The 114,169-nt window shown below is 35.7% G+C and overlaps 4 protein-coding genes across 6 annotated transcripts in view; 2 read left to right on the forward strand and 2 right to left on the reverse strand.

Moving 5' to 3' along the window:
* Nucleotides 1-1,685: 1,685 nt before the first annotated feature.
* LOC112050840 (SH3 domain-containing kinase-binding protein 1) lies at nucleotides 1,686-37,786 on the forward strand. Of its 2 annotated transcripts, XM_052884683.1 has the most exons (16): nucleotides 1,686-1,899; nucleotides 4,969-5,152; nucleotides 7,490-7,598; nucleotides 8,237-8,372; nucleotides 12,183-12,365; nucleotides 16,876-17,011; nucleotides 18,801-18,927; nucleotides 21,462-21,568; nucleotides 21,915-22,118; nucleotides 23,007-23,092; nucleotides 23,904-24,114; nucleotides 25,661-25,778; nucleotides 26,386-26,586; nucleotides 28,392-28,491; nucleotides 28,852-29,180; nucleotides 29,647-37,786. In XM_052884683.1, exons 1-16 carry the CDS (start codon nucleotides 1,875-1,877, stop codon nucleotides 29,797-29,799), a joined length of 2,409 nt encoding a protein of 802 aa, XP_052740643.1. In that variant the 5' UTR covers nucleotides 1,686-1,874; the 3' UTR covers nucleotides 29,800-37,786. The 2 variants fall into 2 exon arrangements, with proteins under 2 accessions (XP_052740643.1, XP_023944970.1); XM_024089202.2 differs by lacking the exon at nucleotides 26,386-26,586.
* LOC112053048 (leucine-rich melanocyte differentiation-associated protein) lies at nucleotides 37,487-52,203 on the reverse strand. 2 transcript variants are annotated; one of them, XR_008251316.1, is made up of 7 exons: nucleotides 51,872-52,203; nucleotides 48,877-48,962; nucleotides 47,596-47,737; nucleotides 47,161-47,300; nucleotides 45,706-45,905; nucleotides 44,874-45,044; nucleotides 37,487-38,302 (listed from the first exon to the last, which is right to left on the reverse strand). XR_008251316.1 is itself a non-coding variant. In XM_024092317.2 (6 exons), exons 1-6 carry the CDS (start codon nucleotides 51,929-51,931, stop codon nucleotides 44,965-44,967), a joined length of 708 nt encoding a protein of 235 aa, XP_023948085.1. In that variant the 5' UTR covers nucleotides 51,932-52,203; the 3' UTR covers nucleotides 43,626-44,964. The 2 variants fall into 2 exon arrangements, 1 of the variants encoding a protein (XP_023948085.1); XM_024092317.2 differs by lacking the exon at nucleotides 37,487-38,302 and having other exon boundaries at nucleotides 43,626-45,044.
* A 6,154-nt stretch (nucleotides 52,204-58,357) lies between these two features.
* Nucleotides 58,358-70,791, forward strand: LOC112053045 (aldehyde dehydrogenase 1A1). Its single transcript, XM_052884684.1, has 11 exons — nucleotides 58,358-58,493; nucleotides 59,803-59,905; nucleotides 60,485-60,754; nucleotides 60,936-61,052; nucleotides 64,189-64,376; nucleotides 64,926-65,028; nucleotides 66,427-66,611; nucleotides 68,304-68,468; nucleotides 69,335-69,492; nucleotides 70,076-70,150; nucleotides 70,687-70,791. The coding sequence occupies exons 1-11, from the start codon at nucleotides 58,467-58,469 to the stop codon at nucleotides 70,754-70,756; spliced, it is 1,461 nt and encodes a 486-aa protein (XP_052740644.1). The 5' UTR covers nucleotides 58,358-58,466; the 3' UTR covers nucleotides 70,757-70,791.
* Nucleotides 70,792-102,243: 31,452 nt separating this feature from the next.
* The window catches only part of LOC112053567 (RYamide receptor-like), a 38,305-nt gene continuing 26,379 nt past the window's right edge, over nucleotides 102,244-114,169 (reverse strand). The window contains exons 3-6 of the mRNA XM_024093026.2: nucleotides 109,242-109,310; nucleotides 107,864-108,022; nucleotides 105,300-105,393; nucleotides 102,244-103,424 (exon numbers count right to left, since the gene is read on the reverse strand). Coding sequence (XP_023948794.1) covers nucleotides 103,246-103,424; nucleotides 105,300-105,393; nucleotides 107,864-108,022; nucleotides 109,242-109,310 — 501 coding nt within the window. The 3' untranslated portion in view covers nucleotides 102,244-103,245. The remainder of the gene's footprint in view (nucleotides 103,425-105,299; nucleotides 105,394-107,863; nucleotides 108,023-109,241; nucleotides 109,311-114,169) is intronic.

Consider the following 114,169-nt stretch of genomic DNA (forward strand, 5'->3'; position numbering starts at 1 on the left):
GAATTTAGTAAGCGAAAGGAAAGGTAATATTCTTAAGAATTAACGACTGTCGCATCTTTTGCTTGGCTGTAATTTTGAATTTGCTAACATTTTTACAAACCTTTAAATTACAAAACTTATCGAAATTCCCCAAATTCGGGGAGAAAATTATCCTCCTTAGGGAAATTTCCCTTAAAAGAAAGAAGTGTAGATAATGCAGTAATTACTGTAATTTTTAAGGCTTTTGCCATTTATTCTTCTAATTTAACATTTATTTTGAACATACTCAAAATTACACTGATTTTATTGAATATTAAATAAATCTCTAAACATGGTATCAATCCATGTACCATTCATAGTACACGATCAAGTCCAAATTACCCCGTAATGCGGGGAATTCCATACATGTTTGCAGCACTGATTGTAATCTATACTTTTATACTAATATTATAAAGAGGAAAACTTTGTTTGTATGTTTGTTTGTTTGATTGTAATGAATAGGCTCAAAAACTACTGGACCGATTTTAAAAACTCTTTCACTATTCGAAAGCTACATTATCCACAAGTAACATAGGCTAAATTTTATTTTAAAAAAAAACAGGGTTCCGTAAGATATTTGGGGTTTTCTGACACAAGGTGTAAAAATTCAACCAGAATAGTTACTTATTGTGCTTACGCTGTCTAAACTATAAACGATAGAACCATAAAATGTTCTAATTAATTGTAGATCTTATAAATATCTACAAAAAAGTCCGCGACACACTATACCTATCTATGTCGAGAGAGGCATAACAACCGTTTTCTTATTTAAAAATCTTGAATTTTTTTGTACTACATTTAAACGCATTTGTTTTCGAAGGGGTAGTTGAAAGCTTCGAGTTTAACGCGGACAAAGCCGCGGGCGTCGGCTAGTACCAGAGATATAGATGTCTACGATGCTTTTATCTGTGCTTCGGTGATTTTACCGGAGAGACATGCTTCTCCGGTACTCTGGTTTCCACGGCCTCAGACCAAATACCTATGGACTTGTACCGCAATCAAATTCACCTTCAGTTTACCTGGGACTTGAACTAAACCCCGTCAAAAAAGGACGTACCCTTTTTGAGGGTGTTTGGTTCAAGCACAAGGAAAACTCAAACATCGAAAATATTTAACACCAATCAATATATTTTGTGTCCTTACACTACACACTACTATTTTGATTCACAATTTTCATACTATTAATTATCACATCGGCATCGCTTAGATTCATTACACAGAATATTCGATTATTGTATCGATGTTTTGCTGTTCCGGTTGAAGAATCAATTCTATATAAATATTATTTTTATTAAATTTGTTAACTAAATTAGAAGTACTTACAAATCAAACACAAGTTCATCTATTAGTAAATTGGAAGTTGTTGACCGTATTTTATGCTATTCAACTACACAAACCGGCATTTTTAGGAAGCTCTTAACAGGACGAAAACGATTGCAACAATTAAACATCGATTCTAAAGAAACAGTTAGATCGTTGATCTTTGACTGAGGGATAACGTCTAGTGAGGCGTGCCCCTTTTTTATTCATATTCATTTGAGCATTCACAGGTGCAATCCTCTGGTCTATGAAAACTGGATTTATGTGTGTAAATAAATCTGTGGCTAGAAGTTCTAAGTTAGAACGCAGAGCCGTAAAGGTAGTTATTAAAAAATAAGCTAATGTTTAATTTAATCTGTGGTTACACGACTGACGTGAATCGAAAAATACCAATTTTTCGTGATCGCCCTGATTTGATTTCATTTAGATGTAATTTATTGTGCAGTAATCGTGATACGTGAAACTTAACGTGTTGTGTAAAAACAATTGTTAAATCTAAGTGATGATGTGATTTTATTAAAGTATATTGATAAAAAATGGAGACTACAACAAATCAGAAGGGTGAGTAATCGTCATCAGACCTACTAACGCTTTAGGTCTTGTTTGTATATAGATAACTGTATTTTACAAAATTATTGAGGTTGACGGTCGTCACCTGTTTAATATTTGATGCTTATGATAATAATATTATTTAGTTTTGTAAATACAGGTCAGTCACCTGGCCGTTTACGGAAGTGTGTTATCCCTGTATGTTGTATTATATTCGTATGTATTGTTGTATGCATATAATAAAATATTAAGAAAACGTATCGACCTAAGTGCTCGAGCATTGCCAAGTTAGTAGTATGACTCATATGCAAGGCATTGTGATGTCATGTGAATGCTAATAAACAAAACACATGACACTCCTATAAATTCTAACACAGGTGAAGTTTCATAAATGGCACAGTTCTTCTTGTTTTGTGAGAGAAATTGTAAACAAATGAAAAATTTATTATTATTTGAGTGATTAAAAACTATGTTGTTTATCAATATTTTATATTGACTCCTATACCCTCACATTAAATTTGTTTGTTGATAAACATTCCACATCAAATTTCGATTTAGTATAGAATATTTATAATCTTATTATAAATGTGAAAGTAACTGTTATTTTCATGTTAAAAATTGCTGAATTTATATCAATTTTAATGTAACCATTAATTTATAATTAAAGAAATTAAAGAAGTGTTGAGAACTTAATTTCCTAGAAATTTTGGATTACAAGATAAAGTGATATTTGATAAGTTTGTGTTTTCTCAATTAATTAGGTACTTATATTTAAGTAACTTTAAATATTACATTCAGTGGCCAATATTTGTTTATTTGTTTGTATGTCTAACAGTGGAATTCATAGATATTGAGGGGGGTGCCCCCAGGGGATTGTTCACCCTCTGAGTGTCGAATTCAAACTCTATGCATTTGAGAATTCAACACTCAGCGGGTGAATGGTCCCTACTCCATCTATGAATTCCACTGTACAATTTTCCTTAACTTACCAAAATAGGCTGAGTTTTCTGAGGTTCAAATAAAATGGGGGTAGGAAAGTGAAATACAATTCATCACCTATTCCTTCCAAATGTTACATCTCTCTTGCCTCTGGGACCAATTTAAAATATTGATTAGAGTCATTACCATTAACTGATGAATCTGATAGTGATCTTAAAGAGTTTAAGATCACCATCAAAATAAGGTATAAATAATAAAAAGGTCAAAATGTAAATAGTGAATAAGTCTTTTATTGAATAGGTAAAATTATCAGCAGCAAAAAAATCTGATATCAATATTGATAAGTAAATCTTATGTGATTGTTATCTTTTGTAAATTTATTTATATGCACATTTTTATTTTTATTTTGTTTAGAATATTATGTTTCCTCTATCCTTCTTAAAACCTATGTTATAAAATGTAGCAGTATAACAGTATTTATTACTTGAATAAGTAATGAACTTGACTGATATCCTAACAGTGATAGTAAGTATGGATATGAATGTTTGTAGAATGTTTTTTTTGTTTGTAGAAAGTTGAACTGAATTGTAATTTTTTAAAAAAATCCATTTTAAGTTTATAAATTAATTAACAGATTGAACTATAAAATATATTTTAGCAATACACATGAAAAAAATAGAAATGTCTGTTTTTGATTTCTAAATAACTTTGTTTTCTTAAGTGCATAGTTATTATACTTAAAGAAACAATGTTTTTTTTAATATTTGTCTGTTCTGTCTAGGCTCTGGAAGAGCTGAAATTGTTTTTATAAGAATTTTACTGGCAGTTATAGAAGGTTAATGAGTAACATATCCACCTCCTTGTGTTATATTCCTCATTACTGAGGGTTGTGACCCCTAACACAAGCTTACTTCTTGATCAATTTTCACAACTTGCAGAGCCTCGTATGTCTTGGTGTTGACAGTGACGCGAATTTGGCCTGACCAACTCATCAGGCTACGTCCTTAAGGTCTCTTTCATTCAACTTTGCTAGTGATCTTCTTGATAAATTCTTCTGCAGGTCTTCTCGAGGTCCCTGTATCACGTTGACTGTTACTGATCTATTGTGATTGCCACTGTCTAGATTTCCCCTCCGATACTATATGCCAGTGATCACTAGTTTCTCTAAATAATCTCCTCTCCTGGCAATGTGGCCGAAGTACTCAAGAATCCTCTAAAGACAGGTGGTGGACAGTCTCTTTGAGATGTTAAGTTTTTTCAACACAGATGCATGTGTTGTCTATGTGTTGTCCACAGAATATGGAGCATTCTTCTCCAGCACCACATCTCATGTTCAACATATAGGCTAGTTTATGTTCTTCATCTTTGAATCCCACAAAATTTGTGCAAAGCTGTATTTCACACAGTTGCTGGTATCCTCTAGTAATAAATATAGTTTTAAGTTTAAAGCTGTTTATTTCCTTGCCACAGATAGTTTGTCTTGTTGTTATTTAAGTTACTAGTAGTAGTTATAGGTGAGTTATTATTATAACAAACAGGAAGAATTTACAACACACACACATGAACTTTTTTAAAATTCTTATTTGTCTGTCTGACTTGTTGTCCGGGCTAATCTCCGGAATGGCTGAACCTATGTTAATGGTATGCTCACTGTAACATAGTGGGGCTTATCGAGCTACTTCTAGGCTACTTTTAATCCCAGAAAAATTCAAGTTTATCATGGAATTTGTGAAAAACTCAGTTGCACAAAGTTTATGATTATTTCCAAAGGACATGACCCAGTTTTGTATGCCATTCTGAGTGTTAACCAACCTGCACTAAATTATTTTTATCTGAAAGAACTTGATATAACATAGGCTTTAAAACTTATTTCTTTTTTTTATTCTTTACAAGTTACCCCTTGACTACAATCTTACCTGATGGTAAGTGATAATGCAATCTAAGATGGAAGTGGGTTAACTTGTTAGGAGGAGGATGACAATCCACACCTCTTTCTGTTTTTACACAACATAACGGAACGCTAAATTGGTTGGCAGTATGGTAATCAAGGCATCTTTAAAGTTTGCACTTTTAGTAGACCACTACTGCCGATGCAAAGCTTGAACTTTTTTCGACTTTTAATAATAATAATAATTGTTACAGTGTCCTGTATAGTCAACTATTCATATGATGCATCCGAAACAGACGAGTTGACAATAAGACCGGGTGAAATTCTAAGAGATGTGGAGAGGCTGCCGGGCGGGTGGTGGAAAGGGGAGCTGCGGGGTCGCCGTGGCATGTTCCCGGATAACTTTGTGTCTGTTGTAACAGAACAAAATAATGCACGGTATGTATGCTTCTTCTTCTATTTCCTGGGTATTTGACTACAATGTTGGCTGCTTTAATTAAATTGTTTTTTTTTCAACAGCTATTTTTCTTTATTTTAATTAGGCTTTAAAATTACAAAAGTATGTAAAAAAAAATAGTTTTAATATTATTGTAATTTTAAATTACAATAATATTAAAACTATTTAAATTAACTACCTAAATACAACCTACATTTTATATTTAAGAAAGAGGAATAGAAATATACTATGTATTAAATTTAAAATAAATTAATTTGCATAAAAAATTTATACAGTTAACTTTAATAATTTATGTAAAACATTTCAAAGTATTTATAAATTTTATACAGTTAAGAATATTAAAGTTCTAAATGTTGTTGGTGTGCATAGTATCATTATTACATTATAGATACCTGAAAAATAATAATTTTAACAGCCAAGGACCTCCATAACTCCACAGGTAAGCCAGACTCCAATCTGAGAGGTCGACTGATTGATTTCTGTCTTTTGTTCCCCATACCCACTCCTAACGAACTTTACTTGATTGGAGGAGAATGAGAGTATTTGTAAATACTAAATGGTCATAATTGTCTAGTATTCTTCTTTAAAAAAAAATATGTATGTAAATCTAGACTACCTTAAGAGGGTTTGTTGAACATATGTGTTTATTTAGTAAGTCTCATTTGCAAAGATTTACAACTGTCTGTTTCATGAATTTACATACTATAAGGTACATGAATAGACATAATAAAAGGTGTCACTAGATTTGACTCAGTTGTAGGAATGACATAGTAATAAAGTAATTTTGTTTTTTTTCCATATATTTATTGTAAATATGTATACTAGCAGACCCGGTCAAGCTTCGCTTTGACTTATGTGCACTTTTTCCCTAATTACCCTACCCCTACCCTACCCTATACTACCCCTACCCTAGAAATGATCAATACTTCCACCCACTATTTTAGAGAAGTGGGGTTTAGAATGAGACAAAAAGTAGCCTATAACACTCTCTATCCTTTCAACTATCTTCACTTAAAAAATCACGTCAATTCGTCGCTCCGTTTTGCCGTGAAAGACGGACAAACTAACAGACAGACAGACCTACACACACTTTCATATTTATAATATTAGTATGGATATGTGTTGCCAGTCCTACAATTGAGTCAACAGCCGTGTTTCTGATTTTATATTAACTTTGAACTAATCAACTCTCAGACATGAGGAGTAATGCCTTTGGACTTCTGTCAGCGATTTTTAAATATGGAAGCTATTTGAAACACTCAATACCTTATCCTAGTCTTTGACAATATCAAAAGAAAACTGTTTTTTTATCTAATTTTATTGTATTTCCAATTACAAGAATAACAAATAATGATTGTGCATGTTATCTAATCAAGTGTGATAAAGCTTTAATGTGACTCTCAACCTATTAGTCACATACTACTACACCTTCATTATATTATTTTGTGGTTAATAACACAGTTATAAAAAGATTATTTAAATTTTTCTTTTATATTTAATTAAAAAGTGCAGTGTGTCCTCAAGTGCAAGCCTCAGTGGTCTGCAAAAAGTTAACATAATAGTTAAATTTTAATGTTAAATAATGCTTAACTGTAAATAGTGCTTAAATGACTTCATTTTGTTTTGTGGGCATGTCAGATTAATGTGGCATTAAAATATAACAGCGTTACTGTGGTTGCACACACGACTTTTCTTTGAGATCCCTTGAAATAAATTTATTTGAAGTATGAGTGACTGAAGTGGCCTATACTTGCTGTTTATAGTACTACATTTTGAGCTGTTTTGAGGTATAAAACATCACCAAGTTTAATGTTATAATAACTATTATAATATATTGATATATCTGTAAGGAAATTAATAATAATTTGTTCTGAAAAGACTTATAACCTCCACCATAAAAAAATTTCAAGTTTGAAAAGTATCTTATCACAGCTTTTAAATTACTGAACCAATAATTATGATGTAGTTTATTTTGTTTGAAAGCTGAAGTGATAGAAATGGTTCTTATCAATGTCAATACGAATATTACAGATTTTTTCTTTTATGATTTTCAATTTGCAAAATTCTGAAGTGACGGGACGGGACCTGTGGTTGTATCCTCAAAAGAGAAATGATCCAAAGAGGTCATACCTCAGAAATGTGAAGAGGAGGCAAGGATGACCACACAATTATGGGATGGGAAGACTGAACAGAGTGGCAAAATCTGGAGGATGCTTATTATGACTGTTCTGGTTTAATTAAAATTATATAAATTAAGTATAATGTATGTAACAAGCAGTCAGTGAATAAAGGTTTTTTTTATTTTATTGTTTTAATAGGCCGGGTCAAGGAGTGCAAGGTCGGTGTCGAGCTGTCTTCAGCTACCAGCCGGCCAACCCTGACGAGCTACCGCTGTGTGTTGGCGACGTCCTTGAAGTACTCGGGGAGGTATGTACTTACTACCCCTGGATAAAGAATGGGATTAGAAATGACGTTGCATCTATTCACTTCTCGCTTGCATATTATTTGTGTCTATAGTCACACTCATTGGTATTGACTTTCAAAGAAAGCAGTATAAAATATACCGCTACTAGCTGGCGCCGCGCGGTTTCACTCGCGTGGTTCCCGTTCCCGTAGGTATGCGGGGATAATATACAGCCTATACCATTCCTCGATAAATGGGCTATCTAACACTGAAATAATTTTTCAAATAGGACCAGTAGTACCTGAGATTAGCGCGTTCAAGCAAACAAACATATTAGTATACATTTATATAATCGTTATTGAGCTTTTTACGTAATATGCTAATATATGGCTTAATGAGTCGCCATTTCTAATTCCATTCTTTATCTGCACTTATTCAGTACTCGTATATTTAATTTAATAAACATAAGCTATATGACGGCCGCGTGGCGCAGTAGGTAGTGTAAAAACAAAAAACTGTAAAATATGTTTTTGATGTACATAAAGTTTTATGTTGTGGTAACTTCATCACTTGCTGCCCTGTAGGCAGTGCATTTTTCCGTCTATGAAGTGCACGCCATTGGTACTAGATTCTAGGGTTGATGTTGGTTATTTGTTGTCAGGTAGAGGAGGGGTGGTGGCAGGGGAGGCGTTCGGGGCGGGTGGGCGTGTTCCCATCCAACTTCGTGGTCATGCTGGAGCCGGCGCCCGCGCAGCCCGCGCCCTGCGAGCCGGCGCCCGCCTTGCCGCCTAAACCAGGTACCTATCATCATCATCAACAACCCATATTCGGCTTACGGTTGAGCTCGAGTCTCCTCTCAGTATGAAGGTTAGGCCTTAGTCCACCTCGCTGCCCAAATTCGGATTGGCAGACTTCACACACGTAGAGCATTAAGCAAACTCAGGTATGCAGGTTTCCTCATAATGTTTTTCCTTTACCGTGTGAGACACTTGAAATTTTATTTCTTAAAATACACACAACTGAAATCATGAATGCGTGATCGAATCAGAAATGAGGAGATCTGCAGACGAACCAAAGTCACCGACATAGCTCAACGAGTCGCAATTCTGAAGTGGCAATGGGCAGGCCACATAGTTCGAAGAGCCGACGGACGTTGGGGTCCCAAGGTGCTGGAATGGCGACCCCGCACTAGAAATCGCAGTGTTGGTCGACAACCCACCAGGTGGACTGACGACTTCAAGCGAGTCGCAGGGGTTCGCTGGATGTAGGCGGCTCAGGATCGTGATGTTTAAAAGTTCCTACAAAAGGCCTATGTCCTGCAGTGGAGATCCATCGGCTGATATGATGATGATGATATGGATTTTTATTTTATTCTTTATAAGTTACCAGATTTACAAGATTACAATCACACCTGAAGGTAAGTGATGATGCAATGTAAGATGGAAGTGGGCTAACTTGTTAAGAGGAGGATGGAAATCCACACTTCTTTTGGTTTCTACACGACATTGTACCGGAACGCTAAATCGCTTGGCGGTAGGGTGGTAACTAGCCACGGCCGAAGCCTCCCATCAGCCAGACTTGGACCAATTAAGAAAACCTCAATCGGCTCAGCCGGGGATCGAACCCAGGACCTTCGTCTTGTAAGTCCACCGTGCATACCACTGCGCTACGGAGGCCGTCAAAATGGATGGATCTGAGGTTGTAGTTTCTCTAAGGTTGGCTTTTAAATATTTAACGCTAAAAGTTGTTGAATGTGAATTGCGAAAACGAATCAAAATGCAAAAAAAAAACATCAGCTAATTTAATTTTTAATCATAATAAAATTGTTTATTTGTGAATTGATAATAATTCCAGATTGAATTTGTTGTTATACTTATCAGGGATTCCCGCAAAGCGTGTGCCTACCCTAAATATTCTGATAAACATTATGAAACTGCTAAACAAAAGTCCCCGTAGCATTGTCATTATTAGCTTATTTTAGTGGCTCATCGCAGGGCCAGTCCCACTTTATAGGAGAGGAAATATAGAGTTTAGACGCACCACACTGCTTCAATTTGGGTTGGCGAGCTTACGTGATAATTTTTCTTTATTAACCATTATCAGATATTTATGATAACGATCGGGACCGACGGTTTAACCTGCTCACCGAGGCTCAGGGTGTACTATAGTTTTAAACTAACACTTCTCAACTCTGAACTGAAAATTTAACTTCCTTTAGAGAAGGGGGTGAAATAGGGGTTGAAAGTTTGTAAGGAAAGTCGAATAGAAAACCCAACCCCGTTTGAAAGAAGAATTTTAAAATTTCTTAAATCACAGTATAATTCGTATTTTTTTTTCATGATTCATGCACAATCTTAATATATAAATACGAAAGGTTCATCACGAAATTTTGAAAATCGTTTGATGTACAAAGCTGAAATTTCGCAGGGAGGTAGTTTATAGTTAGTAGGTATCCACTAGAGCGGATTTTGCGATAGGGCCGGATTATAGAGGTCTAAGGGCGGATGAAGTCGCGGACGTCAGCTAGTTGATAATGAAGCCAAAAATGTATATTTTTAGTCTGTCTGTCAGTCCGTTAATGTTGGTCGGACATCACGCTGAAACTACTGAATGAATTTAAATTAAACTTAGTACGGTTTGAATCCGTAATATGTAGAAGGATTATAGGATTTTTTAGAAGAAAGAAATGCTCAATAGTAATCGATCCAGGACTCGAACCCACAATCTCGTGATCCTAAGCCACATGGGCTAACCATAGAACCTATACGTCGTCGTCGGATGTTAAAAATCGAAATGTACGTTTTCTCGTTATAGGTCAATTGAGCAATATTTCCCGCAAGTGCCGGTGTGACCGGAATTGATGATATTATTCAATTTATTGGAGACATTGAAACAATGTGTCAACGTTGAATCATCCGTTGAAATTAGTTGGGGGAGCGTAAATTGATATCTTTTATCCTTGTACATCATTCTTTATTTTCATGTTAATTTATTTAAAGACTAACGGACGCCCGCGACTTCGTCCGCCCTTAGACCTCTTTAATCCAGCCCTTACAGTAGTATCGCTGTAAAAATTGAGTAACTTCTCCCATTTTCCCAACATATCCCTTCACTGCTCTGCTCCTATAGATCGTAGCGTGATGAAAAGTATATACTATAATATATAAATAAATAATTGTACTAAGTTTCGTTAAAATCCGTCGATTAGTTTTGTTTCTACAACGAATATACAAGACTAATAGACAGAGAAAAAATTTACTAATTACATTTTTGGCATCAGTATCGAGCACTAATCAACACCTAACAGTTATTGACCTCTCTACAGATTTATTATAAGTATAGATTGCTCTTGTGTAGCCAGTCCCAGTACACCTAAAATGCGCATCATGACATACTATCTGCAGCTGATATATTCACTAAATTGGTCTTTATTAACAACCTATTAAAATTAACATCAAATCAACTGAGAACTGTCATATATCTGCTGTATGATATCCAAGTAAAGTTGTCAGTAGGCACCGGATGACATTTGTTACATAGAATCTCAATTTGGTATATGTCAACTAACATACGTCAAAGTTAGTGAATTTGCCTGCAGATAAAAAATACACTATAGCTTGGCAACTTCGTTCTTAACACTCCCTATGTTCCGCGCGGGCCGGGGGACGTGTAGCGATGAATGAAAAACTCCTGAATGATGCACGTCACTTCCCCGCACGCACAATTTCACACCCGCACAGTCTTTCCCTCTGTCGCCCGCATATCTCGAGATGTGTCGTGGTGTGCATCTTAGGCCTTGGGATATTTTCACTTAAGAGCTAATACTAATATTAATTTGTTAATTATGATTACTTTAAACGCACTTTTGCTGTCGGATTTTCCCAATAGAACCTGCGCAACGAACTGGTAATAGAATCACAACAAGTAGACAAATTGGACGTTTCAAAAGTGCTTTAAACTAAGCAAAGATACTTCAAATAACAATAAAATAAAGACAACAATAACTATTGTTTTGGGTTCACTAACAATAACAGTAATGGTTATTGGAATCCCCATCTAAAATGCTCATTTGCTAAAAATATGCTAATCGTAAAAATTAAACGTGACTGGTGTGAACCAAGAAACTCTTTGAAGTGAAATTTTCCCAAGCCAATTGTTATCGACATTTTCGTTGACATTGATTTATAATTGTGCTTTGTTTAGAATCTCTTTACTCAGGAACTTCGCTCTAGTTGCTAGTTTTTAATAATTTATCCTCATTATTATGGTTTTAAATAGGGTAGGCCCTGTTCGTCAAAATTGTACTAAATGAAACCTTCCTTCTCAGGGTACGCTGTGCATTTTTTAATCTATTATGCGCAAATAGAAGGCTATTTTGTGTGGTGTGCATTCATGGTATACACTTAAGGTAATATAGAGGATATAGAGCCCGCAACGTGCTTTAGTTTAACGTCTAAAACTGATACAACCCCATGCAGAGGGCTTGGTACGGTTACTGTTAGTAAAAAAAGTACCTTGACATTAGTTGACCTTGAACATTGTTATTTAATTTATAATTGAGGTTTTATATACGAGAGTAGACAAACTAACGGTTAATATTGTTACAGTGAAGGAGCAATGCCGCGTGCTGTTCCCGTACACTGCGGTGAACGATGACGAGCTGACGCTGGAGGAGGGCGAGATCGTGAACATCGTGTCGAAGGACGCGCCCGACCGCGGCTGGTGGAAGGGCGAGCTTCACGGCCGCGTCGGCTTGTTCCCAGACAACTTCGTGCAGTTGTTGCCGGCAGGTTGGTATCATTGTGAGAGCATCATAGATTAATATCCGTACGACAAACCATTGAAAAGCACCCTTATGAGGAGGTTATTTAGTCCGCAGCCGGCAGCATTAGTTCAACGTAGGTATTAAAACTAAATGTATGCGCAATGATTCAAGCTTTTCCTATAGTTAAACAGCAACAGCTTTGAGGAGTATCCTCATGAGGAAGCAATCGAATTTATATTACAGCCATACTCTATGTGTACAGTTTACCAACAAACAAATTAAAAATGAGGGTATAAATCGCTAGTCATTTCACACCTAATAATAATTATAATTAACTTTTCTTCAATTAACGAAATTAAATCTGATTAATAAGCCTAGTTAATATATTTTTAAGAATATTTTATAAAACAAAAATACAATACATAATTTAAAATAAAAAAGTTATGAAATGACATGCTTTTTCTACCCTCATTTCTAATTTGTGTGTTAGTAAACACTACTCCTCGAGTAAGGCTTTAGTATAAACAACGTTTTGAAAAATTTTACTATAGCATAGACCATACTATATAGAGTTAGACCATTGAAATAACTTACACAATGCAGATTTGAGCAGCAAGCAATTTTTTCTATATTTTGAATGTATTTGTCACTAGAACTGGACAAGCGTCCAATTTCGAATTCCTAAGTTTCGGGGAATTGGTTCAAATTTTACTTCCCAGATTTGACCCAAATTTTATTAAAATTAAATTAAGGCATCTAAGGAATACTCGCACATACATACTTCTATTACCTTTGCGTTACAGGAATGCGATCCACCTATATTTATGAAAAAAAAAATCCTTTCAAGTTTGGACCAAAAATACGGAAAAAAGCTATAACTCTAAAATTACAAAAAATTGCACTTTTGGCAATATACTTGCAAATCGGATGAATAAACCGTGTATCTGCCATGACGCGCTACATTTTAAATTATATACGAGATTAAACAACAGTTAGTCTATTAAAAAAAATGGAATATGTTGAGATCATTACAGCAAGTATTACCGTAACTCAATTAGCATAAACCAAAACAAAAGCATGCCCGATCTGTGACAGATTAGTAGCTTACGTAAAAGTTGTTGCGATAGCGCGTCACAAGGTCGCCCACAGCTATGTGACAACAGCTTCGATAAACATTTGCAGCGTAGGTTTTACACATAACACTGTGTTCTTTAAAATATTTAGCATTAGATGTTTTTGTAGTCTTTTTTTTTATGGCTCTCTAGCTCTGCTACTTAATTGAATTTGTTTGTATTAAGGAAGTGTTTAATGAATGATAATTTTATACTCAAATTACTAAGTGAATGTTGAAAGATTTGCTACAAATAAACTGTGCAATATATCGTCAAAGTGCATCAAAGTTTAGTTAGAAGTGTGTTTGAATATTTCAAAACAGGTGTTTTATTTCAGTACTATTTTGTTTGAACATTTGCGGGAACATTAAGTGTTTTCTTAATTTGCGCGCGAAAAGTAAACATGTGTTCAGTGTAATGTCAATACCTGGCTGTGAACTCCGGATTTCGCGTGAGAAAAATGCAATATACTTTTTAACCGACTTCCAAAAAGGAGGAGGTTCTACGTTCGGCTGTATGTATGTTTTTTTTTATTTTACTGCAAAACAGGGAATTCACAATTTTCAACTTAAATGATTGATTTAAACTGATACTATTTTTTACTGGATTTTTTTTATGGTTTTTTTAAATGTTTTATTAAATAATTTATAATTTAAAAAATTAACAAGTCTAGAACTGTTTTTTAATTGGACGTATTTTGTAAACATTTCAAGGATATTAGTTTAATTAACTAATCCTACTAATATTATAAACGCGAAAGTTTGTATGGATGTTTGTTATTCTTTAACGGCGCTGAACCAATTTAGCTGAAATTTGGAATGAAAATAGATTTTACTCTGGATTAACACATAGGCTACTTATCATTCCGGAAAAATCCATGATTCCTGAGGGATTTGTGAAAAACTAAATTTCATGCGGACGAAGTCGCGGGCGTCCGCTAGTTATAATAATAAGTAGGTAGTATTTAGCTATTTATCATTATAAAATTTATGTTCATATAAATCTTATTACAGCTATGAAACGGGTTTGACTGGACAATGTCATAGTTCATTTAGATTTGCAACATGAGCCAGACAAAACAGTTATCCACTTTCACTAGTCTGGTTTAAGTTTTTTTTGGAAATCTATGAATAATTTATGAACTGTTTGAAATAATTACTGCTCTTATCTGTACAAATATTATAAAGAGGTAAAGTTTGTGGTATTGTAGGGGGTAATCTCTGGACATACTAAACCTGTTTTGAAAGTTCTTTTAAAATTAGCAAGTCATGGTTTTCGTCACCGTTTTCTCACGGGTAACGGGAAATATGCGGTTGAAACCGCGGGACGTATTTATGTCATTATTTGTGTAGCTGTCGAAAGAAATCTTCAGGACTGTTTAAATACATATTTTCAATGTATATTTATTAAAACACTATCGGATCCCTCTTGCGGTTTCGCCCACTTAAATTCCATTCCTAGAGGAATAAGGGAGAATATAGCTTGTTAATACATGCCGATAAAGTTAGCATTCTATCAATAAAAGAAATATTCAAGTCAGTCCAGCACTGCCCTACTTTCTAAGGGAGAAGTCTTTTCGAGGAGGGTTTAGGGTTTAACTGGCTAAAAGACTTCCAGTAAAACACTCTCGGTTGCCACATTCAGTTTATATTGAGGAGATTGTGTATGTGGGATCTTGCGCTCTCAGTCTAGCAGTGGAATTCATAGACGTTGTAGAGGCCAGGGGATCATTCACCCGCTGAGTGTCAAATTCTCAAACAAATAGAGGTTAAATTCAACACTCAGCGGCTGAATGATCCCCTGTGGGTGCCCCTACAACGTCTATGAATTCCGCTGTTAGTGATGACTGCGGACTCGTAAAAAGCTAAACAGTCCAACGCAATTATAAAATATTGCTAATAATAAATAGTGACACAAATTTTAGTAAAGGTATTAGCTATTATTGCTCGCCTACTCAGTTTCGATGTTCCGCTATTGACATTTCTCATGAAGGTTGCGCCTCGAGTGGCTTGAGTCGTGATTTTGCGTAACCTTACCTCATCGCGCCGTGCCTTTGCGCCGTACTTTAGGATTTTACCACTGTGGAGTGAACGTGGATGAAATATTATAGACTGCAGTTTTCCGTCACTTATAATGGGAGTAGAAAGTGAGTTTTTGTGTCTTAGTGTTTGGTTTAGACTAATGATTTATAATCATTCTTTTTTTATTTAATTATTCTTATTCCTAAAAATGCTTATAATTTATTCATGAATTCAAAACAAGTAATGTTCAAATGTGAATGTTATTTTCAAGTTTATGCATAAAGTTATTAATTTTCAAATGTCTACTATTTATATAGTGGATCTCTAATCATTAATTTAAATTATAAATGAGTTGTATTTCAACTTCACGTTATTCTGTCATTTGAATTTTGCTAATCAATAGATAATGTTTATTAGTGGATGACCTTTCTTTCTAACTAGATACATTAGTTAATGTTTTCGAGTCTGATAAATTACTTTCTTACTGTTTTAGTTAAACGTTAATATAACTTTACATTATTATGACTGTCAAAGGAATTTTGCTAATCAATAGATAATGTTTATAAGTCGATGATTTTTTTTCCTAACTACATTAATTAATGCTTTCGAGTCTGATAAATTCATTTCTTAGTGCATTTTTAGTTAAATGTTAATTTGTTTCTTGTAATAGTATATAGTTTAATAAATTCGATTAGCTCAGTATTGCGCTAATCTTAGGCTGAACAACAGTCCGAGTAATAAGTTAGTTGCTTCTGAACTTTTTGCGGTCGATTTTGAGTGATTAATATAATGATTCTTTTCATTTGCCGAGAATAATATTGTAAGAATGTGTGTGTACTATGTGAGATATAAAAGAGTATAATTCAATTGCTTTTAATTAAGTGTTAAGTTTAATTTAAGTTTCGTACCCAAAATTTTAATAGAAATGATTTTCAAATAAAAAAATAAATATTTTAGCGTTTTGCTGATTGGTCTCAGAACTTATCGTCGGTCTTATTTACTTCAAACATGTTATGTATAAACAAATTGTGCAGATATTTTATAGAGTGCAAGAGTACAATATTCGACAATGTAGTTGTTCCATCAACTACATTGTCGAATATTGTAGAGTCTTATAGCAATTAAGGTGACAATATCATTTTTAGCCTGCTCTTACGGCTGTGAATTCGATTCGCATAACTGGAAAATGTTTTATGCGACCAATGTTTTTCAGCGTCTTGAGTGGGATTATATAATCATTTTAAGTTTGTTAGATAGCCCATTTATCGAGGAAGGTTAAGGCTATATAATATCTCCGTGTTCCTACGAGAACGGGAACCACGCGGGTGAAACCGCGCTGCATCAGCTAGTGTATTGATTTGTTTATTGCATTTAGTAAAAATCTCGTTTATTTTGTTTACAGTAGCTCAAGAGATCGAAGAGAAGAAGCCCGAGCGACCACCGGGGAAAAACGCAAACGCCAACGCCTTGTATCCCATACTAAACAAATACACCGAGAAAACTGCCTCTATCAAGGAACTGACCACGTCTAAAGTAAGGTAAGGTATTCTGCCTTCATCTTGTTGGACTGATTCCCTTTTCCCAGTTATTATAGTTTTAGCAGAAGGCTTGAAATCAAAAATTAGAATACCAATATTGAACAAAGGTTTCACAATGAATATTTGGACAATTTAATTAACAAATCAAACAGTAACTAAAATAAGACCCTAGATTGGCAGAGAAACCTTGAGTGGAGTCACGCACTTGTGAACGCTGTGTGTAGGGTTAAAAGATCATTTGACTGTCTAACCCCCCTTTTCCACTCAACTCACTCGCCCTGCCTATCCCAAGTAACCCATAAAGCATTACACAACAAGAAATGTGGACGGCTCGAACGTCACGAGCATACTGAACGACGAGCGCCTTAATCGCATTTCCGGGGCCTTTTGAGCCTGCTTAACCTCTTTGCTTCTCCGTTAGGCTTGAGCATTTCTATAAATAACCATCAGAGAGAAGAAAGGTTATTTATGAGGATACGCTGTTGATGATAAAAAGATTTAAATTTAAATACAATCACGTAAAATTTCGAGACCTCTAATAAGATTAAAATAATTGTAATGACTAAAACGTAAGCGCAGCAGGGATGAATAGGCGACATTTCCGCGTTCAATGCCTACACAATACGTTGGACAGTGTTGTCTTGCTAATTCGTTATGCTTATTGTTACGTACTTTCGCGGAAATTAGAGAACGTCAGCTAAAATTTTGCGCACATTGCATGTAGTTTGTTATATTTTATTTTGAGACTGTCGTTCCTTTAAATGTGTGTTTTGTTTGGAAACAGGTAATTTTCATTATTTTCCATCACATTTTTTACGTTCGAGCTCTCCTAGAGCGCTTAACTGTTAGCAAAATATTTCGCGATAATTGTCAACGATTAATTAAAAACTAAAACAATTGAGACAGGACATATTTAGAGGGGGATATAATTTGTTTTGTGGTAAGGTGCTATGTATGATCAGATTTTCCACTGACAAAACTGAAGTATACAAAAAAAGTTGACTATAGCAGTAGTGATAACCTATTTTTTTTATCGTTTTATCGCGCTATTGTAGCGGAACGCTTCAATGAAGCATCCCCCATTGACAACCGACGCGACCGGAAGACAGAAAGTTAGATTTTGTGAAACTCCGCAGTTTTTATTTTAACTTGTGGACGAACGTTTGCGAACTTGCCTCATGTTACAGAAGATTTAAACAAAAATGGCTTTCTGTTAACTGGGAAGTGGTACACTACTGCAAGAGGTGTATAGCTTCGGAAGCTATACACCTCTTGCTTGCATCGGAAGTGTAACGAACGAACTGGCTAAGCTATAGCTACCGCAGCATAAGCTGTATCAATAACACGTACCCCCAGGCTACTATATATTTTTTAAGCCAGCATTTTGTTTCTTTTGTGAAAAATCTTGATACTTTATTTGGTCCCACACCTATGTTTGATACAGGGTCCTCCGAAGGCACATTACGCCACTGCAGTACAGCTTCTGTTATTAGTAACCCTAAGAGGTTTATACGCGCCATTCTTAGCACTGTAACTCATTACTAAAAACTTCGTCCTGTACCTACAATGACTTACTTTTGATGATAATAAGTAATTGTTTTCATTTGCTTAAAAATTTCATTGATATTAAAATTACATTAAAAACCTTGATTTTAACACTCGTATCTCTATTATATTATACGTACATCGGTCGTTTTATAAAATGCCCTCGATTTTTAAAAATCCCTGTTATGCAACATGTTATAAATTGAATTAATTATATTTAATTTAATGAAAAATTATTTTTCAGCATGCACAAAGAAAACACATTAAGCAAAGAGACGAGCACACAGAGTACAATAACGCACACAAACAAAAGCGAATCGGAAAAATTAATACACAACGAGACAGTGGCAGATGGAACACTTGATGGACAAGTGAGATATTTTTGGTTTTTCTATAATAATAATAATGCTTTTTCATAAGAACTTTGACATATTATAGACGTAATAGCCCAGTGGATATATGACGTCTACATCCGATTCCGGAGGGTGTAAGTTCGAATCCGGTCCGAGGCATGCACGTCCAACTTTTCAGTTGTGTACATTTTAAGAAACTAAATATCACATGTGTCATACGGTGAAGGAAAACATCATGAGAAAACCTGCATACCTGAGAATTTTCTTAATTCTCTACGTGTGTGAAGTCTGCCAATCCGCATTGGACCAGCGTGGTGGACTAAGGCCTAACACCTCTCATCCAGAGAGGAGTCTCATGCTCAACAGTGAGCCGAATATGGATTGTTAAGAGTGTGCAATATGTAATTTTTGGGTAAATGATATTTCAAAGTGTTAGCTTCGTTATGACTATACAAAATACATAATTTGTAAAATTTTATTTTTTTGAAAAATACATGTTTTGCTCACATTTTGCTTTCAATCTCAGGAATAGCAAACTTATTTTCTTAATTTTTTGTTTTGTATAGAATATTAGGTATATATCTTGAACATGGCCATTGTGTTTTTCGTTATGTTGTTTAATTTACTTGCAATTAGGTAAAAATGGTTTTGGCGCTCACGTCAAAAAATTTGCGTCGCGCGTCAATCGCTCCGTGCTTTTTACTCACGTGAAAGTCATAATTCGGCGTCTCGTTTGCGCTTCGAATTTTATCCATATCGTACCGACGTACTGCGCGCTCCTAATGATGAAGAACTATTTGTTGTGTATTTGTCAGTTCAGCGTCAGCCTCTTCTTAATGACCCACTGTATAGCTAGGCCTCCCCTTAAGTACATAGAGATCCGCCACATTATCATTACAGCTACAGATGATCCCTTTCATTATCAACCCATATTCGGCCATATTTGTACCATTCGATGTTGCAACTTTCGAGCGGACTACAAAAAAGGACCGGTATTCCTGCCTAAATACCAATAACAACATGCGTTAAACCATTGGATAGGATTTTTTATGTACTTTAATTAATAATGAGGTCAAAAGTTCCTGACTACTGTGTGCGTGGTGAAAAAGTTACGGCTCGAAAAATAACAACAATATTTTTCTTTAAAATGACTTCAAATGGTTTAACAAACTTTACGTTATACCTCGGTTACTGGCAAAAATATCAACCTGTTCAATATAAAAATATTATTTCTCTATATTTATAGAAATATATCCAAAATGTTAGTTGCAGTCGTAACTTGTATGCATGATTTATTTTTCTTTAAGGCGAGAGCATGTTAAAACATTTCACCGACTTAATTTCATAGGGACTTAATTTCATACGTTATAGTACTTAAAGAAACCTATCCAATGATATATCGCACGTTGTTATTCGTATTTAGGCAGGTTCCCATACATTTTTGCCGGTCCTCCTTTGGTGCGTAATAGAACAAATATTGGATAGAAGCAGGCGTTACTTTGCGGAAATTCATCATGATTATATAATGATTTATTTATTTTGCAATCATCCGCGAAAAGTCGACGAACCCATGCGACAACGTCACCCAGGTCCGACAAAATACTCTCTACGTACGTTTCACCCCGAAACCGGAGCATCCTCGGGAGATGTTGACTCTACAACGTGCAATTGCATTATTTAATCAAAACAAATATTGGTTTCGATAATGAACTGCATCTCTTAAATTACCAAAATCATAATAAGAGTTTCAGGTTTCATATTTGTAGAAAAATTTTAAATGCAACTTGAAACTAGTATGTGTCATCAGTTTATACGTATTCTAAGATGTTTTATAAGAATAAAATGTCGCAAAAACTTCCTAACTTGTTGTACTCGTATTGCAAAGAGAAACCTTACACGTTAATGAGGAAAAAGAATGTTCCGTTATTAGGAAATATCGCGATTCACTGCAGATTGTATAAGCTAAAACAATGATCTATTGCTACACTTCGACGATTACTATTTTAGCTCCTTTTACGTTGGAAAAGACATACATACATACAAATTAATTTGTAATGGTGAAGTTTAACTATAACTGACATAAAATTAATTAAATATTATAACTTTACATGATAGTAATCGAGAATATTTTAAGTTTAACCATGTCCAATATCACCATACTAGTTGACTCCGCGCGGTTTCACCCGCATGGTTCCCGTTCCCGTAGGAATACAGGGATAATATATAGCCTATAGCCTTCCTCGATAAATGGGCTATCTAACACTGAAAGAATTTTTCAAATCGGACCAGTAGTTCCAGAGATTAGCGCGTTAAATCAAACAAACAAACTCTTCAGCTTTATAATATTAGTATAGATTTGACGGCCTCCGTGCCGCAGTGATATGTGTGGTCGATTAACAAGACGGAGGTCCTGGGTTCGAATGTCTGCTGGGCCAATTGAGGTTTCCTAATTGGTCCAGGTCTGGCTGGTGGGAGGCTACCGTCAGGTAATATTTGGCAAAAAGGGGTACCTAGTGTTTGCTTCATGTATTTATGTGCATATTTTTTTGTAGGTGAAAAAGCCTCCAGTTCCATTGAAAAAAAGTCCCACACCGACGTCGAGTGTCGGCGGTTTGTTTAGCGGGCTCAAAAAATCAATAATGTCCTCGTCGGAAAAGACGTAAGTTGAAATTATTTTCTCCACACAACTGACCTGAGAAGTAAAGAGAGTTTTTAGCTCTTTAGGAGATGTGTCGTCTAAAAAAGACAATCGACTAATAGCGGCCGATCAGAAATATCTCCTTTTCGTACAATCTCAACGAGAGAGAGAGTAATTTGTTTGCTATTGGCCATATTTTGTCTTTCTCTCGTCTCGAGGTATGGCGTGGTGCGTATCTTACTGACAAAACTTCAGCTTTTATTAAAAGTCGGTTTAGTCTTTATGGACTATAGGAGCATTAGGTGATAATAACGAGTCTCTATATTTACTTTTATTTATAATTTCATTTTAATCATTGTGATTTCAGAGAAAAGTCTTCAACGACGGTATCGAGCGGCAGCAGCAGCAGCGGCGAGTGGGACCGCACCGACGGCAGTGCGGCCAGCAAGCCCAGTCCCGTCACCAATACCGCCAACGCCAACACCAACGCCAACGTCATAGCCAACAACACCACCAACACATTTGACCACGTCGAGAGGAATTCGATACTCAATGATCCGAGAGCTGGCAGGTGAATCATTTTGAATTATATTACGGTATAAGCGGAAAACTGTACAATTTTGGTACGAAGAGTAAAAAAACTATGTTAATTTATAACATAGCCGATGATTTTGATGAAAGCGAGCGCGACACGCGAATATCTGAAACTACTAAATTCTTAATATATAATAGATTCTTGAAATTCTTAATATATATAATTATATAAGAATTATGGTCGTAGCTCATTAGACCCACCCGGGACCGGACCCGCATTGCCTCGCCTCGAGTGGTTAGTAATCTTCGTATGGATTTGTATGGACATGCGCTCACTACATCAACTCCGGACTATCACCGGATCGCCTCGAACGCAAGGTGTCCACGCGCCGACCGCGAGTTGACAACGCGGCGTCCACTCGTGGTCTACCTGTCGACTTTCGGAAATTCGTTGACCACGCGAGATTCACTGATGGACAATGCGGCGTCCACCCGTGGTTCACCTGTCGACGACAAGTGTACGCCTAGCGACGAGGCGGTGCGGGTCGGGTCCCTGGTGGTTCTAATGAGCCACGACCTTTAGTGTGTTCGTAGTGAGCACCGGAAAATGTGTTAGTAACACATAACCTAATGGGTTAGTTAATAAATTTATAATCAATATCATGTGCCCCCTCCCCCCTGTCTAGTCTAAACACTAAATGTTTTTATTTCTTATTTTAACAGATATATTGTTGAACAATCATACGTATTACTATTAGTACTACTTGTGCTAGAACTATTAGAAGCCACTTATTTTTACCTCATCTCGTCCTCCTCTAGTACTTATAATAAATAACTATAGCACTTAGTATTAGCACTCATAACAAAAGTAATTTTTAAATTGCAAACAGACGCTTAAATTTTATTTATATGTATTGATTGACAGAGTGAAGGCTCCTCGACGGCGGCCGCCTAGTCAAGTGTTGCGCGACGACACGCCACAACAAATAGGACTGACCAACGGACATGAAGGTAAGATATATTATTGCAGTTTTATCGAAAATTACAAAGGCCTATATATTACTAGCGGACACAGTAAAGCTTCGCTTTGACTTACTCTATTGGCTATAAGTTCAGACTAATTACATAAGGATCTGCCTCATTAGACATTACTTTTCGGTCAAAGTATATGGTCAACGATCTAATGCGATTGTAAAAACTGTATCAATATAATCGGTGTTTTATAGTTGTAATCGTGTGCGTCGGTTAAAGAGCTCCGTAGCTCCTTTTTGTGTGTAGTTGAATGGTGTAAATAACGGTCAACAGTTTCTAGTTTAGTATATACAAAAAAAATACTCGTAGTATATACTACGAGTATTTTTTTTATACTTTACAAGTTAGCCCTTGACTACAATCTCACCTGATGGTAAGTAACCTGATAGTAAGGCTAACTTGTGAGGAGGAGAATGAAAATCCACACTCCTTTCGGTTTTTACACGGCATCATACCGGAATGCTACCTTAGTCTGTACCCTTGTAGCCTCAGACTAATTACTGTTTAGTGATTAGTCTGAGGCTATAAGGATTCCGCATTTTTCCTTTTGAGGCACGAAACCATAAAAACAAACTCACTGGCGAGTTTATACTATAATGATGCTGCGAATATAAATTAATTTGAGCAAAGGCGTTAATTACACCCCAACGCCGCAACGTTTAATTACAACAGAAATAATAGGTTAAACATCTAGGTTATCAGTCTAGTTAGTCAAATCTTACCTTAACCTTATATACACCGTACATATACCTTTATTACCTATCCTATATGTACCTTTTGTAATTTGTAGTGCCAACGGAAAAGCCAGTATCAGACAAAGCCGAGGAAGTGCGGCCGCGCACTCGCGAGTGGGAGAAGCACAAGGCGCCGTGGATGGAGGAGCTGAAGCTGAACCAGGCGAAGAAGACCAGCTTCGGCTCGGAAGGGAAGTCACGATCAGTGTCCACTTCGTCCGAAGCGAGCGGCGTGGCTAGCAAAGCCGGTGGAGGCAGTACTGACAGGTTCTTATTTGTTTTTAACTAGCGAACCCGGTCAAGCTTCGCTTCGAAATGTGTGCGATTCTTCCCTATCCCTACTCTACTCTACCCCTGCCCTAGTCCTTACCCTCGTCGTCGTTATGAACCAATATACGGCTCACTGCTGAGCTTGAGTCTCCTCTCAGAATAAGAGGGGTTAGGCCAATAGTCCACCACGCTGGCCCAATGCGGATTGGCATACTTCACACACGCAGAGAATTAAGAAATTCTCTGGTGTGCAGGTTTTTCCTCACGATGTTTTCCTTCACCGATTGAGACACGTGATATTTAATTTCTTAAAATGCACACAACTGAATAGTTGGAGGTGCATACCCCGGACCGGATTCGAACCCACACCCTCCGAAATCGGAGGCAGAGGTCACATCCACTGGGCTATCACGGCTCTCAGTCCTTACCCTAACCTGTCCAATCCTAACCTACCTAACCCAACCTCTTAAGTATTATTACGAATCGTTTGTATGAGAGTATAGAAAAGTTATGTTTTCTTGTTATAACTCTTTTTTTAATTTTTATATTAAGCAAACCTTGTCCTAACAATAACGAATACATAAAACGAAGAATCATCTAAATTGGCGCAGTCATTCGAAAGTTATACGGTCACATACTTTTCGAAGATCCATTTTTATTTATATAGAAGATATGTATTCTAGTGTGTATGTCAAATTGAATTTTGTGTTCAATCCATGTTATACCAAAATGATGAATGGTGATGTATATTCATAATATGACACGTGGAATCTATTTTTATCGCCATTCAATGCATCACTATATCTGATTTGAATAGTAAATGACATTGTTAAACATCGAGTTTGCTTAAGTATCTTCATAACAAATTTTTGAAATCGGTTCAGTAGTTTCGGAGCCTATGCATTACATACAAACAATCAAATCTTTTCTCTTAATAATATTAGTATAGATATATACAAATATATAATTAAAAACCCCTTCAATTTTTTAATTTTAAGTAATTTCCAGTGGGTACTTACATACATAATGATAATAATATTTTAAGAGACCAATAGGTAACCTGCCTGTCATTGGTTGCTAAGCAACGGTTTGTTAGTAAATGGTATTCGCTGGATTCGGCTATAGTATAGTGTGTATGTCAAATTGAATTTAGTGTTCAATCCATGTTATACTAAAATTATGAATGGTGATGTATATGCATAATATGACACGTGGAAGCTATTTTTATCGCTGTTCAATGCATCAGTATATCTGATTTGAATAGTAAATGACATTGTTAAACATCGAGTTTGCTGTTGTCGAGAAATAAAATGAATTATATTATGTCCTTTTCTTTTCTCACGGTAAAATAACGGAATCTAAACGAGTTTGTCCAAGGCATGCAAGGTCAAGGGCTAATAAATATAAATGCTGCTTTAATAATGATCTAATCACTGAGTCATCGTCATGTCGTGATTGCATAGCATAAATTAATGGGATTTGTATTAGTTTTCATAGTGATTCCTTTGTGAGTTGTTATATATTGTATTGTACTGATCTGCAGGATTTTGGATTGTGGTCTGGAGGAAAAACGTTCGAGTCATTCAATGGAGATGTCTAAGAGCACTTCGTCGATCAGCAATCGAATATCTGTATTAGAAACCCTGGAGACAAGTTTAGAGGTAAGAAACATAATGTATTATATAAATGCTAGTGTTGTCCGATATTATCTGTTACTTCACAGACTATTATTATGAAATTTATCATCTGTTGTCAGTGATATTTAATAAGGCATTAAAAACTGAGGCGGACAAATGTGTATAATTGTCTTAATTTCATTTAGTCACTTATTAAACAACGAACGTTATTTATACAAATGTTCAGGAAGTGTAAAAACTATATATAATTATATTAATGACAAAATTGTGCATGTGTGAGCTCAATGGTGTAACTTAAATTCGGATCACTTTTTGCGGTGATTTTGTAGGCACGTGACCTATCTATAGTATAAAATTATATCATTGTCTGTCGCCACGTGATTGTGTATCACTGAAATAAAATGTTCAAAAGTTCATTTAAAACTACTATACCAGCTAAAACGAATGCCATCCTTTGAAAGAAATTTACAGTGTAATGGATTGACTACTCTGACGACTCATTACGAACCTGTATTGAATAAGGACTTTTCTTCTAATACAATTTGTATGTATACCTACCTTGTCTACCATAGTTCAAAATCTTGTGCACGCTATACGATCCGACAGTGTCCATACAAAATTGACCCCGCAGGAGATCGACCAGGGCGCTGAAGCCTTGGCGGTAGACATGCAAACTGAAAAGGATGAAGCCCCATCGAAGAAGCGACGCCAAAAAATCCTGTCACCACACGCGTTCCAGGAACTGCTGCGAAAGAAGCGCGCTCTGCGCAGATTCTGGATGCGCACCCGCTGTCCGACGGCCAAGCGTGAGCTGAACCGTCTTGGAGAGAAGGTAGAGCATGCACTTGAGACCCAATTGCATGACTAGGACAAGACCTTCAATGTGGCGTTGGAGTCGGAAGCGATAAGCATGCGTGAATAAAATATCTCGTAAAGAGAAAAGGCATATTGTCAATCAACAGCAACGGGTTGAAAGTCACTCTTTCGCCCCAACGCTTAGCTATTGTTTAGCTATTTGTCGACATTATTGTCTTTCTCTTGTCTCGAGATATGTGGTGATGGTGCGTATCTTAGGCCTAAAGGCATCATCTCTGCCAGAACAAACGCCGAAAAAATCTCACCCACTTGTCCTCTTGACCTTGAGGTTAAACGAAAACATACCAAGGATAGAGCATATAGGTGGATAGGATAGATAGGATAGGTGGGGAGTATGTATGGCAAAAATGTAACGAACTGACACAGTAGGGACAGTGTTGCCACATCTGTTTTGTAACAGAATGCGGTGATCGATCAACTCATTGAAGAATTCCATCGATCTAACCACAGCTGTTAAAAGTATAGGCATTATCTTCCCGCCCGAGTTGAGGCTTTCCCGTCTATCCAAGAAAAAGGCTATAAGACCTCGATCGCAGCCATACAGCAGCTGCCTAGAATAGGCTTCGTTGGGAAAACGTTGGGATTCTTGCTATCTCCGGATAAGGCATTTTCCAAAGACATGGGAGACGGTTGTTATCATTTCCAAATCAGGGGACGCTTGCACACAGTTAAAGGAGGCCTTCGCGTGTGGTAATAGCCAAAGTCGGTCTCCGCTAGCATTTGTGCGGCTAGTAGAGTCAAGTACGGATCTTGAATGTCTCGTGTGGAAGGTGCAATGCTCTAACTGCGCCCAATACGTGCAAGACTGAATGCCGCGTTCACAGACGACCTATTCCAATAACACAAAGCGAGGAGGAGGAAGACATACTTTTCATGTGTACTTTGCGTCGTACAATAAACAATGTCTGCTTGACACGGATTGGCTGGACAAATGCACTAAGAAGAGAAGACGGTCGCTGATTTTTGAAGTAATAAATATAATAGATCATCAGCCACGCTCGCCATTGATGTATGTGGCTCGCGCCTCTCCGCAAAGTCTACGGGTCCAGCAGAACAAGCGCCTATTCTTCGCCATAGGAGCTCCGAGTTACATCGAGACTACGACCAAACTTGTTGGTCAATTGCTCAAACTTGGTGTTCAGCTTTTTTCTTTTTTTAATTTTTTACAAGTTAGCCCTTGACTACAATCTCACCTGATGGTAAGTTATGATGCAGTCTAAGATGGAAACGGGCTGACTTGTTAGGAGGAGGATGAAAATCCACACTTCTTTCGGTTTCTACACGACATCGTACCGGAACGCTAAATCGCTTGGCGGTACGTCTTTGCCGGTAGGGTGGTAACTAGCCATGGCCGAAGCCTCCCACTAGCCAAAAGTAGTGTCCACATCTATACGTACTCCGATTTCATTCGTTAGTGATTGCCACCGTATGGCCGTAGCAAAACAGATCGCAATTAATTTTCATGTTTATGATCCTTCAAGTGTAGAAGACACTTCTAAAACAATACTTTCCCAGTTCAAGAGCACAGTTTTCATATCAATGTTCTTTGATATAGAAACCGCGTATTATAAAGGTTGTAATCATGTTTTTATCGGTATATTAGTACTTAATTATTTGTTTTTATTGAGTTAGCTGTTTTAAAATATCTTACTTGTAAAGTGTACATAAATGTTGATTTTTGTACATACTCAAAGCCACATCTCGGATTTAGAAATTATAAAAATTTTGAGTAATCCTCAATATTGTGTGATTTTGTTACAGTTAAAAAATCGACAGACAGGAGATCCGAAAAATCCCTCCGAACGGCCTCCAGACCTGCCCACGAGCAAGCCGCCCCAACTACAGTCTCCCACCGCTGCCGGTATGTTAGAAAATAATGTTTATCAAAATTAATTTTCGTTCTTATCTAAAGTCCCTGGTTAGGCGGTACCTAATCTGAGAACAAGTCACTACAAACTCATTATTGACAACCCATGTTTGGCTCCATGCGGATTGGTAGACTTCACACACCAAGAGAATTAAGAAAATTCTCAGGTATGCAGATTTCTTTACTATGTTTTTCCTTCACCGTTTGTAAAGGTCATATTTTGTTTCTTAAAATGCACATAACTGAAAGTTAGAGGTGCATGCTCCGGATTGGATTCGTACCTACGTCCACCAAATCGAAGGCAGGGGTATCACTACAAACTTTCGCTTTTTAATATAAGTATGATTTGTTTAGGTCGAACTCTCACCGCCATGTTAGAAGACATCAAGAAGCCGCCGGCGCCCTCTCCACCGACCGCGTTCACGCGAACGACGAACGAAACCACCGACAAATCGCCCAACAGATCCGACAAACTGACGCCTATCGACAAACAGGAGATCAGCTCGATAAGCAAAATGTCGAGTATCGTCGAGAAATCCAGTAGCAGTAGTGTTGAGAAGTTGGAAGAGAAGACGATCAGTTCGGGAACGTTGGAGAGGCGGCTACACCCGCTTAAATCTGATAAACCAACAGAGTTATCTGAGAGAGGCCCTGAGGCTTTGATCGCTCAGCTCAATAACAGAGTGAGTAGAAACTTCACAGTTTATAGTAGGGAAGCTGAAGAGGGGATTTTTGCAGTTACTCCCCTCTAGCCAAATGGCACGTCGATTCTCTTTCTACGATCCCTAACGCTTCGAAAACTAGAATCGTGTATGGGAATGACAGATCTTGATCACGTCACTCAATGAGTGCCAAACACAACTTCGTGGCACACAATTCAATTAGTCGCATTTGCAAATTCAACCTTAAACTCAATCCTTTAGGTTGAATTTGCTCTGAATTCGGGATTTTATTGAATACTGGACTATATTTAAAAGGCTTTAGATATAATTTTCTTTACCAATAATTCTAAACTGCCAAAGCAAAATTCACCAGATTTTAAGTGAGATTTTCTACATGATTGTGCGTCCTTTTATTATAAGAGGTCAATGGAATCATTATATCCATGTATGGAATACTCAACAATTAATTTTCACATGTTTGTTTCAGATATTAAACTTAGAGAAGCTATTAGAAGTACAAAACGCAAAATTCAACGCTGCCATTGAAGACCTGACCGACAAACTGAAACTGGAGTCGGACAAGCGTCACGCACTACAGCTGGAGATTGAGAAGTTGGCTCACTGTGTAACGCAGGTGTAACCTCGGAGTTATAAGTAAGTGTTGTAGTGTATGCAGTGACGTGCACAAGGTTTTTAACTAGGGTAGGCTCCTCCAATACAGGTTTATAATGAATCCTAACGGTATGCTCTGCGTTTATGCATCTATGAAGTGCACGCCACTGAATGTATGCGATAGGGCACATAATACGTAGTACGGTTTGTTATACAAAGGTCATTGAACCTATCTGGCACAATGAATCCGCCGCCATTTTAATCGGCTCGGTTCAATGAAATTGGTTTGTTTGGTTAACACGGTAACTTAAAGTGACAGGAAATGGAAAAATTAATGTTTAGAGTTTTAAATTATTGTTGTTGTACTCATATGTTGATCTTTACCTCTAAATATCGGCACGTAACACTTCAGGTACTTTTTATTACTTGACAGTTTTGTTTATCTATTCAAGTCCTCTACCCATACAAACCACGTTCATGCACCGAGATTTCGAAAAAATATCAAATTGGCGCCGTTTATGCCACCTTCCAAAAAAAAGTTCGAACGCTCTTTATGAACTGATTCTGTACGTACAAGCTAAGTCCGTTTTTAGATGAAATATGAAATTATGGTGGCGACCTAGATAAGGGTGCATTTTTACTTTTTACCCTAATGCCGTGTGACTTTCTTTTATGTCCACGCTGGCGTGGGGATTTAAACGGTACTAAGTTCAACAAGTTTTACATTCATAAGATACGTTTTATTAAATTAAAAGTTATGATTTTTACGCTGAAAGAAATGTTTTTTTGTTTTAAAACAAAAAAAATTGAGATATATTTGTTTTTAGTTTCTCGGAAAGCCACGAACTTTTCCCCTAATATTAAATATGAAATCTTTTAAAGTTTACCAAACCTTGAATAAGTAAGCAAGAAAAACAGCTAAAATATGATTGTTCTTAATTTTACTAAATATGTCTCTTGGATGTTTATCCAACATTTCTTGTTCCAAAAGACATTTTATCATTTAAATGGTGGTAGGACACCAAGATGAATTAATTATTAAATTAATAATCAATTTGTAAATTTTTATCCATACATTTTTATATGGTTAGATCATTGGTACCAGTATGGACCTTTAACTTTTAGGCCGAATTCTTAAAATTCAATTTTATATTAAATTATTAATATATAGCATGTTTCAAAATAACTGTGGAGGAAATACTACATTATTTGATTTACATTATTCAATAATAAAATTAAATATTGCTTCATTTAATTGATGGCAACGAATTGTTAGTTTTGGGCAGATTTAACATATTTTTGTTATTATTTTGTATCGCTTGTGATATAATAAATTCCTTAGCAATTCTGCGCGTACTTAAGGCACATAGATTATAGGAAGGTAAAGGCCTTAATTATAGTATAATTTGATATTTAATATTATCACGTAAGATGTTGTTGAGAATGTTGTAATTTTTTTAAATATAGCTCTTTGTTTTATCGTCTTAAGTGCTATAGTGTAGTCTGAATTTTTATATGTAAGGTTCTATAATTCTATATGTTATGAGTATGACATTATAATACTATTCAGTATATTCGTTCAAGCATTTGATAATGAATGATAAACGTGGTCATACATTGTCATATTGATGAGTGATTCCTTAAGTTAAATAATATGCTGGGATATTGCAACTTGTGTTGATGTATTATGGCCTAAGCCACTAACCTAATTTTATGAAGGGTGAAAATTCAACAGTCTATATGCTTTTAATATTTTCCACGGCATATTATGTAAGAAGTCATGTCCCCAGTCGCCAATGACTTACCTTTTTTTTATATATTCTTTACAAGTTAGCCCATGACTACAATCTCACCTGATAGTAAGTGATGCTGCAACCTAAGAGTGAAGCGGGCTGACTTGAGGAGGATGAAAATCTACACCCTTTCGGTTTCTACAGTACATCAAAAATGAATCTATATATCCCTTGGTCACGCCATCACGCGTGAACCGAATTTGCTATTTTTTTTATGTGTTTGTTATTGTCAGGAGAAGGTTTCTAAAGACAGAAAAAAATTAAAAAATTGCGCGGAAAATTAGAAAAAGAGTAGGGGTACTTGAAAGTTTACATCGAGTTTCATGTCTGGCTACCTCAGGCTTTTGTTCTATTATTTTCCGTATATCTATCCTGCTGTTCCATTTAGCTATATACTGTAATCATATTTTTTATTACATTGCTACAAAATATTTAAGAATTAAAAACTTTATTTACTTAATTTCGATGAATTTGCCAAATAATTTTTAATTGTGTCATGAATGTAATAAAATATGAAAAACACTACGGCCAAGTATGGTAATATTTTTATTTTGTTTTTATGGGATACTGTATGAGTTATTTTTTTAAGCGATTTCAGCGTGAATCGTACTATCAAATGCAGTATTGATAGTAATTTTGTGAGTTGATTGTACATAAAAGTTCAAACGGTAAATTCTGAATACAAAATTCGTGCCATTTATATTTGTTTGTACATTGAGAATATTAATTATTATACTAAGTCAGCGCTAAAGTAGACATGTAGAATAAAGGCATTTCGTTCTAATGTGATTTGCACATTCCATGCTTTTATACTGTACATATCACGGTTATGAATGGGCTCATTATTTTTTATGTATTTAAAACAAGTAACTGTGTGACTATTTATAACGTATTTCAACCGTATTCTGGTAAAATTTCGACCGCATTAAGTGTTGTAAACTCACGCATAAAGAGAATGACCCAAACAACGTGACTTTCTCACCCTTTTTCGAGTTATATATTTGAATTTTAGCGAAACGCCGTATTAATGAAGACAACAGTCATCCTTTACCTTGTCCCACTTTAAGTGGGGTCGGCAAAATTATGTATATCTCCACCATTCGTCTCTATTAGTCGTCAAGTCATCATCGAGGTTGTTGAAAAAAGAAAAAGAACGAGAAAGAGGGTAGATCGATTGTGCCCCTAACAACTGATGTCAACTTCGCATCTCGCAACTTCAGTCCCGTCGTGACCACGATCCATGCAACTGGGTCGAAATATCGACTTTGAAAACCTCGCCGTTTTATCGTGGTATGTACCCGTTTAAATAATATCCATAATGAACAACCACGAAATAAGTTTAAAATCATAAGTCATCATCCCTTTACATACGTGCCCTCATTTACACACTCCAACGATCTCTTCTTTGGCATTCCTTTCCACCAATTGCAATTTCAACATTCTTCTGTGACTGAAAGACAACCATAAATGAAAGCAAATCAATTTTTCGAAGTTTCTGTTTACAAAAAAAAAAATTAAAACCATATTTATGAATTGCTATGTGAAAACTTGAGAAGGGTCTTGACATTACTACGGGCGTTTACCAAGAAAGTGAGTTAAAAAGCGTCATGAAAAATAAGTAAGCGTAGATTCCCTAAGCCATAATAATCGGTCCTTTTGATATGTTTAGTATGTTTACTTAAATACGTATGAATTACATAAATTTTACATCGGGAGCCATGTTCTACTAGTGTTAATATATATTTTGTATTTGTACAAATTTTAATATATGTCCGTAACAGTGTACCTTTTTGTAAAACATATCTTTCTTTCGTTTGTTGTATGTACAATATTGACGAGTAATTATTTACATTCAGATTGTAATGAAATATTTATAAGTAATGCAATATTTATATGTTAGCGTATGTACCGCTATGGAGGAATATATATTTGTGGAAATCCGCAGACCAGTCAAATTTTCTTTTGGAAAATCCATAATATAAAATAATCCATAATGTGAAAGTTATTCTTATCCCACCTAAACCGCTAAACAAAATTTTGTACATTTTAGTATAGAGATAGATATTAGGAGGAATAAAATATTTTTGTTGCGAAAATGTTCAAGATATGGATTTATAAGTTCACCCTTTTGAATAATGAAAATTGGAAAATAAATTGGCTAGTTTACCAGAAAGATCGCGGCGGTACCGCTCTTGTAGAATGTAACTTTTATTAATATCGGTTAAGAGCATTAAAACTATATGCAAGATTTGTAGGTTGTGTTGTACCATCCAATATTTACACGTTTTGTTGAATTACTTGGAACTACTATGAAATATTAATTTATATCGAAGATAATTGTGGGGCTATTTGCCTTCATTTCATTTCTAAATTTGTTTTGTACAGTTGCCATTAATTTCCTATTACCAATCTTTCATTAAGAAACAGTTAGTGGTATCGATCGATTAATTAAACAAATCAGTGTTTGAATGCTATCTCGCGTGTTCTGTATTGAAGTCTATGATTATGATTGTAGTTAAATTATTATACCTATTAGAGTAGTATGCAATAATTAAAAATATTATTTAATATAAATTACTTTACTGGTTTTAATGTTTTTTATGTATTATACAGTTTCGTAAGATCAATAGTATTGCGACAAAATCCTAGAGCTCCACAAATATTTTCGCTTTGTTTGTCAATCACAACATGAATTGATTTGTACAATAATTGTACATTATAGTATAGAGTCTTGCGTTATACAAATATTCCACTAAGTTTTAAAACATTGTAAATATCGGATTGTAACAGATTTATTTTTTGTTACATATTTATAGTGTATTCAAAAATTACGTAGCAATTTACATCAGTTTAAAATATTAATGAATGCTTGATGGTTGTAGCTTATGTGATAAATAATGCCTAACGCATAGAAATCTTTAATTTGGAAAACATATAAATGGCTTTAAATAGTGCACAAATATGTCACATAATGAAAGTTTATAGAATTTTTATTATGCAAAATTAACGCTTATGTAATATAGAAATTAAATATTCACACATAATGTAGGTAGTACAAAACAATAATTTTAGTATTCGATATTCTTAAACTGAAAAATAACACACATCAAGGCAATATATCTAACTTCCATTGATGAATAATATTTTTATTATACATACTATTAGTTTCAAGTTATGAACTTCTTTGTATTTCTAATAAATCGTACAAACGACAACGTTGTGCCATATCATAACTTAAGTTAGAAATCAAATCGTGAAAGTTCAATGTAATGGGAATTATAATATCTAAACTTGGCACAATTTAACAGTAGAATTTCGTCAATTTATATTTCATCTTAGTAGATATGAGAAGTTTATTACGTAAACTTGTGGCTTTTATATCTTATTCGTTATTTTTAATTCAGTGTTATATTGATTAAAACGATTGTTTAATTTAGATTTATTCTAGATTATAACAAAAATAATTAGAATTTACATTCGGTGTCTATTTTGTGTATATTCGCATTTGAAATTAAATTTATTTTATCGTGCACAGCAGGAACTTGGTGCGAATGCTAATGCATTTTAGAATAGGTACTGTCACTTGACATCAGATAAAAACGCAGCCAAGCCAAGAAACGTATTCATAAAAAAATACAAATTTAAGTATACCAAACCAACGATGTACGTGAAAATCTGGTCCTCGCAGTTATTTGATATACTGAAAATAGATACCTCGCCGTTTCCCGCCTTTGTACACATACATATATTAGATGGTCATTTTCTTTTTCTAAGCTTGTTATCTAGTGATTACTGGAGAAACAGTTGAATATTATATACTTATCTATAGAAATAGTTGGTCTATAATTTAATGCACTTTCAAACTACGGGTTCATCAAAACCTTTATAAAATTAATTTTATAACAAGCTGCCATTATAAAAATATAGCTATCGTATTTATCATTAAAATATTAGCAGATTTGTGCATTTTACTATAATGCCCATATCTTGATTACGCTGTAAATCACTGGAATAAAACCAGTCTTAAACTGATTATTAGATATTATTTAATAAATGACAATAATTTTGACATTATAACGGTTCAATCTTTTGACTATTGAGCCGTTATAATGTTGGAAATGGGCCCAGCATGAAAATGGTCGGTTTCCTTTCTTTTTTCCTCTGACGTCATATCCCGCACGCTTGTGCGGGCCGCGCGGACAAATACTCGGTTAAGAACGTTGCCTGTAGCAATGTATGTGCGATGTATTATGTCAAAAAACATGCTTACAAACATCGAATCAATCTTGTTTCTTCGGAAACAGATGTCGTTGCGACATGGTTCATGTTCCGATTTAAAGAGTTATAAAAAGGTTAAATATCCTTTTACTTAGAATTATTGTGTAAAATGTGATTTACAAATGAGTTCATAACCCTTATTATTCTGCATATAAACGTAATAATGAAATGCCGTTAACAATCGTTTCCTAAGTTATTCCTAAAAGCTTTGTAATCGGCTACAAAATGTTTGTTAGGGACGTTGTATATAGACAAATGTTTCTTTCTTTATGAATGTAATAACTATTTTATAGTAATTAATATTAATTGTCATTACAGTAGATATGATGGACGGTACATAGCAACATTACAACAGAGGCTTTAAGGTCGCAGCTCATTACAGCCACCCGACCCGATCTGCATTACCTCGCCCGGTGACAGCTTACGAGCGATCTGCGGCCTTATTATGTATGTCAGTGTACCATTAAAACAAAATGAGTCACTAGATCGATTTATGTCGTATTTTCGTTTTTGAGATCATCTAACATAGGTAATCCTACGAAATGCCATTTTACATCAAGTGGCAATGATGTTTTGTTTTAACATTCAACAAAATTACGTATACACTTTATAATAACGTTAAAACTTGCTAATGTAACTTCCACAACTGTACTAATGTAACTTTACGTAAAATAACCTGTTAAATACTCGCAAAAACTAAAATACGATGAGAAACGACGTAGTGACTGATAAATGGTACTCCAAGATACTCTTCTGGTGATGTTAGAAAGAACACAACCTAACAAGGCGAGGCGGTGCAAATAGTGCTGGGTGGCCCTAATGATATACATCCCTTTCGTGACGTACATCTACTGCATTATTACCTAATTTAAATTATTATTATTCCAGAATTCATTTTAGTCCGCGTACCTGAAATCTTTACAACGACCTTCTTGTTCCAAATATATTTCCGAATGTATGAAATATGAATGTATTAAACATTAAATTAAGTATGTTTGTAAACTTATTATGTAAATTATTTTAAGCTGGCGCGTAGATATTTACACAGTGCAGTGTATGAATACGCACAAGACACAATAAGCACTAAATTTCAAATTTTGCCCTTTTTCATAAACACCACACAAACAATATGTGTATGTGTGCACGCGCAAGTGTAACTTAATTTGCTATACTAACTTAGTTGGATATATATAATAATGTTTTATCATATAATTAATGATTGGCAGTTCCGGCCAAAATTTTTACAACCATTTTCAATGTCAATAAGTTGTTTTATAACATTATGATTAATCTAAAAGACATACCTACATTTATTTTTATGTAAATTAATATTTGCCTGGCACCTCAATACGTTCACACCCATGCCTGTGTAGCTTTGAGCTTATGATACGTGACGTCATATTGAAAATGACACCTGGCATTCATTCATAGACACACAATATTGAAGTGCCAGGTAAAAAAAGTTTACATAAATATTTATACTTACTATCTATTTTTACATATTTATGTCAACTAATTGAAATGAAAATATTAATTATGATGAGTTCTGACTGATGTAAGATTCAATGGTTTGGGCATACACACTCTAAAGTAAAGCATTGGCTGGAAAAATGTTTAAATTTATTAAAGTTGTTAAGGTATTTATATTTATTTAACTACAAAAAGGCCAATAACTGCATTTATTAACTCCGATGTACATACCTATAAATATTATGTAGGGATTTTAAATGTACATACAAAGCTTGGCGGGGAAGTAGCTACATTTGTAACGTGTTGCGGGCTTTATGAGATAAACCGCATTTTAACATTGTATGATATAGGACAATTTAGTACTTAATTTATTTTCTATATACAATACTGTCCCGTCTCCATGCATTCCTAAAGGATCCTTTTCAAGGATTAGTATATTCTTATTATGAAGAAAAATAAATAAATTTATGACTGCATTTGTTTATTATTTGTTTTCCGTTCTTGTTATTTATCCATGGTTTGTTTATTCATTCTATTTAGTCAAAATGCGAAATTTGGTCGCTAACTATGGGACTCTTATGAAGGCTCAGAGACACTAGGCGATAGAACGAGCTATGCTCGGAGTATCTCTGCGTGATCGAATCAGGAATGAGGAGATCCGCAAAGAACCAATGTCACCGACATAGTTCAACGTATCGCGAAGCTGAAGTGGCAATTGGCGGGGCACATAGTTCGAAGAGCCCGTGGACGTTGGGGTCCCAAGCACTACACTACAAAGCGTAGTGTATACACTACAAAGCGTAGTGTAGGGCGACCCCCCACCAGGTTGACTGACGACATCAAGCGAGTCGCAGGGATTAGCTGGATGCAGGTGGCTCAGGATCGTAATGTTTGGTAGTCACTAAAAAAAGAGTCCATCGGCTGATATGCTGATAAATGCGAAATGAATTTTCTCTGTCTGTTACCTTTACACAAATAGCAGCGTTTTACCTGAAATAAAACGCATATTAAAATACTTACCTCACTGGAAACTTTATATTGAGAGTAGCATTTCCGTTTCCGTCGATTTCATACCAGTTTTCGTACTTTTATTGACGTCACGTCGGGCTATGTGGCGCCACCTGGCGGTGTCGGGCTCGGGAAGTTTCGTAAATCGCTGAGCGCGACTTTAGCTCATTGGCTCAATATATCACCAGGCAGGAATTACTTAAAGTTTCCAGTGAGGTAAGTATTTTAATATGCGTTTTATTTCAGGTAAAACGCTGCTATTAAAATATTGACCGTAACTGGAAACTTTATATTGAGAGCCTGTTTGTTTTCGCCTGGTGACGCCACGTTATGGTATTATTTCGCCAATGTGATTATTAAAATAAAACTTTTTATAACAATATTATCTCTAATTCGATTAGGCTTTATTTAGAGAACAAGCTAGTAACGAAGTTTGACTTACTGTGTCTGTGCATAATACAATATTCCATTTTGTTGGAATGTAGCAAAAATACATGTCTACGGTACAATGGTAGCCAGTAATAAGTATCTATTGTCTGTGGATATTATTTATTCAAACTGTCAACTCTTTGACATTCAAGTGTCATTATATGTCATCAGCCATTTACTATATTTTACAAATATTAATAAATAGAACAGTTAGCAGTGCTTAACGTGTTTTCGTTCATCTCGCGACTCCAACTCTCAGCACATTCAAAAATAAATCAATGAACTAAAAACATACCATACATTTTTTGGATTGGAGTTCAACACTTTTAATTTTAGGGATTTCATCATATAATTGATATTCACACTAAATTATTTAGGAAAAACACTGCTGACCGATATAGTCGTTATGAAGATTTCTTACGTGACGTCTTTACTCATTCTGCTATAACCATATGCGGGGCGGTTTTTAAAAAAAAAAAATTTATTACAAAGAAATTAATATTAATTCTTGCTGCATTTAGTCGTAGTGGATAGTTATTTTATTTAATAATTAAATAGACTTATTATTTCCTAAAGAAAAATTATGATAGTCATTATTTTATTTACAAATAATTTCCAGCCAGAGTAAATACTTCTATCGGTTTTTGAGCCAAATTGCGGCCAAAATTGAATAAAATCATCAGATTTTATACTATGTTATCCCTATAATAAGTAATGTTAGGTCATATACACGCCTTTCAGAGTGTACCCACAAAAATATAACTATTGAAAAAATAATTTATTAAGAAGTTACTGACATTCCAAACTGGTGGCATGGAATTTTTAGGCTTTCTTAACAATTTGGTATGAATTTAAGGATATACTTTACAAAGTTATTGATCTCTTAAGTAGGTTACTTGAAGATTCTAGAAACTAAAACTGAGTCAGTTCTTAGACATTAGGTCATATAATGTACTAAAACTTTTACTTTTAGACAAACACTACACAAGCCGATTTTTAAGTTTTGACAGGAAATTAAAAATAATTTCAGGTTTTCCCATATTTCTTGAAGACTCCCTCTAACAGTTTTGTAACTGCTAAGTCCGTTGTCGTGATTATAATAAATTTGTCTTCAGTCTATAGAATTATCGGTACTGCTAGCACTCGGAATCTGAGATCCAAATGACATAAGACTTACTCTTATCAAGGCTATTAAATATATTCCTGTCAACCGATTCTGATGATTCTCTGAGAATCAGTGTAAGTGGTGGCGATACCATAAAGCAAGTGGGAAAATCCCTATACACACTGTACACATCGTATAAAACAACTTGAGCGTAAGTTACATCTCGGGATACGTACAAGTAATCATGGACTACGTGTACCTTATTTAATGAGTCAGATCAGAATAGATCAGTCACCGACATACCCTATTTCACAATCACTTTTTCTATGCTACAGTAATGAAAGCGCCAAGTATGGAAGATGGCGATGCGATGTATAACAAGTGATTTGCATGCTTGTTGTTCCTGCCGCGTATACTATTGTGTACTGTTGTGAACTTAGTGATAGTCTAATTAAGGTTACTAGACAAAGATCTTGCAATTTTAACTGTTATATTCTATATTTAAACTCATTTCTCTTTTCCTCCGTAATATGTAACGGCAGTCATTTTGTCCAATTGAATGTTGCTTAGGAGGTGAGTTTGATTCTAGGGACATATACGAGTAGTATGACATACATTTCCTTTTTATTGGAATGCAGTACCTATTCCTCTCGTGACCATGAACACCTCAGAGGGTGAATGTTTAGTAACGCTGCCCAAGCGTGGTCAAAGGCATATGCTACTAACAAAAACACTGGCTGAGGGTGTCAGTGAAGTAGGTAGCTAGCAGTCTGATTATATTAAACAAGGTCATTCATTCATTCAATGGTAACGGGCAAGTTTTCGATATAGTCTACATCTACGCTTCGTATTATTTTCTTAGTAAATGATAAAATTGTCTATTCTTAATTCTACATATCTCTTACAAAACATGCTGCGAATTCGATAGCATTGAGAAAGTATTTGAGAAAGAGACATGCATAGTTCAAATGACAAGGAAGTAATGTCCAACAATTCCCTGTATACAAAACGTAGGAAGCACCTTTGGGATTTTATTACATACACATGCAAGTAGGCTTGTGTCTATTCTTCAAACTGAGTTTTTGATGCTGTGCGTATTTAGCAAGTGGAAATGAGGTTAAATATTGGTCCGGCTTCAGTATTAGCAACAGAGCATGGTGCTTTTATGATCCTTTGTATTTCAATAAGTAGACAATTGTTGATATTTCTTCCAAAACAGGAGTGTGGAACGATATTCCATATAGATTAAGAAAAACACGAGGTTATTCGAGAGAACGGTAGGAGATAACCTCAGATTAACCTCTGTACGTTTCTGGTGCCACCATTTTCTCCCATTGAAAAAGGTGGCTAAAAAGACCGCTTGAAATGAAGTCTATCTCAAAATACTTTATGTTTTCTGGATGCATTAAACTTTAAAGCATACATAATACCCTTGATGGGCCTCGAGCCCCTGAAAAAGGATTCATTTAGAATCCTTTGTTTTAATAGAAATTTATATGTTACCGCTTATGCGTTTTTCTACATTTGCTAGGTGACGGAGGGTATCATAATATGTTTTACCTTTTCGTTTGTTTTTAAGTTTTATGAAACCTGGAGTATGGTTATAAATTTTGCAAATAATAAACTGTATAAACTGAAAACTTTGATGTATTCGGAAAAATAAGTTTCCTGCCTTTAACCTCTATACCAAAATGTACATGATGTTTTAATCTGACGCTTTCATTCATCAGATTTTTACGCCATTGTTACAAAGTAATTAATTCACCCATTGGTTACAAATCTAGTTGGCCTATTCACTATTTTGGTCTTTATTATCAACCTATATCAATTGGAAAAATGTCCTTTACCTACTGTGGGATATTCACGAGTAAGCAATAAATGACATTTTTACATAGAAACTCAATTTTGTATATGTCAACTAGCAAACGTAAAAGATAGTAAGTCAGCCTGCAAGGGCTTTAGGACATTAGTTTCTTGTACATTGCTGATAAACACCCTGCGAGAGTGGATTATAATGATCATACAAGCAAGGCTGCGCAAGCGTTCCAAGCGATGGAATCTTAACATTTTTCATGCATTACCCTCGCGAGGGGTGGCGATCACACACACACGACATCGACAAGGGTATTTGAATAATTTATATAGATAGATAAGATATTCGTATCCATACATCGTTGATAAACACCCCGCGAGGGTGGATTGTATTGATCATGCAAGCAAGGCTGTGCATGAACGTGTGCGCATTACAGATATGTATATTCCGTGTTGTATGTTCCACGCGATGGAACATTACTCTTCATGCATACGCCCGCGACGGTGGCGATCAAGGACACCGGTATTTGAATAATTTATATAAAGAGATAAACACCCCGCGAGGGTGGGTTGTAATTATCATGCAAGCATGGCTGTGCATGAGCGTTTGCGCATTGTATGTATATTCCGTGTTGTGTGTTCTACGTGATGAAATTTCAACACTATTCGTGCCTTGCCCATGCGAGAGGCGGCGATCCTCAGTATTTGACTGGAAATATGTCTAGGAATGTTAACACTTTCTATAACCTCGTCCCCATGAGGGGCGGTAATCTATTAGTCCGGTATTTGACTGTGCAAATACGTCTAGGAATATTTAAACTTTCTATACCTTACTCAGTAAGTTGGTTTTGCAAATACGTCCAGGAACGTTAAAAAACTGTGTATACCTTGCCCCCGCGAGGGGCGGTAATCTATTAGACCTATATTTGACTGCAAATGTTTCCAGCGACGTTAACAGTGTCTACGCCTTGCCCCTGCGTGGGGTGGCGATTTATAAGGCCAGTAATTTACATCCAATCAAAATTCCTGTGCTAAATTCTGGCGGGATTTGTGAACCTTTTTCAATGCCGGTTTGAATTGGAGTAACAATATGTTTGAGTAACTTCCAAAAACTCTTTGTCTAACTTGTCTTCGAGCATTCGTAATTTATGTACTCCTCTGAAACGAAAGCCATTGGCCACACGTTCGTTTTGCAGTATATATGTTAGACAACAGTCTATTGCTAGAACGTTCACTTTGGTTTCTGAGTTCACATTTTTAGGAAGCCCGCTGGGCCCCGCCACTTTTAATACTATTTTAACTGTTGAAAAATAACTACAAAGAAAATATTATTACATGGAAGTACGAAAACATTTGCAAAAAAGCAAGACTTTCAAACACATGAAGTAGTGATCCGAACGGAAAAACCGTTAAAATAATGATCACGTACTATTTTCAAATGTAATTAGAAATTTTTTACATAATTTAACGTTAATTACATTAACGTTGTATGTTACAACGTAATAATTACAACGTAATAAAATATAAAGTACTCACAGCGAATTCACTTCACTTATTACACTTTATCTTGCAATGTCGGGTACCAACTAATTGCAAGATGTTGCTTCGACGGTAAACAAAACGCCAATGAGCTAAAGTCGCGCTCAGCGATTTACGAAACTTCCCGAGCCCGACACCGCCAGGTGGCGCCACATAGCCCGACGTGACGTCAATAAAAGTACGAAAACTGGTATGAAATCGACGGAAACGGAAATGCTACTCTCAATATAAAGTTTCCAGTTACGGTCAATATTTTAATTAACCAATGAATCTATTTTCATGAATTTAAAGATAAACGGAATCTTATTGACTATACATGGACTAATTTCACCCTAGTCAATTCAAGCCAGAATTATTTGCGGTTGTAATCATAATGACTTGTCTAGTGCCTGTTTTTAGAGGAGAAATAATACAACAAAATAATATTATAATTTTATATTCATACAAAAACTACAACAATATACAAGTATGACTATTTAAAGCTATAAAATAGACTACGAGAAGTAAAAAAATTAAACCTAATTTATACTCTACATCTATCTAAATATATAAAATACGATCTTTAAAAGCGCTTGATGTAGAAAGATAAAATTTGGCAGGGGGTAGTTTATAGTTAGTAGACCTCCGCTAAGTAGAGATTTTGCAACAAGGCAGGATAAAAGAGGTCTAAGGGCGGACGAAGTCGCGGGCGTCAGCTAGTATAATACAGGATGTTGCGACATATTTCCCATAACTTCAAGGTGTTGACCAGTTCACTTATAAGAGCCGAACTACATAACAAATTTTTTTTACTGAAAAAAACCATGTTTTTTTACAAAGTACCTAATTCAAATAATTCCGATTGTTTAAATGTATATAAATATAACACACGCCTTTATCTATCCTTGCATTTTAAAATACGTAATCGTAGTGCTAAGACTGTCGATATTGACGAGATATTGCAACTGTCACTCCGCACTTTACTAGTAAGCTACTTCATGATATCTATCAATGAATAAGTTTAGCTAGGTCATAATATAAGGATGCGATATAAAGGACACAATTTAAGACCTATTTCTAAAAGAAACATCCGAAACCATTCATTTTAGAACACGTTTTTTAAACATTTTTAATTTATTTTCCTTAAAGAACATAAGAGTTATGGGAAATACTCCCGAGCATCCTGTATATAAGGTATTACAATTATACTTATGAGACTTTTCAGGACGGACGTGCCTATTCGCAACACTAAGCTAGGTCTACGGTATAGGTTACATACATTGTTGCGGAAATAAAACTTGAAGTGGGTGAAATAATTTATACGAGTCTTAATTTTTAATAAGTTAATGACTCTAAATTAGTACAACAACCGACCGAGAGGTTAAAAAGCAAAATAATATTGCAATACCTAAGTATTAACAAAATAGGAGATCTAGAAATTACACCAATAAGATGGTTGAAAGTTTAGGTAAGTATAACAAAAAGACCCATTTCCAACTAAAATTAACCAACTATCAGTCTATGAGCAAAAAAATAATCTAAACGTGAGAATTATTTCATTTGGAAGGCAATTTATTGTGCGAAATTTCGTTTAAAAAAGACTAGACATACAGACATGAAATAATTATAATCCGCTACGTAGATATATTCGTAATAAAAAAAGTACAAGATGTGACTTTGCTGACTTACCTACTAATAATAAAGTTAGTTATAATTGTATTGAACACTTGTATGGCACCATTTGTTATTTTCATTTATTATTGTTGTTTTCTGTGATGCATCACAAATCACTGTTGAGGATAAATCTGTTTCCCTCCGAATGTTTTCCCGTGTATTTGTATAAACATTTGCCGTATGCGCCTATAAAGAATACAATAATAAATTTAATCATCATCATCTTCATCATCATCATCATCTTCATCATCATCATCATCATCATCATCATCATCATCATCTTCATCATCATCATCATCATCATCATCATCATCATCATCATCATCATTATAAGCCGATGGACGTCCACTGCTGCACATATGCCTCATGCATAGACTTCCAAACACCAGCGGCTCACTGCAACCCGTTTTGAAATTAATCATACTCATACAATTCATCATCACTCATCGTCATCATCATCATCATCATCATCATCATTAACAACTCATATCCGGCTCACTGTTTAGCACGAGTTTCCTCTCAGAAAGAGAAGGGTTAGGCTAATAGTCCACCACGCTGGCTCAATGCGGATTGGTAAACTTCACACACGTAGCGAATTAAGAAAATTCTTAGGTATGATTTTCTCACATTATACAGGTTTGTCTCATATAAGGAAGCCTGAATTTTTGGCATGGAACTATTTTGAAATTCAAAAAAAAGTCTTTGTAGCACGGTTTACCTGTATGGAATGAATAGCTTTGTGATATGGTTTGAGGTTTTGGATTGAGTAGATTACGTATTTCGTAATCTACTCAATCCAAAATACTATATATATTTATTATACTATTATATAGCTATTTGTGTATACCTTTATGTTTCCCTAAGGAATCGAAGTCGACAGGCAGGGGTCTTGCGGCGGGCCCCGCGGGCGAGGTAGGGCCGGGCTCCGCGGGGGGCCGGCGCACGCGCATGAACTGGCCGCGCGTCATCGCCTCTCTGTACTCCACCGCCGACACGCGGCGCGAGTCCAAGAAACGTAGGTTACGTACTTTATACAGAACGAAATATCTGAAAGAAATAATTTATAACAATAACTTAGTTTACTAACTTGGCTCAACTGTTGAGCACGTGTCTCCTATCAGAATGTGAAGAGCCTTAGTCCACCATTCGATTTTTTGGAGTTTTCTATAAGACAATGATAACATCACCTGTAGCAGTGGGCTATGCCCGCCACAGGTGTAGGTAGGTAAACAAATAAAACAGTGAAATAGTTCAGGGTTCAGACCGTATACTTTTTCTAACGCGCCAATACACCGTCAGGTAACTTATGATAAACAGTCACTGGCCATGAACGTAGGTTGTAGGCTGGTTTCCGCTCCAGGGTGCGTAAGTATTAGCCTCGGCGTGCGTTGGTGAGGGAAGACCAGATGGATGGAAGGTGAAGAAGGCGATGAAGGCGAAGACGGCGAAAAATGCGAAGAAGGCGAAGGACCCCAGCAGGTTTCTCTTAGGTTTCGAGCCCAGGAAGCCAACACCAAAGTTAATTATTTAATTGGCACTCGTAACGTCACAACCTTCGGCATCTGACGCAGGTATTTGAATGCCTCGCACTCTATGTGCCGTCGGTTAGCGTCGCTCCTTCCGAGTGCAGCCGAAGTAAAAGATTCGTGCGAAATCGTATTTACAGCTGTGCGCGAGTGCGTTTAGATATGATGTAGGTATCAAGCGCGCGGACCCATAGGCTCAGTGCAAACCACTGTCCTATTTTAGTTTTATAGCGTTACACACCATAAGACTCGTCGACGGCTAAGTTGTCATTGAATAAAAAAAGTTTTTTTTCTGATTGTGTATGTGCTGTAGGCTCCTTAAGGGGACTTCACCGTCGTCTCCGGGGGATTGGGCGAGCGCAAAAGAATCGCCTGATAAGACCCGAAGGCAGAAGCAAAATGACTCTAAGGGCGTCTCCTTTGACACTCAGACCTCAGCTTAGAGGGCCGTTCTGGAAGAGTGTTTTGGCTTGAGCGTATCACCATATCAGTTCGGACGCCCCCAAGATCGTGAGTTAAAAAGTCCACGTCTGGGTGAAGTCAGATATCGGGGACCTCGTCTTCGCCGGCGAAGACGCTGTGTAGCTTGTGTTTGTGTTGCCTGGGAAGCATTGTCGGTCATGTCATCGTCAGGATCGTAAAGGACGGTTTTTTGGGCGTCTAGATCTACAATCGTTGGAATCGGAGGTATAATTGCCTCAACCAGTAACCACTGGTTGGTTGGGATGGGTGGCGGCTCTTTCAGAATAAGTTTTCCAGAGCTGTACTGTATTTACCTGTATCTTTGATAGTCGGTGTCGTCTTTGTCAAGGTCGGACAGTTCGTTTGGACACGCTTTGTTGCTGAGAAGACTTAAGTACGTGAGCGAAGGGAACTTCTCACTTATCTTCTGAACTAAACCATCTAAGTCTGTTATCTGTAAATAAACAGTAAATATTTTCTAAGAGCTAATCGAACTATGTATATTAAATAATTCGAGTATCGCCATTGAGGTATATGTTATGATAGGTATGGTGTTATTTTATGGTTAAGGTATGGTTCTTGCGTTAGCTTTATAGCATTCTTGTGTTCTATATGAACTGTATGGAAATAAAGTGAGAATAGTAATTCATTAATCATTTCAACCACTGGACATTTGGGGTAAAAAGCAATACTTTTATTTTCTTGAGCAAAATTACTAAAAAAATTGAGCCTTAATTGAGTAAAATTACCTGGTTGTTGTTTATAGACAATGTTTTTAACCGGGGCATCAGCGGAAAATATACAGAATCCCCTAATTTGTTATTGTCAAGTATTAGTTCCTCCAATAGAGTAAAATTCTCCAAACCTTTCAGTGTCTCGATGCTGTTGTAACTGCAAACGACAATAGAACTAGTCGAAACATAAATCGAGTTGGCAGATATCAGAGACAACATTTAATATGCGATGAGGATGTAGCTAAGGAAACAGTATTTATATGCACAGCTATGGTCTATGATCATGGTCTAAAAATAAGCTTTATACTAAGACGGTTTAGGGTCCTTAAAACCCTTTAGCTTGGACCGTGACCAGACACTTTCGTACGAGTATGTTAGGAGCACAGACTGACTTTCAGCTTGTATATGTAAAATTTTGACGGCCTACGTGGCGCAGTGGTATACGCAGTGGGTTTACAAGACGGTGGTCCTGGGTTCGATCCTCGGTTGGGCCAATTGCGGTTTTCTTAATTGGTCCAGGTCTGGTTGTTGGGAGGCTTCCACTGTAGCTAGTTACCAGCCTACCGGCAAAGATGTACCGCCAAGCGATACAGCGGTGTGGATTTTCATCCTACTCCTAACAAATTTGCACGCTTCCATCTTAGTTTGCATCATCACTTACCATCAGATGAGATTATAAAAAAAAATTAGGAAGCATCAAGCACAGAAGGACTACTGCAGGTTCACGTCGCACTAATGAAATAACGCTGAAAATTAGTTGTATGCGAGTCTCTGTAACTACAAAGTAATTTAGTATGTAAATTTTTGTACAACAAAGGCTTAAATGAGAAACTCTTTAAGCTATGTATTTTTTTTTTTTTTGTAATAGTGCTGTATAACCGTAGGTCGACAAGGCTTATTTTATTGATAGCAAATTGATTATAAATTATGTATTAGATGATAGTCTATTTCAACATCTGATAATAAGTGTTAACAATCTACTGATATCTGCTGTGTGCAAAAATCACTCATGGCATGACAATCATAGATTATTAAAACAGAACAGAAACTAGATATTAATAAAATAAGATTTTAATCTTTAATCAACCGACTTTGAAAAAAGGAGGAGGTTTGAATTTCGACGCGTATGATGTTAGTTACATAGCAACTTCGTCATTTATTAACCAATTTTAAAAATTCTTTTTTTGTTTGAAAATCGGGTAATTTTGTGTTCAAATCAAAATAACTGAAATACGTCTTTGAAGTCGGTTCCATTTTTATGTTACAAAGATTATTAATTAATTTGAGTTTTCTTACCTCAAATCTAGGCAATTAACTTTATTGCCATACATTTTCCATAATGTTGGTGGTATTTTTTGACAATCTTGACCGCAGTAACTTAACTGAAACCAGAATGTATTTTAATATTTTTTTTTAATTAATGCCTTTAACTGCGATCTCACCTGATGTTAAATGACAATGCAGTCTAAGATAGAAACAGGCTTGCTTGGAACAGGTTTATTATACCTATACGTCTGACGGCTTTTCTACTACAATAAGTTCGTTGATGACACTCCCATGATATACGGACGACGTGGGGAAAGACTGCGCGGGTGAGAAATCGTGCGCATGGGTAAGTGAGGTGCATCAGTCGTGGGTTTTTCATTCAACGCTACACGCCCCCAGGCCCGAGCGAACCATCGGGAGTGTTACGAACGAATTTGCTAAGCTGTACCTACTTTACGATTTATATTCAACGATCTTCAAGTTATATAGCCAATCTATTTTAATGAAAGATCAAAGGTTTCAGAATGAAGGACCTGTTAGAAACTCCTACGTAAGCCTGTGTAATAAATTACCATTCAATATACTAGCCGAGTTACCAGGTATATTGTACAGTATGTTTACAAATTAATAGTAGTTAACTGCTGTATTCAATCACGGGTCAAGTTGCAAACACATTAGCCTCGTTACCAAGCCCATTCTGATTGATATGTAGAAGTATAATTTATCAAGAGTACCGCGCAAACAAAGTGTACGTCACCCTTGGGTACCTAAGGGGCCTTGCACACTACACGACCAAGATCAATGGCCACAACAATCAGGTTAACTGAAGAAACCATATGAATAGTGGCTGGCACAGTGACAGTGGGTGGCACTCATTTGGCTGCAGCAACCAATTATTGTCGAAAATATTTTATCAATAATAAATAATAATAATCAATTAGCAGACTTTTTTTATAAAGCTATGAACTGTTATCTAGCATGTTCTTAATTAATTACCATGAGTGGTTTCTTTTACCAAAACTGTGTTTTCATTAAAAAATACATAGGACCTTGAATAAAAACGATTTTAATTTTCTCCTTAAATATTCTCTTCATGAAACACAAACTCAAACAAATAAAGCTGAAAGTAATAATCTTGTTTAAGGCATATAACTTTCGAGGATTTAAACATTTCGCTATTTCCCTTCCCAATTTGTCATAGCGATATCAAAAATATAATAATATTGAATTTTGTGTGATTTGATCTTTTTTTTTATTATTAGCATTATCCCCATTCTCCAACTCCAACAAAAGAAAGATTGTATTAAGAGTGGAAACACCAATAGCCTGACGGGGCTGGGATGAAACCAACACTTTTCGGTGATGAGTCCCGCTCTCACAGTTAAGCTATTTACTTGTAAGGCCTATGCAAATCACAGTTATTTGAAACACCTGTTTGCTTAATATTACTGTTAGAATTTTAATAAATTAGGTGGAGTTTATTGTTTATTATCCAGGAGACAAAGTCTCATTTAATTAATCTTTATCCATAGAGACAATATTATGTCCAGTATACAGTAGGTCTAGTTCAATATTTTTAGAGATATCTGAAGGTAGACTAAATAGGCTTATAATTTTCAGCTACTTGCAGTAACAAATGTTGTTCTTAGTTTATCATTAATGCATTTCATGGGTAGTTTTAATATCTCACATTTTGTATTGAAAGTTACCTTCAGTTTCACCTTTCATTGAAAGTTAGAGTAATGAATATGGTACATTTAAATTATTTCATTGATCTACTTAAATTAGCTAAACCAACTTCAAAAAACACAAAATAGAAGTGTCACAAAAGTGAAAACTAGCAATATACAGATAAGTGTGAAGTGCCATATAAATATTAACGATTCTGAAAGAACTGTCTAAAATAGCTTAACAATCATCAAAGTATCTATCCACTATACCCCTTTCTGTACAATATCATTAAAACCATGTACCACATTATAATGCAGTGTTCATCATTAGATAGAGTGTTTATACCTTCCTCTAGCATAAGCATCATGATGCCATGAAGGATACATGATATTATGTGTATTTTAACATTGACAAAGTTGTGGGTGTCTGCTAGTTATAGCCATATAGCCATATAGCATAGAGGATACTGTCGTCCTCTTGGACGAAAAGGCAGGTCAACATATTGTAGACTAGCGGACGCTTGTGACTTAGTCTTATGAGTGAAACTCGATGTAAACTTTCAACGACCTCTACCTTTTTTTAATTTTTCTGTCATAAGAACTGTCTCCTGACAATAATAAACGCATAAAAAAAATAATGAAATCAATCCCGCCGTTTATATGTGATGACGTGACCATGGGAAATATTGATTCATTTACACATTTACATAGATATATAAATAATAATTTATGATAACAAGTTTAATTTATTGAAGGTTTGTTAGTTAGTTTAGTACTTAGTATACAAGGTCAGCCACTAAGATATTTGCATGCTTGTGTCTTACACAAATTAATTATGATATTATTACCTACTAGGGTTATTCTGCATAACATTATGAAATAGCAGATAGCAGTTTCACTCTCATAAATTCTAGCCTAAATAAAGAAATAGCCTTGGTGTACCTTATATTAGCAACTATCTGCCAGTGGAAGCCCTGTCAAAATCAGTTCAGCCCTTTCAGGGATTAGCAAGAAGGAACAAGCAGACAAACAAATTTTTAAAAATTGATTTTTTATAATATTTTTATTATTGTTTCACATTCCGTTCAGTGAATACACGCACATCACAATGTTTAAATCTGAAAGTATTACTTTTTGTATTATGTACAGTAGAATATTTAGTAGTAAGACTTGCATAAACATAAATTGATCTTGTGATGTCTCTTAAACGTATAATATCCCAAAAAAACCACAAAAGTCCATAATTCAGTCCCTAGTGTGTGATATATTTCAGGTGAAAGGTCTGAAGAGAAAAACACATCTAATCAGTCGAGCTCATGAACTATTTAATAAAATTATTAATATGCTTTACTTACTCGATTTTTTTCAAAATGCAACGCAAATTTATCAATATTGTGATTAAGAGAGGTCTCCATTATTGACACTTACTATAACCTGACCATGAATTTAGTGTTTAAATTAATTTAGAATGTCGCACTCAATAATTAACCTTTCAGTGAATCGTTTTATTTGTATTTTGTGGCTATACTGATAAGTGTTATCAATATCAACACAGAAGAATAGGATATTACTACGGTAGCAAGTATGAAAATAAAATAACAAACAAAACAGCTAATTAATAAAACAAAACAAATCACACTAATCAGTAATCACAACACATTGATCTTTAACACAGAGTACATCTTTAATTCACTTTTGACAGGTTTGACGTATAAAATTGACAGATAAATTAGGGCTTGAAATTAAAAATGAACTATAGAGTGAATAATAGGAACCATCAAAATCGATTATAAAATCGAATGTGTTTTAATGTGGTAAAAAATTTATCTATAAAATGAAATAAAACAAAATAAAATAGCCTTTTATTTTTTACTTTAAAAACTAAAGTAATAAGATGGACTATTTTTTTTTGGTTATTATAGATTATTATACTAAATTACCTAATTTTTGTTAGTGTTAAATTTTTAAATACAAATTATGAAAAAAGTTTGTTTATGCGGATGTCAAGGAGACGCGTGACTTTTGTTTTTTTTCTATGGCTTCAGCAAAGAGTTTGTAAAGGCCCCCCCTCTGGTTACTCTGTAAAAATTGTTAAAACAACAGTATTGCACACATTTAAAAACAACATATTTATTAGAAATTTGCATGGTCTTAAAACTATACACAATTGTAAATTTATAAATGCTAAAAAAATATTATAGAACGCAATTGACAAGCCTATTTAACCTATTTAACAGTGGTTAATTAAAGATTGAACAGGCATTAAAAATTCGAATTCTAAAATAATAGATAATAAAACAAATATGACCCCGGAATTCATAATTCATATCTCAGACAGTAAAGATGACAGTGATGAGTGATGATGAAGAAAAGATGTGCGCAAAAACTTATGAAATATCATACTGTAGTGAAACTGTATACCATTAAAAGCATGAAACGATATTCAAAAATTTCATTTCTATTCCAGTCTTGCCCTTACAAAAAGTTATATTTTTAAAATCTGTGTTAATATACATCCATCAAATCGGATGCAAATCTTTATGTACCACATCCCATTTGATGGTTGATCAGATGTAGCTACAACGCTATGAATATTTCAATATTATTTTTATTTATTTTTTAATTATTTTTTTAATTATATTCATTTTTAAACCCAATATTAAAATCCGTATTCAAAGATCTATAATTTATATACTGTTTACAACGTCGCAAGGTTAATTTATAACATAATAGAAACGTATAGTATTAATTGGTTGATAATTCATTCAATCGTCCATTCACTAGTAGTCAATCAATGTTTCACTTCACTATGGCTACAGTGACAAACAGTGACAGTTGATCTGACGCCATATTTGCTATGGTTTCTGGAACTCGGATTTGGAATGGATTTTAGCTACTTATCGTATAGATAGGTATAGGTTTTATATGGCTAAAAAGTAGTTACGCCTCAGATCGCCAGGGGACGCTACGGTCTTTGTACGCTTGGTTGTCCAGAGTGATGACTGTATAAACATTCTACTCTATGATACTACCTATGTGACAGTAAGCACAGACGACAAATGAAGGCACAGATTAATAGATACTACGTATAACTCCGACCAATAATAAATGGTCTGAGACGTGTAAGCATGCTATGGGAACTTAGAAGAATGTGAAATCTTTATGAAGCAGCGCCATCTACATCCTAGATTTAAGATTCCAGGATAGTAAATACAATTACATAGATGTGTACGTACTAGAATGTTTTTAGAGATTAAACCCGCGTAAGTACGGAAAAAAACCGAAAAAAAAGAATTATTTATCCTTTTAATTTTGACGCGTAATAGAAAGAATGTGTTTGTATTTCTAGAGCAAAGGGATTATTAAAGAAAAACAGTAAGTGTACATTAATTTCAACGATGTTCCACATAGTTATTTGGCCTAGTGGTGCATAACAAAGGTACAATATAATAATCCTGAGTTCGAGCCCGGGGGTAACAAAGGAAAACTTTTTGTCTTTTTTTTGTTTTTCTCAATTGGTTTCTTCAACTATTACAAAATCAAAAATGTCTCTCCTTTACAAAAAATATGCATTATTATTTTTATACTTATTACTATACTAAAAATACCGTATCTAGTCACTAGATGGCGCTATCACATTCGTTCCGAAAAAAGTTCGAGTAGCCTATCTATTTCCAATAATACACTGTAATCTTTGCGTGTAAGTATAATGATCAATGAAACTTGAAAGTGAATAACTGAATTTGAGTTTTGCGACGTGCTAGTTTAGACCATAGAATTTACTATATTATTGTACTTTGTACCGACTCGTAAATCTATATGTGCAGAATGAGAGGGCTTAGGCCAATAGTTCACCACGCTGGCCCAATGCGGCTTGGCAGGCTTCACACACGCAGAGATTTAAAAAAATTATCTGGTATGCAGGTTTCCTCACGATGTTTTTCCTTCACCGTTTCGTGATACACACACACACACACATGATATTAAATTTCTTAAAATGCATACAACTGAAAAGTTGGAGGTGCATGCCCCGGACCGGATGCGTACCTACACCCTTTGGAATCGGAGGCAGAGGTCATAACCACTGGCCTATCCTACTTATTTGGGCCCATCAAATTATTGATAGCCGCGTGGCGGCGCACCTTGCTTTCTGCATCCACGGCTGTGGGTTCGATTCCCACAACTAGAAAATAATTGTGTGATGAGCAATGGATGTTTTCCATTGTTTGGGTACATTTATACATTATATATGAATATTTGTATGTAGTAGATAATTATATATTACCTGTTACAGTTATATTATAAGTATAGATAGATGTCAATCTCTTCCATTCGATTCTAATCACACGTCAACTCATTATCTATGAGCTCAGAGGGCCTAGTGGCAGTTTCATACTATAACTATCGCGTTAACGTAAATGTGAATTTCTAAGGAATTGAAACAGCTCCATCTAGTGGCACTACTGCTTAACTGTTTCAATTCCACATAAATTCGCGTTTACGTTAACGCGATAGTAACAGTATGAAAATATTGAAAACTCCCACTAGGCACACTGATTTCTTTACTCTGGCCTAGTGGTAGTTTGATACTGTGATGATCACGTTAACGTAAACGCGAATTTCTAAGGATATGAAACAGCGCCATCTAATGGCATTACTGCACAACTCAATATAAACGCGATGTTACAGTATGAAGACATTGAAAACTCCCACTAGGCACACAGACCAATTCGCCTTAGTCTACGAGTAAGAAGATGCAAACTCATATCCTCAACCATCTCTTCTGGCCTTACACTTTTCTTGTGTCCTTTTTTATACTTATCTAGGCACTCATATTGTAACTATTCAACACGGAAGATGTCCGGGTAGCCTCCTAGTGAAGTATAAAGTATTCACGTACTCGTACGTTATGATGTTATGTAAACTCGTAAAAAATGTAAATAGCTTGATCATTAGTATAAATATTGATTAAAATCTAAAAGCAGTATGATAAAGCAACTTTGCAAGTAGGTAGGCATACCTACATATTACATTGTTGCTTATCATAATTATTTATTTGTTACCCTATCTGCTTCAGATATTTTAGTTTGAGTTTAATTTTTATTTGATAATCATATACAGGATGTTCAGGAAGGTCAAGGCCAAAGTTATGAATTAAAAATATTTAAAAAAAGTTGTATACAGATAAATTTATTTCTCGTTAATTTGCTTTTATATAATCATGATGCACATTTCTACCAATCTCTCAGAACTAATCATAATATGGTGGCGGTGAAAACAACAACCTAACAACTCTAACTACTCTAACAACTCTACTCTAACCCTAACAACTTCGACAGAAAGTACCTACTTATCAGAATTTATAGTTATCTAGTAGGTAGATAGGTACTTACCTAACGTGAGTTAGATAACCTTGCGCCTTCATGAAACATATATAGCTTGGCAACTTCGTTCGTAACACTGGTGCACGTCACTTCCCCGCACGTACGATTTCACACCCGCGCAGTCTTTCCTCCTGTCGCCCGCATATCATGGGAGTGTTATCATCGAACTTGCCACTATAGGTACCAATGCGATATTTCATTTTATTCAATCTATACTAATATTATAAAGCTGAAGAGTTTGTTTGTTTGATTGAACGCGCTAATCTCAGGAACTACTGGTCCGATTTGAAAAATTCTTTCAGTGTTAAATAGCCCATTTATCGCGGAAGGCTATAGGCTATATATTATCCCCATATTCCTACGGAAAGAGGACCACGCGGTTGATACCGCGCAACGGCAGCTAGTAACTTATAAAACTAATTGGTGAGATTCGACATAAACGGTTGCATCGCAAAAACTTTAACTTCAACCTCGAATTTAAAAATCTAGAATGAAGCTGTAAATCCGTTTATTTACCACACTTAGACTTTAACACAATCCTGACAAAAGGATATTCCTATTAAGACAGGAAATAGTATTCTCAATCAAAGTAAAAAAAACACCTGTGAATTGTATTTAAAAAAATTTTACAAGTTAGCCCTTGACTACAATATCACCTGATGGGAAGTGATGATGCAATCTAAGATGGAAGCGGTCTAACTTGTTAGGATCAGGATGAATCCACAAACCTTTCTGTTTATACACGACATCGTACGCTTGGCGGAACGTCTTCGATGGTAGGGTGGTAACTAGCCTCCCACCAGCCAGACCTGGACCAATTAAGAAAATCTCAATCGGCCCAGCCGGGGATCGAACCCAGGACTTTCGACATGTAAATCCACCGCGCATATCACTGCGCCACGGAGGCTGTCATATCATCGATTGAAGCATTATTAAAATAATAATACCTACTTGAATTTATTAATCAGAGACTTGACTACAACGGTACGAGTATTTAAAGTGTAAATAGAATGATCTATAAATAGATGCGAGAAAAACGTATCTAACAATGTTCCCAATGATAAGATAAGATAGGTAGGTCCTTGAGGAAAATGTAAAATATTTGAAGAGTCGACATTTTCCTCAATCCCATTTAAACTTTTTCATATAAAAAATAGCACAAACACAGCTAGCAATGTAAATTACATAAGTATCTACCTGCTGTTTATTTTAATTTAAACCGGAATATATCAGGAGCTATATTTTGAACATTTTACATATTTATTACCTAGGTATATTGATAGCAGCCTGTTTTTAGTATAGTGTCTTTGTAACACAAACTATTTATATTTACATACGGAAAGGTGATCTGCAGGGTGCACCACGAGCAGGTGAGGCTGGCAGTTGGGGAGACTGACAGGTACTAGTCTTCCTCTTACACCCCGATGATTATGCTTGGAATTACTCTGCGTGATCGAATCAGAAATGGGGAGACCTGCAGGAGAACGAAAGAAACCGACATAGCTCAAAGAGTCGCGAAGCTGAAGTGGCAATGGGCGGGGCACATGGCTCGAAGGGCCGATGGACTTTGGGGTCCCAAGTTGCTGGAATGGCGACTTCGCACTAGAAAGCACAGTGTTTGTCGACCTCTCAAGGTTGTCTCTCACCAGACAACAGTGAATAGGCATTTTCTAGGCAAGCGCGCTCCAACCTAGACCTTATCATTGCTTTCCACCAGGTATGATTGTATGTATTTTTTTTATTCAAAATAGACTTGCGCTTACCAAGTCTATTTAGAATAAAAAAAAAAGGTGGATTGGCGACATCACGTGCATTGCAGGGATTCGCTGGATGCAGGCGGCTCTTGATCGTTATGTTTGGAAGTCCCTACAAAAGGCCCACGCAGTGGACGTCCATCGGCTGATATGATGATGATGATGACGAAGTCGAGGTCACTACACAATTGATGAATTTTTTAATGATAAAGATACTTGGAGGCCATTGGGTCAGGTTCACACAGGTAGTAAAAATAAAAGAAATTGTAATAATAACTAAGACTATGACTAAATTGTAATGATGTCTGATTTCTTTTTTTTAAGAGCAATTGTTGAGTTTATTCTCTCGAGAGTACCTATGACAAATATTGACCCAAATTCATTTTATCAGTCAGCTGAAACAACAACGATAATAATTTTCTGCAGACCTTGCCTTCCGAACCAGTGGGTGGTTCGGAAGGCAAGGTCTGCAGAACTTGGTAGAGTAAACTTGACGTTGACTTGATTTTAATTTTGTCAAGTGATTTTATCTTTTAGTAGCATTAAGTTAAGAAAAATTATCGTTGTTGGTTCAGCTGACTGATAAAATGAATGATATTTGGGTCAATATTTGTCATAGGTACTTACGAGAACAGGCCAAATTCGAAACATCCTGTATATTATGAACATGTTGTCTATTATTACACCATTATGTATTTATCTTCATTACTATTGCCGAGTCATGTTGTTATTACGATTCTTATAAAATAATAAAACACAGTTCTATCAGACGCCCGAAGTCGTATAACGTGTTATTTGTTTGGTTTGAAATAATGGCTCCTGAAATAAAATATAATAAAGTAAGTCGTTTATATTTTAATTATGCTAACACGTTTATTTTAAAGACAAGGTTTGTGATTATTACGTATCACTGATAAAAAACTCTAGCGTAGTCACTATTATGACATCTGCTAAGTGCTAGGCAAATACAAAATCAATTAATTAAAATCAACACAAAGGGGATGATGACTAGGTTTGAATATATTGATTTTTATGATACATTCGGGTAAATAAGGTCAATGTTAACTAATTTATACTTAGAAAGCAAAGATTGTCTGGATATTTGCAAAATAAATGAGATTATAAAATTTCAAAATCTACTAAAAATATTTTATCGTAATTAGATGAAAATTCATACAGTTTTAGCTTCCTTACATTAAATCTGACATTTTTTAATATATGAACTATAAACATAAACGCAGAAATAACAAAGATATTAGTAATTTTGTTAAAACGTCCATACAAATCTAACGACCATTAATTGCCTACGACGTCATAATTGCGTACCATTTTGTATGGAGCGTTTTTCAGGGATCCGCGGCAGCGTCGCAAATCTGGCACTTTAAATCCCTGTAGCTCCGAAAGTAATGATCGCAGATACCTTGTTACTTTTACAAAATTGCTTTACTATTAGCATACTCTTAATTTATATACAATTTAAAAAACTGTCATCATCCCTAATACTAAATTATATAATTTCGAAATGTTTTGCGACTTAAGCCTAGTTCAGACTACTTTAATAGTTTAGTCGAGTATGATTTTTGGGCAGTAAATCCAAAAATTGTTCGTACTCGACTAAAATACTAAAGTAGTCCGAACTATAGCATAAGCGATTTTTTGTGTCGGTTTTGCCCGGGCTAGAAGTATACTTATCTAGTCACGAACTTTATAGGATTTTCAAGTTTTACAATATTCCTTTTGTTTGGCTAGGAAAGTAATTCGCGGAATACAAAAATAGTGAACCGATGGTTTTTAAATATAGATGGAGGCAAATTCTACGTATTTATTTTATTCTGCGTATCCTCTAGGCTACTAAATACATTAACGTAGGTATACAATTATACATTCTTGATTATGCCGCTACTAAGAAAAATAAGACTTCCTTGATTTTTCCCATAAATGATTAATGATTAAAAAACCAGCCAAGCGCGTGACGGGCCACGCGCATTGTAGTGTTCCGTAATTGGTTAAATATTGGTTCTGTGTAGATTAAATGATTCTCACAACTAAACTAATCTAACGACACTGTAGCTGCAGCTAAGGATTCGTAATTATCTACTTTGTTAATAGTATCTCAAAAACAAAATGAAAATTTAAATATTTTAACAGATCTTCATCGACAATGAGTGGGTGGACGCCGTGAGTGGAAAGACATTTGAAACTTTTAATCCGCACGATGGCGCTACTATCGCCAAAGTTGCTGAAGGCGATAAGTTAAGTATAAATATTTGGGTATTTCGAAAAAGATGTTTTTAAATTAGATCCTTACCTTTACACGAACATTAAATAAATAAGAAGACATCTACCTAGGTAATTGTGTGTAGTTACTTATTATTTATTACTAGATATTTTTTCATATCTATTATATATTTCATGATTACGTATCATGAATATTACCTAATCATCATGACTTTTAATCATAGAACGTATAATTAAACCTGTCTCGCTTGTTTTTAATGAAGATTTATTATTGAGAACAGATTTCTGTTAACTCCATAATATTTTGCAATTGTTGAAATGGCGTAGGTTAAAGGTATTGTCTAATTCACCTATAAAATTTAGGGACATACTGCTTAAAATATTAACGTTTAGGTACCTAAATAAAAAAAGCGAACTTAGCTTAAAATTCTTGGCAAGGAGTCAGTGGAGATCTTCAATCTACTACCTACTATAATTAATATGTTGTATTAAATAAGGAAATGCTTAATAATTATACCTACACATTTGTTACTACAAATAACCCTGATGAAAACAAGAACTGGCTTTTGATGCCTTATAATCTTATCTATACAGGATGACATCGATGCTGCCGTTCAAGCAGCCAAGCGAGCTTTCCATCGTAACTCAGAATGGCGTTTGAAAGACGCTTCCGAGAGATGCAAGATCCTCTACAAGTTTGCTGACCTCCTGGATAGAGACGCAGAATATTTATCCCGCCTGGAGACTTACAATAATGGGATGGTGGTAGGATTGTCCCGAAGAATGATTGGAGGAGCAGGCTACACCGTACGATACGTTGCAAGTTTGGCAGATAAGATTCAGGGCAGCACTATACCTAGTGGTACGTAAAATGTTTTTGACTTAAGTTGCTCAAAAAGTTCCTGTGATCAGTACTTTTAGTATAACGAACGCGGACGAAGTCGCGGGCGTCCGCTAGTTTATAATATTAGTAGAGATTCCATGGATAAAACATGCTCGATGTTCTGTGATAGATTCTAAGCAAGATAATTTTTTGTTTATAGATGGCGACTTGTTTTCTTACACGTTGAAGCAACCAGTAGGAGTATGCGGCCTTATCCTGCCTTGGAACGCGCCCTTACTCATGTTTATCAATAAAGTTACAACAGCCTTAACAGCTGGTAAGTACTTATATTTTTTTCTTTGTAGGAAGTAAGCAGTGCTAAAGTACCTGAAAGGAAGGGAATAGGTACTGTAATGCTAGCCATTGACGATCAAGTTCAGCCAGTCAGCAAACATATATTATATAGTAGGTAATGCTATTTTTAACAGACGCATGGAAATGGCATAGCCATAAGGTAAGCGAAGAGGCTTTTCAGCATATTATCAGTCTGTTTTAATGGTTCTTTATAGGAACCAGGCTCTTTATGGGAGGAAATTCATTCACCACTTTTCATGTCAAAGGTACAACGTTTAAACAACTATGTATTTAAGAAATATTGACCAAGTATAAACCCGAATACTAATTTCGAAATAAACGCATTTCTTTCTATAAAATCAACGCTTTTTATAGCAATACATGGTGAGATAAGATTATTTCTTTTATTTTTATAAAATCAACGCTTTTTATACCAATACATAAGATAAGATAAGAGCCGTGATAGCCCAGTGGATATAACCTCTGCCTTCGATTCCGGAGGGCGTAGGTTCGAATCCGGTCCGAGGCATTGACCTCTATCTTTCCAGTTATGTGCATTTCAAGTAAGTAATTAAATACCGCGTATCTCAAATGGTGAAGGAAAAAACATCGTGAGGAAACCTGAGAATTTTCTTAATTATCTACGTGTGTGAAGTCTTCCAATCTGCATTGGGCCAGAGTGGTGGACTATTGGCCTAACCCCTCTCATTTTGAGAGGAGACTCGTGCTCAACAGTGAGTCGAATATGGGTCGATAATGATGAAGATGATGACATAGTAATGGTATTTATTTTTTATTTATTTATTTATACTTTAAAACAAAACAACAACAAAGAAAACAGAAAACAAGTATGTGCAAAGGCGGTCTTATTGCTTAAAGCAATATCTACCAGACAACCTTTGGATAAAGGAATTAACGTAATTAAATGCGGGACAGTGCAACATAAAAAATGGTATATTTATATATACTACATGTATAAATATAAAATAATAATAATAAATATTTATGCTTTCAATATATTTAAATAAAAAACTATAATAATAAATTCTTCATTGTTGCAAAAATATATAAAGGTAATTAATTCGATAATAATTAAGTACTTATGAAATGCAAAAAAGCATACGTCTACTCTATTGTTTAGTTTCCACAGTTATTTGTTATTGAGTATAATAAAATGATGAATTGTCTACCTTTAAACTAACTACATACTATAAAAACAAAATTGAAAACTAAGTAAATTTGTGAAACTTTAGCTTATTACTTTATCACACAGAATGTTGAAAATTTTCGGGAGTTATAGTGAGATGACTTTCCACTATAACTCCCGAAAATTTTCTATGCCTTTTTATTTACTATAAATTATCCCACATAAGTGCGGTCGAAAAAATATTTTTTTTTTCTACCATTTTCACCATATCGACCGACCACTGTTACCGTTGAGCTTTTGAGGCTATATAATATATGTAAACCTCTTCAACTTCTCATCTACTCCTTTTAGTATTTTAGCCCATCCCCTGTAGCCAAGTGGCACGTCGATTCTCTTTCTACGATAGCAAACGCTTCGAAAACTAGAAAAATGTATGGGAATGACATTTGATATCGACAGGTCACGTGATCAAGATCTGTCATTGCCATTCATTTTTCTAGTTTTCGAAGCGTTTGCGATCGTAGATAGAAAATCGACGTGCCACTTGCTATATAAGCTGGACTATAATCGCACTAGATGTAAGTGATGATGCAATCTAAGATGGTAGCGGGAACTTAGGATTAGGGTGAAAATCCACTCTTTTCGGTTTCTACACGACATCGTACAGGAACCCTAAATCGCTTGGCGGTACGTCTTTGCTGGTAAGGTGGTAACTGGGCACGGCCGAAGCATCCCACCAGCCAGATCGGGACCAATTAAGTAAAGCTCAATCGACCTAGTCGAGGATTGAACCCAGGACCCCCGTCTTGTAAGTCCACTGCGCATAAGAATCCCCTCCCCATTAAATACCCCTACCAAGCTAACATTTTACCCCTCAACTATTCCGTTACTGGTGCTACTGGGATTGGATTGGAAAGTAAACTTTTAATATTAGTTTTTAATTTCAAATTTAATGGTGTCACCCTAATCAATATTGCCATAGGCTGTTGAAAGACACAACTAAAGTGTTTTATCAAGAAATTTGATAATCAAAGTGAAATTAAACATTTCAACCCTCGATCTCTTAAATTTAATACCTTGAACTTAAGATCATCACTGACAGTGGTATTCATAGACGTTGTTGTTGTTGATCCCAGGGGATTCACCCGCTGAGTGTCAAATTCTCAAATAAATAGAGGTTAAATTCGACACTCAGCGGCTGAATGATCCCCTGGGGGTGCCCCTACAACGTCTATGAATTCCACTGTTAATCGCACACACGTTTATCATCACACGTTTATCGATTCTTTATTGTTTGACCCTTGTCAACTGTTGCTATATGTATTTTGTAGAATACAACAAAAAAATAACTGTTAACCCAGTTAACAAAGTCACCGACATAGCTCAACAATCAGCTGTGACGCTGATCTTTCTTAGGAAATAGTAGTCTGAAATAGATATGGCGTCGTTCGATCTCGTGTTAGCTTGTGCCGATGCTAGGTGGCCTGACTTATTTCCGTAAAGAGTAGGGGGTTAGAGAGGAGTAACGATCGGACGGGCACGACTTGCGATATAAGGCGCTCGTAGTACGGTCGGTCACAGTATGCTCGTGGCGTTCGAGCCGTCCACATTTCTTGATGTGTAATTCTTTATGGGTTACTTGGGATAGGCGGGGAGAGTGACTTGAGTTTAAAAGAGGTATGTTGGTTAACTGTCAAAGACGTCTTTAACCCTACACACAACGTTTACAAGTGCGTGACTCCACTCAAGATCATTCTTTGCAATTCTAGGGTCTTATTTTGGTTACAGTTTGATTTGTTAATTAAGTTGGCCTGACAAATATTGTGAATCATAGCCTTACCTACATAACCTTTTGATCGTTTTCAAGATCGATTTTATCGTGTCAATAACCTTTGATCGACATTGGTTTTGTTATTGTTGTAATCCACTTCTGAGTCTGCTAAAAATATCTTTTAATATCTCCCCTGCCAAGGCTGCACGGTGGTGGTGAAGCCGGCGGAGCAGACGCCGCTCACGGCGCTGGCGCTGGGCGCGCTGCTGGCCGAGGCGGGCGTGCCGCGGGGCGTCGTCAACATCGTGCCGGGCTACGGAGAGACCGCCGGCGCCGCGCTCACCCACCACCCCGACGTCGCTTTGATCTCCTTCACTGGCTCTCTCGAGGTAATGTATCTGTGTATATACAGGGTGTTCCGAAGTAAGGTCAGCACGAAGAAATGCATAGAGGTTCCGTGCTGACCGCGGAGTCCAGGGTAGGTTATTTTTAGTCCATGCAAGTGCCGGCTGCTGGCAAAAGTCCGGAGGGATTTTTTTCCTCCTTGAAAAAAAATAAAAAAAGGGTCTTCCGAAGTACTTCCGATAACTTCAAGATGTTTACAAATCCACTTATAGGAGCCGAACTGAATGAATCTTTTTTTTAACTAAGAAAAAAACTTTTTATATTTTCACACAAAGTCATTTAATAATTACGACTATCCATGAAACACACGCCTTTATCTATCCTTGCATTTTAAAATACGTAATTGTAGTGGTAAGACTGTCGATGTCGACGAGAAATTATACGAGTATAGAGAGTATACGAGTAAGATAGAAGTGGATACAATATTCGAATAATCCAGAGTCCTCCTTAAACCGGCAGTTGTTGCGTATTTTTATAATCCAATATACTTGATTACTATACTTAATTATATTAAGTTTCGTATTAATTTTCAGGTTGGAAAGCTGATACAACGAGCAGCTGGAACCAATAATTTGAAGCGTGTCGCCCTTGAGCTCGGTGGCAAGAGTCCGCTCATTATTATGAACGATGCCGACTGTGAGTGTAAACTATAGCATATCGGTTAGATACCGTTACCATAGTCTGTCTGCTAAGAACGTTTCTGTTACAAAATTTTTGATTTTGTTTTTGATTGTTCTTGTACCGTGTCATCATCATCATCATCATATCAGCCGATGGACGTCCACTGCAGGACATACACCTTTTGTAGGGACTTCCAAACATCACGATACTGAGCAACCAGCATCCAGCGAGTCCCTGCGACTCGCTTGATGTCGTCAGTCCACCAGATGGGGGGTCGACCAAAACTGTAATAACTACTACCGCGTGATTCCCATCTCCGTAAGAAAATGAGGATAATATATACCTTCCTCGATGAATGGGCTATCTACCATTGAAAGAATTTTTCAAATCGGACCTAGTTCCTGAGGTTAGCGCGTTCAACCAAACAAACAAATTCTTCAGCTTTATAATATTAGTATAAATTGTTAATATTTTAAGAAATGACTAGACACACAGTTATTGTGAAATGCAGACAAACACTTCAATTTTATTTATATGTACCTATAATACAATACAACCTAGGTATATTGAGTACAACAAATCATTTATGAGCAGATTGTCTTTTACATCGTGCCAAAAATTTTGATACAAAAGTTCTTATAATATTCACGGCCGGTCGTGTGAATAAGTCCCAACTCCCAACGGATAGTTTTACTATCCCGTCTCAATATACCCTCTAGTCTCCACTGTCCATATTAATTTTACATATTGTTTTTCACGGAACGAGGGTAAACTAAAATAAATATGTAGTTATACGTGACTTCAAATCCAGAGATAAGAGATCCGATTTCAAACGAATTCGTTTGTTGATGATGATTGCAATTTACAATAGAATCAATAAGTACATACTAATAATTTTACTAAAGAAACTTACGTAGAAAAAAATCGAGATTGAATTGAATTATCATTGAATAATCGTTGTATCACTTATACGTCGATGGTGATGGTGTGTGATGAAATAAGCTGTAAAGAAATACCATTAATATCCGGCCGCTTAGAGATTGCGTTTCTGACAGGTCATATATCGAATATATATATATATATACCTAGGGACATATTCAATTATAATTGCCTCGTTTTTTGACTAATCACTACTCAGACAAACTGTTGGGATAACTTTGAAACAGCGCAGTTTAACAACCTTGTACGTCAGTTCGAAGTTACATCGTCCATTCGATCACGACCTGTCAGAAACGCAATCTCTGAGCGGCCGGACATTTAACAATCCTTGTATATCTGTCCGTTCTCACTGTCATGCAGTTTATGTGAGCTTGGATCAAAAATCAAAATATACTTGTAAAATTTGTTTAATGAAGTTTAGATATCTTATTTGTAGAACATAAAATCCAACTCATATATTTTTCATTTTTACAGTGAATAAAGCTGTGCCTTTCGCTGCACAGTCAGTATTTGTGCATCAGGGCCAAATCTGTATCGCCGCCTCTCGCTTGTTCGTCCAGGCCGAAATATACGACAAGTTTGTACAGAAGGCTGTGGAGCTGGCCAAGTCTTGGAAACTAGGCGACCCAGCGCTTGAAACTACTCAGAATGGTCCACAGGTAACAGAATAATATTTGCTTTTTATTTTAATAAGTATTTATAATTATATATTACTAATCTGTCGATAAGTCAGCGCGCCGTGCAGTGTATACTAATATTATAAAGCTGAAGAGTTTGTTTGTATGTTTGTTTGATTTACGCGCTAATCTCAGGTACTACTGGTCCGATTTGAAAAAATATATTATATATATCGGGGCATCGACTATATTCTACTTCTGATATCGGCGGAGCCGTAGTCTAAGAGCAGGTTCTAAGCTTTATGTGTCAAGGATGGCAGATACACAAAGTAACACTATCAATCATCACCGAATCGATCACTTAACTTACAACTACAGTTCTACCCTTTAATTACGCTTGATCAAGTATAGCGCTGATACTATCAGATGTAAACCAAGATTAAACTAGCGTACGGCAGTAAGGCAGCCAAGAGTGAAATTGCGGGCTGGTAACCGCTAGTAGCAAGGTTAAAGGATCCTTTTACAGTATACTAATACTCCCTTTCTCCACTCGTGTTGCCTTCCAGCTAAGTAACTAACTTACTTCTATTAACTCACCCACTAAAGTTCCGAAACACTATCACTATTTTAACACTGCACCATTACTATTTAACAAATGGAAGACGAGTATCCATTTCGAGTTCGCGATTCTCGCGAACTCAGTTACTCAACTAGCAGGCTATAGTGGTGGAGTAGGTGCCCCACTCTTAAGCGTACCGGTCACCCGCCATATTGGACGCAATGCTATTGGACAAGAGTCACGTGATCATTTCCTATTGGTCAAACGCCGCACGTCCGGCATAGTGGATACCTTTTACAGTCTTATTTATTGAAACAGTAAATAATTAAATCCCAATTACATGAAAACCTGATTCTAATATTATCACAATAATTAACGTAGATTTAGCTAACCGATTAAATAACTCACTCGCCGGCATATATATTAACCCCGTAGTCCTACGGGAATGGGAACCACGCGAGTGCAATCACGTGGCTTCTGCTAGTTGTAGGTGATAAAATGATTATTCAATGTAATTTCAATCTCGATTTTTTTCCACGTTTTAATTTACCATCACCACCACGCGCGTGAAACCGCGCGGCGTCAGCTAGTTATAAATAAATTGATACCCACCCAACAATACTAATCTGATGAAGGCTGACAAGAAATACTTATCAAACACATAGATCTTACCGTTATTCTTGCAAAAGTCGTTTCAATGGTCTTATAGCAATAAATAAATTAATTAAACAAATAAAAAACCCGACTGCATAAAGTATAAAAAAACTGAAAAGAAAAAAACTCAGTCCAGAAGTGTAAAAAGCAATTAGAAAACAGTCGGGACCTATTAAATAATGTAGATGAAAATCATTCTATCCATTGTCTAAGGTAACCCTTATATTGGATAAAAAAAACATAACCCTTCTTGCAGTCGAGTAAAAAGCTTCAAATACAACTGACAAAAAGTTGTTGCTTGATGCTTGAATACGAAATGTTGTAACTTAAGAGCATCGGTTTATACTGTAGACCATAATTGGTCATTGTAGTATCTCGGTCTCGGTCTAGATGAACATAGAAACAAGAAGCTCTGAGACTCTAAGATAGGAAAAGAAATAAGACACGCGCTAACAGCATTTTCTATTTTAATAAAAGCAAAAATTATATACTGAAAGTGATCATACGTTTATTTGTTACAGATAGATGAGTCGATGATGAACAAGGTTTTAGGATATATAGAGAAAGGAAAAGCCGAGGGTGCGAAACTTCTTACTGGTGGAAAGCGAGTGGGCACATCTGGTTTCTACATTGAGCCGGCTGTGTTTGCTGACGTCAAGGATGACATGACCATTGCTAAGGAAGAGGTATTGTTTGTTTTTTTATTGTGTAAGTGCCGTAGGCTCCTTAATGGGACGTCAGCGGCGTCACCGGGGGGCTTGGGCGAGCGCAGAAGCATCGCCTGATGGGGTCCGAAGGCAGAAGCAGAGTAGACTCTCTAAGGGTGTCTCCTCTGAGACTAGGACCTTGACTTAGAGGGCCGTTCAGGATTTATTTGTTTTGTGATAAATCCCGTTTATACTTATAAGGCTACGACACTAGGTACTACTTTCTTAGAATAGTCTAAATGATTGAGGTTATTTTTTCTACTTTATTGAAATGGCTGATACAAAAGATGTGTTCTAAAATGCCAACTGCATTTGAGATCGTGTGGCAAAATGTATCCCTCCATACAAGTTTCTTTCGTTTCCTTCTTCGTCATCAACCCATATTTGGCTCACTGCTGAGCTCGAGTCTCCTCTCAGAAAGAGAGGGGTTAGGCCAATAGTCCACCACGCTGGCCCAATGCGGATTGGCAGACTTCACACACGCAGAGAATTAAGATAATTCTCTGGTATGCAGGTTTCCTCACGATGTTTTCCTTCACCGATTGAGACACGTGATATTTAATTTCTTAAAATGCACATAACTGAAAAGTTGGAGGTGCATGCCCCGGACCGGATTCGAACCCATACCCTCCGGAATCGGAGGCAGAGGTCATATCCACTGGGCTATCACAGCTTTTCCTTCTTACTTCTGTAGAAACCTTCTCCAGAAAAACGATTCTACAACAAATGCCAAGCGCATTTCTATAGCCTACTCCTTCTATAAAACTTGTAGGGAGGAATATACATGGGTTTTGTCTATTTTGCAAAAAACTAGTAAAACCAGGATATATCTTTATTATTTATAGATCTTCGGACCCGTACAGAGCATTCTTAAATTTAATACGTTGGAGGAGGCGATCGACCGCGCCAACGCCACCAACTATGGTCTTGCGGCGGGCATCTTCACATCTTCTATAGAAACTGCGCTTCAATTTAGCAAATACGTGGAAGCTGGTAATGTTTGGTAAGTCCGATAATTGGTATACTGTCTTATATTATGATGACAATTGGATTTCCGATGTTTGTTGGATTTCGTAAATAAACGTTCGTCTGAACCGAAACGTCAGATTATGGATTTTCCAAAACTGCATAGACCGCTTCAATCTTTCCTAATTATAGTTTTCCATGATTTTGTTTCGACGGGATATGGAGCATAGACCCACCACGCTGCTCCAACGCAGGCTTAGGGGGATAATGCTTAATAATTCACGACCATCACATTGATAATAATAACCGGTACTGACGAAACTATTTTTAATTGTGAATATTAATAGTGATTCCGCTATTTTATACTCGTCGATGTATCGTCGACTATTCGTCGTATTCACTTATAATAACTTTTATTAGAATTTAACTTTATTCTTTCTATATATTCTATTCTATTTCTTTTCAAAAATTAAATGTCACTTCAACGAAGTCAAAATAACGATTTTATTTTGGCTTCGTTATTTTGACTTCATGACTAAGATGGAAGCGGGCTTAAAAATGTAATCTTAATCAGGCTTAACCTATTATTTTTTTATGGCTTAACATTAAATTTTTTTTAGGGTAAACACATATATGCAACATGGGCCACAACTTCCTTTCGGCGGCTTCAAAGAATCTGGTGTGGGAAGGGAAAAGTAAGTCGTAGCAAATTTAAATCAAATGATAATTATGCATAGGCAATTAACAAACAGTTGTTTTTCAACCACAATGCAAAGTTAAATGCGAGCAAATACGTACAAGAAAAACGTAAAAACCACTTCCACTTTATTTTTATATATTTTTTTTATTGATAAAGAATACAATAAGGAACAAAAGCTAACTATATAAATATATATATTCTAATAACTATACAAATCATGCCCACGTGGAATAGTGCCAAGAATACCTACCTACTGGCTGCATTTCCGCGATAGAAAGCCAGGCTGATCCTTTGCGCAAAAAAAAATATCATTATATAATATAATATTTTGCATAAATTACTGTCTGGAATAAATCATTAACGCATGTTTTTATTAATTTATTTACATCGCAATGTTATTTTTATTCGTTTTTTTATAATTAATTATATTAATTTTTAATTCTTTTTAACAAAATTTTAATGAAGCGATATTCCCTACTATAGAGAAAAGTTTAAATAGTGAACTTTAGATGATTTATGTTTTTTTTACAGTGGCTTGGACGCGGTCAACGCATATTTAGAGGTGAAAACTGTTACTATAGCAGTTCCAAAACAGATATGATTTTTCTTTTAATGTAAAATAAATAATTAAATATTTTAATTTTGTTTATTTTAACACTATGCGATTTAATATAATTTCGCATTGTACGAAGTGAGAACGCTTTTTTATAAACTATATATGTATGATATTGAATTCCGACGTATGATTTTTAATTCATGTTTAAATCAAAAGTAATTAGAATTTTTTTTTTCTTACCGAGCATATTTCACAACCTAGGTACAATTACTATTATTTATAGGTAATAAAGATACAATTTCAGAAACTGTCATCATCCCTATTTTACTCGTCTAACTAAAAATGAAAACAGGCCACGCGCAGTGCAGCGTTCCGTAGATTAATTTAGCACTTTAATCCCTTCTGTAATGCACAAAAATACTGATAACGATACTATGGGATAGACCCCTATACATGTAAGGTACCCTAAAAAATATTTGTCAAGATTTTATTGTACGATTTTGTTAACATTTTTAATGTACATGCTCATGCTAATTTACAGCTTTCTAGTAGTTATAGTATTTGCGCTAAACCGCGGACATACGGATAGGGCGAATGGTTCCTTGAGGACTACGGAACCCTAAAACACATCAACAGACGGATGAAGTCGCAAGCGCTCACTAGTGTAGGTAACATAATAAATCACAACCAAAATCGTCCACGGTCTCTTGAGAAAATAAGTTGTTGCTGGGTGCCAACAGTTTCCAATCATAACTTTCAACGCGTTAGGTATTACATACATATACTATAACTTCTTGGCCTGTAGCCATGTGAAACGTTGATTCTCTTTCTACAAACGCTTCGAAAACTAAAAAAAATATATGGGAATGACAGATCCGATTGATAACTTGATCACGTGACCTGTCGACAACAAATGTCATTCCCATATTTTTTTTAATTGTCGAAGCGTTTGCGATTGTAGAAAGAGAATCGACGTGCCACATGGCTACAGTTCCTAGTAACTACGAGTATGTGGATACTTATTATTATTTATAGTATGTACTAAGCTCAGTGTCAGAGCTGTCTCCTAACATTTCGGAGAACCTGGACACATTAGGATAATGAGACCCATCAACGTCCTAATTCGAACAGCTAAAGCGTGGAATGCCCTTCGGCAGTGATACAGTTTCCAGGCACTTCTAAAGTGGACAGTCATATTTCAGGCAAGCATTTAATTTGGAGCTCATCACTATTCTTGATCAAGCTTGATCAGATTCTAGCGAAGCTTACGTAGCATAAAATTAATTATATTATCTAGTACCTACAAAGTTTTTTTTTATTGAGATAGAATACAATAAGGAACTTAAGCTAATTTATCCTAATAACTATACAACTCATGCCCACGTGGAATGGTGACAAGAATACTGGCTGCATTTCCGCGCTGGCTAAGGTTGATCCTTTGCGCAAAAAATGAGCCAGCCCTTCTGTCACCAGTCGAAGCAACTAGCCGCGGTGAAATTATTCGGTCAGGTGAAATTTTTTGGCACTCCTGGGCCCGAGTAGTAAGTACTAAGAATTAGAGTAGAGTAATTAAAGCTTTAATCAATACATGACATAATATTCTGCCTACGAGTAAAAATTAACGAGTATAGTGTCAAAAATATTTTGATCGTCTTAAAGTTGTTTTAAAATGAGCCCTTTGTTTTAACCGATCTGAGAGCTATCGATTTTATGTTAAAAGTAACGTCATTGCCTAACGATTAATCTGATTTCTGGTGTTGAAACGTCTACACTGGACGGATTTTTATTCCAACTTACATGGCAACCTGCTCGACTGCTCGTATAGAAATGACCCGATGAGTGGTTCCCGTTCCTGTAGGAATACGGGAATAATATATTTATATAGCTTTAAAATAATAAATGGGCTGTCTAAAATTGAAATATTTTTTTAAATAGGACCATTAGTTCCTCAGATTAGCGCGTTCAACCACCCAAACAAACAAACTCTATAGCTTTATAATATTAGTATATCTTGGTCACATTTGGATGATCTTAATGTTTCTTAAAATTCATGTCTCTTTAACCATTGTAGGTATTAGTATGTCATACTATAAAAGCGAAAATTCGTGTATTGAAGCGGTTCTTATGGGAAGGTAAACTGCTTCGTAACGTAATGCGTTACGGCGCCACTCTATCTAGCTTCCCTTCCTTTCATGCATACGGCAGCAGGTTCAAATTATCATTTTGGTCGAGCGTCCCGAGAGGACACGCTTCTTTTTATGAACCGATCTTGACGAGGTTTTACTAACACATTCGTTTTCAAGATGAAATATTTAGAACAAATAATTTATTTTTTTAATTTTGGCGAGACTATTATAATCATAGTCAGTCAAACAGTTAACATCAATTGATATTTACACTCTTTCTATACAAGAGTACTGTACAAATTGGAGTCGGAAATTGGATCTGTGTGTAGAGCCACGATAAGGATCGGGGTAATGGGATCCTTTTCTTTCGGCCGTCTGCATGGAAACATTTCAGTATAAGTAGTAGGTACTTTGTATGAAAGATTGAGCGATTACGTTATCCTAAAGAAAAAGGGGAAAGTTGTAGGACCCAACGACCTTAAACATTTTTCGTGTTTATATCATATTCATATTAATAAAAATTGGTACCAAATTTTCACAGTTTCAAAGCGTTTTACTGTATTGATCCGATCATTCCTCAACTCTTAAGTTAAAAACCGAATCTGACGATACGAGAGTCCTTCAGATTCCCTACTTTCTTACCTACTGCTTTCGGCCACAATTCTAGCAGAACATTACGGTGTAATTAAGGACCCTAATAGTGAAGTATCTTTGGCCTAATTGTGAAGTATCTTAGAACAGCTTCCATTTTCAAAAAGGTAACCTATACTAATACTAATATTATAAAGCTGAAGAGTTTGTTTGTTTGCTTTCTTGAACGTTGAAATCTCTTGTTTGATTTGAAATATTATTTCAGTGTTAGATAGCCCATTTATCGAGGAAGGCTATAGGCTATATATTATCCCCGTATTCCTATGGGAACGGGAACCACGCGGGTAAAACCCCGCTGCGTCAGCTAGTAAAACTATAATATAATGATGTTAACAATTGTAAATTATAACACTCTTAGCAGAATCTGCCTTCTGAACTCTTGGTAGAGTATTTACAAATACTCAACCTTGACGTGTCAAAAGTGCTTGAATACGAAACCTACTTTGATTTTATCCAATGTCAACAAGACATTATATCATAAAGCATCTTATGTAGGAAAATGGGAAATGCACATTAATGGTTCGACGTATAACGCATATTAAATCAACCGTTTGCGCAAGCCTTAAACGAACGTGATAATATTCCGTTGACGCTGACGCTAATCCGTTACTTAGTATGGGCGGCCAAACTTCGTGACTTGACAGATCCTGACGGATTAACTTTGGTGGGAAGTTGGCTTACTACTATTTTTGCCCGAGAGCTTGTGGGAAATTTTGAGGAATTTAACAACTTTTTGACTAGAGATGTAGTTGCTATATTATTATGACAGTCATGTACTTACCACATTGTCCCTAAGTACAGTGTCCCCGTTCCTAAGGTCTATACATACAGCCTTTCTTGAAAAGTACTGTTCACCGACAAAGAAATTAGAAATGAAGGTAGAAAATTCATATCATTTCATAACTCATTTATTTTAATTGATGTGTGGTTTGTTTATAAAATGTAATATAAAATATATTAACCATATTATGTAATATAAAATATATTAACAAGTTAATTATAATTATTATTAGGTGTGAAATGACTAGTGATTTATACCCTCATTTTTAATTTGTTTGTTGGAAAGGCTGTAGTATAGTTAAAACGGCATTATTGGACAATACTAAAATTACAATAAAAACAGTTATTAATTAATTTTAAAAAAATACCTTTGGCTGTGATTTAATGTTAGATTACTTCTGAAATACTCTCGACTTCTCAAGCAAGGGGTTTGAATTTAGCCAGATCTGTTACCCTTTAGTTACGCCACTGGTTCCCAGGTACCAGCATAGCTTCTACGATCCATCAAGAACAAACTATAGTAATGTTATAAAGCTGAAGAGTTTGTTGGTTTGATTGAACGCGCTAATCTCAGGAACTACTGGTCCGATTTGAAAAATTCTTTCAGTGTTAGATAGCCCATTTATCGAGGAATTCCCGTATTCCTACGGGAACGGGAACCACGTGAGTGTAACCGCGCGGCGTCAGCTATAAACAATAAAAACACCAGCGCAACGCTATGCGCTTTGATGTCCGAAGTCACAACGATCCATCGTAATTTACGGTAGTAATGGTATACGACGTTTATGATGGCCGGTGATAAATCGACATAGCTGATTTTTACGATTAGATCCTTCGGCGGGTAGATGAACTTTCTTATTTTGTTATAATATCTGGTCTACTGAGTTGATCGTGGTGTATTAACCGACTGCAAAAAGGGTTATGTTTTTTGTTCGTATCTTGTAGGTACGCATGTATGTATGTAATATTCTTTATTAGCTCATATCTTCCAAGCTGCTGAATGGGTTTACGTAATTAAGGTAATTAAGATTTGTCTTAATAACCCAAGTGTTCTTAGATAGGTGCAAAAAAAAACCAAAACGACGACTGTGAGACGCTATAGACTCGAGGTGAAATAGTAAATCGCAATACAAGGGGCTAAAAAGACCCATTATATACGAGGTATTTTTAGGCCGCCTAAATAGAAACCGAGTTTATAATGGGTTTAGCCCCACGTGTTACACTGTGCTTTTCACTACGATTGCGAAAAAATAAAATGGTTTAGTACAATATTCAATGATTTATTTTAATTGAAAATTAAATGTACAAAGTCTACAATTTTGGATATTAAGGGAGATGTTTTTACCCGGTAACATAAAATCCGACTACTGTGAAGATGATTAATGAGTATGTGAGGTAAACGTGGGAGATAATAGTTTAAAAAACTCCTTCCGTAAGTGAATCCATTCGTTGTTGTTTTCTCCATTTTACCTAGGTAGGTATTTAAGTAATGCGTCTCGACTTTGATGGTAACAGATTGAAAATTTTATCCATCTCCAAATTAGGATCACCATTCTCACTAGATGAAGACAACAATAACAATTATTGTTGAAAAATATGTAATTACGGTCACAAATTTACAATGAATTTCTTAAAAAAATTAAATGTGTAATATTCACGCCAATTGGTTTTAAATTCTCGCTTTTTAATTTTATTTTTTTCACATAAGAAAAAGGCATTACACCATAAAGGATGTCCCATGTCTTCAAATCTCGCTCTATTCGCAACTCAATAAAAATTAAATAAAAAATGAACTCATTCCACAGACAACAACGCTGCATTTCATTCCAATTTAAAGTTTTTTATTTATGTTTCAAAATCAATCAGGGTCTTACATAAAATGATTCTATTTTCGAATAAAACCTCCTTCGTTTTATAGTAGGCGAGTACTCATAACAGACAAGAATTAAAAAACAAAATGACTTTAGCCCCTAGAGGCTGAAATGCTTGTTTAGCCCCGCTGTGAAGTGGTAATATGGCAGTGTATTTGAGCAAGAGTAGTGAAAAAGATTTTTTTTTTCGAACATTGCGTTAGAGGTATCAAAGTGAAGGGCTCGTCAAGAAAATGTAAAAATGGTGTATTATGGCCATATTAAAAAACCTACAATTCGTTAATTATTAAACGCTATAAAAAATACGCCAGGCGGATGACCGTGCGAGCAGGTTGGGCAGTCGGGCTTTTTCATTTTTTTTTTATTATAAACTTGTTTCAGATGTAATTTGTGTTACTCCGTGGACCCCAGGAGGTTTTCATTATACCCTATTTGCGATGTAAGAATTTTCAGAAGGATATACAATATTTCCTGTAAGGAAAAATATTAAAATTAATGATTCGTGAATTTGTTTATGGCTGGTGGATATTATTCCAGACAACTCAGTTCTCAATTCGGAGCTTGAGAAAAACATTATCACGAAAGTGGGTAATCGTTTAGCTCGCACATACAGCTTTTCCGGTAGAGTAGGTGTGGGTAAAGTGAACAATTTGTCATTTCAGAAACTATTTGTTTATTATACTGAAATAAAGTTAGGCGCCCAATATGAATTGTCCCGTTTGGCGTTGAGACACTAAGTCCGGGGACAGTAGCGCAGAGACTCCTAAGAAGACCAGCAAACGCCTCAGGGAGGCAACAGGCGACCCTGGGGCTGGCAGCTGTCTCGCGCAAAGAATTTCAATCGCAATTCAATGCGGGAATGTTGCCTGCGTGATGGATACCCTACCAAGGGCAGCAAATTTTGATAAGTATTTGTAGGTTTTATTATTAATTTTATAGATTTAGTTGTACCTTTTGTGTTTTAATAAAACTTATCATTGTTATTTGTTTGTTTAGATGTACAATACGCAATATACATATACACATACTAGCGGACGCCCGCGACTTCGTCCGCGTGAAACTCGATGTAAACTTTCAACTACCCCTACCCTACTCTACCCTACCCCTTACTCTACCCTATACCTTTTCCTGGATTTTGCTATAAACCTCACGGAGCCCGAGACCTTTCCAACGAATGCAAAACTGTGGAAATCGGTTCGTGCGTTCTGGAGTTATAGCGTCAGGAAGGAAAACCCGACTTATTTTTATATATACACATATACAATATAATATATGTGTATATAATAGTAACAATTGTTTACTTAAAGGAAAGGTAAGTGAGAGGCTAACTTACGGAAACATTTAAGAGGTTCTACGGGGCGTAGGTGATGCTACGCCACCGCTACGTATAATTAAAAGTCCATAATTTCTTTCAGTGAGTAGGTACATTTTGAATCATCGTGACAGGTACATTTGTTAATGATATTTTTGTAATAATTAAAAAAATATCTTATAGTGATACTACTTATTACCAGCAGGCTACAAACTAACTTTGATGTATGTTAGTTGACATATTATACGTAATTAGCTGACGCCGAGCGGTTTCAGCCGCGTGGTTTCCGTTTCCGTAGGAATAGGGGGATAATATATAGCCTATAGCCTTCTTCGATAAATCGGCTATCTAACACTGAAATAATTTTTCAGATCAGACAAGCAGTTCCTGAGATTAGCGCGTTTAAACAAACAAACTCTTCAGCTTTATAATATTACTATATATAGAGATTCTACTCGTATGTAACAAATACAAATACTGACAACCCTTCGTGGATATCATACAGTACCTACGTAGATAACATTTCTCAGTTGATTTGATGTTTATTTTAATTATTTTAATTTTAAAAATTAGTGAATAGGACGGCAGAGCATGACGTCACGTAGAATAGGCTAGTTGACACGTGATATTCAAAAAAATACGTGATATTAAAATTAAGTTTTAAAAGAAATCCTTAACTTTTATTAATTTATATCGATATATTTCGGACCCTTATTCCATGTACTACACGAAGTTAATATTGTTTGTATTAAATTTGATATGAGTCAACTACCCTATTGGCATTTATAATATTATCAAATGAAATAGAGGGTTTTGCATAGAGTAGACCATTGAACTGAGAATAGTTAACTAAAGTAGACAACTTAAGTTACGAGGGTTCCAAGCACGCCTTGGCACAGAATACATAATAATACAAGGCCTTTCCGAGAATTAGATATTAACATATGGACCGATAGACTACGACAGCCAGACATACCTCATTTTAGGAAGTGTAAATGTTTGTTAGCGTATGCTTCTACCATAAGTAAGTAGGTACGGTAGCTACTTATGGAGTCTACACTGAGGCTTTGGAAGATAGCAGGTTTCAAGGGTCCATACACTTAACCGTCCAATTATAAAATGAGTATATTGCCAAGGATCACTGGCAGAGATCTCAAAGAGTTTCCTTGTCTACTGTTTTTAGGTTCCGTAGCCAAATGGCAACGAAAAAAACGCAACCCTTATAGATTCGTCATGTCTGTCTGTCTGTCCGTCCGTATGTCACAACCACTTTTTTCCGAAACTATACGAGCTATACTGTTGAAACTTGGTGAGTAGATGTATTCCGTGAACCTATATATTTCATCTGTTTCATGACGTCACTAAAATTAATCCCATACAAATGGAGTTTTTGATTAAAATATTAGTTAACAATTAGTTCGACGTTTAGTACATCAAGGGTGTTAGTGATGTCACAAAATGAATGACAGCGTTTTGATATTTGGTAAATTTGAAAAAAAAACATTTTTTTTTTTAATGCAGTTAGGCTCGCGTTTGACCATGATCTAACCTGATGGTAAGTGTATATACAGTCTAAGATGGGACACGCTTGCCTAAAAGGTGCCTATTCACTCTTGTTTTGAAGATACCCAAGTTATAATATTATGATATTTAAATTAAGTTTTAAAAGAAATCCTTAACTATTATTAATTGATGTCGATATATTTCGGTCCCTTATTCCATGTACTACACGAAAATAATATTGTTTATATTAAATTTGATATGAATCAACTACCCTATTGACTACCGTATTTTTTTTATTCTTTACAAGTTAGCCCTTGACTACAATCTCCCTGAAGATGAGTGATGATGTAATAAGATTAAAGCGGGCTAACTTGTTATGAGGAGGATGAAAATCCACACCCCTTTCGGTTTCTACACGGCATCATACCGGAACGCTAAATAGCTAGGCGATACGCCTTTGCCAGTAGGGTAACTAGTCACGGCTGAAGCCTTCCACCAGCTAGACCTAGACCAATTAAAAAAACCTCAATCAGCCCAGCAGGGGATCGATCCAGGACCTCCGTCTTGCAAATCCACTAGCCACAGCAGTGCGCCACGGAGGCCGTCAAATTACCTTTGATAATATATTATACCTATGAATTATGATAATATAAATATAAGGAGCATAGGCACACAAACAGTCTTCCTATAATAAGGTAAATCTAGCTATTGCAGGCTCACTTACGCAAATTATCGCATGTTTCTATTAAACACTTTCGTTTTTCTTTTAGTAACTCTTTACCCTACATAGATTAGCGAATCCCATAATAAATGTGACTCGACAACACGAGAAAATACTTATAACTTTCATTGAATATGTTAAGTCATGTATTTTAATTACTCAGCCCAAGTTTATGAATGTACGCGTATTTCTATACGAGTATCATCGTGAAGGCGAGCCGTCCTCTGTTACCCATGTCAGACGTTCAACGTAGATCTTTTCAGGAATTTGAGGAATCTTCAATCTTTTTTTATTGCATTCCTGATTATATTTTCATAAGTTATCTAAATATGGAACCATTTTTTGAATTATTAACGTGGTCAAATAATATTATTCCACAGTAAGAGAATTATAAATCAATGGCTAAGGATGGAATATTGACGTAGGTAAACCGTCCTAAAGAAATGGGCATTTATACCGCTTGATACAAACTCCGGTTCCTCATACATCATTACAATAATGAACTATGTATGGATTTTTAAATGGTAACCCGGCGGGAATCGGCCTGTATTCGGACTCTTCGCCGCTGATAGACACTTATTAGCAGTCATTTGATCTAAATATGGTCCACAGACTAATTACCGATAGACACAGAAAATAGAGAAAAATAAAAAAACGTGTGCGTGCCGGCACGCTCAACAAAGGTGATAACTAAAACTTATTGCTTTATTTAATTGAATCTAATTAGTTTAATAAATTCATATAAAAATATATAGATATAAACAAATTATATGGACATAATTAAATTAAAACTAAGAATTAGCAGTATATTAAATTTAAAATTTTATTTTTGTTTTTTAATTGCTTATAAAAGTAATGTTTGTCCTTCTCTCCTAAATAAAAATTCTGTTTGTCAAGTATTAACAACAGAATTCTCGTAAATTACTCTTTATTGTCTTGGAAAGAGAACTTACTATACTCGTAGATATGTGAATACATAGTAGTATATTATTTATCTATTTTAAATTTGAAACCAATATAGTAAACTTTAATTAAGAATCTTCTATTGTCGGAGAGGCGAGAAGAACATTTTGAAAGAAACATTTAAAAAAAAAATTTAATAACTTGAAAAAAATATTCTGTAGTCGTAAAATCAGTCCAAAGTTCGCTCTGTCAAGTGCAAGTGTCAAACGCGCTGTAACAGCTGTAAAGCGTTACTTTACCAAGCGGTTTACCCTCCCATCTCAAATGAAGTTATCACTTCAAAAATACATTAGGCACAGTCCCACCTTACGAGGGACGTAATTTATCGCTAAACAGAGACCTGCAGAGTGAAGATATTCATGGCCTGAGAGGCTTGGCTCTATCCCATGCCTACTTATACCTATATAAGTATTCGTTATCTGACACTTGTGTAAAAATGTGTCGCTTACTTTGATATATTACTATCCCGTCTATACCAATTTCAGGGCAGCATCTCTAAAAAGGAAAAAAGGAACTGACTACTTCATTGTCCCGTGTCGGTCTTTCGGTCAAGACCCTTTTTCTAAGTAAAGGTACGCGTGAACGTGGAGGTATTAGGTTGTAAATTATATTAAACACTCAGGAAGGTGTGTAAAAAGGTAGACACTATTACATATCTTATTTTAAGCTACTAAAGTTTCTGGTTGTATTCAAGAGCTTGCTTGCTTAACTGTATTAGCCATTCAGGTTTGACTGGGCTCGCTAGAACGTATCGTATCTAATTTACTTATGAGGTCTAGGTACTCGTAACTTAAATCAGTAGGAATAATACAAACAGCCTTAAATTGTCTTTGTTGTTTGTCGCCTTGGTCGTAATCAACCCATATTCGGTTCACTGCTGAGCTCGAATCTCCTTTCATAATGAGAGAGGTTAGGCCAATAGTCCACCACGCTGGCCCAATGCGGATTGGCGGACTTTACACTTTTACTTTTACTTTACGCAGAGAATTAAGAAAATTCTCTGGTATGCAGGTTTCTCACGATGTTTTCCTTCACCGTTTGAGACACGTTATATTTAATTCGTGATAGAAATCGGATATGACCTATGCCTCCGATTCCGGAGGGTGTGGGTTCGAATCCAGTCCGGGACATGTACTTTACAGTTGTGTGCATTTTAAGAAATTAAATATCACGTGTCTCAAATGCTTAGCGTAAATATAACTAGCAATCAACTCCAATAGCTAGTCAAAAGGCGCTTACATCCGCTTCGAAAAAATATAAAAACATTTGGATTATGACACCATTCTTACAACTGTAGATATGTACAACTCCATCAATATAAATCGTTAGATGGGCCCCTCCATACTAAAGAACGCACAATTTTATGTCATTACCCAAAAACGTGCACGCACATCTTATCTTAGTACGTAGGTAATGCATGCTGTGAGTGGACGTGGACTAAAAAAATATTTACTTTTTTAATTTTATTTTAATCTCTTAATTATGCCTTCGTGTTAATTATGGAAGTGTAAAAACACACATGAATAAAGAGAAATGTGTTACGAGTGATGACGTACTCAATGTGCGAAACCAATGACAATTCCGCGACGCTTTAAGGCCCATCTAACGATCTACGATCGGGGTACAACTCAATGTAGTTAAAATGGAATCAATATTCCAACTCTGGTGTTATCAGGCATCCGCCCACATATGTGCGGTTGTGTTTTAATGACTGCTATCTGACACCACCAATAACTATTTCTAAACGTATGATGTTATACTGTAGACACAACATTTTAGTGGGCGTAACCCTAGGGCCACGACTTCGTTCAGCACATACACAAAAAACCGGATAACTGCGAGTCGGATTCACCCACCGAGTGTTCCGTACGTAGGGATATTATAAATTGTTCGGAAATTGAATTACGCAGTTTTTGTCGAGCTTTTTCTGAAATTCAGCTTCAAACACTTACCCCTGTTTTTTAAGATTTCATTAAAAATGTATAGTTTTGAGATTTCTTATTGTGGGTAGGTACTTGTAGGTACAATGATTTTACTTGCTCAGGTTCTACTTCATAGTTCAACTTCCCGTTGTCCTAGAACTATGAACTAGAACTAGACATTGAGTCGAAATATTCGTTTTTGGCTTAATAAAACGACCGTATTTTTTAACGTAAACTTAGAAGTTCGATTCTTTCACAACTTCATGGTTAAGTTAAAAGTTAAACTTGAGTTGAGTTGAGTAGGTATACGGTTTAAATTTCCGATACCTCGCATTCCCGAAACTTGGATAACATAGAATCGTGACAGATCTGTCTGAACAGACAACAAAGAGATCTTATAAACGTTGAGTTTTTTCCTTTTGAGGTACGGAAACCTAAAAATGGTTTCTAAAGTCTTCAAACATTATCATTATCAGTTATTTGAATGAACCACTGGTTCTAGGCTCCCTCACATTATAGGAGAGAGGATTTGAATAGTGGTCATCAATATCAACCCATATTCGGCTTACTGCTGAGTTCGAGTCTCCTATCAGAATGAGAGGGGTTAGGCCAATAGTCCACCACGCTGGCCCAATGTGGATTGGTGAATAGTGGTATCTGCTCCAATTCGAGCGGGCTTAAGGTGGTAATGTTGGATTTGACTCGAAAGTTAACAGTCTATTGACTATGATCAAGACTGATGGTTTAATAAGCTCTCCTAGACACGGGTAACTTTCCAACTCTGGACAGCTCCTATTTTATGGAAAATCAATCAATTTTATGAAAGAAAAGTTCAATATATATCATAACCCAGGAATTTAACGCAAGACCTCATAATCTGAAGCCACGTAAGTTAACTACTGAACCAACAGTACCTAGATCTTTTAAATGAAAACAATAAATAAAAAAAATAAGCCGTGTTACAAAGGCCACGAAACAGTATAGAATTATAACAATATTAGTCGTAACACTTGTTAGCAAATACATAGAAATTACCAAGCGAAGCGGTTCCAATTTTAACATCCATTAAGGACCCTGTAAAGTGTAAACGATCAAACTTTTTATTAAATTTGATCGTCTGTGGCTTTGTCTGAATATCAAACATTGCCTATTATAACAGAAGCTGGGAGAAGTAAAATAATATCTTCACTGCACACAATTTTATTCGATAACAATTTCGGCATAGCTTCCGCCCTATGGTTGATTTTACATGCTGAAACGGTAGAATAAATCAATCTGTCAAACAACCCTCTTTTTAATATTTGCAAAGTTAGTGTCTACTGTTGGTGACGCGAATATGTTAACAATACAAGTACGTTTTAATAATAGTTCCGGAGTATTATTATACAAACCAAATGTTATAATTCTGTCTAAAACACATTAATTAATTAGAGGAGATTTATAACTATAGTAAAATAATATTAAAATATCGAAACACAAAGTTGAGAAATAAATATAAAACATAGCGTGACGTCACAATTATTGTTAAGAGTAAAATAACCAATGATGAATTTATACTATAAAAAAAAAAAAATATCATGTTTATGTAAATAATTAATAATAACCTCTACACTGTTCGGATTGATAATCATTGTTAATTAATTAAATTTAACTATAATAATCGGAAGTCATAAAAGTATGTAGTACTAGCTGACGCCGCGCGGTTTCACTCGCGTGGTTCCCGTTCCTGAATGAATACGGGCATAATATATAGCCTACAGCCTTCCTCGATAAATGGGCTATTTAACACTGAAAGAATTTTTCAAATCAGACCAGTAGTTCCTAAGATTAGCGCGTTCAATCAAACAAACAAACAAACTCTTCAGCTTTATAATATTAGTATAAAGTATAAATGAAATAGTGACGCTACTGTACGCTAGGCGGCGACACGTAGCTATACGAAAGAAGCGGGAAGTAGATACTATTTGTAACACTATACTAATAAAAACTAAACGAAAACACATTGACGTACAAGCAAGTTCAATCGTAAACAGGGTGCTTAACTTAAGCCGAAGCAATGTATCGTGAGCTTTGTCATGGATTCAGATAATAATAACTTCTTGATTGTTTGAATATCGAATATCTCCTTTATTTCAAATACTTTTATGATCTTTCTGTTGGTAGTGATACTATTTTCGATTCGGCAGTGCTTACATTGCAGAGATGAATCGATAAGAAACTCTACAGTAGCTCTTTTCAAAACATGTGGTTACAAACTGTTTTTATTCCACTATCGACTTAGCTCAACAGAGAATGATCCACTTCTTAAGTACCCGCGTTTTAAGAAGGAAAAGTATGATGGGTACACCATTGACATTTCGTTATAATTGTCAGTAGTCGAAGTTGAGCTATTCATTATTAAAAATAATAAACTAGAATAAAAAAAATATTTTCAAAACGATAACTTGATACACAATAACACGTACTACAACTTATTTGTTCTAAAATATAGCATGCATTTTCGACAAGCTAACAATCGTTTCTTTTTTAGCCAATATGCTCGACTTTGGCCAAATAATGGTATCTGATCCAATTCGGGCGGGCTTGATAAACAATATGATCAACTTGAATAAACAAGAATAAAAAAATCTTTTCAAAACGATAACTTGATACACAATAACACGTACTACAACTTATTTGTTTTAAAATATAGCATGCATTTTCGACAAGCTAACAATCGTTTCTTTTTTAGCCAATATGCTCGACTTTGGCCAAATAATGGTATCTGCTCCAATTCGGGCGGGCTTGATAAACAATATCATCAACTTGAATAAACAAGAATTATTTTTTTTTTAAAACGATAACTTGATACACAATAACACGTACTACAACTCATTTGTTCTAAAATATAGCATGCATTTTCGACAAGGTAACAATCGTTTCTTTTCTAGCCAATATGCTCGACTTTGGCCAAAGAGTAAATTAATATAAAGGGTAACTTTGGCAGAGCTTCCGCCCTCGCCCTAACCCCCCGGTGACGCTTCGGTGGTTCAATTACGTAGCCTATTACAGCGATATTTTCTTAGCATTAGAGTGGGTAAGCATACATACGCCATGCTATAAAATTCACTAATTGGTTTTCAGCCGCAGTTGAGATCTACGAGTTCGTTAACGAGTAGGTACCTATCGTGGAAGTATTTGGAATATTTTTTTAGGTTATCACACTAATATTATAAATGCGAAAGTTTGTGTGTGTGTTGTGTAAGTGTATGTTTGTTACTCCTTTGCGCTGCGGCTATTGAAGCGATTTGGCTGAAATTTGGAATAGAAATAGATTTTTCTCTGGATTAACACATATTCATTGATCCAGGAAAAATTAATGGTTCCCGCGGGATTTGTGAAAAACTAAATTCCACGCGGACGAAGTCGCGGGCGTCCGCTAGTAGTTAATAATCCATCCATCCATTTTCTTTTTTGTATTCTTTTTTATTCTTTACAAGTTAGCCCTTGACTACAATCTCACCTTATTGTAAGTGATGATGTAGTCTTAGATGGAAGCGGGCTAACTTGTTAGGAGAAGGATGAATATCCACACCCCTTTCGGTTTCTACATGGCATCGTACCGGAACGCTAAATCGCTTGGCGGTACGTGTTTAGGGTGGTAACTAGCCACGGCCGAAGCCTCCCACATGCCAAACTGATAATGTAACAAATTAAAATACTTATTTTTGTAAGGTTTGAGCGGTTTAATAGATTTCAATTACATTCTTAGACTTAGACATTCATCTGCTAATCCCCGTCAGAAATATCGGATTTACGGACAATGGAGGGTAATAAAATTACAAAGCTGATATCAATTTACCATTGCGCCAAGACTGGGACTAGACACGTGCGTGGGTGAAACCGAAGATAAAATGTTGTACATGATATCTTAGCTATAAACTAGCAATATGCAGTAAGAGTTTTGATGTTTTACGACGCAGTTACTACGGCTATTAGGGGACGGATCGTCTTTATACTCGTATTACCTACGTATCAGTAACAGGGTATTATGTGGCAACTGTGTGTAAAAATAAATAACTTACGTAGGTGCTTACCTTTGCGAAGCGTTTCTCTGTATACATAATCATCTCAAGACTACGTAATACTAATTAAAACAATGATTATGAATACGATACTAATTAAAACAATTATTATGAATATTACGTTATCTGGTATGCGGTAAGTGCCTTATTTTAGAAAGAACATTCAAATTGAATGATGCCTCAAGAGCTGGGACAAGCCGTGATAGCCAAATATATAGGCAACATATAGGACTCTGCAGGGCGTAGGTTCGAATCCAGTCTGGGGCATTCACCTACAACTTTTCAGTTAATGTGCATTTTAAGCAACTAAATATCACGTGTTTAGAACAGTGAAGGAAAAACGTCATCAGAAAACCTACATATGAGATACTTCAGCGCCACCTACTGTTTGTATTTTTAGTCGTATGGTGTTGTTCCAATGACTTAAAATGTAGTTGCCATTGTCCTCTAAATTTTTTGTTCAATAATATTTTCCCTAAAAGCCATAGATTTGGAGAAAAACACGTTTCAATTTTTTTTTGGATTTTCTCAAAAACAGCAGGAGAACCCCGCCAATCTACAAGTTAACTCTTCTAATCTTAAATCTTAACATGTATGTGTAATGTTATATGAAGTCAAAAGTCTTTTTCTTGAAATTATGCTGAGGGTAGCATTTATTTCATTACAGATTGACTGAACATTATCATTAACAGTCAATGGACGTCCACAGCTGGACATAGGCCTCTTGCATGAACTTCCAAACAAAACGGTCTCGAGCCGCCAGCATCCAACCCTGCAACCCGTTTGATATCCTCAGCCCACTTAGTGGGAGGTTGACCAACACTGCGCTTTCCAATGCGGGGTCACTATTCCAACACCTTAGGACCCCAATGCCACTTTAGCTTCGCGACTCGTTGAGCTATGACAAGACTACAAGTCTTCGCAAAGTTAAATTGTAAATGTATTTACTTACTTTAAAACAAAGAGCCATTCTTTGACGAACACAATAAATAGATACCTTTGTTTACAAGACTTTTCATCTCGTTAATTAAATATTTGAGACTTAAGGTTCGGGAAATATGATATGAGGCTTCTAGATAAAGACTTTACGATGGGAGGGAAACATTAATAATTCCAATGTTCTATAATACAAGAAATGTAATAATTATGTATTCGAAAGCTAGTCTTAGTCTTTAACTCTGTTGAAAAAGACAACTTACGTAAAAATGAATTAACAAAAGAAAAAACAAAAAATTGTCATTAAATTAATATAGATATTACACGTTACATCAATTTACATTTTCTCGAAATATTGTTTAATAATATTTAAGCAATGTTATTGCTTCCTGGATTAGTTAAACTTAGATACAAGTAGCAAACTATTTAACTGCCTTTCAATTAATTCACTAAACTTACTATTATACACTGAATACATAATAGCTATTACCTGACTTAACTAAGTACATTGTACTAACAACATTCTCCCGGGTAACCCCTGACATGAAATTTTGTTGTACTCGTATAATCTAATACAAACTATAACGAGCACCTATCTTTGTAGATAGGTACAAAGTTTCGCAAGTGATGTAGAATTAACAGGTCGTTTCATGTAGGATTGTGCGGATGACAGTTCGTTTCACTCTTGAAAGTTTGCCGCGATTCACGATAATAGTACGTATTATGAACGTCATACAGGCGACTGTCACCTTACCCATGCTATCTAAAAAACTCTTTCAATATATTATAATTAGTTTCTGAATCGTTAGATGCCAAAAAATTCAGAAGTAGATATATTTTCTTTTTTCATACTTTCTACAGCGTAATTTTTCAGAGATCGGGTATTAGTTTCTATATAGTTTCGATGAATGTTGTGGAATGTTCCCACGAGAATATAACTTTAGTTTAGCGTCGAATTCACGGGACCAACTAATGGCCGCCGATCGCTCGCGTTCGAGCGGAATGGTGGCTTTTTGCAATACCTACCCACAAATTGGTTATTAAATTTTCTACCCAGATTAGTAACTGTTGAGAATAAATTATTATTGGAGTAGGCATATTTACAATCAATGAATCTATACTAATATTATAAAGCTGAAGAGTTTGTTCGTTTATTTGGTTGAACCGCGCGGCGTCAGCTAGTATTTTCATAATTCGTCTACTTCTTTGTTATCAGTAAGTGTCAAAGCTTTTTTTTAGAAAAATAAAATGTTGGACACCTAATGCAATTATAAGAAGTGTCATTTTTAATCATGAAATACAACTACAGTCTATATAATAGTACATAAGAACTAATTAATAAGAATTTGCTCGGCATTCGCATTTAAGTACGTAGGCCAATGATAATTATTATACATATAATTGACCTCGCAATAAAAAAATCCCTCTTTCGTTAACGAGCTCCAAAATATTAGAAGGGCTTCTCAAAAGGAAAGGGCGCATCTTACGTGTGTACAAAGGCATCAGTAATTTTTTTAGTCATATGTTAGGTACTACTATCGGACGCCCGCGACTTCGTCCGCGTGGAAATCAATGTAAACTTTTAACCCCTATTTCACCACTTTAAGGGTTGAATTTTAAAAATTTTTGAATCACATTATATTTCGTATTATTTTTATGATTTATGTACAAATTTTTAAAACTGTAACTCTAAAAATTAAGGACTTTCCATACAAACTTTCAACCCTATTTCACCCCCTTTTCATTTTATTTTCGCAATAAAAAGTATCCTATAACCTTCTCCGTATTATGGTCTTATACTACTACTGTGCCAAGTTTCATTTGAATTCATTCAGTAGTTTCAGCGTGATGTCCGAATAACAAAAAAACACGGACAGACAGACAAAAAATCGAAAAAAAATATTTTTAGCTTCAGTATCGATTGTATAATGCCCTTCAACAAAATGTACAGAATTCGTATTATAAGTATCTAGATGGCGCTGGCGTTCGTTATGCCACGGTAATGTTTGGTGTTACAAATGGTAGGTATATGTAAAATCTTAAATTGCGAATAAATGTATAGAATTCGACCAGTTTTATTATAGATAATCTTTCTTATTTCTTTAATAAAAAAAAAGTTGGTTATGAAATATAAGAGATAAATAATTTAAAATTATCGGGTTGTAGAGGTTATAAAATTAAACATTGGTAATTTTTGTGTTTTGGCTATTTGAGATACAAAGGTCCGATTTTAAATTATTGAGTTTTTGAGGGAAATTAGGTAAGTAACAAAATCTAATGGATACGGTAGGATCGGACTGTTTGATTATCTCGATTTATAGATGGTTTAATTTACGAGTAAAGGAGGTTTTGGGGCTTTAAGGGAATGGAACCAGCAATTAGTTGGACATAACGAGGTTCTACTTTATATTGATAAATAGATTTTGTATATTTAGGTAAAGGACATGTCCAAAAATGGGCCTTTATTATTTATAATTTCTAGGCAGGTCGATAGTATTTTTGAAAAATTTTCAGAAGTTTTGGAACCTTCTTTAATTATATAAATATTATTTTTTGTTTTGCTCCCTTGTCTATAAATTAAACATAGACAATATAGTAAAAGTGTTCAAAACAACCAATAAAAATAACTGGAATTGAATTCTTATCTGGTGTAAGCTGTCAACGTTGTATATTATTGTCAAATGTCAATATGACACAAGTTAAAAAGAAACATTAAATTGTAGACAGAGAAGTATGAAACAAAAAACAAATATTCAAATTGCCTTACAAACGCCATAAACGAACGCGACTACGCGAATATCACTGACAATCCGTCAGGTTGTGAGTAACGAGTTACGAGCATGTTACCATTATAAAAATTCTTAATTAATTTTGTCACCTAATAAAAAAGTTACATTTTATTTAATTAATTTAAAAAAATTCGTGTTCCAAAAAAAAATTAGGTTTTAAGCCCTATATTTTATGTTCTTTTAAGATAAAAATAATTTGTTCTGCTTACTTGACACTCGGAACAGATGCCTAGCCTTCATAAAAAAAATTAGGACATGTCCTTTGTTTTAGGTAAAAAAAAAGTTGAAAAAAAGCTCTATTACGTACCTACATACGTACCTACCTCTGTAATAGAACTTTGTGATAGATAGATAATTTGAATGCGTTTTCCGTGATTGAAAAACCGAATCCGTAATTGTTTCCGAATGCGTAATTTCGATTTGGAATTCCATGTGACTATAGCAGACTTTACGTTTTTCTTCATTCGGAATGTATATTGTCGCAAGGGATCGCATTCGTTACGTACGAACGTAATTTAATCGGTACGGAAAAAAAATACGCGTGCGTCATTTAATTTATTTAATATTCATTCGGTTTTCCGAAAAACTAATACGCAAACGAGTGGTAACATCCTGGACACGAGAATGCTTGAGGCCAATTTTATTCCGCCTTTAATAATAACCCTACCGCTTTGGGTGACTTCCTTTCAAAACCCTTACGCAAGTACATTCAAATTAATAGACAATCTAATTAAACTTCATTGAACGACAATTTTCGCTCTATTGCTGGGCCATGTCTCTCTAAGAGGGCGAGGGATCTACCTTAGATTAGAAGAAATTTTACTCTACAATTAATTTCACAATGTTGACAAATTGATCATCAAATTATATCTTGTTTATTTGTGTACTTTTGGAATGGAATGGAAAATTCGTACAAAATTAATTTTAGCAAAGTAACGACATGAGTTTGACAAAGTAATTCTTTGCCGGTCCGTTTGCGACCTAAAAGTTTTAGGATTATAATACATATAGGAAAATATCCTTGTTTTAGATTACAAATGTTGACAGATTACATTGTATAAATAAGGCTTGAGAGCTGAGAATACATAATATGTGCTATTATATAGCTTGTATGATTTAAAAGTGTAGAATAAATACATACTCGTAGAATAAGGTTTTATCCATTCCTTCAGTAACACCCCATTTTCGGCTCACTGTTAAGCACGAGTCTCTTCTGAGAGAATGAGAGGGGTTAGGCCAATCCACCACGCTGGCCCAATGCAGATTGGCAGTTATTATATGCAAGTTTCCTCACGATGTTTTTCCTTCACCGTTTTCACGTGCTATTTGATTTCCTTTAATGCATATAGCTGAAATGTTGGAGGTGCGTGCCCCGGACCGGATTCAAACCTACCCTTCGAATCGAAGGCAGAGATTATAATCACTGGTTTATCATGGCTCTCAATAAGCTTTACGATAATGGTATTAAATTCTAGCGGACGCGCCTCGGTTTTACCCGCGTAGTTCCCGTTCCCGTGGGAATACGGGGATAAAATAAAGCTCATGTTACTGACTGATAACGTAGCTTTCCATCGGTGAGAGCATTTATAAAAAAGCTTAATGGTGTAAATGTGAAAAAATAAGGAACTCGCTTTGCATTATAATTTATTTTTATTTTTACCTACCTATTTCTATTCTGCGTTTCATATTGTTTGTTTATAGCTATATTTGTTCTGGTCTTGGTCCAGTGTATATGACCTCTGCCTCCGATGCCGGAGGGCGTAGGTTCAGATCCAGTACGGGGCACCTCCAACTTGTCAGTTGTGTGCATTTTAAGAAATATTAAATTACGTATCTCAAACGGTGATAACGTATTTTATTCTGAGAGGAGACCCGTGCTTAGCAGTGAGCTGAATATGGGTTAATATTGCTATGATGATTTGGTCTTCTAGACCGGTTGTAGAGTTACTACAAACGAGCAAGTTAGAAGTAATAGTCATGCTCATGTATTTAACTACCAGTTTTCCGTACCCTCCGCAATCTTAAATCGCAATTGGAATCAGGAACGGACTAACATTACAAGAGAAATGGCTGCTTAGAGCGACATAAACGTATTTTATCTACTACTAGTTGACCCGGCAAACGTTGTTCTGCAATATTTTCTTTTATACAAAACTAGCGGACGCCCCGACTTCGTCCGATGGAAATCAATGTAAGGCTTTCAAGCCCTATTTCACCACTGTAGGGGTTGAACTTTAAAAAAAATTGAATTACATTATATTTCGTATTTTTTTATGATTTATGAACAGATTTTTAAAACTGCAACTCTAAAAATTAAGGACTTTCTATACAAAACTTCAACTCCTATTTCACCCCCTTCTTATTTTATTTTCGCAATAAAAAGTATTCTATAATCTTTTCCGTATTACAGCCTCAAACCGATTAAAAGTTTCATTTTAATTAATTCAGTAATTTCAGACAGACAGACAAAAAATCGAAAAAAAAATATTTCTAGCTTCAGCGATTATACAATGTATACGATTCCCGTTCCCGTAGGAACATGGAGATAAAATATAGCCTATACAATGACAATTTTAACTATAGATAGGTTACGTCCCTACAAAATCGCCGCAAAAAGTGATCCGAATTTAGCTGCATCACTGAGCGCACACATGCACAATTTGATTTTTAATTCTATTATTTATTTATGTACACACAACTCGACATTGTAGACGATATTTAGGTAAGTATTATTTGTTTAAATAACGTTCGTTGTTTAATAAGCGACTAAATGAAATTAAGTAAATTTTCCACATTTGTCTCAGTTTTGATGCGCCCATCGATCATAGTGTCCCATCTCTAGAATAAAATATCTTTGAGCCAATAGCACTCGAGAACTTCCCAACAGTGAAAGAATTTTGCAATGCAAAAAATATTCTCTTTATAATATTAGTATACTAAGGGACGCCTGCGACTTTTTCTGCGTGAAATTCAATTTTTCACAAACCTTACGGGAACTATACAATTTTCCGGGATAAAAAGTAGCATATATATTGCACGATAATCCAATAAAATCGGTTCATTAGTTTCAGCGATTAGCCAGACAGACAGACGGATGGACGGCTAGTCGGATGAACGGACGGACAAACATTTTTTTTGTGTTTTAAGGTCATGTGAATAATACTACAATCACTTGAGAAAACAGTAATAGATAGAACAGAACTAACAGAGATACAGTTCAGTTTTATTTACATAGTTTGGTATTGATGTATTGACATTAGATATATCTACTACTAGCTGACGCCACGCGGTTTCACCCGCGTGGTTCCCATTCCCAAAAGAATACGGGGATAATATATAGCCTATAGCCTTCCTCGATAAATGGGCTATCTAACACTGAAAGAATTTTTCGAATCGGACCAGTAGTTCCTAAGAGTAGCGCGTTCAATCAAACAAACAAACAAACTCTTCAGCCTTATAATATTAGTATAGATATACCTAGTATCTACTTACTAATAAGACATGAATAATGAAAATTACGTATTCCAAAAATTTACTATAGTTGATTTTGACAACAGGAAACAGTATGTAGAACGTGCCCTGGGGTGATACTAGTAACAAGACATTAACAAACTACGTTTGACACACCAAGTAATTGGATACAAATCGAATATAGCAGTCACTTAGAAAATTGAGACGTGCCCGCCAAATGTACGTGTGTACGTGAATAGGCAAAACGTGAAAATGTTGCCAACAACCTGACGTATTAGGTTAATTTATGAGTAACCTGTGGGTTACTTTGATAAATTAAATGTAGCAGAGTAGTGTACTCAAAGACTTGCTTCAATACTTACACTGTGGCCTCATTGGCTTAACAACATCGTGGTACAAGCTATCGACGTGTCTGCTTTTTCATTTGATTAATGGATCAATTACTACTTTACAATATGCTCACAAGTTAATTGGTTTGCATATTTTGTATAATACTAATACTGTTGTAAATTAAACAGAGTAATTTAGATTAATTAGATTTCAATCCTCCAAGAACTGAGCATCAAACAGCGTCTTTCTTCAATAGTCCAATGTCGCATACTGACTTTCTTTGGTCATATTACAAGAAAAGATGACACGTCTATAGAGAGACTTGTGGTGCAAGGAAAGGTGGAGGGCACAAGAGCACGTGGCAGGTCACCAATGCGCTGGACTGACCAAGTAAAAACCGCTCTCCATGGATCGCTCCACGAATGTTCTAGGAGAGCCACACTGCGGGAGGAATGGCGACGGATAGTGAGGCTTGCCACCGCGCCCAAATGACGACCACGACCACTCTGTCAAGAGTTTACACTCTTGACAGAGTGGTCGTGGTCGGTGAAGAAGAGAATTTAGATTAAAAGTAAATGTAAGAGTACATTAAATCATCATCATTGACATGACTCATAATATTCGGCTCACTGCCGAGCATGCGTCTCCTCTCAGAAGGAGAGGGGTCCACCACCCACCCACCCAATTATTAAAAAAATTTTTAGTTTGCAGGTTTCTTCATGATGTTTTTCCTTGACCGTCTGAGACACTTTGATAATTTAATTTCTTAAAATTCACATACCTAACTGGTATTAATATTTTAAGGGAGAATAGGGCTATAGCCCTTATCATCCCTTCTTATACAAGAGGAGATATGGAATTTAAACCCAACGCGTGGTTCCAATGCGGCGGTTTCAGGTGATAATGATGGTAATACAGATACAGTAACTATATATTATGTTAATGATAATAACTGCGCGGGACGATAAAGGTCGGCTTATAAAGGACTTTAATAAAGGTCCTTTTCTAGGCATGGGAACTTAACACCGCCGATTTTCCAATTTCCAGCTGATTATTCTTAATATTTGTAAATTATTTGTATGTATGTGTATTACTAATACTATGGTTATTTTTGTTTTACGCCCCCTGCCGATGTCCTTAAGTTTTCCTAAACCGAAGGTTGCCTGGAAGAAATCGTCAATTAGCGATAAGGCAGGCTTTTGTATGCTGATCTCTTCTTAAAATGTTTTTATTTCATTTGTCTTTGTGGTGGACCTATCTATCTAATTTTTCTGAAAATTTATTAGATGAAAAATATTAATAAATAGGTAAGTGGTGTTCTAGGGGCCAGGGGCCAGTTTAAAAATTCTTTTACCTCAGAAAGTCACGTTATTTGTGAGTGTCTTAGACTATAAATGTTATCCCCATATTCTCATGCGAACTACGCGGTTGAAACTGCGGACGTCGGCTAGTTGTACGAGTATAGGTAGTAACTATTCACTGTATTTGTATTATAAGTATACCTATGAACTATTTTTTTATTAAAGAACCGAATGAATCTCGGAACGGCTAACAATAAATCTTTCCCAATAAATTGGATAGTTTATTACCTAATAAACAGAATACTTTTCAGAATTTAAATGGTCCATTACGCTTTAACAAAGTGCCTTATTTTGAGTATAAATCATCTCTTTATTTTATTTAAGTACTTACGTAATGCAGACCATTTATTCTTGTAATGTGATAGTTAGGTAGATAATATTGTAATTTTAACAAACCTCTAGTCAAGTGGTATTAAGTGGCATAGCGTGCTTTGGACTGTATCATTAGCCCATTATTAGTATTAGGAGCCCATTATTAGTATTAGGAGGGGCCCACTGTGAAGGATAAAGATTTCTCACAAAAGAAATAAAAATGATTGCTTTAAATAAATATGACAGTGAGTCTAGTACTCCAATGTAGGACGTTTGAAGAACCTATGAAGAATGGTTTTTCAACTTTTGGGTGCACGCTAAACCCAAGAAAAAAATATTGCTGGTTTGACTTTTGTGATTTTTAAAGTGAAACTCTACATATTATATGCATATAGGCAGTTCTTTTAAGTTTTTTTTTCGAAAAACACAAGATTAAGTGAGATTGTGGATTATATTTTACTAATTTTAGCTTTAAGGGGCCCCTGTATCTATACTAATATTATAAAGCTGAAAAGTTCGTTTGTTTGATTGATTGAACGCGCTAATCTCAGGAACTACCGGTCGGAAATGAGAAATTCTTTCAGTGTTAGATAGCCCATTTATCGAGGAAGGCTGTAGGCTATATATTATTGCCAAATTCCTACGGGAACAGGAACCACGCGGGTGAAACCACGCGGCGTCAGCTAGTCATTGATACGGCAAATACGGCGGTTGCTACGCCCCTGGTAGTATCTCTATCTTCTATTTACCTAGTTGTTATCTTAGGACGCAAGTTGTTACTTTAGGAAACCGATAAGCTTATCTACCTAATCTATCTATTGAAGATTGAGAAATTAGGTTAAAACAAGGATAGTCTCGATAATCCAGTGGTTAGGATATTCGGATCGCGAGGTTGTTGGTTTGAGTCCCGGCTACGAAATTTTGAGCTTTTATTTGTTCTACAAAACTCTTGTCAGCTCCGGAATTTGAATGTTATGTTTATATGTATATTATATTTTTTAATTTTTTACAAGTTAGATTTGCATCATCACCTGATGGTAAGTAAATCTACTGCGCATACCACTACGCCACGGAGGCCATCAAAAATAATATAATAATTTAATAAAACCTCATTAGCTCAGTAGTCAATAGGTCGGGTTCATCACAGAGAAGTGGCGGTTCAATCCTCACCCGCTGGACTAATGTTGTACCCACTCTTACTCGTAACATGGTCTTTTTCGACTAATTGGAGGGGAACAATCATCATCATCATCATCATCATCATCATCATCAGCATCATCATCATCATCATCATCATTAGCAGCTAATGGACGTCCACTCCTGGACATAGGCCTCTTGCATGGACTTCCAAACAAAACGGTCTCGAGACGCGAGCACTGCTTCCTGCAACCCGGTGTTTGATGTCCTCGGTCTACCTAGTGGGAGGTCGACCAACAATGCGCTTTCTGGTGCACGGTCGCCATTCCAGCATCTTGGGACCCCAACGTCCATCGGCTCTTCGAACTATGTGGCCTGCCTATTGCCACTATAGCTTCGCGACTCACTGAGCTAACGGGAACGGTCATAATTAAAAGGTATTCTTCATTAAAACCACATGTTATTTTGTTTATTTCAAGAAGGCTTAGCTCAAACGCTTAGCACTTTTGAAACGTCAAGTTTGACTATATTTGTAGAGACTCTACCACCGGTTCGGGAGGCAAGTACTGCACGGCTATTCTCTAACGATGTTTTGTAGAACTCGTGCAAATTTCGAATTCACCGCAATCTTTCTCATTCTATGGTATCGTGTTAAACAGAGAGAGATAGTAGTGAATTCGAAACTCACACTTGCGAGTTATAAAAATGTCGTTACAGAATAGCCTAGCTGCTGAGAAGATTCGGCAAGAAACTAGGTTTTAATAATAAGTAGGTATGACATACTGATATTACTATTTAATTTTATAAATTCGAAACGTTGTATAATTCGATGTTTGTTACATCTTAATCACGTAAAGACTGGAGGACTGATTTTAATGAAAATTGGTTAAGAGATAGATTATAATCTGGCACACCTATAAATAATACAAATAGTAATCATAAAAGATAATAAAAATCCCAAATTCACGCAGACGAAATTTTGCGGTAAGTAATCCTAGTAGGAGATAATTAAACAACATAGATAATTGTCATTACTTATTTATTTTATTAAAATGTACAATATAGATATATTAATTTCGATCTGACCAGATACATACAAGGTAACATACAAACAACTCGCTTATAAGTTTATTGAATCCAATAAATTGCACGAAAGTAAATTGCACGTAGCTAAGAAACTGTGAATTAAAGTTAGAAAAATATAGTGGTCTGTTGGCCTGACTGACCATTATTTACACTCTGTAAGGGCATTATGATTTTACATTTTTCTCTATATTCTACGAGTACATAAATTGTATAAAGATAATAATGATTCTGTGGATAACATCAAGTCTAAGTAATTAATGTATATTATCTGAAATCTATACTAATATTATAAAGCTGAAGAGTTTGTTTGTTTGTTTGTTTGATTGAACGCGCTAATCTCTGGAACTACTGGTCCGATTTGAAAAATTCTTTCAGTGTTAGATAGTCCATTTATCGAGGAAGGATATAGGCCATATACTACTACGGCTACGGGAGCGGGAACCACGCGGATGAAACCGCGCGGCGTCAGCCTTAGATGGTATTCAGGGTGGGAAAATACGAAAGCTCAACTTTACTGGAACTCTTACAAGTAAAATTTTGCTTTCAAATACATAATCAGAACATAATAAAATTAAAATTTAATAAATAAGTAAATTAAATTTAACAAAAATTGAGATTTTACAAAGTAATATAGTTAAATTTTAAAGAAAATATTTACAAGAAATACACGCCATAAATTATTAACCCATGGGTAGCCAATACGCTGGCGCTTTGAGTGACCCCTGTGGATGGGGTAAGTATATAATACATATAATTATGATACCCCTAATTAAGACTAATTAAATACTACTCATTCAATGATAAGTTACTACTAGATTCATATTGAAATAAACAAAAAAACAGACAAATAACTAAATCAGTCGAGTATTTAAAACAGTTTGAGTTATTTCAATTATTATTTTTCTTTATTTAATTTACTGGTTTCGAACCCCGCATATATAAACCACAGAACATGTAAAGCTTTCTATCTATACTAATATTATAAAGCTGAAGAGTTTGTTTGTTTGTTTGATTGAACGCGCTAATCTCAGGAACTACTGGTCCGACTTGAAAAATTCTTTCAGTGTTAAATAGTCTATTTATCGAGGAAGGCTATAGGCTATATATTATCCCCATATTCCTACGGGAACTGGGACCACGCGGGTGAAACCGCGCGCCGTCAGCTAGTCCGTGATAATTTAAGCTTGTCCGTATCCGATCATATTTCAGGCTTATACGCCTTCCTACTATGGGATCGCATTTCCTATAACTCTGGGGCTATATTCCGATACCAATAGTAAATTAAAAATGTTCAAAGAACATGTGTTCTAAAATTAATATTTATTGTGTAAATAACATTTCTTTTGTAAATAGATCTTAAAATGTGTCCCTTATAATTATGACGTAGCTAAACTTTAAAATTTTAAAATGCAATGGTAAATAAAGGCGTATGTTACATGGATAGTCGGAATTATTGGAATTACTTTGTATGAAAACATAAAAAGTTTTAAAATATAAATTACTTAGTTAAATAAATATTAATTATGCAGTTCGGCTCCTATATGTGGACTCGTCAACACCTTGAAGTTATGGGATATACTCACCAGCACCCTGTATAGCTTTCATTGTGGTAGACCTCTAACTTATTGATTTTTGATATTGAATATACCGTGGTAAATGTACAAAATTGTTAGAATTATGAACAGGACCAAAACTGAGAAGAAACACAAGTGAGTGATTCATCTATGACAGATTTCAGAGTTCGGAGAAGGGTCTTATAATATATCTAACAGTACTTAAACAATACATAGTGAATTTTGTATTACTTTTGGCAGCGAGGGAGAGGTTATTTTTATGTGTAGTGGTAAGTCTTACATTTAAAATGCATAAGTTCAGATATTTTTATATTTTATTGTATTTTCTGTGTTAGTATGATTGACGCAACTTGGATCGTTTACTTTGTTTCTGATTTCTTTTTGATTGAGGTTCAGATCCCATTGCCTATGCAGATTGTTTTGCGTTACTTTTATTATTTGTACTTCTGATTCTGAGATATGGCCGTACGCTTTGGAAATATTGAAATTCATATTATTTTCTGAAAGTCGCAAGTGTTTTTGGTTTTACTCGCAATCCCTACAACATCAATTTAGCTTTTTGGTAAATCAAAACAAACGAAACAGAGTCTCAGACAAGTAAAAGTAGATAAAATAGATGATTTTATTTAAATTGTAGACAATTTGACTTTATTTATTGGTACCTACACAGTACAGAGTACAGAGGTTATTATTAATAAGAAACATTCATCATACACTAAAATAACATCTTGACTAGAAATAAGATAAAAAATATTGAATATTTCGTGTGAGATGATTTGATGGTTATTTTTGTTTGGCTCTACCAAGCGATGAACTATGAGCAATGAAGGACGCAAAGTATTTATAGAAGTGTTACACTGGAAAGTACCCAACAGTCTTTCATTCACATACATCAATGAAAACTTGATGACGTCATTTCAAAAAGTTGTGTGTAATATATGAGAGAGAATATCATAAAATTATATAAAAATATGAACATCGAATAGGTATTAGAATAATCATCTATACAAACCCTTTCGTATCCATGTAGCAAAAGCACAATCACGCTTGAGTGATTTATCTTGATGATCGATTAATAGTAAATCTGAGTATTCGACTCGTAAAATAAATGCTCAGTCATTTATTGATACAAAATTATCACATTATCTCCCAATATTTTGGTAATCTGCGCTGTTTACTTTTGTGGGCACACATGACATAGGTTCTCAACCTTATATTGGCCTCCCTTTTAGAATAACTTCCTATTGAGATCGCTGCTTAAAAGCATTGTGGTAGACCCTCCAGCAGGTGTACCGACGACATCAAGCGGGGTCGCCATTCCAGCACTTTCGGACCCCAACGTCCATCGGCTCTCATATTATATTTATATTCACAGATTAGTATTTTTTTTTTAAATTCTTTTACAAGTAAGCCCTTGACTACAATCTCACCTGATGGTAAGTGATGATGCAGTCTAAGATGGAAGCGGGCTAACTTGTTAGGAGGAGGATGAAAATCCATACTACTTTCGGTTTCTACACGACATCGTACCGGAACGCTAAATCGCTTGGCGGTACGTCTTTGTCGGTAGGGTGGTAACTAGCCACGGCCAAAGTCTCCCACCAGCCAGACCTGGACCAATTAAGAAAACCTCAATCGGCCCAGCCGGGGATCGAACCCAGGACCTCCGTTTTGTAAATCCACCGCGCATACCACTGCGCCACGGAGGCGTCAAAATTTATGATTCTGGGATCAATTCCTCTTAATTTCTAGTAAAATTAGAGTTTACTAGTACTGTTAAATAACACACATAACTCGTATTTTAATTTTGATATTATACCTTTATACGAAAATGAGTTATAAAACTAAACGTATTTAATAACTTTAATCGTCGCTATTTGAGAAGTGAGTATCTGAACAAAGCCAGCCGAGGCTGAAATTAATATCCAATATACGCGACCTTGTTTATGAATTAGTTTAAAACTATTTAGAAAATCGCTTTGATATCCTTTTTTGAGGGTACAAATAGGGTTATACACAACGTTATGTCATCGAAAGTTTTTCCTTTGAAACGACATTTTCTTTTAAATCAGTCTGTATTTTTTATTAAGTTTACAAAGGTAATTCTAGGTAAACTATCTATGATGAAAGTATTACTGACATAAAATCAAATGGATGTAGATGATGCATTAAAGTCGTTATTCGACATTTAAGAGTTTCGGTGAATTTTCAACATTTTAAATTCCATCATCAACTTCCATTGATTGATGCAAAATCCAAGAATTGAAAGGGCTGGCGCTGCTTGAAAGAGGTGTCTGGACACATGATGATTGATGATTTTTGGAGGCCTCCGTGGCGCAGTGGTATACATGGTGGATTTACAAAATGGAGGTCCTGGGTTCGATCCCCGGCTGGGCAGATTGAGATATTCGGAGCTTCGGGGATTTAAAGGTTCATATTTGCGGCACTATCACGGATCCCTGAAAAACGCCCCATACAAAATTGCACGAATTAATGACGTCGTTGATCATAATTATCGTTAGATTTAAACAAAATTACAAATATCTTTGTTATTTGTGTGTTTATGTTTATAGTTCAAATATTGAAAAATGTCACGTTTTATGTAAGAAAGCTAAAATGTATGAATTTTTGTAATCTTATTTATTTATACATACAATCTTATTTACATATTAATTAGTTAATGTTGACCTTAGGTACCCGAATGTCTCATAAAAATCAATATATTTAAACCTAGTCATCATCCCTATTCGCACAGCAACAGTAGAAATGGCTCTTCCGGCCTTCTACAGTTTGAACACCTTAGTATGAGTAGATGTATCTCTTGAACGGGCATCTACTAAACAAGCACATGCAATCTTAGATCGCATTACTGGTTTCCATCAAGCATAAATGCCTATAGCCGTATATAAGACGTGATAGCCCAGTGGATATGAGTTCTGCCTCCGATTCCGGAGGGTGTGGGTTCGAATCCGGCCCGGGGCATGCACCTCCAACTTTTCAGTTATGTGCATTTTAAGAAATTAAATATCACGTGTCTCAATCGGTGAAGGAACCTACATACCAGAGAATTGTCTTAATTCTCTGCGTGTGTGAAGTCTGCCAATCCGCATTGGGCCAGCGTGGTGGACTATTGGCCTAACCCCTCTCATTCTGAGAGGAGACTCGAGCTCAGCAGTGAGCCGAATATGGGTTGATGACGTAAAAGCCTATATTTCATGAAATGAATTTATCTTTTTGAAAATTACCTACCCGAACTACTTGTGACTTGGGGATTACTCTCTTCTATACCTATTTACATATACGTGTGTACATGTGCGCGTGTGTGTGTGTTATGTAAAATAATTAATAAAGTCGCGCTGCTGCAGAGTCGCACTCACTGTTTCAACTCAAAACAACACAGTATTAAGTCAACTATACTTTGAAATCGAGTTTTAATGGCTGGCCGCGATGGACGATACCGTTCACACCGACCATCTCTAAGTAGATTAAATGTAACACCGTCACTGCAGAGTTTTAGCTCTAAACGACAAAATTCACAAGAGCATTAAACTCTTCTCCGTCCGTCACATATCATTAACACAATCAAAAAAGCCTTAATGTTTTTCCAAGGCTTAGTTTGAAGCACTCAATGGAACTGCGACCGCACCGACAGCGCTCGCACCGGCAGCGCGGCGGAGGAGCGTGCAGAGTTGCAAGCGTACGCGCGACGCGTAGACGTCGTCGAAGTGCACGTCGGGCGATGGCGGCGACTGCCGCTGCTGCTGCTGGTGCCGCGACGGACGATGCCGTTCACACCGACCATCTCTAAGTAGATTAAAACTTATTAAATACAGCAAGTTCTCCGCAAGTTCTCCCGCTGTGTGACTCTGGGCCTCATAAGAAGGCTCAGAGTCACACAGCGGGCGATGGAACGTGCTGCGATGCAACGAGTTGCGAAGCTGAAGTGGCAATGGGCGGGGCACATAGTTCGAAGAGTCGATGGACGTTGGGGTCCCAAAGTGCTGGAATGGCGACCCCGCACTAGTAAGCGCAGTGTTGGCCGACCCCCCACCAGGTGGACTGACGACATCAAGCGAGTGGCAGGGATTGGCTGGATGCAGGTGGCTCAGTATCGTGATGTTTGGAAATCCCTACAAAAGGCCTATGTCCTGCAGTGGACGTCCACCGGCTGAAATGATGATGATGATGATGATGAAAGCAAGTTATGTCAAGCACCGGTAACGGTAAAAAGAACAGCTGGTTAGTAACAACTTTTAATAACCTCGTTATTGGTACAAGTTGGGAGGAGGGTAGTTTATCAAAAGTTGTTACTAATCACATGTTTTTTTTACTGTTGATTAATTAATAGTTATACAACTTGACAGCCACAATGTCAATGTCATGGTACATTATCTCGTTCCGACGCTCAGATATTTGTATTCCCTGATACTTAACAGGAAATAGAGCTACCAGAATCAAGAATTTTCGTAAATAAAAATAGTTGATCGTCTCATCGAGATGAAGCTACTCACTAAAAAAAATAACTTGATAGTAATCAATTGTTCAAAATATTCTACGAATCCCGGACTATAACAATTCCGTTTTTGCGAAACTCAGAGCACGTAACAGAAGCTGACAAAATGAAATTTATTTTCCCATTTTTTCTGCACTTCTCATTGATGCTCCGCTCCTATTGATCGTAGCGTGATATTAAATAGCCAATACTTTTTCTACAGTTCAGTAGTTTGAGTGTATTACATACACGTTATATACAAAAATACAAGTCTGTTCTCTTTATAACATTGGTCTAGATGTAAAGTATGGTTAGGATGAACTAGTACCTCTACCAAGTAAACTCGCTTCCATCTGAGACTGCGTCTTTACATCAAGAACGCAATCAAGGCAAAGCTTGAGATGTTGACATCCAATCTATCTGCTGCAGAGCTATTAGCGTGTTAATAACGGCCTAATTGATATTATTATTCACCAATTGAGGTTTCTAATTGAGATAGTGCCCTATTTAGGTATATTGTAGTCTAATCGGCCATTAGGTGCTGTGACATTGTGACCTTATTCTATCTAGCCAATCTTGTATAGTTTGGGCTTTACCATAGTGGCTTTGGAAGGTAGAAGATTTCAATGGTCTGGTCAACCGTTTAAGTATTAAGAGTGTTTTTTTGGATATTTTCCTCGGCATAATTTGGAAATTCCCATTATGTTCAAATAATGTTTAAAGTCGCCAGTTACTTAGCTTTGCGGCGACCCTTCGAAAAACATCGAACTGTCAGGGTCTAAAGACATGATTAATCATAATATTCCGTATTAAATATTTAAAAAATACGTTACTCTAACTGAGGATCTGAATCCTTGGAACATGCCAAAGCCACGACGCGACGGTCGAAACTTCATAATTGGTCACCGTACTCAACTATGTAGTAGCAATGAGCTCACAAACTTTCAGCCTCACATTATTAAACAGTGGGTAGGCTTTCCTTGTCCAACACACAACTTTCAGCCTTTATAAATTATAACCTCTCGTTCTATAAATAAAGCCTTAAAATATCTTCCTGAATAGCCTTTTTTATTGAGCAAGAACATTAGGGAACTTAAGCTAACTTATCCTATTTGTTTAACTCTCTCTTAAGTCTGTTCTTCTTCTTTTAAGTCTGATCTTACAATGTATTCTTACGTGATACCTACCTGACATAGGAACACCATCAACGTCACACAAGCTGGACCGCCGGTGAGAGCGCGACGGTTGGTCAAACCGGGTCGGCAGCATGTTTTCTAACGCCTAGCAACAAAATTAATATATTTTAGCTATACAGACCACTTTTATATAACAATTAACAACTGTCTGAGGGCATTATTTGAATAATATCACGTAAAGTCTGCTATTTCGTATCATAGATTTAATACGAAACATGTAATTACTCTTAAATCTATGATACGAAATGACATGGGTGTTCAAATTTCCTTAGATAATTCTTACTATACGAGGTATAAATATAATAACAAATGCTACGTGATAACTAAATATCAGCCAAATTGAAGGGCCCAGGGAGTTGGGACGTAAAGCTCAGGTCCACCACGCTTTTCCAATGTTGTTTGGCGGCCTTAAGTTGATACAGACAAAGTGATAGTATTTCATTTTTTTAAACGACCACTATTAATCAGATGTTAATGAAAGTGACCGGTATCGATCGATTAACGTCCTCTCCAAAGCACGGGGGTGTTACCAACTTTCCAACTTCGACGGCCTTCGTGGCACAGTGGTATGCGCGGTGGATTTACAAAACGGAGGCCCTGGGTTCGATCCCCGGCTGGGCCGATTGAGATTTTCTTAAATGATCCAGGTCTGGCTGGTAGGAGGCTTCGGCTGTGGCTAGTTATCACCCTACCGGCAAAGACATAGCGCCAAGCGATTAAGCATTCCGGTACGCTGTCGTGTAGAAACCGAAAGGTGTGCAGATTATCATCCTCCTCCTAACAAGTTAGCCCGCTTCCATCTTAAACTGCATCATCACTTACCACCAAATGAGATTGTAGTGAATGGCTAACTTGAAAAGAATAAAAAAATAAAAAAAAAAACTTCGGGTTGAGAATTTTTTCTGAGAGTAGGTAAAAGAAAGAAAAAATATTTTCATAGCCCGACTTGATTGATACTGGCTCAATGACGTAGTAAAACTCAAAGATGGAACACGATAGAAAAAGTGCTATTTGTGCAAAATCGATTTTCTTAGAAATGCGTCTATTTCTAAGAAAATGCGTTTTTTAGATTTGCCAACTAACTAAAAAAACAAAAGCTTATTTGAATATACCCTCGTATATCCAGTACATAACAAGATTCTGAGATACAATGAAAAACGCCAGAACTAATCTCACCTAGCCAACAAATCCCACAGGTCTCAACGTCACTCTAAATTGAGCCCTGCTTTTCACTGAAGATGGGTTAGGGGTCACAAAGTTAATATTATAACTGATAATATGACAAAAGTTGACTAACGTTGATAATATTATCGCGTGTAAAGCCTACTTTAATTTAGCTTGGAGGCTGGAGCCTACTTTAATTTAGCTTGGAGCCTACTTTAATTTAGCTCGGAGCCTACTTTAATTTAGCTCGGAGCCTACTTTAATTTAGCTTGGAGCCTACTTTAATTTAGCTCGGAGCCTACTTTAATTTAGCTTGGAGCCTACTTTAATTTAGCTTGGAGCCTACTTTAATTTAGCTCGGAGCCTACTTTAATTTAGCTCGGAGCCTACTTTAATTTAGCTTGGAGCCTACTTTAATTTAGCTTGGAGCCTACTTTAATTTAGCTTGGAGCCTACTTTAATTTAGCTTGGAGCCTGCTTTTATTTAGCTTGGAACCTACTTTAATTTAGCTTGGAGCCTACTGTAATTTAGCTTGGAGCCTACTTTAATTTAGCTTGGAGCCTACTTTAATTTAGCTTGGAGCCTACTTTAATTTTGTTTGGAGCGTACTTTAATTAAGCTTGGAGCCTACTCTAATTTATCTTGGAGCCTACTTAAATTTAGCTTGGAGCCTACTATAATTTAGCTTGAAGCCTACTATAATTTAGCTTAGAGCCTACTTCAATTTAGCTTGAAGCCTACTATAATTTAGCTTGGAGCCTACTTTAATTTAGCTTGGAGCCTACTTCAATTTAGCTTGTTAGGCTTGAGCAAGGTCAATGATCTAGAGATAATTAGATTAAGATATCTTAAGATTAGCGTATTCAAACAAACAATCAAACGTCTTTATTTAACTAATATTATAAAGAGATATTTGATTGTTTGTTTGCATTGAATTGGTGTGTGTGAAAAATTCTTTCACTGTTGGGAAGCTACACTAACCCCGAGTGCTATAGGCTATATTTTATCCTCTTATTTCTACAGCAACGGAAACTACGCGGGTTATATCGGGTTCTGCTAGTGATATTCATCATTGTCAACCCATATTCGGCTCACTGCTGAGCTTGAGTCTCCTCTCAGAATGAGAGAGGTTAGGCCAATAGTCCGCCATGCTGGCCCAATGCGGATTGGCAGAGTTCACACACGCAGAGAATTAAGAAAATTCTCTGGTATGCAGGTTTCCTCACGATGTTTTCCTTCACCGTTTGAGACACGTGATATTTAAAATGCACACAACTGAAAAGTTGGAGGTGCATGCCCCGAAACGGATTCGAACCCACACTCTCCAAAATCGGAGGCAGAGGTATCCACTGACTCACGGCTAGTGACATTAGGAAGAAAATATAATTACCTGTTGAAAACCTCTACGATATTTTGTGTTCATGTAGCAATAGATGATGGGATTGTAGCAGCAATGTGACATCGCGAGCCAGTGGCTGATGAACCACACGTAAGGCATGCCAGCCCACATAGCCCAGTCTTCATCCTTTTCGTGGATCGTCCAGAGTATCTACACATGAAAAAGCAATGTAAAGAGATAATAGAACTACTTAATTACACAAAAAAGTAAAAAGATAATAGAACTACTTAATTTATACAAGACAATAAAACAAAAAAAAAATGGCGAATAATCCTTCTTTTTGTAATAAAATCAAAATCACCACACATAATTAGAATTCACAATTTGAAACACGTTTGGAATCTCGTGTGTTTTTGCTGAAATCCTGCATTTTATAATGTAGGTAATTATCTATATCTTTATTATGCCATTGTCAATCGAACTGAAACTAAATCGGACTAAAACTGATATTATTATTTAATAAATGACAGTAACAAATACAGTTTGGTAATTGTATCGGTTCATTCATCAAATCTGGGCCCATCATTGCATGAAAATGGTCGACTTCCTTTAGTTATTGAAATTATCACATAGCTTAATAATATGTCCCTAAATTAGACGTCAGGTTTGTGAAAAGAATATTCCTCACTCCCCGTACAAATGCTACAACAGATTACCCGGAAATTGATCATCTTGTAAAGGGAAAAATTCAATTCTATTGAAGCCATCAAACACGCCTTCAAATAATTTCTTTGACCTAACAATTTCTTCAGTAAATGAATTAACTACACCATAAATAGATAATACAGCAATGATACACATACTTTAATATTTTTTTTGATAAATTAAAAAAAGAAAAACCCTGACTGAGTTTGTTGTGGGCTCTTCTCCGACTAAGGCGCATTTGGAACCCTCGTAAATTTATTTTTTTAGTTTTAGACTAATTATTATCACCATTATCTTAAAATATAACGTTTCGAAAGTGCTTGTAAACTAAGTCCTTATTGAAATTAATTAATATTGACTATTGACAATATTGACTTATTTAAATAAAATTATCTACAATAGGTATCACATTTTTATTTATTTTGTAGAGATTTTGTATATAAATTAGACGGCAGATTTGATGTAAGGATCTAACATTTGTTTAACAGACCAGCTTTCCTTCGGAGTCGTAAATCAAATTGTGCCTACAGCTGGCGACTCTGCAGTCATTAAAAACCTATTCTGCATTTCTAAAAAATATAACATTGTATAATACAAAGTACTCGTATATTTGAGTAGTAAGTAGTAGTAGTAAGTGTTTACAAAACAGACACATAATGTAACATAGAAATTATACCATAAAATTTTTGCTTTTTAAACGTTAAATTTATATAGGAATACTTACAATAAATATATTAAGCGGGAGCCAGCATACTGTAAACACAACCACAACGGTCACCATCATTTTGATCATCTGGAAATAAAAAAAATCGCTATAATTTAGGTACTGGTAAAACCAAAAAAACAGAAAGTCGTGGTGAAATGATAACAAAGACGAAAATCCCAATTCCTTTCAAATGTATTTTACCATTTTTCATTTGTAAAGAATTTTATTAAAGGCGTTGTTTTGTAGATTCTTATTAAAAATATTAAAATCTTTTAATTAAGCTGATATTTAATTCCAACCTCGATCTGCTAGTTGCTACGCGCGTAGACCGGCCCGCCCTGCCTTAGCAAAACTATAAACTAAGGTCGATTCGATCCATTGAGATCGACAAATGGTCTTGCTGGGTACCTATATACCTCAGTGATCAATTTAAAATGTCGCTACCTTGAGTGATTATAATATTGCGTTCTATTAACCTTGACGTACTCAATGACGTCACAACACAAGTGCTGATTTTTTGAGTTGATCTCTAGTACATAATATATTAAAGTTCCTAAGCCGTAAAGACAGATGGACGGACATGGCGTAACCATAAGTGTTCATTGTTGACTACGGAACCCTAAAAAAGGGAGTCGCTATACCTCATGAGTAGCATCACATGCCTGCAATGACGTAACGCAGATAACGTGACGTCGGCGAAAATCTACATAATTTCATCAAAATAGACCCTAATCTGGGGTCTACTTTGACGGTTAATCCAAATGAATTATGAAAATGGTTCCGTGTTTTCAACCGACGAAACGAGTGGAAGAGGTTCTTAATAAGAAGCATATATTTTTTATGTACACATGATCACATCCTACCTCCTACTAATATTATCTTTCTTTAGTTTGTATGGATGGATGTTGATGATTTTGATGATATTGAATGTTTGTTACTCTTTCACGCCTCGACTACTGAGCCGAATTAGCTGAAATTTTGTATTGAGATATATTATAGCCTGGATTAACACATAGGCTACTTTTTATCCCGGAAAAATCTATGGTTCCCGAGGAATTTGTGAAAAACTAAATTCCACGCGGACGAAGTCACGGGCGTCCGCTATTTTTAGTAAGTAACTAAAAATATACGCGGAAAATAAGAAAGTAAAAGAAAAGAAGAAAATTTTTCACATGTAACTTATTATTGTTGATTGTTTTAAGTTTTTATAGTAGGCTTTATGAATATAAATCACTATCCGACGACACGTGCGCGACATCGTCGAGTTCCCGTTACCGTAAGAATACGGGGATGAAATATAGAGCGTGACACACACAAATAACATGCCTTTCTAATGATAAAATAATCTTTAAATAGATTCACTAAATCCGGAGATTACCCTATACAATACTACAAACTTTACTTCTTTATAATATTAGATAGATTTTCTACGTCACAATAAAATGCCGTGAATTGAATGAATGAATTTTCATTATTGCAATAAGCGCTTGATTTATGTTCTGTGATTCCAATATTTCATTTAATACGTACGTACTCGTAGCAAAAAGCCCATCCTTTTGATCTTGCGTAATAATTCAGAGTTCTTTCATTATTAAGTTTAGCCTTATGGAATGAATAATTTCTTTGTTTTAGGTTTGCAAAGTGGTTTTATAAGGAACGTTCCTTCATCTACTCGTAATTATGAATTTTCTTAGCTGATGTATGTTAACAATTGTAAGTCATATACGAATTACACGTATAATAAAACGAGTATGGGTCGATTTGTTGAACTATTGGTATCTTGTTACCTACACATGCCTATTGATTTCAGCTATCACACATCAATATAAACAGACAAAGTCACAAAAGTCACTACCACTTGTGCACTGGGATTTTTTTTTTTAAATTATTTGCCATATCTTTTGAATATGACCAACATTCCCATTGCTTCAACTAGTAGGGGAAGACTGTATTAAAAGTGCGTACTACAATAGTCCAACGGGGCGAGGATTAATCCACTACCTCTCGCTGATAAGTCTGCTTTACCGTTGAGCTATTGAGGCTCTTTTTTTACTCTGATACTTCGAAGAGCCGATGACCGTTGGGGTCCCAAGGTACTGGAATGGCGGCCCCGCGCCAGAAAGAGCAGTTAGTCGACCCCCACCTGGTGGACTGACGACATCAACCGAGTCGCAGGTATTCGCCAGTAGTATGCTTTTCACCGGCTCTCCGACACTTGGCTCGTGGTCCTGCCATCGCCCTTCGCGTCGACAAAAGTTGCCACCAAAACTAAAAAAAAAAAAAAAAAAAAAAGATCTAGCCCCCCATTTGAGTCGATTGCGCTAACTCCCAACGTCGTATCTATCATAGTTACAAAGATAGCAAAACTCCTAAAACAATCCTAGATCGTTAGCTAATCTACTAATTACTGTCCTCGCTGCATCGACACTCATTACTAATTACTTCGCTCGTCTTAATCACCACCTCGGATTACTCATCGGTTTAAATAAAACTGCTTTTCTATTCCTTTTCAAAATATATTTATTGTCAGTATAAAAACAAATCTTACATTGCTTAAAATTTCGTTTCACTACTACATAACTAACCTAATGCAATAGTGACATAAACAACTTATATATAAACATATCATTCCACAACGTATTACTGTTGAATAACTTTAAAAAATCGGTTACATCATAACCCATAAACATATAATATAAAAATATTAAACAATATTCACCACAAACTAACGTTAAATCATTTTGAATTCTTTTAACATTGAAATACCATTTCCTTGTATTTCTTTTAAGAAACTGCTTGTGATATTGACATGGTGGTCTCCCATATGAATCAAAATAATAACCAACACTATCTTTACTTATGTAGAAGGCTACCCAGTGGGATCCTGGTTTATTGTCAGGGTCTAAATTGCTTATTACATATGTTGGACTTTGAACATGTATTGGCAATCTGTTTGCTGCATATACATTGTTTTCAAGATTTGGATGGATTTTTCTCAAATATGCTTTTATCTCTATCGTATTCATGTTACCTCTTTATTCAATAATACTCAACAGAGCAATCGACCATCAATGAATGTGAAATAAGATCATGTGGTTCTAAATATATATATATGTAACATAGGGTAAATAATAAATAAAATATACATTTCTTATATCAACGTTTTATTTCTAGACTTAACATATATGTATACAAAACTACTTAACTGCTATAGTCAACTGTAACATTGCGATTTTTATCAATCTCAATAACATTATCAAACTCTGCATATACAATACAGTTAATAGTTTCAGGAATCGCTGAGTCGAACCGAATTTCTAACCTAACACTACCATGCTTTATAAGATTCCAATGACTCGATTGAGCCGATAAATCAGGTGTCAAGTCAAATGCTAAAAGACAATAACCTTTTGCATATTGTTCTCTAGAGATCCCATTCCCTTCATTTAAAAAGTGGATACCTGTTCCTGAGAATATTGTATGATAGGCAGAAGTGAAAATATTATGCTCAAATGACGGTTGTAAAGCTTTTGAAGGTATCTGTTGACCATCGATATATAAACTAAATGTATTCATTTGATAATTTTCAAAGTTGAATGGATTTTTAGTCAAAGTTCCATTAAATGCCGCATTATTAACAAATCCAACAATGCATCTCTTAGGAACTTGACCAAGAAAAATATTATCAAGTGTTTTGCCCTGAACCCCTGAAGGTATTGTTAAAACTTTAACTTCAGCTCGAGTTATAGGATATTTTGCAGTAGTAGAAGCTAAAACTTTTTGATGTGCAAGTAAAACAGCGGGATTTATTCGTGCACGGCGAACAATTAAAGTTGCGTCTGTGATACATACTTTAAATTTTAAATCTGTCGAAGACGCCATCAGATTGAAAGATTCTCTAGAGCGAATTAATTTAACACACATTTCAACACCATTGATCAAAAATTTTTCCTGGTTAAATATATCACCATGAAGATGTCCTAACATTTCTATTTCTTTGCTTTCGGCTGCAAAACTCTGCCTCTTAGTAAAACCTACATTTTTCTCATCTATTGAATTCATACTCCCCGCAGTATCTTCATACCAGAGACCACAAGTCAGATGAGATTCTTTTGCTGCTGGCGCATAGTTTAATAATGTTTCAATATAAGCACGGTAAGCATATGTATTGTTAGGTGGTGAAATTAATTTTTGATTCAAATATACATCAAGCTGACTGAACATTGAATGAAGCCAGTTGTTTATAGGAGCCACAACTGTAGACGAAGAGAGTTTTGTTGAATCTTGATTTACTATCTTAGCTTTTAGGTGAATCAAAGTATGGGATAAATCTATGTAGTCATCGCTCGTTCCGGGTATTTGAAATTCTATTGGACCATCATCAGCAAGGGATGAAATAGGTTTGTAATGAATCCACAATCCATTTTCTATACTTGTTTGTGTGGATGGTAAAGCAAATAAATCTAATTCAGATTTAATACATTCACATGAATTATGATGTAAAAAAGACATTATTAATTTGAAAAAATATCTTTTAATTTATTTTGCCTGCTCTTTGATCGTATAGCTTTCAATTTAGCAGTCAGAGGTTGAATGAGAGAAGATCGATTACGTTTTGTTATATATCCTGAGCCAGACATATTTATTTTATCTATCTTGGCATGAGCTCTTTTTTGTAAACTCGAAGTAGCTTCTTTAAGCCGAGTTTTTAAAGAATCTTCCATAGGTCTTGCGCTAACAACATCAGTTAGTAGACCAACACCTGCATTTAATGCTTCTTTTCCGATAGCTCTAGCTCCACTAGAGAGCAATGGTAAAATAGATCTGAATAAGCCTCCTAGAAAGCTGCCAATACCATGTCCACGTTGATATGGTACACCTTTATAAATTACGCCTATACCCGAACCAGCTTGATGTGAATAATATTGCTCATAGGGACATGTTAC

The sequence above is a fragment of the Bicyclus anynana genome, chromosome 12, assembly GCF_947172395.1.
Source record: "Bicyclus anynana chromosome 12, ilBicAnyn1.1, whole genome shotgun sequence".
Lineage (NCBI taxonomy): Eukaryota > Metazoa > Arthropoda > Insecta > Lepidoptera > Nymphalidae > Bicyclus > Bicyclus anynana.

Bases quoted from the DNA above. Each gene is read 5' to 3' on its own strand.
- LOC112050840 (XM_052884683.1), top strand. From the start codon at position 1,875: ATGGAGACTACAACAAATCAGAAGG. The intron at 22,119-23,006 runs GTGAATCATTTT...ATTGATTGACAG, and splicing joins AATGATCCGAGAGCTGGCAG to AGTGAAGGCTCCTCGACGGC. The intron at 29,181-29,646 runs GTGAGTAGAAAC...TGTTTGTTTCAG, and splicing joins TCGCTCAGCTCAATAACAGA to ATATTAAACTTAGAGAAGCT.
- LOC112053045 (XM_052884684.1), top strand. From the start codon at position 58,467: ATGGCTCCTGAAATAAAATATAATAAA. The intron at 65,029-66,426 runs GTGAGTGTAAAC...TCATTTTTACAG, and splicing joins TATTATGAACGATGCCGACT to TGAATAAAGCTGTGCCTTTC. The intron at 66,612-68,303 runs GTAACAGAATAA...TATTTGTTACAG, and splicing joins CTACTCAGAATGGTCCACAG to ATAGATGAGTCGATGATGAA.
- LOC112053048 (XM_024092317.2), bottom strand. From the start codon at position 51,931: ATGGAGACCTCTCTTAATCACAATATTGATAAATTTGCGTTGCATTTT. The intron at 48,963-51,871 runs GTAAGTAAAGCA...TTCTGGTTTCAG, and splicing joins TGCATTTTGAAAAAAATCGA to TTAAGTTACTGCGGTCAAGA. The intron at 45,045-45,705 runs GTATACACAAAT...TATTCTTTATAG, and splicing joins TTCCTTAGGGAAACATAAAG to GCGCATACGGCAAATGTTTA.